Raw genomic sequence first — 144,179 nt, forward strand, 5'->3', positions numbered from 1 at the left:
CAGTATTGTCCTAACGGTTACATTTTAAAATGTACTTTGTAAAAAGACTGGCAATGTAAATTGATATCACCTAGTCCTCACGCCACAAAACATTGCCTTAACGGCTTCATTTACTTTAGACATTCAACAGAGTAATACAGGAACTATGGACCGAAAGTATCCTCATAAACTACTTATCCCAAGATTCCATCAATTTTTTGAAGTTCACGTTACGTAGACACCGACATACGTCATTACAACGCACAGCCGGGGACGTGGTCAGGCTCCTCGTTCACCCAGCGCAGCTTTTTAGACAAGTGGATACATACCAGGCTCTGACACTCTACTGTGCAAAAGCCCGGAGACGCAGAATCAAATAGGCATAACAGCGGGGCAGGACCCTTGATGTAGAAGGTAGATGGCAGAATCGATCATGGAATCACTACTACTTCTATGCTAAGCTACAATGACTCCATATCCAAAATCACGAGTGGTTTCTTTCCCCTGCTCCCACCCCCCACCTTTTTTTCCCTTCCCCTACGTTGGACCGGTTTTTCAGAGTTTGACTACAGGGCTACCCCCTGCAGCACTGCAATCTCTTGTTATGATTGAATTCCTCCAAAACGGGGTAAGGGGCTGATTATCACCCAAACAAAGAAGTAACATTCACATGTGATGCAGTATGGGTGTAGTGAGTGGTATGGATGGTTGTGTGTATGGTGCTAAGACACCGTATGAGTATCCACTACTTACGTGGGATTAGTGGCAGTATGCGAGTAACATCGCCACTTTATATAATAAATGTTTTACTCAAGAAAACGTCATGAGTCATGGTTACATATTCAATAGGTATGGAAAATGGCAGCTCCCACACACCCCTCCTGAATGGAAAGTATGGGTGTTCAGAGCATGTCACGGATGGGCAATTTGAATGTAAATATCGATTTCCTCTAATGTTTTTCTTACAGATGGAGTAAAACACTTATTCAACAGGAGAAAAGATAAGGTATCTGTTCCCTGTATTTTCGCATAGGAGCAGCTATTTGCCCCTTGCAAACATAATTGTAGGATGATTCCTGTTAAATTGCAACCAGGGATGACAATACTTTTTGCCCTGAAGAAAGACCAGGACCCATTTGGTCCACTATTTTTGTGCACTGAAACATGTTGGCACTAGGGTCAAAGGACCATTACCCCCTAACGACTCACATTTACTTTTTTAATTTTAAAATCCCCTGCAGTTCCACTAATAAAGGGATACCTGGATCTGCAGGAGGAGTTTTAATCTTTAAACCCCTTGGCCATATTCTTTCAAGCGCTCCATGAAATACGGTCAAGCCCACCCTGACCTTTAGGAGTCAGGGTGAACCCGATGATGAAGCATGACACTACTAGAGTGTGTGAAGGTTACACAACAAAAAGGATTTGCTTCCTTCCCTACGACTAAGTGGTTGGTACATGGCAGGCTTCTTCTTTCTTCTTTTTTCCCACCCATTTTGGTTAATTTATGTGGGGTTCTTACAGTTACACTGAGTTTATTTTGGGAGGACGTATCCCCACCAGGAACCCCTCTCCCCCTTCTGGCTCTGGAGAAGCTTCTTATCTTTGGAGCTATAGCTTATAAACCTCATAAATATGTCCCTAGGTTTAGATATGATCACAAATATATGATATTGGGGCTTAGTGCCATTATTTTTTTTTTGCAGAGTTTTAATATAGCGCAAACATGACCTGAATCCAATCAGGTATCAGAGCGCATTAGATAGCACCAGTTACGTTACATGAGGACACACATTCATTCTTTGCTAGGCACGGGGAGATTAAGTGATTTGCCCAGAATCACAGGATGTTCAGCGTCATTACCGAGACTCGAACCCAGTTCCCCAGGTCCGAGGTCGAGCACCCTAGCCATTAGGCCAACTCCTCTCCCCATTATAAGATGATTTTAGGACTCAGAGCTCTCTGGGCATAACAGGATCTTAATGTTTTTAATGCAGTTTGCCTCATATATGAATAACTCAGAGTACACTGTCAGAATTGTTAATTTGTATCACATATGTGTCCTTTCAGTCACAACCCTATTTTTCCTACCAGTAGGCCTTGGTTGCAGGGTCCTTAAACCCAGTACTAGGAGTAAGAGTTGCTACATACATTCTTACCTTTGGAGATTGCTTCTAATTAGGGCAATGACTCACATTTTGGAGGTTTTTTCCTTAATGGGAGAAGGACCATCGCATTCCAAGGTATTCCTAATAAACCAGAAGGTTATAGTGTTGTTGGTGCGTATTGGTGAATCCTCCTGAGTGTGAGGATGAGTAAAGTAATTAGCTAGCGCTGCCCCCCATATTGGGCAGGGCGTCTCCAAATCGCACTCCGTTAGATTTTCAATAATATTCAACTCTTGTAAGTTTTTCAAAAATGTATTTCTTTTTCTTTTTACTTTTTAAATTCATTATGCCATATCACTTCCTTCGGTAATATCCATATATTTTTTCACACATTATTGTTTTATTCTGCCCAATGCATTTCGGCTTTGCCCTTCATCAGAGGTCTTTTATCGGAAAACATAGAGTTAACATTCACCATAGTACTATTAGTATTAAAATAAACAGTTGTATAGTGTAGTCACACCTTTTCTACAATCACAATAAATGTCACACTTTGATCAAAAGTAAAAAAATCATATTAGGACAAGGTCAGTACCATGCTTTCAGATCATGCGGTCACGTGATGCTGAAAATGGGAGTTTGGATAAAGCTCATGCTGAATTGAAGGGGATGGTAGGGACTTGTGGAAAAAAATAGTGCACCATGCATGCGTGTTCAAGTGCTTGTATATCACTGGTGAATCGTTTAAGTATCACAACCAGTGAAACTGTGAAACAAAGAACCGATAAATATGGCATTGGTGAAGCCAGATGAAAAGTGACTAACTGGGGTTAAAAATGTTTCCCCTTGACGTTAAATAATATCATTTGAAAACATAAATAACCACAGGCAGTTCCACTAAGAGGTAATTTTATTTTTTATTTTTCTTCACTTTCTTATTTTTGCATTCTACCTTTCACCCGGACCACTGCACCCATAGGGTGATCATTCTCAATCAATCAATCAATCATTCACAGGCTTATAAGGCATGACTTCTCGACTGTAAGGGTCTCAAGAGCTCATTCCCTGCATACAATTATAACCCACACCATAATAAAACAATCTATAGTGTGAGTAGGAACCCTGTGATGAGGCATTTCACCCAAGGGTTTGGTGAGGGTTTTCGGCCCTAAAATAACTATACTTTTTATGAGACAGTTCTTTCCTAAGACCATGAGTACTTTTTGTGCATGTTTTAATTGTTTTTAAGGAATTGGGGGCTCATTAGGATGACGTAATGATCGCCACTGCCGGGCCGGCAGTGGCGATCGTTACGCCATCCTATTGTGAAATACCCTCGCCATATTATGATGGCAGTGGGTTTTGCGGCGGACTCAAAGTCCATCCGCTGCTTTTCCGCTGGTCTGCAATCGTTACGATTGCCGGTCGGGCTAAGCTGGGCCAGTACTATGGCAGGGGTGCCTAGCAGGCACCGCCAGACATATTAGAATGTGGGTGGTTGAAGGCCTTTCTGCCATGGAAAGGATGGCGGGGATTGGCTTTGGGGGCCCATTGCGGGCCCTTGGGGGGTTGGGAGAGTGGGGGGTGCACTTGGGGGGTACCCATGGTCCCCCCTGCAGTTCCCTGCACCAAGTGGCAGGCACCGCGTGGTGCCTGCCACGTGGTGCAGGGAAAGGCTCTGCATGCTCTTGTACCATTGCGGATGGTGCTGCAGCCAGCAGCACCAGCCGCAATGGAAAAAGGCCAGGATGCGCCTGTCGGTATGGCGGGCGCATCCTAATTGAGCCGGTGGGACCGTCGCACGTCTGGCAGTCGGTCCCATCACCGTTTTGATGGCGGGCAGACTGATGTCCGCCCGCCATCATAATGAGCCCCTTACTACTCATAAGTCTGTAATACTTCCTGGGCCTCCTTTTGTGTCTTGAATAAAAATAGTAGAACATTTGTTACTTTCAATTGAATTTTTGTCAATTTTTTACTTCAAAATGTAAGCCAGTGTGCATTCAAGAACACATTTTGCAAAATGCCCTCTGAATCCCGATGTTGTAGTTAGCCTCAAATTCATTGTTGTACAACCTGTCACTATTCCTAATCTCACTATCTTGGGCACATTAAAAACATTTGAATACTTCCTTTAAACATATGTAGATTATAGATTGATGCAAACTTCCCCAATCATTAGAAAATAGCTCATCACTGTTTGGTTAGGGTCGATATTGTTGATAGTGTCACTGATGACAGTTGTGGTCAATTTCTCTTAGCAACGTCGATATAGCAAGTGTGAAGACAGAAACAGACTTAATGTAAGTTTTACTTGCGAGATATGCTCAAGTCGAGAAGCAAGCCGGTAAGAATGAAACATGGATAAAACGTTTTTTAAAAAAAAAGAACTATCATCTCAATTCCACATCACATGAATACCATAGTGAAATTCTCGAATTGGATCAAAACAATTCCGTTTCTATAGGTAATTTTGGGATGCTGGCATTCTGCAGAATTCCAAGTAACTTTAATTCCGAATTTTACAGTTCATTACTGATCTGAGACTACGCCAGCCTTTAGCTTGGTAAATACCCAACGGAAATAGGGAATTAAGAGTAATTCCTGCAAAATCCTGAAATTGATGTTCAGGTCAGAATCAGTAAGTACACAACTTATGGACATGACAGGACTCCATGAAACTTAAGAATATGTTGATAAATGGAAACTTAACGTGCTTAATACATAACAGAAATAACTAAAATGTGTCAAAAACAAATAAATAAGCTATTTACAATGCAGATGTATGTGCCATGCTACAAAATGAAAAGAATTGCTATATTATCTCTCTCTATGCTGGAAGGATTAGTTGTATTTGTAGGTGTTTAAAAAGCGTAAACAGAATATGAAAATAAAAAATGCAGAACAACAACAGAAGCTTCTTTTATTCTTAAGTTATATATAGCGTTCATGACACATCCAGATGGCTAGTGAATGTAATGCTAAATAGTTCATTTAATTTTTTTAAATTTGGGATTTTGGGTCTCACCAACATACAAGCTGTATAAATTGTAATGAAGGAAATTATATAGCATTGCAGTCACAAAATTAACTGGAGGTTTTTAATACACTACGCAATAACGTTATAATTGTAATGCTATCTAGCAACTGGAATACATTAGTGACTCTGCCTGAAATTCAGGAATATTAAAAGTACAGTGAGTTATGTAAAATTACATGCAGTAGTGCAGCAATGAAAACCTTAAAGAAATCTTTTTAGCGTAATGATGCTGTCATTTTGGAGAAATTCTTCTATAATAAACTTAAAAGTAATAGATCTTTGCAAGTAGAACTTACACATTTTAAAATAATAATCCATTGCTGTTTCTGAAGCTAACACACATATGGAGGGAAAGAACTATGACAAACCCCTTCAGTCTTCACACTGTCAACAAGATTCAACTAAAACTTCATCAAGTACCACCGTTTTGAAAAGTCAATGGGGCCTATTGAAAAGCTGCATTTAGTAGTATGTTTAAAAATTCTACAATAGTACTACTAACATACGGGAAAATGCTATTCACATACTTATATGCCGAGGTTCATGCCTCTGCCTCTCTCATCTTTAATGCTCGAAGATTTCCTCCATGACTGCCAAGATCTACACACACACATAAGTATATTTTTTTGTAGTAAATGTGTGAGGGACAGAGGGGAGTTGCTGAAAACTGGTAGGAGTAAGGAGGGGTTTAAGGAGGACTAGAGAGGGATTTAGGGACATGCACTCATCCACAAAAGAGGAAGCCCCGTCATAGTCTCAAATTGCCTTTGTACAGTTTTCTACTTTAAACTTCAATGGGGCCTAGTCACAAGCTTTATTTAGCAGTAAGTTTTGTGGTTCTAAAACAGTACTACTAGGGTACTACTAAATGCTATTCACATACCTTCTACAGAGTTTCACATCTCCACCTCTCTTATCTTTAATGCTCAAAGATTTCCTTCCTGGTGGTGAAGATTTACACACACACACATATATTTATATGCTTTAGTAGTAAATGTGGGAGGGACAGAGGGAAGTGGCTTGAAAATGGGGGAGTACTTACTACTACCAAGGAGATATTTTGGGAGGTGTGTGGATGAGTTAAAGAAGGGTTAGGGAGGGGTTTAGGGTGGGGCATGTACTCATCTACAAATGACTAAGGCCCTGATTAGGATAGTGGATGGTCAGACACCCACCCACAATCACCGCAGTCAGGAGACCGGTTGACAAGCAGGCCGTGGTCCGACCGCCCAACTACTATGCGACCTCCCAGCTGGCAGTTGCAAAGTTCTCCTTTGCAGGGCAATTTGTGCTACTGCCCGGAAAAAGGACTGCAGCGCAAACCGGCATGTAAAGGAGTACTTTCTGCACACATATGCACCGTGTGCCATGCACCATTTGGTGCATGGCACATGGTGCATGGAGGTGTATTGGGGCACTACATGTGCCCCCTGGGCCACCCCATGACAGACATGGGCCCTGTTTGGGATCCCCACAAACCATTTCAGACAACCTTTTTTTTTTAATAAACCTAATGGCATGTCAGTGTGAGACTAATGAATATTGGTATCGGTGTCATGCTGAACTCAATTGCATGTTGAGAAACCTTCGGAGCACCCACTTGGTTCCTGATGTTGAGATGTGCTGAATATGCATGGGATGACCCGCTAGAATTCTTGCAGGAGGCAAATTGAAATATAAAAGACATTCATCTGAAGACGTCAGGAGTACTGTGCTCACTGGACCCTTCAAATGTTTGTAGATATTTTAATCACAGATTTTAAGCAATGATGGCTTTCATCTTGAACGAAACAAAACCTCCTCTTGGTGAAGTGATTGATTTATTTTGGTGTAAAGAGTACCAAGCTAGAGGTGCTTCCCATATTTACATGCTGTTGTGGGTAAAATATGCCCCAAAGTTTGGAACAGACGGTGTTGATTCTGTTTTGTCTTTTATTGAGCAGTATGTAACTTGCTCCTTCCCAAAGGAGAGTAGTCACAACATATTAAGAGAACAAGTTCTACAATTCCAAAATCATAGATGCAGAAAATATTTTCAGTGAGAATACAGAGCAAAATGGAAATGTCATACATGATGTTGTTTCGTATTTTCATGACATGTCATCTCTCAAGGAAGAGTCAACAGCTTTTTGTCTGCAGTTAGAAATACACTTACAAGGAAAGCACTAAAAAAATACATGCAATCTAAGGAGAACAGAGGCCTTCAAGTACATTCTTTACTACAACCCTGTGATTCTGAAGATGCGGAATGCAAACATGGATGTGCAGTTTGTTGCAGGCATCTCAATTGCTGTTGCTCAGTATGTGTCATGACCCCCTCGTAGCACAGTATGAATGTGGGTAGGAATGGTGTTTATGAACTGCTGGGTCCAAAATGCACTAGTGCTACAGCCGTATCTTATCCGGGGAAGTGGCACTGCCTATATATACCCATCCCTGGAGAGATCTGGCGCTTGTCAATTTGTATTTCGAGCAATTGATCCTTGGCTCTGCAAAGGAGTATTCCAGTGCTCTCTGCTCTCATTGAGGAATCGACGAGAAAAGGCTGCGGTGCTTTGCCCTGCTCAGACCTAGGCATAGCCATTACTGCTGAGAAGAGCCCTGCCTGCCATTCACAGAAGAGCACATGCCAATATCCTTAATTCACCATGGAGCAGCATTCAGCTGGTTCCTGAGCACGCTCACCAAGAGACAAGGAGGCCGCAACACTCTTGCAGTAAGCCGTATCCTTTTCCCTCAAGGCTTTTCTGCATGATATGCTCTGGGGAGCGGAGCATCTCCAAATTTCCCTATTCTTGCAAAATTACTCATTTTGATGGACGTAGGCCTCCTGTGCATGCCTGTTCAATATAGCCTTGTTTTCTGCAGGGTGTGCAGGACTGCCTACGTGCTCTATGCTTATCGCTTAGTTGCATTTTTAGTTATGACCTTGCATTCTGTCCAGCTCATTCAGTGTGAGAGGTATTACGCTTAGCAGGAGCTCATCCTACACTGACAATTGGCCTTGAGGATTGTATCTGCCACACCCTCCTCTACGAGCAGCATGTGAGACATATCACACTGTGCATTCTAGAATTTTAGGAGAAATAACTCTCAGTTCAGCTAGCACCCACTCTCAAGGAGAGAGTGTATTAAATTCAACCTCATAGACACTTTTGGTTAATTATAGGGATAACCTGGCTGACGCTGCATGACCCCACAGTAGGATGGGCCAGTCGATCGGTAACGTTGGATTCGTTTTATTGCATAGAGCATTGTACGAATGACCAAGCCATGCCGTGGGATCCATTGGAAACCCAAGCTCAGCTCTTAGCCGTAGCATGTGAAGACCATGTACTGGGATTTGTGACCACAGTACCTCCAGAGAATCATCTATATAGTTCTGTATTCGATAAAAATGAAGCGAGCCATCTCCTTCCCCATAGGGAGTATGATTGCTGGATCGATCTGGTTCCAGGGGCGACAATACCTTGTAGTCGGATTTACGCTCTGCCCGAAACTGAAACCCAATATCTAACGGAATATTTGGATGAGAATCTGGCGGATGGGTTTATAAGTCCCTCATCGCCCCCCTACTTCATCTCCTTTCTTCTTCATCCCCCCAAAAAAGGTGATTTAAGGACTTGTATTGACTACAGAGCCATCAAAAGAGTCACCATAAAGTACCGGTACGCCTTGCCCCTTAGTCCCATATTTATGGACCAGCTGAAAGAGTCAACCATCATTACAAAGTAAGACCTCTGTGGCGCCTATCATCTTGTGAGGATGAATTAGGTTGATGAATGGAAGACAACTTTCCGGATGAAGTTTCTGCTCTTTGAGTACAAGGTGATGCCCTTTGGCCTGGGCAATGCTCCTGCAGCCTTCCAGTTCTTCATTGACGAGGTGTTAAGGGGCCTCCTGGATGTGATGTGTATGGTCTATATCGACGATATCCTCATCTACTCCTCCAATGTCACAGAGCATGTCACACATGTGAAGAAGGCCCTGGACAGGTTGCAATAGAACTCATTGTATGCCAAACTGGAGAAGTGCTTGTTTTACGCCTCAGAGGTCGAGTTCCTGGGATATGTCATCAGCGCCAAAGGCATGCAAATGGATACGAGAAAAGTGGACGCTATTACCCAGTGGAGGACTCCGATGAGCCTAAAGGCCTTGCAGAGTTTTATCAGCTTCAACAATTTTTACAGGAGGTTCATCTAGGATTATACAGCCTCTTACCTGTTTGTTAAATAAAAGGGCAGCCTTCGTGTGAACAGAACAAGCTGATACCACTTTCCAAAGGTTGAAGTCCAGATTCACTCAGGTGCCCTTATTACGGCATCCTAATGCTCAACTACCTTTCGTATTGGAAACGCATGCATCATACCACGCTTTGGGAGGGATTCTCTCACAAAGACATCCAGAGACTGCACAGCTGCATCCTGTAACCTTTTATTCAAAGAAACTCACCCCATACGGACTAAATTACATCATTTCCGACAAAGAGCCCTTAGCCATAAAAAGAGCATGTAAGGAGTGGAGACGCCACTTAATGGGGGCGAAACACACTGTTGAAATCTATACAGACCATTAGAATTTGTTATTCTTGAAGACAGCCCGTGTTCTCACACCCCAAACTCTTCTTTGCAGACTAAGACTTCATCATTAAATACAAACCAGGGACTCAACATGGCAAGGCGGACGCCTTATCCAGAACTGAATACAACCCGAGGGGAGAGGAACAGCCAGCAGTAAAACCTCCTCACATGCTGCACAGCACCTCTTCCCGGACAAAGAGATTTCCTTGATCACGGAGGAAGATTTCCTGGAAGACCTCAAAATAAAGCTGTCCAAAGTGGACAATCAGGCTGGGTGGAAGAAGATCCCAGTAACAGAAGCGAGAAGGTAGACCTGCTGTACCGTCTTCACACCTTGTACATACCTGAAGCAGAATTACAGGAATAAGTCATCCAATGGGCTCAAGACTCCTCCTTGGGAGGACATATGGGGGTTTAAAAGACCATTGCTCTCATTGAAAGGCATTACTGGCAGCCTGGATTGAATAGGTCCGTCTAGCAATAAATCAAGCAATGTGCAATCTGCGCTCAAGGCAAGGCCAGCCACAATAAACCTGTGGTCCTTTTGTGTCCTATCCCTATTCCACCAACTCCATTGAACACGGTTTCTATGGATTTCATCATAGAGATGCCACCCAATAATGGACACTCAGTAATTCTTGTGCTCATGGATCACCTGACCAAGATGGAATACTTTGTACCTTGGAGGACAATACCACTATTCTCCATGTTGGCTGGCATATTCCTGCAACATGTGGTAAGGGCACATAGCATATCAACTGTCCTCATAACAGATAGAGGAATCCAGATCACGTCCCGCTTTTGGCAGGAACTCTGTAAAACCATGACGGGTAGACTGAATCAAACACTAGAACAATACGTGAGGTTTTTCTCAGTGCTACACAACACAGAATGGAGCACTTTGCTATGGACTGCCGAAGTCGTCTACAACAACGGAAAACACACCACGTTGGGGTGTTCTCTGTTTTATTGTTTGTACAGATATAATCCCAACATGGTTCCTTTTGACTGGCCGGTAACAACAAAACACACTTCCATCCCAGCCCACCATGCACATCTCCATGCAGTACTCATAGAAGGTAGGGATCAAATTCTCAAGGCCCAAGTAGCCAGCAAAAGGTTTGCTGATAGAAAAAGATTCCAAGAGCCCTTATATCAGGTGGGAGATAAGGTATGTCTGGCCACAAAGAATCTGCATCTGAAAGGAACCAACAGGTTGAAACCTAAATATGTAGGACCCTATTCCATCATTAAGATCATCAAAACCATAGCCATGAAATTGAAATTGCCAGCATCATGGCAAATCTACCCTGTTTTTCATGTTTCCCTTCTATGCCCTTGCCCACCACATACGCGACTGCCTATCAGTCCTGTACCAGTTGATGTGGATTGGAAGCGGAATATGAAGTGAGGAACATACTGGATTCCTAGAGGATGAGGGGGATGGTTTACTACCTCATAGATTGGAAAGGCTTCAGTCCCGAAGAGCGTAACTGGGAGCCTGTACACAACCTACATTGCCCCACCTCTTTTGACATTTTCATACCCTGCACCCTTCAAAACCTGACTGTCCGCCGGGTCGGCGGACGTTGGAGAGGGGTACTCTCATGACCCCCCATAACGCAGTATGAATGTGGGTAGGAATGGTATTTATTAACTGCTGGGTCCAGAATGCAACGGTGCTACAGCAGTATCTTATCCGGGGAAGTGGGACTGCCTATATAAGCCCATCCCCCGGAGTGATCCGACGCTTGTTAATTTGTATTTCGAGCCAGTGGTCCGTGGCTCTGCAAAGGAGTATTCCAGTGCTTTCTGCTGTTATCAAGGAATCGCCAAGGAGAGGCCATGGTGCCTTGCCCTGCTCAGACCTAGGAGTAGCATCTACCGCTAAGAAGAGCCCCGCCCACCATTCATAGAAGAGTACACGCCGATATCCCAAATTCACCACATATTGGCATTCAGCCGTTCTGGTGCACACTCACCAAGAGACAAGGAGACCGCGATGCTCTCGTAGTAAGCCTTATCCTTTTCCCTCAAGACTTTTCTTGACTATACGCTCCGGGGAGCGGAGCGTCTCCAAAATTACCAGTTCTTGCAAAATTAGTCATTTTGATGGACGTAGGCTTTCCATGCATGACTGTTCAATAGAGCCTTGTTTTCTGCAGGGTGTGCAGGACTGCCTAGGTGCTCTATGCATATTGCTTGGTTGCGTGAGGAGATTTCTTCTAGCACTGTCTGCATTTCTAGTTATGACATTGTATTATGTCCAGCTCATTCAGTATGACAGGTATCACGCTTAGCAGGAGCTCATCATACACTGACACTTATCATCAAGGATTGCATCTCCCACACCCTCCTCTACTAGCAGCGTGTGAGACATATACCACACAGCATGCTAGTATTTTAGGGCAGATAACTGTCAGTTCAGCTAACCCCCACTCTCACGGAGAGATTGGTTCTGTACACTCTATTCATTTAGAATATTTTCCTTGAATTATCCTCCCATTGGTGCCAGCCTGGTTCTACCCAGCTATACACTGCCTTCATCAGCTCACAGTTGCCTGTTCGAGACCCTGACTATGAGACTAGCATGTGAGTTGATTGATTACCGTGGAGAAGACTTTTGACCACCTATTTGGCACATATAGTTTTTTGTGAGTGGTCGAATGGTGATAATTCTTGTCCTTTCTCTCACATACAGGGTGTCACCATCCTCTGCTGGGAATTTCGTTGGAAGAGGTCAGTTCCTCATTAGACGACGAGTGAGGAGGCCTACCGTTATTAGACTGCTACCTTTTGTTTCTTTATCTTTTTTCCCCATTCCCTTGCGTACTACTGTACAAGGGAGGTTGTTCAGGCTCCCTGCGGAGTATTGCAAAGGGAAACTGGGAAATGTGCATCACCCCTGCTATATCTGTTTCAGAAGGTTTATGCTGGTAACCATTCCTATTCTGACAGTATGTTACATCTTATATAACAAAGTCAGTGAAAACTGAGATGAAAGAAATGTGGGAGGAGATTTGGCAGAAAAGAGTCATACGAAGAAATTGTAAAGTTTTAGGGGCATATTATCAAGGGGCCGCGATAAACTTATCGGCGCTTTTGCGTCCGTTTTCGGGTGAAAAGCGGCGATAATTTTATCGAATTATCATCAAGGACACGCTATTGTGTGATTCCTTGACTTAGCGCCCGTTTTTCACACGCCTATTCTTGCATCGATAATGAGATGCAAAGGAGGCGTGGCTGTGAAAACAACATGGGATATTATCGCGAAGGCAGGTTTGTGATATTATCAACTAGGGGTAGCGATATTTGAAATCGCGGTAGGTATGCCTTACCGCAGGAATTTAACGTGTGTTAAATTCCTGAATAATGCATACCTAACCTGGGGGTGAATTGTGTGGCTAAGACCACACTCCCTGTCATCAAGGATATCGCCGTTTTCCATGGAACATCGCTGGAAAACCAGCGATGTTCCAGGGAAAACACCGCTATTGCTGGAATAATTATCGCCATTGCGCTATGCGTTGTTGATACAGCGCTAGCATGGTGATAATTTCTAGCGATAGCCGGCGATAAAAATCCCCACGCTAAGAGCGGCCAGCGTTAATTATCACTGCCACTTGATAATATAACCCTTAGTTTGAAAATGCTTTCTTACAGAGAGATAGACTTCTATAAATATGTAGACCAGTTAAGCTCAGCTAGATTGTTTTCTATATCTAGAGAAGTTTTATGGGTGATTTTATGGCTTGCTAATAATCGTAAAAGAGTACTGAAGTTTTTTTTTCTAAAATTCAATATCTCGCAGAATGTGAGCCACACAGTACAGATATTCTGAAGAGTAACATGTTGGGTACCTACTATCCAAGAGGAAGTTCACATCTGGAAAGGAGGTGTCTTTATGAAAGACTTCAACATTATACTTTCAGACGTAATGCCAGTAAAAATATATATATGAAGGTAAATTTGTTTTGGCTGGATATGAAGGATGTTTGGTGAGACAAAACAAAGGAAGTGAAATCAACCATCGAAAGCTAAGTTGCCAAACTTCCGACAAAAGATAGTTTTTCTATTTAGCCTTGTTACAGTTGTTTAAGTTGAACGTGAGCTACTTGGACAATTTGACTGGTATGAAGACTCTTTCAATGCTGTGAAAGACAGCTTTGAGTGCTCTGTGTTTACACTGTATCTTCAAATGTTAAGATATGAGATTGAACACGAAGAAGCAATTGCTGCTGACATAGCAAGAGAGAGTTCTTAAAGCAGCACCTGGAAGTCAAGATCCGCTTGGACTGCCAATCATTGAAAAGTGAAGCTGCAATAGCTATGAATCAGGTGGAGAATGCAATGCAGCAAGTAAGACAGGAAACTGTTGATCTAGAACTACTAATACGGCAATTGAATGCAGATCAGAAAGAAATTTGTGAAGAGGTGAAAGGTAATATAGAACATGGATTTCTCCATGAGAATATAAAATGTGCATCTTCTACATATAAACCAGTTCTATTGTACATAAGTGGTCAAGCTGGAACTGGAAAAACCTTCTTGATTAAAAGACTGACAAGCTGCCTGCAGAAGAAAACAGATTCCAATGTGTTGTGTGTAGTCACTGCACTGACAGGGTTAGCTGCTCATAATGTTAAAGGAGTTATCCTTCATCGCTTATTAATGCTGTCTGTTGAACATGAAAACAAATTACGATGCAACTAATTATCTGGTGAGGCTTGGCATGAAGTGGCAAGAGTATTAAAGAAATTAAAGCTACTAATTATTGATGATGTCAGAATGGTGTCTAACCTAATGCTAGATTTTATACATTTAAGAATGCAGCAAATATTAAAAACTGACTATGAAGTACTTTTTGGGAGGAAAACACTTAATAGTCCTTGGAGACCTGCTACAACTAACTCCTGTAAAGAACAACCTTTATTCAAGAACCTCCTATATAACGAAACAAAGAATTGAATTGGAAATGTAAACATTTTGTAAAACTTTCAATAGAAAGAGTTAATCCAAAATATGCATCAAGCATCAGATATGCATTATGCAGATATACTAAAGGATATAAGAGTGGGAGTCCTCACAAAAGAGGGAAAGACAGTATTACAAACCCACCTCATCAAACATGTGTTTCCAAGTAATATTTCAGCTGCTGAAGTAATCTACAATTTTGTTAAGGAAGAAAAGTCTTTTGTTTGTTTGATGCCAATTCTTGAGCTATGTAGTAAATTCAATGAACAATTATTGCAACTGGAAAAACAAGAGATTGTCGAAATTAGAGCAAATGATAAAATGGAACATCAAGGAGTTACAGTGCTTCTAACAAAAATTCTGCAATCAAATTTGGATAGTTCAGAAAAGTCTGTGTCGAAAACTGCAGAATTAGAAAAATTGTTACGTATCTGAAAGAATTGGCGTATAATCCTACGTCGTAATTTAAATGTTGAAGAAGGGCCAGTAAATAGTGCAATGCGTAAAGTTATGAAATGTGTTAATTATCCAATCAGAAATTATGTGGAATACTTAGCCATAACATTTATTGATATTGCAGAAGTTGAGCAGCTTGGTAGATGTGTTGTACGTTTCTTACTTGTGAAAGACTTGTGTGTCTGGCTAAAGCAGTTCCCAGTGTCTTTAGCGTATGAAGTAAATATTCATAAATTGCAAGATTTAAGTGTGAATACAGGTCTTGATAATATTGGTAGTAGTGTATTAAAAAAAGGAATGCCATATGTTGCTTTGTCACGCATTAAAAAGTTGTCTGGCTTATTTCTGATTGATTTTGATGAGAAGAAAGTAAGTGCTAATGTGAGCTGTGAACTCAATATGCACCTCATTTAGGACAGTAGCCTGTGGTTAAAAAAGCAATACTGTGTCCAAAGTGAAAAATATCTAAACACCCTATCAGAGTTTAACAGAATGATGAATAAAAAGAAAATCAGGACGGAGGAAAGAAAAGAAAACTAGAGCACAATGAGGAAATACAAGGCTATCACTTTGATAATAAATCTGTAGTGAGCTGTTATGCAAATGTACTGTTAAATGGACTATATCATCAGCCTTGTTTTAAAAAATTATATTAAAGAAACGGTAGATAAAAGAATGTCTTCACAACTGTGTAGTTTACTTGAAGATTTAAAAAATGATAAAAGTAGTATACATTCTGCAACTGGAAAAAGAAAACTCACCAAGGAATGTACAGAGAGTTCTCTCAAAATCTTCAGCAGAATGCTCATGAATTTCTAATGTTAATGCTGGGACTATTAGGTATAGAAGATGTGAATATCAATGAATTATTTGGTTTACATTATAAATGGACCCATAAGCATGAAGATTGTGAATTTACTTCTACCACTGAAATAAATTAAAAATGATTCCTGTACTTGACATTACCAGATTGTGAAGTTGTGCCATTTGAAGATTTAACTACAAACGTCCATCAAGATATGACCTGTCCAAACTGCAGATCAGAAATTAGGGCAACATTGTTTCTACAGAGGTATTGAAAATATATCATAGTCATGATACAACAGTGCAGAGTGGATGGTACTAAATTAGGAACTGAAATTATGAACTTTAAAGCTGCACAGATTTCTATCTCCAAAAGAACTTTCACAACTATAGCAATTATATTTCATGAAGGAGTTCATATAACTTCTGGACTCTTCACAATATATTTAAGATGTCAAACAGGATGAGCAGAGTACAATGACATACAAGGGACACTCAAGTCAAGACTGCCCAAAAAGTTACCAAACTCATATTGGCTAATTCTACAACCAAAGTTCTAAGGAGAATCTAGGATAAGAAAATGTATTGCATTGACATATATATGGATTATGTATTTCTGACACATTATTCGGCCTATTGGGGGTCTTGTCTACAGCAAGCTGTTAGAAATGAAGCACTCTTTAACTGCGAGAAAGCCAATTATAAATATTTGAGGACTACATTTTGTTACTACAGATAAATAGTATATGGAGGTACTATAATACCAGTAGAATTAAGTTGCAAGTGAACCCTCTCTTCACTACTAAAAAAGAATCCCCCTTTTGTTTCTGCTACAGTAAGTTCTACGTAGTACTATGAGTTATGTTTTTCAGACATGGGCTAAGAACATTTTAGAAATCATTTGGCCTAACAGGGATGAAATTTACAAAAGGATATGCAAAATAAAGACTACTTTATAATTGTTGGACATTTTGTACCTGATATAGGAATATCAGAAACAGTTTTACCATAAAGTTGCTTTCATTAAGGTAATAACCTATTAGCAATATGACATAGTTGTAACGATCTACTGTACATATTTGTTTTATAAACCATTGATTGGTTTTCCCACTGTTTCATGATGAGTCTCCGTACAAAGCACTGTTGAAAGTGAACAAGTATGTAAGCTGAAAACAGGAAAACATTTGTCTATGTTGAATTGAAGTTTTAATTACAAATGTGTGTATGTAGTTTGGTTGCTTAATGCTTGAAATGAAATTCTAATACATTTTTGTCTGTTTCAAATTTTTTTTAACAGTGGTTGGAGGTCGAGATAAATTGTGTGTGTCAAATTAGTAATCTAGTGATGGATTCATTAAGTTACTATACATGCACTCATCCCATCTCTCAGGCACAACAGTTGTACGTGTCCAATCCTCCAACTACTACCTAAGAAGCAGCATCCAATCACTGAGGTACTACATTTGAATTTATCTAATCAGACGGTACCCATGCCCTATGCAAACACCCAGACACTATGTATGCAGTCGTCCATTCAATGAGGTACTATCCATGCACTCACCCACTCACCCATCTACTACTCATTGACTCATTCAATCATTCAAGGCAGTAATCATGCACTCATCCAATCACCTAGGCACTATCCATACCCTTACCCAATCACAAAGAGGTAATCCATGCATTCACCCAATCACCCAGGCACTATCCGTGCACCCACCCAATCACCAAGCCACTACCCTTGCACTCATCCAATGACCTAGAATATACCTTTGCTCTAATCCAATCACCCAGGCACTACTCTTTCACTCATCCAGTCACCTATGCACTACTCATTTGAAATGCCATCATGATGTAATGAATGATGTCACTGACCATGTCATGAGTAATGTAAAATGTGAAGTCATAAGCAGTGCATTGTGGGGGGCAAGTTATAGTTCGCTCAGCTAACTATAACTGATGAATTTCTCTGGTTTTGTACAAGTGAAATATCACCCTAACTATAACGTCCCTGTAATCTTTGTTTTTATCAGTGAATATATATTTTTATATATATTTTTATATATATATATATATATATATATATATATATATATATATATATATATATATATATATATATATATATATATATTCACTGAAAAAAACATAGGTGTCAGGTACATTATAGTTAGAAATTAGCATTTAAAAAACCTTAGAAATTCACTGAAAAAACTATAGGTTTTAGGGAAGGTTATAGTTAGTTGGACATTTCACTCATATAAAACCACAAAAAATTCCCCTGTTATAGTTAGTTCAGCTAACTATAACTTGCACCCCCGCAATGCACTGCTGATGACATCACATATTACATCACTCATGACATGGTCAGTGACATCACTGATGACATCACTGACGACATCTCAAATGACATCACTGATGACATCATCCATGTGATAATTTGATGCATCTTCTTACACCCAAATATAACCTTTGATACATCCACTCTAAATTACAGACTGACATTCTCAAAACCATAGACACTCCAACAGCAATAACTACATACACAGTCACTGATTCTTAGTTTTACACACACATCCACTCACTCACCTGTACAGTCCCTCATACGTATGGTCACTCAGTACAGGACTATCATATGTAAAAAATTTAGAATGGGGTATTCAAAAATTAGGAAGAAGTGGCGCTCTGCTGATAAACGTAGGTGCAGTGAGCTTCAATATCTGTATGGTGCAAAGCAGGGAGGGGAGACCCCTGAAACCCCTCGAATTGTATAGGACAAATAAAATTTGACCTAAAACCAAGCAAAAGAACAATCCTGTGCACACATAAAATTAATTAAATCAAAATTGACATGAGTAAATACAACTTAACAAAAGAAACATCCATATATAAATTAGTAATTCTGTTTAATATGCATATCCAGCCGACACGTGTTTCATCGTGGGACGTGTAAACCACGACTCTTCAGGGCTGAAGCTAATGCCAAAATGACAGTAGATACCCTCCACCGGTGATAATTCCAACCCGGTAGGGAACGCAAAATGTGAGCGATGGGTCAGTAGATCTTTGCTAGAAAATGTCTATGCAAACAAGTGTAAGTAGAAAAAAGTGTCAAAGCATCCTGGCGGCATCCATTCCGTAAGCTTCACTCGCATACGGAATGGATGCCGCCAGGATGCTTTGACACTTTTTTCTACTTACACTTGTTTGCATAGACATTTTCTAGCAAAGACGTTGCCTGACACATACGAGCTGGAATTACTATTTAAGGATACTTTGTCTGTACAACTGATTTTTACGTGACTGGCGGCAGGAAGTCATCTAAGATCCTTGTTTTTGCTGAATTTAGGAGAGACTATACTTATTTGCTCAGATCTACTGACCCATCGCTCACATTTTGCGTTCCCTACCGGGTTGGAATTATCACCGGTGGAGGGTATCTACTGTCATTTTGGCATTAGCTTCAGCCCTGAAGAGTCGTGGTTTACACGTCCCACGATGAAACACGTGTCGGATGGATATGCATATTAAACAGAATTACTAATTTATATATGGATGTTTCTTTTGTTAAGTTGTATTTACTCATGTCAATTTTGATTTAATTAATTGTATGTGTGCACAGGATTGTTCTTTTGCCAGGACTATCATATGCACTGATACACCTATATAGAAACTCACACACTGCCACTTATCCATATAGGTACTCACACACCTAGTCAATCATACAAATAATTAATCACACTGCCATTTACTCACCTATACACTTATACACACACCAGCTCACATACTCATACAAATACTAGCACATACTTACACTCTTATAAAATCACTGATACAAGCACAGACTCATCCAAAACAGCCAGTCTCGCAATCACACACTCTCACTTATAAACATTTATATACTCCAACACACATATATACTGCCTTTCACATATGTAGATACCGACAATTATACAACTGAGATATACAATTACTCACTAACAATCTCATACACACACTCACCCACCCATACAGTCCATCACAGATGCACTCTTGAAACCATGCACCCAGTGAATCACCCACTCACACAGCTATGTACAGAGTCACACACACCCCACCCACACAAACACTCAGGCACCCATACAGATACTCAGACAACCATATAGACACTCATGTAGCAATTTGCAAACCCATGCAGCTGCTTACACACCAACAGACAGACAGATACAGACATTCACACAGTTTACTCACTAACCCATGCATTCAGTAAGATATGTTTAATCACTCACTTATAGAGTCAGTCACGCACCTACTAAATCATCCATTCAGAGACGTATACACCCACTAATTCTTCAATACGCCTTTCCCTATATATATTAAACATATTTAAACTTCATTTGAATTTCAAAGGTTTTTTAAATGCTAATTTCTAACTATAATGTGTGTAAAACCTATGTTTTTTTCAGTAAATTTCAAAGATTTTTTAAATGAAAATATGTAAAGTCAATTCTATAATTTTTTAATTTTGTCTCTCTCTACACATATATATATTTTTAAAAAGTTGTAAATAATTTTTATTCTTTTTTTTATTTAAATGATATAGACGTCATGCACCCTTCGTGCACCCTACACGATCGCTACGCGTAATCTGGTAGCCATTTTAAAAAATCACGCGGGGTCGCAATTTCGATGTAATTTCTAAAGAATAAAATATTTTACAAATATCATATAAATAATAGTTTTCCTTTAAGTGTTTCTCGAAATGTAATTATAAAGGTATTTTTAAACTACTATTTTCAATATGATATTGACGAAAGGAAAGTTAGGGAATGTACGGTGTAGGCGCTTAGTTTGCACAACCTCTCCCCGCACGTATTTCCGGTGTCACGCTGTAATCACGCCAAAATCGCCACCAAAGTCACAACTTCAGCGTATTTTAAAAGTTGAAAAAATTACTATAGAAAGTTTGAATATAATAATAGAATGAACAGTTTTCGTAATAAACTTATTAAAAGTTTATAGAAATGTCTATTTTACTGTATAATGATATATATCTGTTTCGCGGGTTCGCGATGTGTGCATGACGATTGCGTGCACCCTGCACGAGGTCCTATTAGCAAAAGAAAAAAGTAATCTGATTGGTTGAAATCACTTTTATTATAGAAAAGGGAGGGTCTATCATTCAGATATTTCCCTTTCTTTTTGATGTTAGCAGAGAGAAGACCTGTTTGTTCCTTCTCTTCAAAAATTCATCTTTTTTTGTGTGTAAATTTATTTTAAAATTACAATGGCTTCCAGCTTAGCTGATGTGGATCCTGTTGCTGTGGAAGAAGAAGAGAGGATAGGACAGTTGAAGAGACAAAGGAGAGAGAGCATTATTTGGGCCTTTTTTACGGTGCCAGAAGGGGAGAAGAGAGTAAATGCAATCAAGGTTACTCGCAATATATGTAAGAGAGTACTCTCAAGAGGATCGGACAAGAAATACTCATGTGGGATGAGCTCAATGAAAAAGCATATGGAGACTATCCACCCTGTCCACCTTGCGAGAGAAGAGATGAGGAGACAATTAAAGTTGTATGCTCTTCAAGACCCCAACGGTCCATCTACCTCTGCAGGAACTCCATCAATACCAAGGACACATATTATGCCTGAGTTTCTAAATGCTTCCATCAGTCGCGTTAAGTGCGCCACTGAACTTTGCTTTGAGGATTTCAGCTGCCCTTAAAGCACATTAATGTAAAAAAAAATATGATAATGAGCTTTTGATTTTGTCCAGCAATTGATTTCCTGTTCTACCTTTTTTGTTGTTCTTTTTTAAAATAAAAAACACACAAAAAAAGTAAAAAACGTTTAAAAAATACAAAAAAAATGTATGTGATTGGAGGAATGCAAGTGTAGTGCATGGTTGTTTTAGGAATGTTTGAGAAGTGGCAACGTGATTAAATGAGTTTATAGAAAATAGCAGGATAATTATAGGAGTGCATGAGTACTGTGTAAGTGATTAGATGAGTGCAAGTGTAGTGCACACATTATTGTGGTTGTGGATAGTTACTGTCTGAGTTATTGCATGAGTACAGGGCTGCTAACTGGATGATTACAGTATTGAAATGAAAGTAATGGTGAATTTATAAGTGCTTGCATATTTGCACACTGATTAGTTAAGTACATGGTGCATGATGCGTGATTAGACGAGTGCTTGGAAGTGATAGGAGGATTGCAGGTGTGCATAAGTACTAGGTGAGTAATTTGAGGTGTAAATCAGTAGTGTATAGGTGTTTAGACTTCTGCATGAGTATTGTATGGAATATTGTTTCAGTGCATGATTTAGTGCCTGGGTCATTGTATGAGTACATGGGTAGTGGCTGGATTATTAGAGTACTGCAAAGAGAATGCATGGTGAATTTATAAAGATTTGTGTATTGACAGAGGGCCCGATTCACAGAACTAACTTAAGACAAAATCCTAAACTTACTACCATTTTGGTATTCACAGAAGTCACTTACTCATTTTGGTATTCACAGAAGGCACTGACTCATTTCGGTATTCACAGAAGTTAGGAGTCCTAACTTTAGGACTCCTAAATGCCTTCTGTGAATACCAAAAGTCTTAAAAATAGGATTTTTCTCAGTTTAGTAGTAGTAAAGTTAGGACTCCTAACTTTAAGACTCCTAAATGCCTTCTGTTTCACAGAAGGCATTTAGGAGTCCTAAAGTTAGGAGTCCTAACTTTACTACTACTAAACTGAGAGAAATCCTAATGTTAAGACTTTCGGTATTCACAGAAGGCATTTAGGAGTCCTAAAGTTAGGACTCCTAACTTCTGCGAATACCGAAATGAGTAAGTGCCTTCTGTGAATACCAAAATGGCAGTAAGTTTAGGATTTCGTCTTAAGTTAGTTCTGTGAATCGGGCCCAGAGTGATTGGAAAACTACATGGTGGTAGATAGGTGATTAGAGAAGTGTACGGGAAGTTACGGTGTGATTGGTACTACCTGAATAAATGAAGGTGTGAATGAGTAGTGTGTACATAGTTACAGGACTGCATGTCTAGTATATGGTACTGGCTGGATGAGTGGAGGTGTGTACAGAGAGTGATAGTGTGATTGGGGCACTGCAGGACATGGTTCTGTCAGGACCATTGCAGGACTGGAGAGAGAGTGACAGTGTGATTGGGTCACTGCGTGGCTACTACCTGTTTTTTTGAAGGTGTGAATCAGCAGTCTGCATGGGGTAAGGGGACTACATATATTTTGGACATTTGACTGTTGCGCTGCGCGTCTTAATGCCTGAGGCATTCTACAGGTATATGGACAGTGACTGGATAGTGAGAGTGCTGGTAGTTGACAGGAGGGTGAGGTTATAAGTGCTTATGTGTCTGCACAGTGATTAGATAAGGTCATTGTTCTGTCAGGATGATAGAAGGAGTGGACAGAGAGTGACGTGTGATTGGGGCACTGCATGGCTACTACCTGGATTTTTGAAAGTGTGATTCAGTAGTCTTTATGAGGTTAGGGGACTACATATATTTAGTACATTTGACTGTAGCGCTGCGCGTCTTAATGCCTGAGGAATTCTACAGGTGTATAGACAGTGACTGGATAGTCAGAGTGCTGGTAGTTGACAGGAGGGTGAGTTTATAAGTCCTTGTGTTTTGCCACAGAGAGTAGATAAGGACATGGTTCTGTCAGGATGATAGGAGGAGTGGACAGAGAGTGACACTGTGATTGCTGATCTGCATGGCTACTTCCTGGATTTTTACAGGAGTCTATTAGTAGTGTGCACGGTGTTAGGGGACTGCATATATTTTGTACATTTGACTACAGCACTGCGTGTCATAATGCCTGAGGCATTGTACAGGTGTATGTACAGTGACTGAATAGTGAGAGTGCTGGTAGTTGACAGGAGGGTGAGTTTTTAAGTGCTTGTGTTTCGGCACAGAGAGTAGATACGGAAACGGTTCTGTCAGGATGATTGTAGGTCTGGACAGAGAGTGAAAGCATGATTGGGGCACTGCATGGCTTCTACCTGGATTTTTGAAGGTGTGAATCAGTAGTCTGCATGGGCATAGGGGACTACATATATTTTGCACATTTTACTGTAGCGCTGCGCGTCTTAATGTCTGAGGCATTGTACAAGTGCATGGACAGTGAGTGGATAGTGAGAGTGCTGGTAGTTGACAGGAGAGTGAGGTTATAAGTGCTTGTGTTTCTGCACAGTGATTAGATAAGGTCATTGTTCTGTCAGGATGATAGGAGGAGGGGACAGAGAGTGACACTGTGATTGCTGATCTGCATGGCTACTACCGGGATGTTTCTAGGTGTGAATCAGTAGTCTGCATGGGGATTGGGAACTGCATATATTTTGTACATTTGACTGCAGCCCTGCATGTCTTAATGTCTAAGGCATTGTACAAGTGAATGGACAGTGAGTGGATAGTGAGATGGCTGGTAGTTGACAGGAGAGTGATGGTATAAGTGCTTGTGTTTCTGCACAGTGATTAGATAAGGACATGATTCCGTCAGGACGATTGTAGGACTGGACAGAGAGTGACAGTGTGATTGGGGCACGGCATGGCTGCTACCTGGATTCTTGAAGGAGTGAATCAGTAGTCTGCATGGGGTTAGGGGATTACATATATTTTGGACATTTGACTGTAGCACTGCGCGTCTTAATGCCTGAGGCATTCTACAGGTGTATGGACAGTGACTGGATAGTGAGAGTGCTGGTAGTTAGCAGGAGGGTGAGTTTATAAGTGCTTATGTGTCTGCACAGTGATTAGATAAGGTCATTGGTTTGTCAGGATGATAGACGGAGTGGACAGAGAGTGACAATGTGATTGCTGATCTGCATGGCTACTACCAGGATGTTTCTAGGTGTGAATCAGTAGTCTGTATGGGGTTAGGGGACTGCATATATTTTGTACATTTGACTGCAGCACTGCAAGTCTTAATGCCTGAGGCATTGTACAGGTGTATAAACAGTGACTGGATAGTGAGAGTGCTGGTAGTTGACAGGGTGAGTTTTTAAGTGCTTGTGTTTCGGCACAGAGAGTAGGCACGGACACGGTTCTGTCAAGATGATTGTAGGTCTGGACAGAGAGTGAAAGCATGATTGGGGCACTGCATGGCTTCTACCTGGATTTTTGAAGGTGTGAATCAGTAGTCTGCATGGGCATAGGGGACATATATTTTGTACATTTGACTGTAGCGCTCCGCGTCTTAATGCCTGAGGCATTCTACAGGTGTATGGACAGTGACTGGATAATGAGAGTGTTGGTAATTGACAGGAGGGTGAGGTTATACGTGCTTGTGTTTCTGCAGAGTGATTACTTAAGGTCATTGTTCTATCAGGATGATAGGAGGACTGGACAGAGAGTGACACTGTGATTGCTGATCTACATGGCTACTACCTGGATGTTTCTAGGTGTGAATCAGTAGTCTGCATGGGGTTAGGGGACTGCATACATTTTGCACATTTGACTGCAGCACTGCATGTCTTAATGTCTGAGGCATTGTACAAGTGCATGGACAGTGAGTGGATAGTGAGAGTGTTAGTAGTTGACAGGAGAGTGAGTTTATAAGTGCATTTTGACACAGAGAGTAGATACGGACATGGTTCTGTCAGGACAATTGCAGGACTGGACAGAGAGTGACACTGTGATTGCTGATCTACATGGCTTCGACCTGGATTTTTCTAGGTGAGAATCAGTAGTCTGCATGGGGTTAGGGTGACTACATATATTTTGTACTTTTGACTGTAGCGCTGCATGTCCTAATGCCTGAGGCATTGTACAGGTGTATGGACAGTGACTGGATAGTGAGAGTGCTGGCAGTTGACAGGAGGGTGAGGTTATAAGTGATTGTGTTTCTGCACAGAGATTAGATAAGGTCATTGTTCTGTCAGGACGATTACAGGACTGGACAGAGTGACAGTGTTATTTGGGAACTGCATGGCTACTACCTGGATTTTTGAAAGTGTGAATCAGTAGTGTGCATGAGGTTAGGGGACTGTAAATATTTTGTACATTTGACTGTAGCGCAGCGCGTCTTAATGCCTGAGGCATTCTACAGGTGTATGGACAGTGACTGGAAAGTGAGAGTGGTGATAGTTGACAGGAGGGTGAGATTATAAGTGCTTGTGTTTCTGCACAGTGATTACATAAGGTCATTGTTCTGTCAGGACGATTGCAGGACTGGACAGAGAGTGACAGTGTGATTGGGGCACTGCATGGCTACTACCAGGATTTTTGAAAGAGTGAATCAGTAGTCTGCATGGAGTTAGGGGACTACATATATTTTGTACATTTGACTGTAGCGCTGCGTGTCTTAATGCGTGAGGCATTGTACAGGTGTATGGACACTGACTGGATAGTGAGAGTGCTTGTAGTTGACAGGAGGGTGAGTTTATAAGTGCTTGTGTTTTGGCACAGAGAGTAGATACGGACATGGTTCTGTCAGGATGATAGGAGGAGTGGACAGAGAGTGACACTGTGTTTGCTGATCTGAATGGCTTCTACCTGGATGTTTCTAGGTGTGAATCAGTTGTCTGCATGGGGTTAGGGGACTACATATATTTTGTACATTTGACTGTGGCGCTGCGTAGGCCTGGGCTAAAATTTCATTCCGTTCGCGGAAATTGCGATAATTTGTCATTTTCGCGTTCCGCGGAAAGCGCGAAAATGTCAAAATTTCCGCTTTCCGCAGCTTGGCGATTATTTGTTTCCTGCTCGCGCTGTAAAATAATACATTCTCGCGCGCGCGCGATCGCCTTACCTGAATCCCTGCGTTCGCCGACAAGTTTTCTTGATCCGGTCACGTTCTCCATGAGATGTTGTATTGTTTTTAGCTATTTGCGCTGTCTCACGACAGTTCGCGCCCACAGTGACGTCATGCGTCGCGCGATCACGTCTTTCTTCTCGCGATCATGCCACGCAAGACAACTGAAAACAAGATGGCCGCGCCCGCGAGCAACCACATGGGTAAGTTGGCGAGCCGCAACCATGCAGAAAATCTCGCGAACATGCGGGAAAAAAACTTCCGCATCTTCCCGATATTTCTGCGTGTTTGCGATAATTTTTAACATTTTCGCGATAATTTGCGAAAGTGGATTTTGCAAATTCCACCGACCCCGCCGCTGCATGTCTTAATGCCTGAGGCATTGTACAGGTGTATGGACACTGACTGTATAGTGAGAGTGCTGGTAGTTGACAGCAGTGTGAGTATATAAGTGCTTGTGTTTCTGCAGAGTGATTAGATACGATCATTGTTCTGTCTGGATGAGAAGAGGAGTGGACAGAGAGTAACACTGTGATTCCTGATCTGCATGGCTACTACCTGGATTTTTGCAGTAGTGAATCCGTAGTCTGCATGGGGTTAGGGGACGGTATATATTGTGTACATTTGACTGTAACACTGTGTGTCTTGAAGCCTAACTTCAATATTGGGCAATATAGAAACATTCAATCACTACTTATATAATTACAAAATCACATATTCACTACCTTTGCAATCCTCTAATCTGTCTGTCACCTCTCAATAATGTAGTAATTATACATACAACTATATGTCAGGTTCATAGCAGGAGTGGACAGAGTGTGACAGTGTGATTGGGGCACTGCATGAGTACTATCTGGATTATTGCAGGAGTGAATCAGTAGGCTGCAGGGGGTTATAGGACTGTTTAGATATTTGCATATTTACCTACATACTAACTACGAAATTAGACATTATAGAACCACATAAAACACTTCTCATGCACTTATAAAATCACATATTCACTACCTTTGCATTCCAGTAGTCTATCAGGTACCTCTAATTAATTCAGTAAATATAGATACAACTATATATATACAATCTAAACAAATACATGACTCATGACATACTATCTACTTAAAGAGACAATTACTACATACCATAAAGTGTAAAATGTAGTGGTTTTCTTTTGAACTACATATTGCCAATTAAATCTAGGAATATGCAACATCATCAAACTGAACCTCTCAACAGACTTAATTAAGAAGAGTAATCAACAACACCTTTTTATGAGGATTTCTAAAACCACACAAACTGTACAAACTAATAACAGAATTGTAATCATTAACACCTTATATGATCATCTTGCGAACAGCACAGTTGTACCTCATTTTACCAAACTATCTGTAATAATACCATTTTATTGAACTATAGCTTTTTACTGAGAAGAAATATGCATGCCTATTAAACTGCACCTTATATGTACATTTTTGAAAATACACATTCTTCGTGCATATTTAACCAATTAATAATAAATAAGAAGCATCATCCAACTATACCTTTCAAGACACTTAATAATACATATATTAGTGTAGATACTATTTTTTAAACTACGTTTAAATACAATAGAAATTATCCCAATATATATCTGTACATTTAATAAATTAATTTAACCAGCAGAGTGTCATAAAAATGTCAAATCTATATTACATAAATCTCTTAAAAATATAACTCACCCTTTCAATAAATCTGTTGAATGAAAAATCTCACACACTCAGTCAGGATTTTCTTTTAGTCACAGAGGATGTAGATGAGCACACTCTCCAATGTAAAACCAGTAATGGCAAACTTTCCCTCTAATTTTCAATACATATACACATAACCCACAAATGACATTGCTTCCCAGTTTTCTTCAAATTGAAAAACGAATTTCCATTGGTCATACAGAATAATACTTTGCAACTGACATGTTCACCCCTTGTCCTTAATGTCAGTTTCCATAACAACAGGTCAAGCAACATTCAATTTAGCTGCCAGGTCACAAGTTCACCACACAATTTTGCAAATGACAACAGCAGGTGTGGTTGGCTTTGCAAAGCATGCCCTTATCCTTTCTGCTGTACCTTTCAAACATTTCTTAATATCCAATAAGAAACATGCTTTCTAAACAAAGTAAAATGCACCCTTTATTTTAATGTAGAGTGTTCTTAAACAGCTAATCAAATCTATACTTTCATAAAAACAGCATGTTGTCCACCATTTTAGATACATTTCATTCTACCATCTGCCTACCTCAGCTACAGACATCTTCTGATTACCTAGAGAGATCCCTTCAAGATGCTTTCTGTGTGGATTATTGGACACAGCTATGTTTTCTGGTGCAAAGGGTATGCTGAAAGCAGTGGTATTCACAAAGACCTAGCTTTGCAAAATGTAGACATTAAATGGATTGGACAGAGAGTATTAAAGTGGCACCAATTGATGCCATTGGTAAAATCCTTTTTGCATCTCTAACCCCCTGACCTCATGATTGTGCACTGTGGTGGCAATCACCTAGGCACATTGACATGGGTAGGTCTGGAAATGCTAATGAAGGACACCTTTGCAGAATTGATGTTGCTTTTCCCTCAAACTGCCTTTGTCTACTCTAACATATATCAAAAACAGAATGGAAGTGGTCCAATCAATGTTGTCCACGGATTGAGAAAGCTAGAAAAAATGTCAATAAAGCTGTTTCTGCTCATCTCAGAGACCATAGTATGGGGTCCATTTACAACAAAAAATGAGTTTTGATATTGATGGTATCTACAAGAGAGATGGTGTACAGTTCACAGATAAGGGAAACAGAGTCCTTCTCAACAACTTAAGACTGCATCGGCACTTACATGAAGGTACAGAAATCTCCCAATAAAACAAGGGCTCTTTTTAGAGCCACCCAAGATGATAACATATAATATAGTTTTTTAATGAAAAGTGTATTAGGAGTCACGCACCTAGCGCCATTAGGAGTCGCGCACCCCTCACGTTCACACCGGGTGGCCGCGCTGGGAGTTGCAAAGCCCTTGTATTCACACAGGGGGCCACACTGGGAGTCACACACCCCTTACATTCACACAAAGGGGCTGCGCTGGGAGTTGCGCACCTCTCGCATTCACACCAGGAGCCGTGCTGAGCGCCGTGCTGGGGACGCGACTCCAAATTTGTTTATTTAAAAAATTCAGCTCCTACCACTAATTTTTATTTGCCCCAGGGACCCCATACCCCGGGGTCTAGTCACTTTGTTGGGGTCCATGGGGGAAGCCCCAATGCCCCAACGGTCATGTCGTCTCCCCACGTCCTGCGAGAGCCAGCATTGCTTTTCCACATGGGGAGCTGCTGACATGCAGCTCCCCGTGTAGAAAAGCAATTCTGTTTTGGATTTTAGGTTTCCCTGCTCTCTATTCTAAAATACAAACCGGAGTTTGCTACTATAGGACAGGAGACGTATTCCCTCCCTACCATAGCAAACAGCAGTGTCCTGGGGGTGGGCATCCCGGGACACTGCAGGAGCCGGTCCTGGGGGGTGGCAGTCCCCAGGGCCATCACAGGCTCCAGTTTGAGCCAACACACACAGGTATACATATATTTTTTTTAAAGCTGCGGAGGTGGCGGTCCCCGGGGCCGTAGGGGGGCTGTGTGCCCCCTGCACATATTTATGCAAAGCCCCGGGGACCTAACCCACCCGGGGGCTTCAATTAAATGAAGCGCAGGAGGCCGCGCTTTGTTTTTTTTTATCTTCTCGGCCAAATTCGCGCACCCAGCACAAATTTGGGCGATTTTTATTTTAATAAATGCTTTTTTGGGCCCTGGGGGTCCTTGTGGGACCCCCTGAGCAACCCTAGGGGGTCAGGGTGTTTCTACCCTGCCCCCCATTTCTTGTTTTGCGCATTTGTTTTAGTGTTTTTAGTGTTTTCTTGTGCCTCGGTTCTACCAAGGCACAAGATGGCTGCCAACACTTCCTAGTTTGAAGTGTTGACAGCCAATTAGAAAGCAGCTCGTGGTCGGCAGGGTCGGGGGATTGACCGCGGCCATAGATATCTAAACTTTTATTTTTTTATTTTCTCAGCAACTAATGAATGGATTTACACCATTTAAGAAAAAGAGTGCTTTCTGAACCAAGCACTACCTTTTTGCCAAATTTGGTGTAATTCCGTTCAGCAGTTCAAGCTGGAGCCGTGTCTAAAGTTTCCTATGGGAAATTCATTTTTTGACCTCTTTTTCTTGAATTTCTCAGGAACTACTGAACGGATTTACACCATTTAACAAAAAGAGTTCTTTCTGAACCAAGGGCTACCTTTTTGCCAAATTTGGTGTAATTCCGTTCAGCAGTTTGGGCTGTAGCCGTGTCTAAAGTTTCCTATAGGCGAAAACACGTTTTGGGACCCCCCTTTTTTCTCAGCCCCCGCTTGGCGACTCACCCTGAAACTTTCAAGATAGAAGCTGACCATAACGGGCCAAAAGTTTTGAAAATTTCGCGAAGATTCGTCAACTGGTGCCATTTCTTGGGAAAACAAAAAACGAGTTTCCTATGGAAACTAGGTCCTAACTATAACTACCCACTGGCGACCGCCAGTAGGTTATATATATATATTTATATATGAAAGCCAAAATCCTGGAACAATCCATAATAAGATCCAACAAGCAGGTACGGACCACGATGTGGAGAGTAATTCCTTTTATTTCAGCAGATTAAAGTGCAAAGTGCATAAAAGTCTCACGCAAGTGCTCAGCCTGACGCGTTTCGACTGCCCACGGCAGTCTTGATCACATTTATATATATCCATTATAAGTACACTTCTTTTCTGAAATGATCATCCGGCACTCCAGGGTAAATTTTGACACTCAGTCTATTTTATTTTAAGACGTAATTTAGCATCTACGCGTTTCAGCAGACTCACGCTGCCTTGTTCACAATGCCTGAGCGCCAATTTTTTGTCAATAAAATAGACAAGTGGCGAACAACATTGACAAGGGACGAAACACATTACATCCAAAGCTCTACTGCTTGCAATTTGGCAGCCATTTTTTAACATGTACGTTTTTTACCATTGAACATGTTTTGCTCTTCTTCTATTGCTTTTTTGAAAACCTTATTCACAGAATTCAAATAAAATAACAATGTGCATCTATAAAATTTTAGAGCGATCAAACAATGTAGATTTTTATAGTTTGCAGAAATTCAGTTCCTTTCATTTTTTTCCCTTATTAATCAATTATGATCGATCGCATTCCAAATCTAATCGAGTGCACATCATTTAAAATACAAGAGCAAGCATTTTCATTGAAGCTCAGTTTCAACATTTCACTTCTGGCAAGTGCCTTCTCACATTGGGTGCAAAACTTGGCAATTTAAAGTGCTAGTGCAAATGTGCAAATTAAGCATTCCTCTACTTTGTAGTTATAGCAACAGTTTAGGACTTTCCAAACAATTCAAAAAAGTGCAAATGCCTGATAAATATAGCATATCATGGTCTTCTATTTATAAAAGAACCCAATTATTTATGCACTTAATAAAAAAAGGGGGAACCTAAAAATTATAAAAACTATATTCTTGGCGATTAACATCATCACACAATCTTGAATTTAAAGTGCAAGTTCTTTTGTAAACTAGGCAATCCTGTAATATATATGCCTCTATCCTCCTTCAACCTTACATAGTACACGTGCATATTCGCCAATATTTTAACCCAAATAATAAAATATATCTTTACCAGTAGAGCAATTCATTGTTTTGTATATTCCTCCATAAGTATAAACATTCACCACAACTAAAAAAAAGCAAGAATTAAAACATAAAATTAATGGTCTTACATATGTGCAGATTCTCATTTTACACTTCTCTACATATATTTAAAAAAAGGCAAGTATAAAGATCCTCATCTATGTTGAATCCCTGTGGTTCCGTGCAACTCCAACTCTAATATAAAATATGTTTCTAATTTTCTCAATTCTTTTTCCCTGTCCCCCCCTCTCTTTTTCCTGGGGACTTCAGCTATACAGGTATACTGCAGGCTCACAGGGTTCCTCTGATGATGGGTCTCAAAATGTCTTGCTATTGGATAGGTTCTGTCTTGATTCACAATTGCTCTCCAATGCTGTAGAATTCGTTTATATACAGGTAAGGTTGTACTTCCTATATATATTTTAGGACAGGAGCACTGTAATAAATAAACAGAAAAACTGGATCTATAGGTCAAAAAACTTCTGATAGTGACGGTTTTATTAAAAAAAAATCTGAAGTTAGTGCAATTCATGCCATGCTGTCACGCTTTGCATTTTGAGCATTTCTTAAAACCTGGTTTCTGCTGTAACCAAGTGGGGGCACCTCCCTTTCTTTCTTGATATTCGCTCCTGACAATCATATCTTTCAAAGATTTTGATCTTTTATATGTGATGTCTGGATGTCTTTTCACTCTAGAGCCCAACACAGGATCATTCCTTATCAGATGCCAGTGTTTATTCAAAATAGTCCTGATTTCTTTATGTTGACGTTAAATGTTGTTATAAATCTAGAGTTATCTTGATTTTTCTTCTCTTCTGTAAGTTTTTCCCTTTGTTTAGTTCTAGACGGCTCAAACAGAATTTTTTCTCTTTCTAGATTTTTCGCCTTCGTTGATGCCCCCTTTATAACATCAGGGGAATATCCTCTCTGAAGGAATCTATGTGTCATATATTTCTCTATTGTATCATATTCCTCCTGGTTGCTACATGCTCTCCTTGCTCTATAGAATTCCCCAAAGGGGATACTCCGGATTAATGTGGCAGGATGAGCACTTTTCTCATAGAGGACTGTATTCCCAGCAGTAGCTTTGTGGAACACTGTCATTTCAAATTTCCCTCCTACTGGTTTTACCCGAATATCCAGAAGTAGTCCTACTATAGTGGCCTACAAATTCTAGATTCAGGGAATTCTGGTTAAGGTCCTTGATGAACAGTTCTATATCTGTCTCCGTGCCCTGCCACAGCACGAAGACGTCATCAATAAACCGGACCCACAATAACATATGTTCAGACCAGTGTTCCAGGGGACTGCCTCTGAGCACCCGTTCCTCCCACCAGCTAAGATTTAAATTAGCATAACTGGGGGCGAAACAGGTGCCAATCGCAGTCCCCTGTTCCTGTTGGAAAAGATCATCACCAAAGCGAAAAATATTTTTTCTTAGGCACCATTCCATTAGTTCTAAAATCAGTTGCTCTATGACCATCCACATGTCTTACACTTGTGTATAAGGTCGACATATCAAGTGTTCACAGTAACATAGTGTTCACATCCCATTGTATATCAAAAATATATTTTAGAAAGTCTGTGGAGTTCTTAATATATGAGGATAAAGATCTTACAATCGGATTTAAAAAGTAGTCAATGTACCGTGAAGCGTTTTCAAATAAACTCCCACAAGATGAAATAATCGGTCTCCCTGGTGGACTGGTGAGACTCTTATGCGCTTTTGGGAGCATGTAGAATACTGGAATTGTTGGTTTTTCCATTTTGATGAATTTAAACTCATCCCAGCTCAGTAAGCCTTCCTCCTTCCAAACATCTAACCTCGTAAAAAATTGTTCTTTTACTCTGTCGTATTCCTTCATACTGATCCGGCTGTTGCAATTACGATTGTTTAATTGGCTGAGAGCTTCCTTCTTATATAGTTCCCTGCCCCACAGCACAATATTTCCTCCCTTATCTGAGGGTTTGATGAGTGCTGCATCCTCTTTTTGGAGTTTATTCACCAGCTTGTGGAAAAGCGCTTTACTTGGACACATTTTCTTTTTCTTTTGATTTACTATAAAATATAATTGTTTTAGATCCTTGGTTATGTTCTCTCCAAAGATATCCAGATTGTCCCTTATAGATTGGGGTCAAAATTTAGATGTTGGTCGGAATGGGGTGTCATCCCCTCTTTCCATCCTTGTAATCATTGATATTTATTGTTCCTCACTCCCAGATAAGCTGTCATTATTCAACAATTAAATTAAATCTGTCAAGGCAGGTGCATCATTTACATTCAAAAAAGTTTGATCATTTGAGGACTCTGGTGCTTGTTCCTGTAATAGTCGGTTAACAACATATTGATTTATATGCATTTTAGACAATTTTACTTTACGAGTGAAGCGGTATAAGTCCATTCTGTTATTAGGATAATTGTATTCATTATCGTCACAGAAAGACAATCCCAATTTCAAAACCGATTCTTCATCTTCTGTTAACTACACTGTACTCAAATTAATGATCGTGGTATTAACCACTACTTCTTTGTTTGTTTCTTCGTGTTGGAGCACAATTATCTTTTTGTTTGCCAGTCTTGTGCTCCTCCTGTATCCCTCGCCTCCTCTTCTTTGTTTCCTCTTCATTGACTATTTCCTCTCCCATGTCCTCTTCCCATGCGATGGTCTGTTTTTTGTTCCAAGAGCATAAAACGGAACTACTCAGTTACAGCCAATCTTACATCACTGGTCCCTCTCCTGCCTTGCTCCTCCTGTTCTTGTTCGGAGCCAGTATCAGAACTGGCTTTGCTCTGTAAGGCAGCTTGTTGGTCCATCTGGCCGCTATGAATCTTCTGTCGCCTTTCCAGATCAAATTTTCTGGCAAACGTATAGATCGGTCCTGATTCATAATCTATACGATCTCTTAAAAATGCTATAGCCTTTCTGTCTTTGATGCGCTTTTCATATTTCTCCAGCCTATTTTTTAATTCACCTTTAAATTTGCTCACTTTGGCTTTATCATCATTTTTTTCCAAGATATTATTTAATTCTTTTATTTTTGCAACCACCTCCAGTCGTTCCTTTTCTGCGTACTTGAGTAGAATGTGAATCGTATGGGTGGAACTGGCTATATATATGCACTGAAAAAAACACAGGTTTCAGGGACATTATACTTAGTTTAACATTTCACTCGTACAAAACCAGAGAAATTCATCCGTTATAGTTAGTTTAGCTATCTATAACTCGCTCACCCGCAATGCACTGCTGATGATATTACATCACTCATGACATGGTCAGTGACATCACTGATGACATCTCAAAATGCATTACTGAATACATCATCCAGTGACTGAGTGTTTCTAAAAAGTTATATATATATATGACAAGGTGTATTAAATAATGAGTGGGTGTATGTGTGTCTGAATGGATGATTTAGTAGGTGCGTGACTGACTGTTTAAGTGAGTGTTTTAACTTGTCTTTCTGAATGCATGGGTTAGTGACTAAACAGTGTGAATGTGTGTATCAGTCTGTTGGTTGGTATGTAAGCAGCTGCACAGGTTGTTGTGTAGCTACATGATTGGTTGTCTGAGTATCTGTATGGGTGCCTGAGTGTCTGTGTGGGGGAGTGTGACTCTGTGCATAGATGTGTGAGTGTATGATTAACTGGGTCTTTGGGTTCAAGAGTGCGTCTGTGAAGGGCTGTATGTGTGGGTGAGTGTGCGTATGGCTGTGTTGGTAAGTGAATGGATATCTCAGTGGTATATGTGTGGGAAAATACATATGTGAAAGGCAGTGTATGTGAGTGTTGGAGTTTAGAAATGACTATACCTGAGAGTGAGTGATTGTGAGAGTGACTATGGAAAAGTGTGTGCTTGTATCAGTGATTGTTTAAGAGAATAAGTATGTCTTGGTATCTTTATTAATAAGTGTGGTGGTGTGTGTATAACTGTATAGATGAGTACATGGGAGTGTCATTGATTCTTTGCATGATTAACTAGGTGTGTGAGCAACTCTACAGATGAGTGGCGGTGTGTGAGTGTATGTATAGGTGTATGAGTGCAGATGATAGTGCTCTGTTGATGAGTGACTGCATATATGAGTGACTATATGGGTGAATGAGTGGATATGTGTCTAGACCTAGGAATCAGTGAGTGGGTATATAGTATCTGGTATTGGTGTGTTTATGGTTTCAAAAATGGTAGTCTGTATTTTAGAGTGGGTGTTTCAAGCGTTATATTAGGGTATGATGAGGTGCATCAGATTATCATGTGGATGTTGTCATGAGTGATGTCACGAGTGGTGTTATTTAAGATGTCATCAGTGATGTCACCAGTGATGTCACTGACCATGTCATGAGTGATGTAATATGTGACATCATCAGCAGTGCATTACGGGGGCACTAGTTATAGTTAGATCAACTAACTATAATGGCCAAATTTCTCTGGTTTTGTACGAGTAAATGTCCAAATAACTATAACGTCCCTGAAACCTGTGTTTTTTCAGTGAATTTCTAAGGTTTTTTAAATGCTAATTTCTAACTATAACGTCCCTAAAACCTATGTTTTTTTCAGTCAATTTCAAAGGTTTTTTAAATGCTAATTTCTAATTATAATGTCCCTGAAACCTATGCACAGGTAATGTATGGGTAATTGAAGGGTGCATGGGTAATGCTTGACTGAATACATTACTTTATGGGTAATGCCTGATGATTGCATGAGTGCATCAGTATTACCTGGGTGATTGTAAGAGTGCAAGGATAGTGCATGGTAATTTTATAAGTGCTTGGGTATTGGTGGAGTGATTGGATAAGTGCATAGGTACTGGCTGGGTGATTGGAGGAGTGCATGGGTGACTGGAGCAATGCATGAGTAGTGCCTGGGTTGTTGCATGAGTGAATGAGTAGTGTCTGGGTGATTGCAGGAGTGCATCAGTAGTGCCTGGGTGATTTTGTATGTGGATAGGTATTGTTTGGATGATTTTGTATGTGCATAGGTTTTGCCTGAGTGATTGCATGAGTTTATAGGTAATGCCTGGATGATTGCATGAGTGCAAGGGCAGTGCCTGGATGATTGTAAGAGTGCAAGGGTAGTGCGTGGTAATTTTGTAAGTGCTTGGCTATTGGTGGAGTAATTGGATAAGTACATAGGTACTGGCTGGGTGATTGGAGGAGTGCATGGGTAGTGCACAGGTGATTGGAGCAGTGCATGGTAGTGTCTGGTTGATTGCAGGAGTGCATCAGTAGTGCCTGGGTGATTTTGTATGTGGATAGGTATTGTTTGGATGATTTTGTATGTGCATAGGTTTTGCCTGAGTGATTGCATGAGTTTATAGGTAATGCCTGGATGATTGCATGAGTGCAAGGGTAGTTCTGGATGATTGTAAGAGTGCAAGTGTAGTGCGTGGTAATTTTGTAAGTGCTTGGGTATTGGTGGAGTAATTGGATAAGTACATAGGTACTGGCTGGGTGATTGGAGGAGTGCATGGGTAGTGCACAGGTGATTGGAGCAGTGCATGGGTAGTGTCTGGTTGATTGCAGGAGTGCATCAATAGTGCCTGGGTGATTTTGTATGTGGATAGGTATTGTTTGGATGATTTTGTATGTGCATAGGTTTTGCCTGAGTGATTGCATGAGTTTATAGGTAATGCCTGGATGATTGCATGAGTGCAAGGGTAGTTCTGGATGATTGTAAGAGTGCAAGTGTAGTGCGTGGTAATTTTGTAAGTGCTTGGGTATTGGTGGATTAATTGGATAAGTACATAGGTACTGGCTGGGTGATTGGAGGAGTGCATGGGTAGTGCACATGTGATTGGAGCAGTGCATGGGTAGTGCATGGGTTATTGCATGAGTGGATGAGTAGTGCCTGGGTGATTGCAGGAGTGCATAGGAAGTGTCTGGATGATTTTATAAGTGCATGGGTACTTCATGGGTGATTGCAGGACTACTTAGGTAGTGCCTGAATGAATAAAGGAGTAAAAAGGTAGTGCCTGAGTGATTTCTTAACAGCATGACTACTGGCTGAGTGATTACATAAGTCCAAGGGTAGTACCTCTGTGATTGAAATAGTACAAATGTAGTGGCTGGGTGATTATATAAGTGCATGAGTAGTGGCTACATGATTGAATGAGTGCATGGGTAATACTGTGGTGATTGTATGAGTGTATAGGTATTGCATGGGTGATTGCTTGAATGTAGGGCTAATGCCTGAGTGATTACAACAGTGCATATGTAGTGTCTGGATCATTAGAAGAGTGCATGGGTAGTACTTGGCTGTTTTTATAACTGCATAAGTGTTGTTCCTAGGAAAATATATAGCAGCAGACTTTTACATCACTGAAATACAAGTCTCTCCATATTATTTGAAGCATGCATACATATTTCTCTACCTTTTCAAATCATCATAGCAAAAAGAAATATGTATACAATATTTCTGGAATATAGTGAAACCCAGAAACTGAGACATTTAATAGAACTGCTTGAGTGATTGCATAACTCCATGGGTAGAGCTTGGGTGATTATATGAGTGTAAGGGTAGTCACTACGTAATTGGAGGAGAATATGAAAAGTGACTGACTAATTGCATGAGTGCAGATATAGACGTTGAGAGCACGGATAAGTGTATAAATAAAGGCATAGATGAGTCATTATGTTTCGCGTATGTGAATAGATGAGTGCAACAGTAGAGCCTGCATGATTCTATGACTGCAAGAGTAGTGGGTGGGTTATTACATGAGTGCATTGATTCCCACTGCAAGATTACATGACTGCAGAGGTAGTACATAACTAGTGCCTGGGTGATTACATGACTACAGGGGTAATATCTGGAGGATGACTGGAATACATAGGAAATGAGTGGGCGATTTTAAAAGTTCACGAGAACTACCTGGGTGATTACAGAAGTACTAAGATACTGCCTGAGTGATTACAGGAGTGCAAAGGTAGTAACTGGGTGATTTCAAAACTGCAAGAGTACTGGTTGAGTGATTACATAAGTATAAGAGTATTTATTTATTTTAAAGGTTTTATATAGCGCTGGCTAGACCCAGGGGTATCAGAGCGCTTTACAGGAGTGTGTGGAGGTACAGTAATTGACACATTTGGTCAAAAACATTACAATAAGAACCAATATAAGGAAAGTAGATAAATACTAAAGCTATTTACAAAAGTCAAATAATAAGCTCACGTGGGTAGAGAGTAATTAGGCTAGGGTGGGTGTGTGGAGGAGGTGAACAGGAGAAGATAAAGGAGGGGGATAAGGAGGGTGGGAGTTAGGGGAGTGGGGGAATGGGAGATCAGTGGGAGGCCGTTTGGGAGACTAGGTGTCATAATTAAAGGTAGAGGTAGGGAGGGGGGGTTAGGGGGAGGAGAGGAGTAGCGTTACGGAGGGGAGTTAGGAAGGAGAATGGGGCAGAGAATTGGAGGTTAAAAGGGGGAGCCTGATGGGGCGCAGAGTGGGAGACGGTGTCAGAGGTAGGTATAATTGACTCCAATATTTGTTAAGGAGGTACAATGTAAGGTCTCTTATGAAGATGATGTAGGGAGGGTTACAGCGTAGGTCTTTTAGCAGGGAGTTTTAGATGAAAGGAGCATTTCCAGAGAAGGAGCGAGCTTGTGTGCATTTCTTTTTTAACAGAGGGGGGATAAGAATGAGGGCGTTGGTGCTCCTTGTTGGTCGAGCGCAGCCCACTTTGTTGAGTTTGTCTGCAAGGTAACTTGGGGAGTTTTGGTGAAGGACTTTGTGCGTGATACATGCAATCTTATAGGTGGATCTGCCTTCGATGGGAAGCCATTTGAGGGTTATAAGTGCGGGGGAGATGTGGTTGAAACATTTGTAGTCAGAGATAAGTCTAGCAGCTGGGTTGAGCACAGATTTGAGTGGTGCAAGATGGACTTTGGGTGTTCCAGCGAGGATAGCATTACCATAGTCTATTCTCGACAGGACCAGTGATTGGACAACAGTTTTGAAGTCATCAGCTGGGATGAAGGGTTTAATTTTCTTGAGATGACAGAGAGTGAAGAGTGCTCCTTTGGCTGTGGTTTTTATGTGGGAGGTGGGGGCAAGGCCATTGTCAATGGTGATGCTTAGAGATTTAACTGAATTGGAAGTCGTGAGAAAGCAGTTGAGAGGGTTGTCAGATATCCTGTCTTGTATGGGGAGTGCGTAATTTTTAGGGGAGAAGAGAATGATTTCGTTTTTTTAGGGTTGAGTTTGAGATGATTGTGGTGGAACCATGATTGGATCTTGGTCAGGTTGTCGTTGAGGTGTAGGACATCAGAGTGGGATTTGATCTTATAGTAGAGTTGAGAGTCGTCGGCATAGAGGTGGTAATTGATTCCTGCTTGTGTGAGAATGAGGGTAAGGGGTTCCATGAAGAGGTTGAATAGAGCATGGGAGAGAATGGATCCCTGGGGGTCAACGAGGGAGATTGGAGTGAAGTTGGAAAGGCAGTTCTCGATTTTGATTTGTTGGGTTCTGTGTTGGAGAAAGGAGATGAACCAGTTGAGTACATGGCCATTGAGGCCAAAGCGGACTTTAAGAGTGTGAAGTAGGGCAGTGTGGTTAACTGTATCAAAAGCAGCAGAAAGGTCAAGGAGAATGAGTAGGCAAGACTCGCCATTGTCAAGTGAGTGATGAATGTCGTCCACTATATTGAGCATGGCAGATTCTGTGCTGCATCCTTTTCTGAAGCCGGATTGCAGTGAGTTAAAGAGGTCGAAAGTGTTGATGTGATTATCCAGTTGGAGCAGGGCGTATTTTTCAAGGGCGTTGGAGAGAAGAGGGAGGTTAGAGATAGGTCGGAGGTTATTTGGGTCATTGGGATCTGCGTTGGGATTTTTGGGGATGGGTGTGATTTGACCCAGTTGGAGGGAGGCAGGAACACACCCTGTGGTCACGGATGAGTTTATAATGGTGGTCCAGAGTTTAAGGTCTTGGACAAGGTTAGAAGACATAGGGTGTGAGAGGATGGTTTAGGCTTGGAGATGATGTTATAGACTTTGTGTTCCGTGACAGGGTGAATATTATGCCAGGAGGCATTGTTTTTTGTTGCTGGGGAGAAAAGGGTAGGATTTAGGTGGGAAGGAAACGGATGAGTGACGGGAATGGACCTGGAGAGGATTTGATGGGGATGATGATTCAGGAGAAATGTCATATGAAAGTAGTGGGTTGGGAGAGAGGGGATTTAAGAGAAAGGATTGATCTATTTTAGTGATTTTATCAGAGAAGAAATTGTCAATTTCTTCACATTTCTCGTTTGTGGCCATCAGCTTTTGGGGGGCAGAGGATGTTTGTTTTTTGACGATGCTGAATAGTTCTTTAGGTCTATTTTTGGCCGTATCTAGCTGTGTGCGGAAGAAGGAGGACTTTTCATTGAGGATGTGTTTTTTGTAGTTGGACCTAGCAGATCGGAGGAGGGCTAGATGTGAGGGGGACGGGTGTTGCTTTCAGGTTCTTTCGGACTGTCTAAGAAAGCGTCTTTTGTTGTTGAGATCAGAGTTGAACCAGGATTTGGAAGGTATGTTTCTTTGGACTTTTAGTTTGGGAGGGGCCACTTGGTGTAGGACCTCGGTAACTGCTTTATCATAATGTTTGGTGAGGGCATTCACGTTTAGGGAGAGGGCTAGCAGGAATTGTTCTTTGAGTTTCGTTTCTAGTTTGCCGATAGGGAAAGGATGAAGGTTTCTGGTCAATTTCTTGTGTTTGATGCTTTTGGCGTGGAGGGGGCCATAGTGGTGATCGTGAAGAGGATGAGGTGATGGTCGGACCTGTCAATGGGGATGATGTTGGAAAGGGATGCCAAATCATTATTGGTGATGATGGCATCAAGAGTAGCCCCTTTGGTGTGAGTTGGAGAGTGGCAGATTAATTTAAGGTCACTAATCTCATGAAGATTCATGACGAGATTAACAGCAGGGTCTTTGATATCATTCCAGTGGAGGTTGAAGTCTCCAAGGAAGACATTTTAGAGTTGGAAAGTGAGGATTGGGTGAGGAGGTTAGAAAGTTCCTCTGCGAAGGGAAGGGATTCACCAGGAGGATGGTAGATATTATGTAGGCGAATAGGTGGGGCGCCCTGAATTTTAAGTTCTGCTCCGAGGTATTCAAAGGTGGCAGGGTCAGAGTTCTTGACAAGCGAGATTTTAAGTTTTTTTTTAAAGAATATATCTAAACCACCTCCAATTCTATCTGGTCTATCTTTTCTGAGCATGGACTAACCGGGGGGAGAGTAGGTCAAGGATAGATGTAGAGTGGACCTTGAGCCTAGTTTCCATTAGGAAGGCAATGTCAATGTCTTTGCTGAGTATGGTTTCAGCTATTTCAGTCACATGCTGGACAACTGAGCGGTAATTGACCAGCATGGATGGGAGGGGTTTCAGGTTGTTTATGAGGGGAGGGCCTGTTTGGATAGCAGTACGTTGTGTTGGGGGTCTAGAGGGTACGGGGAGGAAGGGATTCTGCATATCCCCAAGATCACGGCAATGTTAGATTGGGGGGTGGGAGGGTCAGTTGGATATTTAGGGAGGTAGGAGTTACAAAGGTCGAGGAGGTCTGAAGGGGAGAGATGGCTTGAGGCATGTGGGGTCAGTGAGAACAGTTGCAGCGAGGGAAGGTTCTCCACTGTTGGAGGTGTTTTGTGTGTCAGAACTTGAGGAGATCGCGCGGATTAGGAGGATTTCATAGGAGAGGAAGTTAAAAATCTTTTCTGAGTTTAATAGAGTTCAGACGACATGGAAAGATCTTTCCCGAGCTGGGAGAGTTCAGATGACTAGGTAAGAAGATAGCTTTCGATGTTAGATAGGGTCTGTGTTAGATTAGGATCTGAGTTTTCCGGGGAGAACGGTCTGTGGAGTTTGTGGGTTGGGAGGTCGGGGGTGGTCGAGAGGCGTTCTCAGGTTGTTGGACAAAGGGAGGTCAGAAAGAGAGTGCATAGAATCATAATTGGTGTTCTGAGGTTGTAAGGGGTCTTGAGGGGAGAGAGGGGAAATAACATCCTGGCTAATAATATCCTTGCTAGGGGAGAAGGCAGTTTGGAGAAGGTGAAATTGGTACAGGCAGTTAAATAACAGGAAAATTGGGAGGAGGGTGCTGGAAGGTGGAAGTGAGGGAGGGGGTGTGCCTAGTGGTGGGTGGGGAGGAGTCATTAGAGAAAGAAAGGGTTTGGGAGACTGGGCATGCTGTTGAGGTGTCTGGATGAGGTAGGGTTGTTAGCGAGGGGGGAAATTGGAGGTTTGGGTTAGAGAGTCATCACACGCAGTAGGGGTTGGGGACAAGGAAGGGGAGGATGAAGGGGCGTCAATCTGTTAGGAGGTTGAGGTTTTAGGAGGTGGGATGGATAGAAGGTAGGATATGGTGCTGAAATGTTGTTCAAAGATGGTGAGGTGGTTTTCTGAAGCTTGGATTAGGATGTTACCGGATTTGAAAATGGGGATGTCTATTTCACTGAGGAAAGCAGGGGAAGGGTAGGTGGCAAATTTAAAACCATACAGGATTTTACAAGATTTAGTGATGGGGAGGTGGTGGCGAAAAATGCTTTTCCATTTGGAGGGACATATGGTGTAAAAAATCTTGTTGGTTTTTATTATAGAGGAGAGGCTAAGGTAGTTATCAACAAATAGGGTTTCATGGTGACCAATAAGTAGTTTGTGTTTGAAGTTTTTCTTAGCATTTTTGGAGAGATTAGGTGGGTAGAGGATAGACCAAGAGTTCATGCCATGTCTAGTGATGGGTGAGTCCTGTGGATTGATTCTGTAGTCTGTTATAATGAGGGTGTGTGTGAGGGGAGGCATGGTAGTTGGATTAAGCAGGCTAGGGGAGGGGGAAAGAGGATGGGGGAAGACTTGATGTGGGGCGTAGATAGGTGTAGGGGTCGGAATAGGGGCCGGGTGAAAGTAAGTGAAATGAGTAAGAACCAGAAGGGGGGAGGGCCGTGTTAGGGGAAGGAGTAGGAGGATAGTGTTGGAAGGAGAAGATGCAGTAAGTCGGAGTCAGATGTCAGGTGGGCTAATCAGTCAATACACATATTGAAAAACCTGGACAAGTGTAGCAACAGGTCGGAATAAGGGTACAAGTGTAGGAACAGGCAGGAATAGGGGAAGGAAGAGGTAACAGAGCAATGGGAGGGGAAATGTATAATCAAAGAGGGACAGATAGAGCCATTGAGGATTTAGTGAAAAACTAAAGGAGATAGTGGCAACAAATAGTGAGCAATATGTATAGCATGTAGTAACTTAAAATCATAGTCAATAGAAGTAAACCACAATGAGAAGCAATAAAAAAGAGCACATAGGGTTCAAACCATCATTAAGGAAGTCAGTAGTTCCACTATGGAAGTATAGTTAGGCAGTAGTCAAAATTAAATGACAGTATAGATTGCAAAATTAATAGCATAGGCTAGTAGTCTTGGTAGTAAGGGAGTATCAACGTTCCAATTCGCCCAAAAAGTCAGGATGATTGGTGGAAGAGGATTGTGGGACTAAACGCTGCCAGCAGGTTAGGTTAAATAGTGAGAGGCAAGGATCAAGGCCTGGGAGCTGGGGAGGGCATGCGATGCCAGTGAGAGGAGGCTTATAGAATGTTTGGTGGAAGACCATCTGCTAATTTGTGGGGTGAGATCGTGCCGGTTATCGTAACCTTGAGGGATTGAGTCACAGGGACAGATACTGGTACTACAGCCCGTGGATGAAGACAGTAAGTGTATCATCACCTGAGCGAGAAGAGGTTGTGGAGTGATTTTAACCCAGTCAAAAGGAGTTGTGGGGAGGCGTCGCGGTTCAGAGGCCACTCTGGGAGAGGATAAGGGAAGTGGCAGTGTTTAGCACTAATACAGGGAGCCATGGATAGTGGAACAATCTAATGGCCGTCTCATGAAGCCATCAGAGTCGGTGGAATCAGCTCTGCAGCAAAGGGCGAGTGTGGGAACCAGCATCACACCAAAGAGGCCTGAATCCTCTCGGTAGGTGCAGAAGATATTGGCGAGGTGGGGGCAGGGAGTAGGGACACCAGCGGGCGCAGCGATGTCCCTGAGTCCGGAAGCACACACACATGACAAGACTGGGGGCCCAGAGCCACGCCAACCCAGTGGGGCCTAGGGTCTGGACTGATGCCTGGATGCTCGGTCTCACAGTAGGGGCCAGAAATCTGCCATCCTGGGTGAACCTGGAAGGGGGCGCCTCATCAGGGGAATCAAGGACAGGCACGTCGCACGCAATCTTGTAGAGCGACGTTGGGACACTGATGCAATACTTTATCCCTCCATCACCATCTTGAGTCCCCTCACCGTCTAGGGGGAACAGATCCCGCCACAAAATGGCCGCACTGCAGTCCAGGCAATCTCTCGGAACCGGGCCACACAGGATCGGAAGAACCAGTGGGAGATCAGGAGGCCGCAGGGGGGCCCAACCGGTGAACATCAGAGGCAGCGGGAGGTCCGGGGGAGGGGGCTTTGGCTGTGCACCCGGCGACAGGAGCTGAGGAGGCAACCGAGGTGGAAAATCAGGAGGCCGCAGGGAGGCCTGGCCGAAGAACAACAGGGGCAACGAGTGGTCCGGGGAAGGTGGCGTCAGCTGCGCACCCAGCGACAGCAGCAGAGGGGGCAACCAATGGAGAGGAGGCAACCAAAGGAGCGGAGCGGCGGATCCCAATGGGGGCTGAAGCAGCCGGCAAACCTCACCCGAGTTGGTGCACTGGGGGGAGCAGCCCAACGGTCATCCTGGCGGGCAGAGGATGACAAGACAGCCGCGGCTCGTAGTGAGGACGAGGAGGGAGACTGCAGCCCTGACACATAGGGGCCAGGCCAGAAGTCACTGCGGGCCCTGCCAGCAAATGTCCACTTCAAGTCCGGGGGGACAGGGCCCGGGGGTCCTGAGGGCCCAATTCTGTGTGGAAGCAGAAGGGGGAGCACTCCAAGATGCTCCAGCCCAGTGTGCTCTGCTCTGGAGGGCCTGGATACCAGAAGGAAGCTAGCAGCAGTCCCTGGACCGGCGAGAAACGTCCCCGGTCTGAAAGGCCGAAGCAGTATCACGTCCCTGTTCAGAGGGCCAGAGCCAGGAGGAGGGGACTGGTCCTGCATGGAAGCAACAAGGAAAACCATGGAAGTTAGGAGGTCGCCCCAAAACCAGCTTGGCCAGAGTCAGGAGGGACCGGTCCAGGAGGGGAGCAGCGAGGCAACCTCTATAGTCAGGAGTTCACTCTAAGACAGGCTCAGCACTGGTGAGGAGGTGCCAGGACAGGGAGGGAGTGTCAGAGTCGAATAGGTCGTCCCACGTCCAGCCGGCAGGAGCAGTACCACATCCCCGTTCCACTGGCCCAACCAAGGATGTCCTGACACTGCAGGCCGACGAAGCAGAAGATCTCGGCAGTCTGGAGCTCCCCCTAGTCTGGGCCGGTGGCACGGCAGCAAGTGAATATCGACGAGGAGGATGAGGAGAGGGATCCTTGGAGATCGTCACTGAAGGTAAGGATCTTTTCGAAAATGAGACCGTTGATATACCGATGTTAGGTAAGATGGTAGGCGTCGTATAGAGATCGGATGGGCAGGTAAACAGGGGTAAAGTTACCGTTTCGGTAAACCCCAACCCGGGAGCTCCTAGGAAGAGCTCTACTCAGCGGCCATCTTTCTTCATTCTGAAGAAATATTAGTGCCTGTCACAAGAGTAGTGCCTGCATGATTGAAAGAGTGGAAAGATAGTGGCTGACTGATAGAAGTACTGTATATCTAATGCATTCATGATTGCATGAGTACAGGGGTAACGTCTTGGTGATTAAAGTAGTACATAGCTGACACCTGGGTGATTGCATGACATATTGCTACAAGCACACATACATATGAATCTACCTTTTCAAATAATCATCATACCTAAAAATATTATGTATACTATATTTCTGGAATATTGTGAAACCTAGAAACTGAGACATCTAAAAGATCTGCCTGAGTGATTGCATAACTCCATGGGTAGTGCTTGGGTGATTGTATGACTGCAAGGGTAGTCACTTGGTAATTGCAGAATACGATGAATAGTGACTGGCTAATTACATAAGTGCACGCATAGAATTTGAGTGAATGGATAAGTGTATAAATACCACCTGAAGACATAGATGAGTCATGGAGCACTGCCTAAGTGAAAAGATGATTGCAACAGTAGGACCTGGGTAATTTTATGACTGCAAAGGTAGTGTATGGGTTATTACATGACTGCATAGGTACAGCCTGTATGACTACCTGGCTGTACATGTAGTAAATAACTAGTGCCTGGGTGATTGCATGACTGCAGGGGTAATATCTGGGAGACTAATGGAATACATAAAAAGTGAGTGAGTGATTTTATAAGTCCATGAATACTGCCTGGGTGATTACAGAAGTACTAAGGTACTGCCTAAGTGATTACATGATTGCAAAGATAGTGCCTGGGTGATTTTATAAGTACATGAGTACTAGCTGAGTGATTACATAAGTACAAGAGTAGTGGCTGTGTGATTGAAAGAGTGGAAAGATAATGGCTGGCTGATTGAAGCACTATATGTAATGCATTCATGATTGCATGAGTACAGGGGTAACATTTGGGAAATTGAAGGAGTACATAGGTAACACCTGAGTGATTGCATTATTACAGGGGTAATATCTGGAGATTTACATGACTACATCGGAAGTGACTGGGTGATTTTATTAGTGCATGAATACTTCTTGGCTGATTACAGGACATATTAACCCTTACCAACTGACTTCTAAAAGTGCCCAAACTGGTTCTGGAATTTGCCACACTTCTGTCATAGGGCTATACGTGGGCTACATCTGGACGATATTTGTGCTAAATTTGGGCTCCTTTTTCACTGGTGGCCATCTTGGGAGACTTCAATTCAATTCAATAAACATTTTTTGATCTGATTTAGAAACATAGGTCATAAAAGTATACATGAAAACAGTAAATCCTCTTTCTCAATACAATGCAATGAGACTTACTTAAAACCAGTATGTAAAAATAGGTGTTACAAAGCCCAGCTCAGAGCAACTTCAGGTTAACTGAATAGTAAAGTTCAATGTTTTGAAAGATCAATCTCAAGTACTTTGTGCAAAATACGCAATACGGGGTCCAAGCAAGATGCAACACTCCAATACCTGACCAGGCTGCACTATATAAAACTGCAAAAAAGCACACTGTCATTGGGCTATATGTGGACTACATCTGGGTGATATTTGTGCTATATTTGGGCTCTTTTTTATCCGGGGGCCATCTCGGGAGACTTATTTGTTATGAAGTTTCCTAATTTCCTCATTTACTACAGTCTTGTCAGTAGTAAATTCTTTCAGTCTTTTACTTTGAATCCATCAAGAAGACATTCGGATGTGTCACACATTTGCCATAAATTCAGAATGTTAGCACTCTAGTTGCTCACTAGATCACTGTAGAAAAGCTACTGCTCACCAGGGACTTAACTGGAAGTCTGCTGCTGGTATTGAAAGTGCATGCTTCAGTCTGCATGTCAGAATTGCTTAATTAAATAGAAGAGGATTTGAGAAGTCACTCAAAATGGGCCCTAATTTTTCTTTCTGCAGCACTATTCATAATTTCTATGGCAAAATGAACCCCCTCATGTTGTTCCTTTTTAAATTAAATGTTTTAAGTGTTATCAGTTTATTCAAATCAAGATGGCTTCAGGTGTGCCATACTTTTATCATAAGTAAGACTGTTAGCTCTCTAGTTGTTCTTTAGAACACTCTGGGAAACTGCAGTAGAACACAAAGGAATCAACTGACAGTCTCTGCCCTTGTTGGATGTACATGTTTTACTGAGAATGTCAGACTTCATTCTCACATGACTGAGAAAGATATTGTGAATTTAAAGAAAATACAATCTCATTTTAGCTTCAGGAGCACCTTCCAAACCTCTATTGAACAAGCACGAGAAAATAGTTTTCTCTCAAACATGATTCATGATATCCGAGCAGAAGGTTTTTCACAGGGTAAAATTACCTTAGAACACAACACAATTCCTAAAATTAGTATGGTACCATCAACAAATGAATTCTAATGTAACTAAACTCTTTTATCACCCTTTATAGTTCTCCTTTTGGTGACCCTCAAAACCTTCTATTCACTACAATGCATTTTACTGGGGTGCTATCATGTATATTGGTCAGAAGATGGCTGCCAGCAATTCCAGGATGAAGTGCTGACAGCCAATCAGATCTCACAATGAGATGTGTGGTTAGGCTCCGCCCAGATATCGATATTTTTTATTTTGGAATTTCTTAGAAACTACTGAACAGATTTAGCCCATTAAAAAGAAGCACGCTTTCTAGACCAAGACCTACCTTTTTCCCAAATTTGGTGTAATTCGGTTCAGCAGTTCGGGCTGTAACCTGTTTCAAAATTCCTACGGAAATTAACATGGGTAAAACAAGCTTTGGACCCCCTTGTTTCTCAGCCCCTGCTTTATGAATCACCCTAAAACTTTCAACACAGAAGCTGATCGGTCCACCCCATTAGTTTTGAACATTTTGTGAAGATTCGACTATCAGCGCCAAAGTTATTGACAAAAGAAAAAGCGCTTTTTGAATAGAAATCAGGTCCCAACTATAACTACCTACTGGCAACCGCCAGTAAGTAATAAAAATAATATATATATATATATATATATATATATTACCTACTGGCGGTCGCCAGTAGGTAGTTATAGTTAGGACCACGTTTCCATAGGAAATCCGCAACATTCTATTTTGAATAACTTTGGCGCCGGTCGACGAATCCTCGCGAATTTTTCAAAATAGGTGGGGCGCTACGCTCCGCTCCTACCCTGAAAGTCTCGGGGGGATTCGTCAAGCGGGGGCTGAGATAAAAGGGGGGTCCCAAAACGCGTTTTTCCCATGCATTTTTTTATAGGACGTTTAGACAGGGCTACAGCCCGAACGGCTGAACAGAATTTAATGAAATTTGGCAGAGAGGTAGTCCCCAGGTCAAGGAAGTGCCTTTTGTAGGTTTGGTGTAAATCTGTTCAGTAGATTCTGAGAAAATAGCCTTTAAATCAATATATATATCTGTGGCAGCTTACGGTGCGCTTCCCGTGCGCTTACCGTAAGCTTACCGTACGCGTACGGTGGCGTGCGCGAGCGCGATTCTGATTGGCTCTTAGTTCTTAGTAAACATTCGAATCGGTCGAAACCAGGAAGCGGCGGCCGCCATTTTCTCTCTCGCTTCCTGAGTAGGGCAGCAAAAACCAACCCCAAAAATGTGTAAAGAGGCAGTTTAATGAGATCCTAACCACCCAGCATTGATACAGGGGTCCCCAAACCATCCCCAAGCCCGAAAATTATTATTTATTTTTTTTCGGAAAATCGCCGATTACGCTTACCGTACGCGCACGGTAAAAAATAGTAAAAAAAAAATAATTATCCACATTCTCCCCACCCCGTGTGCAAATGGTGCCCGAAGGTAGGTAGGAAGTTAACAAAGAATACATTTCACAAAGATGCGCAAAATATGTCCCCCATGTGCGCACGGTGCGCGAAGCGCATCGTGCGTACATGGCCCGTCCCGCTTAACGTGGGCACGCGGTGCGCGCAGTGCACCGCGTGACCACTGTGCGTGCACGGCACTAACTGCGTAAAGTGCGCCACGAATGGCGTAAAGTAACTTAGCATTTAAAAAACCTTGCAAATTCACTGAAAAAACCATAGGTTTCACACATGTTATAGTTAGCTGGACATTTTACTGATAAAAACCAATGAAATTCCCCCGTTATAGTTACTGCAGGCAACTATAACTCACGCGACCGCAATCTTCTGCTGATGACATATGTGTCTTTATGAAAAAAAAATATTTGTAATATATGTAAAGCTAAAATTTAATGGAAGAAGACATGGGCAAATAAGTGTCTAAATACAGTATTAGCATCAGCAGAGGATTGCGGTCGCGTGAGTTATAGTTGCCTGCAGTAACTATAACGGGGGAATTTCATTGGTTTTTTATCAGTAAAATGTCCAGCTAACTATAACATGTGTGAAACCTATGGTTTTTTCAGTGAATATATATATATATATATATATATATATCCTGTTCGTATGCACCTGCTTTGCGCACCCTCAAACGGGTGCCTTTCTCGCGGAGGTGCAACCACAAATTCAATTGTGTCTTAAATATATGATTGAATGAGGATCATGAGCAATGATAGTGTGTTTCCCACCATAGGCGAGAGAACTTGCTAAAGCCGATAGACGGCCAAAGAATGCAGCTTCTCAACATCGGGAGGGCAGTGTTTTTGATTAATGAGAGTAACAATTGTTAATATTTTACATATATTTAAAACAGAAAATGCCTTCATTATGAATTGAATTGTATGCATTTTTTAGCATTCAAACATGGCTTGTCGTTTTGAAGGAAGGAATGTCTGTCTTTGATTACAAGTGCCCCGGAAAGCATGTGATCTGTTTTGAATTTTGTATAAAAAATGTCGTAACTTTAGAGTGCTTGTGAAACATATGATGGAGGCGCTTGCCGAAACGCATCATGTTTTGCTAATGGTAAAAACAAATGTAATGAAAAACCCCTGCGAGTGCCTATTTTTCCAAGGATTATAGGAGAATGAGCAATAATATATATATATATATATATATATATATATAGATATATGTGTGTGTAAATATGTATTCACTGAAAAAACTATAGTTTTCAGGGACATTATAGTTAGAAATTACCATTTAAAAAACCTTTGAAATTCACTGAAAAAAACATAGGATTCAGGCATGTTATTATTAGAAATTAGCATTTAAAAAACCCTTTAAAACTCACTGAAAAAAACATAGGTTTCATTGACGTTATAGTTTGTTGGACATTTCACTCATACAAAACCAGAGAAATTCCGCCGTTATAGTTAGTTCAGCTAACTATAACTCACGCCCCAGTAATGCACTGCTGATGACGTCACATATTACATCATTCATGACATGGTCAGTGATATCACTGATGACAACCCAAATGACACCCCAAATGACATCACTGATTAGCAACCGTGTTCCCTTCTATTTTCTTTCCAGGTACACCATTAACAAGAATGACTACAGGTTCAGTATCCTCTCTTTCTACACCAACAGTTTCAACATTTTTCTTAAAATCTAAAGGTAAATACACAACTCTTCCTTTTAAACCGCTTTGTAGATCTGTTGGAGGCAGCTTACCTGTTTTAGGCTCCATACGAATTATAGCCTGAAAAGGGTTCACTGATTGTATAAGGATAGCCTCATATGTATTTAAATCTTTAAGTTCTGGAGGTATAGGTACTAATTCTAAGTCATTATGGACAGCTCTAGCTGGCATTTTGTTTTCTTCTAATTGATTATATCAATATTTACAAATGCATTGTACAGTACCTAACTGTAAACGACCTTCAACAAACATATAAGCAGCAAATTCTGTTCATTTATAATTGTTTTCCTCTTCACTTTTTAAAAACACATCTCCATTCCTAGTTTGAATTTTATAATGAGTACGTCGGCAACAAATACAAACATAGTTGGGATTTTCACCAGAAACTACTTTAAACTTTGTTATTTCTTTTTCAAACTTGACATGTAGTATCGTCCACCTCTTGTTCAACACCTATACTTATCAAAGTCTTCACTCCTCTTGAGCGGCAAAGAAACATAACTCTATATCATCACATACTTTTTTTACATCCAAAACTGAACCATGCAAAAGAGCTGTTTTAATTTCATTTAGACATAATGCAGGACTTTTCACGTAGTATAATCTTCTAACTAACTTCTGTATTCCTGAATGATGTACTGCTAACATTCTCAAATGATGAAAACGACTTTGACACACTTTCCTAGAATGACAAGCCAGAGAATGACCTTGTAACCCTGTATTTTTTCTCACTTTGCAAGGATCCAGTCCTTGTAATATCTTAATATTCTGTTTCACAGTTTTTCTTCCATATTCATTTAAGAAATTTAGTAAAATATCAATAGATTGTTGACGTATACTACAAATACCACCACAATCCCATGTAAACACTGGAGCCTGGGTACGTCTCCCTTGAACTTCCTCAGCTATTAATTCTTCAACATTTCTAGGAACTAGCTTTTCTTTCTGAATTGGACATCCATCTCGCACCTCATAAGAACGACCACAGGTATCAACTGCATGCACTAAACTATTAAAAAAAGTTCCATACTAGAACTATGCTTCCATTCCCCGGAAAATATTTTACAAAAATGTGTTCTATTTGCAATTCTTTTTCTCTTACATTTGTCCTTCAAACGCTCCATCATTGTATTTAAAGTCTTCAATCTTTTTAAAATTAAGATAAACGATCTTCTTTTTAATTCAAAAGCTTTTTCAATAACACTTAGAATCTCCTTTTTTTGTCTGTAAAATGCTGATCTCCTATTATTTATTTTTTATTTTACATTTTTTTAGTAAATTCCGGAGTACTCTACTCTTATATATTCGTTTTTGAATTTCTGAAAATTGTTTGTTACATATTCAAACATAATTCATTTTCCGATAATTCAATTCTCCACTTTTTTTAACATTTTTATTTTGCTTTTGTTTCACTGTTCCTGTTCTGTCTGTCTCTTTTATATTTTTAATATTAATAACAGTTTTTGCAAGTTTTTAAAAAAAAAACTTTACTTTTCTTACCAGAACACGTTTTCTTTGAACATCTATGTTGTTCTGGATCTAATATCTCTTTTCCTTTTTTTGAAATAAACCTCCTTTCTTTTTTTTCTTTTTCTTTGCTGTTTTCTAGTCATTGTATCTTTTTCCTAATAATGATGCAAAATATCTGTCAAAATATAAAAGTTTTGAAAACACGTTAATATAATTAAAATAATTATATATATATTCAAATGTATAATTATAAAATTATTCACATATATAATTATAAAAATACATACAAAGAAAGTACATCAATGATTTCCGCAATGGAAGAGTACTACCTGCATAATTCTGGTACTCTATGAGTAGTGTGAAAGATACTAGATCACAGCATTAGTAGCACACATCTGATTGTGTAACAACATGATTAAAAACTGTAACATTCCATACTTTGTAGCTGGGTAGAGGTCTGCATATATACTGCACAGAATATTGTAACTATACTAGTGTTAGTAGCTACGCCATTTTATAAGTACATTACTATTAACTAAAATGATTACAGTGCTGCAAACAGAGTTCATATTGAATTTATAAGTGCTTATTGATGTAGAGATAGAATAAGTAGATACTGCTCAATGGATGATTGAACAAAGTGCATGGCACTGACAGTACGATTGCTAAACTGCATATCGTGCAAAGGGAGAGCTGCGACCTGGCTAGAACAGGAACAGCTACGGTCCCCTTGCAAACGGATAGCTGAGACCGGTGATGTTGAAAGAGAGAGCATGAAGGCGATATTTTGCAACAACAAGTGCAGTATATTTCCAGTGTTAGCTTGCACAGGTACTTTTACGCACCAAATGGCTCACAGACGAACAGCCGTGAGCCGAAAGATGGTTTGTAGAGGGAGAGCTGCGTCGTACAGGTAGAGCTGCGGGCCGGCTCCGAAGAACTGGCTCATAGAGCTTTAGCACCGACCCGTCCGCTCGCAGAAGGACAATGGTCTGTACAGACCAGCTAGCACAGGAACAGCTGCAAGCTGTCTACTATAGGGAAAAGTGCTATCCATCGGCTTCCAAAGGGATAGGTGTGGGACAGTGATGTGGAGAGAGTGAGCGTAAAGTGGTTATCTAGTAGAGAGACAAATGCGCTATATTTCCAGTTTTGCTTTCCAGAGGTACCACTGCGGATAATCTGGCAGAGAAAGAGTTGAGAGCCCACCAGTGGTACCCAGAGAGAGAGCTACAAGCCAGCAGGCTGGCTCCTTGAGGAACATGTGCAAGTTGACTAGCTGGCTTGTACAGAGAGAGCTACAACCCGGATCACAGAGGAACAGTTGCAGTCCAGCGGGTTGGCTCGTACAGGAAAAACTGCGAGCCAACTCGCGGGCTCGTACAGAGAGCTGTGGGCCGGTTTACAGATGAACAGTTGCGGGCTGGTGGGCTGGCTCGTAGGGGAAAACCTGAGAGCCATCTGCCTGGCTCGTAGAAGGAGACCTGCCGGCCTACTCGCACACAAACAGTTGCGGTCTGACTACTATAAGTAAAGCTGCGGGCCGTCGGCTTCCAAAGGCATAGGTGCGGGACAGTGATGTGGGGAGAGGGAGCATGAAGGGGGTATCTCGCAGAGAGAGCTGCGGTACATTTCCAGTATTAGCTTGCAGATATACAACTGCGGGCCCGACGGCTCGCATGGCAAGAGCAGAGAGACGACTGTTCATTCGCAGAGGGAGAGCTGCGGACCGGCAGGTTCGCTCGTAGAGGAAGAACTCCGAGCTGATTGGCTGGCTCCTCCAGGGAGAGTTCCGACCCGTCAGCTCGAAAAGGGTGAGCTGTGGGCCCACTAGTATAATGAGAGGTGATGCTCATCCACTTCTAAAGGAATAGCTGCTGTACGGTGATGTGGGGAGAGTGAACATGAAGTGGGTATGTTGAAAAGAGAGAGCTGCAGTATATTTCTAGTGTTCGCTTGCAGAGATACAACAGCGACCTGGCTCGCAGATGAACAGCTACTAGCCGACCTGAAGTTTGAAGAGGGAGACTGCGAGACGGCGGGCTGGCTCATAGAGCAAGACCTGTGAGACAACTGACTGGCTCGTAGACAAACAGCTGCTGTCCGTCGCCTCAAACAGAGAGAGCTGCGGAACACCTGCGAGCCGACTACTAAAGGGAAAGGTGCGGGATGTCGGATTGCAAAGGCATACGGGGCATATTATCAAGAACGGCGTTAAAATTATTGCTAAAGCGGCGATAATGGGCTTGATAATATGCCCTTGTGAATTCCAATAGAAGCCCATGATCTGGTGTGATATTACTTGATCGTACAGGAAGACCTGCGAGCCGACTGGCTGGCTCGTAGACAGACGGCTGCGGGCCGCCTCACACAGGAACAGCTGGGGGCTGACTAGTATAGGGAGAGGTGCGGGTCGTTCACTTGTAAAGGGATAGGTGCGGGACGGTGATATGGGGAGAGGGAACGTGAAGTAGCTATCTCATAGAGAGAGAGCTGCGGTATATTTCCAGTGTTCGCTTGCAGAGGTACAACTGCGGGCCCGAGGACTCACAGAGGGACAGCTTATTCCAAAAACCATGTAATCTTTTAAACATATGTCTTGTCCCTTTTGTACCATTCAAACTCATTACGACCTTTTCTGTACACTACAGATCACACCAACACCCCAATAAAAGTATAAGTGCTATTTTTATAATATATAAAGCTCTAAGACTTAATTTTTATAAACACTACTGTTGAGTGCACAAAATGGAGAATGTGAGATGAGAAGAGTAAACGGAGGTGTAATTCCTAAACTTTTATTGTACCATTCCTTTAATATACATATATTCAGGGCTTTAAATGGGATAAAAAAAATGACGATTGTCTGAAAGCGGTAGCAGTATTCACCACCGGTAGGACCCGGCCCACTTAAAGACCTGCGTATGTTCAGCACAGAGACAAAACCTAACAATTTCCATCACTTATAATAACAGTTACTTTCCTACTGTGAACAAATCTTACAGAAAATTTACTAAAACATTTTGTTTTCTTTTTTATCTCTCACACATTGATAAAATATCTCTTGTAAAGAAACACCCCTCTCCACCTTTATTTCGTAGCAGTATCTAGTCACTAACTACTAACACGGTGCAGTATACCCAATTGTAAAGCACAAACACTATTTAGATTATATCTTAAAGCATCATCAAATGATTCTAATCATGCATATATAGAGAAAGCAACATGTACGTTTACTTTGTCCATTTACTCTCCATGTAATCTGTGCAAATTTTCAACCGGTTCGCAGTATAACACCTGTCTTCACTTATGTACAAATGTACCTCACAGTGTAAAATATAACATCACAACCTATACATATCTAATATTTCCAACATAACACAGTGCAGTTTTATACCAATAAAACTGATTGCACCATTCTCTATATAGTACAAACCCTACCAATATAGCAATAAACTTAGAAGTCCTATTTTTATAATACAAAGAACTGTATTAGATTATTTTTATAAACAGTGCCGCTGGGTGCACAAAATGGTGGTGAGAGCTAGACAGAGTAAATAAAGGTGTAATTCCCAAACTTTTTATGTATCGTCCCTTTACTATACCTAAATTAACAGCTTTAACAATAGATTATATATTCGGCAACTGTCTCAAACGGATGACGGAGCTCAGTACCGACAAGACCTGGACCAATTAAAGGACTACGTATATTCAGCAGACAAACACACCCTGACAATTACCTTCACTAATAATCACATTTACTTTAGCATTGTCAACAAAATCATGCAGAAAATATACATGAAACATTTTCATTTATTTTTTATCTCTCACATATTTATAAAAAATGTCTTCTGAAGAAATGCTCCTCAACAAATTGCATTCCATAACAACACCAAAATCCAAAGCCTCCCAGTAACACACCAGTCTTAACTGATATTGAAATCTACCTCTTTATGTAAAAAATGAGACCACAAATTGTCAACATAACATTTCTGCTTTTTGTTCCATCTCTGTTAAGTTTATAACATATACATTTTCTACTATAACTCCTTCCCCACTATTTCCAGACTAAGAATAATTTGGAAATGTGTGACATTCTGTTTATCTCATCGCAATACATATACAAATCCAAATAAACGCTACATATAATTTTAAAAACCATACAGTCTTTTACAGAAGATAAGTCAAATTTTTTATCTGAAAAACTCCTATACATATATAAAGTAATTCTTTAACAATTAGTCACACTTTATACATCGTTTAGAACCAATGTGAAAAACCACACTTCACTAACACTGTTTCTTAGAAATAAAAAATACTTTCAAAGTTAAAAATAACGCCTCAAATATTAACCACTACTACACAATACATAACACACCTTCTTAATTTCTAAATTACGTTCGTAGTTGGTATGCAGATTCCAAATGTCACAAACGTATGCAATTCTTTCTTTGTCACACAGTACATATAATGCACCACTCTCGTCAAGAATTGAACCACTAATCACACAATTTCCCTGTTGCTCCACACATAAATACATGTAAAGAACAAATCAGAATAGTTCCTTGATTTTTTCAAATTGCAAAACTTCTCTCTATTGGTTATTATTGAACTTCCCATATAATATTTTTTTTTTTTTATCTAAAGACACATACAGGTGAGAAGTTCAACATATTCTATCCACACTTTCTAGAACATTCTATGGCAGGTGCAGGATAAAAGTTCATCATTTTATTAAACATAATGATATTTTTTGCAACAGTTTCTCGAACATTTAACAGCACATGCAGGTTAAAAGTTCATCATTGCTAACAGTGCTTTCCATATACAAGTAGCAGGTGTGGTTGAATTAAGCAAATGTTATCCTATCATATGAACTCCACGTTCAAACTGCTTTTTACTAACCAATGACAAAGATGCTTTTCCACAAACTAATCTGCACCCTACTTTTTAGAAAACAATGCTTTTCATCTTCCAATCCGTTATCGTTTTGAATGAGAAAAAAAGTAGTTCCCCATCTTTAAACATATCTCTTATTCTACAAACGGACTGCATGAGCTACATACATCTATCCATACTTCCCAGCCATACCTTCAACATGCTAGAGTGGATCGTAGGACAGAGCTATGTTTTCTGGTGCAAGAGGTATGCAGAACAGAGATGTATTAGACCCAGGTTTAAAAAATGTGGACATTACATGGTTTGGACAAAGAGGATTGAAGTGGCACCAATTGTTGCCTTTAGTTCAAACCTGTTTGCATCTCCAACACCCTGACTTATGATTGTGCACTGTGGTGGAAACGACCTAGGCTCATTGACTGGTGTAGGTTTGGAAATGCTAATGAAGGACAGCTTTTGACAATTGATGTTGCTTTTGCCTCAAACTGTCTTTGTATATTCCAATATATGCCAAAGACAGAAGTGGAAATGGTCAAACCAATTTTGTCCTCAGATTGAAAAATCTAGGAAGAATGTCAACAAAGCTGTGTCTGCATACCTCAGAGACCATAGAATGGGGTCGATCTACAAAAACAACATAAGTTTTGATATGGCTGCTATCTACAGATGTGATGGAGTACACTTCACAGATCAGGGAAATCGAGTTTTTCTGAATAACCTCAAGCTGTGCATCCACAATTATATGTAGCTCCAACTAATAAACACAAGGGCTCTTTTTAGAGCCGCCTTATATTCCCAATATCGGTTCACAGAGTTACAGCTGCGATTCTGCTCACACAGGGAGAGCTACGGGCGTCAGCTCGCAAACGCACACCAATGAGCTGGCTCGCAGAGGGAAAGCTCGGGTCTAACTCGCAAAGGGACACCAACGAGCCAACGGCCCTGCTAGCAGAGACACACCTATCACCTAACGGACTGGCTCACACATGTACAGCTAGGGACACGATGGCTCGCAGATGCAGACCTGAGAGCCGACGGACTGGTACTGTTTTATGCTTTAGGATAGTACAGTGGTGTTTGTGTACTGTAAAGTGTTGTGCTGCGGTTACTGTTTTAGGATTTAGAGTAGTGCAGTGTGTTTGTGTAGTGTTTGTAGGTTCGTGCTGGGAATAGTGTTTTAGGATTTAGGGTAGCGCAGTGGTGTTTGTGTAGTGTAGGGGGTCATGTTGGAGTAGTGATTTAGGGTTTAGGGTAGTACAGTGATGTTTACATACTGTAGGGGGTCGTGGTGGGGGTAGTGTTTTAGGGTTTAAGGTAGTGCAGTGGTGTTTTTGTAGTGTAGGTGTCCTGCTGGGGTAGAGTTTTAGAGTTTACGATAATGCAATAGTGTTTGGGTAGTGTAGAGGGTCATACTGGGAGTAGTGTTTTAGGGTTTATGGCAATGCAGTGGTGTTTGTGTAGTGTAGGGGGTCATGCTGAGAGTAGTGTTTTAGGATTTAGGGTAGCACTGTGGTGTTTGTGCAGTGTAAGACGTCATGCATGGGGTACTGTTTTAGGATTTAGAGTAGTGCAGTGGTCTTTGTGTAGTGTTTGGGGGTTCGTGCTGGTGGTAGCGTTTTAGGGTTTAAGGTAGTGCAGTGGTGTTTGGGTAGTGTAAGAATCTTGCTGGAGGTAGTGTTTTAGAGTTTACGACAATGCAGTGGTGTTTGGGAAGTGTAAGGGGTTATGCTGGGAGTAGTGTTTTGGAGTTTAGGGTAGTGCAGAGGTGTTTATCTAGTGTAGGGGGTCGTCCTCGGAGAAGTCTTTTAGTGTTTACGGTACTGCAGTGGTGTTTGTGTAGTGTAGGGGGTCGTGCTGGGGGTAGTCTTTTAGGGTTTAGGGTAGATCAGTGGTGTTTGGGTAGTGTAGGGGGTCATGCTGGGAGTAGGGTTTCAGGGTTTAGGGTAGTGCAGTGGTGTTTGTGTAGTGTACGGGGTCGTGCTGAGGATAGTGTTTTAAGGTTTAGGGTAGTGCAGTGGTGTTTCGGTACTGTACGGGTCATGCTGGGGATAGTGTTTTAGAGTTTAAGATACTGCAGTGGTGTTCGCATAGTGTAGGGGGTCCTGCTAGGGGTTGTGTTTTAGGGTTGACGACAATGCAGTGGTGTTTAGGTAGTGTAGGAGATCGTGCTGGGGTAGTGTTTTAGAGTTTGCGACACTGCAGTGGTATTTGGGTAGTGTAGGAGATCGTGCTGGGGTAGTGTTTTAGAGTTTACGACAGTGCAGTGGTCTTTGGGTAGTGTAGAGGATCATACCAACAGACTAACTCACAGAGCTCCCAGCCGACGCACAGGCTTCTAAAGGCATTGCCACGACCTTGTGATATGAGGAAAGGCAGCGTGAAAGGCATATCTCACACAGACACAGATGCCAGTGTTGACTCGAAGAGGTAGAACTACGAACCCGATGGCTTCTACATGGAGAGATGCGAGCTGACGGAGTAAATCACAAAATGGCGTCCAACACTTCCTGGTTTCAACCGTTCACAGCCAATGAGCCGCAAGCTCGTGCTCGTAACCCCTCAGCCAATCAGATGTCAGAATTCTCAAATATCGATATCGTAAAATTTGATATTTCTCAAAAACTACTGAACGGATTTACACCATTTAAACAAAAGCGTGCTTTCTGGACCAACAGCTTTCTCCCTGCCAAATTTGGCGTAATTCTGTTCAGCAGTTTCACCTGTAGTATTCTGTAAATTTTCGTATGGAATTTGCATGGAGAAAACACGTTTTGGGACCACTTTGTTCTCGGCCCCTCCTACACCATTCACCCCCAAATTTTCAATATAGGAGCTAATCAAAAAAAGAGAAACGTTTTGGATAATTTCATAAAGATTTGTCAAATGACGCAAAGTTATAAGCACATAGAGGGCTCCAGGAGGGGGCCCCGCAACCCCCCTCCCAACATGAGTAAAGCCCTGGGGCTACACAGACCCCAGAGGGCCCCCTCAAACCCTGCGAGTCCCTGCTATTCATTTTTGAGAAATGCCCCCGGAACCTAGCCAAACCAAGGGCCTCAATAAAATAAAACGCGGGAACCCACGACCCCAGCGTGAATTGCGCCGATTTTCTTTTTTTTTTTTAAATCATTTTTTGGGCCCTGGTGGTCCTTCTGTGACCCCCTGAGCAGGCCTAGGGGTTCAGGGTATTTCTACCCTGCCCCCTTCTCTTTTTGCATACCTTTGTCTTCCCGTTTTTGGGTAACTCACTTCTACCGAGCCACAAGATGGCTGCCAACACTTTGGATTGGACTACTATCAGCCAATCACAGTGAAGCTCGCGCACGTGACTCTGCCCAGATATCAAAACTTTTATTTTTTTAATTTCTCAGCAACTACTGTACGGATTTACACCATTTAAAAAAAAAGGTCGTTTTCTGATCCAAGCACTACCTTCTGCCAAATTTGGGGTAATTCCGTTCAGTAGTTTTGGCTGTAGCCTTGCACAAATTTTCTTATGGGAAATGATTTTTTGACTCTTATGTTTTGAATTTCTCAAAAACGACTGAACAGATTTACACAATTTAAACAAATGGTCGCTTTCTGAACCAAGCTCTACCTTTCTGTCAAATTTGGGGTAATTCCGTTCAGCAGTTCGGGCTGTAGCTCGTCGCAAAATTTCCCATGGAAATTAACATGGGGAAAAAGAGTTTTGGGACTCCCCTTTTTTCTCAGCTCCTGCTTGATGAATCACCCCCAAACTTTCAGGATAGGAGCTGACCTGGATAGACTTTATATTGGGAGAATTTCAGAAAGATTTGTCAAACGACACCAAAGTTATTAGCAAATCAAAAAATGCTTTTCCTATGGAAACTAGGTTCTAACTATAACTAGCTACTGGCGACCACCAGTCGGTAATATGTGTGTGTGTATGTATATATATATATATATATATATATATCGCATTCTCCGCAGGCTTTTCAGCTCCCTCTCGCCACACATAGACACGGACCACAAAGTGAGTGCTATTTTAAATATTTATTTCTGATGTCGAGATATATATGCTGATATATATATGTGAGCGAATCTATGAGTGGATGCATGGGTGTCTGAGTGGATGAGTGTCTGATTTGGTCTGTGAGTGGATGTGAGAGTGTCTGAGTGATTTCATAAATTCCTCCATGTGTGTGTCTCAGTCTGTGAGTGAGTGTGTGAGTGTGTGAGTCTGTGCGTGAGTCTTAGAGTGGGTCTGTAAGTGGGTGTGCTAATCTCTGAGTGGGTTTGTGAGTCAGCGTCTGAATCTCTGATTAGGTCTGTGAGTGGATGTGAGTGACTATGAGTGAGTGTTTAAGTAGGTGAATGAGTGTCTGGGTGTATGTGTCTGAGTGGGTCTGTGAATGGGTGAATGAGTGTCTGAATAGGTCTGTCAGTGGGTGTGAGAGTGTCTGAGTGGCTCTGTTATTGAGTGCATGAATGCCTGAGAGGGTTTGTGAGTGGGTGTGAGTGTCTGAGTGCATCTGTGAGTAGGTGCATGAGTGTCTGAGTGAGTTTATGAGTACCTGTGAGAGTGTCTCAGTAGGTCTGTGAGTGGGTGTATAAGTGGGTCTGTGAGTGGGTGTGCGAGTGTATGAGTGGGTCTGTGAGTGGGTGTATCAGTGTCTGAGTGGGACTGTCAGTGGGTGTGTGAGTGCCTGAGTATGTGAGTGGGTGCCTAAGTATCTGTGTGGGTGTGCCAGTTGTTATATCAGTGACTGGGCCACAATGCAACTGCACCTGCCCCTTATCCAAAAAGAGTTCACAGTTTTGCACAAAATATATACCCAAGTGGAATACTTTCTACTGGTTAATTACTAAGTGCTACCTCCTTGGATAAATATCCAGTGTGTATTCTACATTGCAGCTATGTAATGGAACACAAGGAATTGTCACCAGTGACCTTGTATGCGTTTTGGCAAAGTGATTATTTTTCATGCGTCTTTATCAGGGCCACTGGAACTATGCGGCTGGGAAGGGCCAAATTCTGTGCAGGGTTGAGTAATTTATGCAACAAAAAAAAAATATGCAGCATAATGTAGTGCATTTTGTTATGGTATTACTTCATTATTTTACCATTTTCAAACTTTATAACATTGATAACATTATCTGGGCATTGGTTTCACCTCCTTAGTACAAGTTTAAAACTCAAATACTGCAATAAGCAACACAAATTTAACTAATCAGTCTTTGCAAACATTATGCAAATCTATAATCATGCTGAAATTGCCACTGCTGCACAATCACATAATTCCAGTGGCCATGGTCTTTATCCATTATTCAATGGGGAAAGGGGGCCACAATGCCTCCATCCCTGGGCCAATTCTGTGCCTGGGAACCCACTCACCCAGGGCCCGGCCAAAATTGAATAGGGGAATAGGGCCAAGCAGACCCCCTCCCCGGGCCGATTTCGGCCCCAGGGACCCTATCACCTAGGGACTGTCCTTCAAATGCTTGATACCATGAAGCCCACAAAGGGCATCCAGTCACCATTTTGGGGTCCAAGGGAGGAGTCTGAATGCTCATGTGGTCCATGTGGGAACCAGCATTGCTTTTAAACACCGAGAGCTGCTAAACATTCAAACTCGCATTTACGTGAGACCTATAGCATTGCAAACAGGCGTGCGGGTGGACGGGTGGAGAAGGCACGGATAACGGGAGTGTGGGGGAGGGGGAAAATAGTGCTCTAAATAACAGTATCGTACGTACAGTGTCACACTCAAAATAAAGGGGCCAATAGCCATGGGAGGGCACAAATCACGACATGGCCATAATAAGGCTTGACTAACAAGCCTCAAAATCAATCAGAAGGCAGCATTTATGAAGGACAAAGACAGAAGCCAATGAAAAATATGGAAGGAGAGAGAGGGCAGCTTGTCTCCCCATACTCTACTGCTGCTTGCCTCGCAGAGCAAGCGGCGCGTGTGTGCTGCCGCTAAAGCTCGACCTAAAAATGAGGCCTGCACTGGTCCATGCAAAGTTTCTCGTCACGGTGAAATGTATTTAATCACAAGCTGGCAATAGAATCATCTGTATCCTTCAAGATTGGAGTTTTCTTAAATAGTTCCAGACCGTAAACAATAAAGTCATTTTAATATACAGTTGAATTCAAATTCATTTCCATGTGCCTGCTTTGAACAGATCAAATTCCACAAATGTTAGTTTTGCAGTGTAAAACAATTACAGGCTTAAAGATATGTAGGGGCAAATTTACAAGCCCCTTGCGTGACTTTTGCGCTGCAGTTGCGTCACTTTTTTGACACAACAGCGGCGCAAGCAATGCAGCCTATTTACAACGTGACGCATCCAGGGAGATGCATCACGTTGTAAAGCCCTGCGTCACATTATAGCTGCATCAGGTATAATGTATGCAGGGTGGGCGTTCCCACGCAGGAAGGCCTCGTTAAAGTGACTCAGTTAAATCTACTAGATTTCACTGCGCCACTTTTAGGACACCACTGCATCAAAACCTTACGCCTGCTTCAAGCAGGCGTAAGTAGTGACACAGTGTAGTGGGAATAGGCCTCAACACGCATTGCTGGAGTTGCGTGCTTGCGACACGACTCCAGGAAATGCGTGACTTTTCCGCCAACAGATGCGTCAGAATTTTTTGACGCATCTGTCAATCCTTGTGCCATAGTACGCCGTATTATAAATACGGCGCATCTATGGTGGTGCAAGGGTTTCTAAGGGTGGCGCAGGGAAAGTGACGCATCTGTACAGATGCGCCACTTTCTTGTAAATCTGCCCCGTAGTCTTTTGATTGAAAGTAGTGGCCAGGCACTTTGGGGCATATTATCAAGGGCCATATCTCCGCTTTTTTGGCCTTAAAAGCCAAAAAAGCGGAGATAATATTATCGCCCTATTAACAAGGTGGCGCTAACATGTATTTGCACATATTAGCAGTCGTTTTCCCCATGCCTCGCCTTGCATTGCTAATGAGATGCAAAGTAGGCGTTTCTTTACAAAACAACATGAAAAAGGATCGCTAACTGTACTTCGCGGTATTAACAAACCGGCCTAGGACACCCATAGCGATATTAAAAGCCGCGCTAACCACGGTTATCGCCGGAAGCTAATGTCTGCTAAATTTATGACTTAGCTATATGTATAAAGGGAGGTGGATCGTCAGGCTAAGTCCATCATGGCCTATCAACAAGGGATTCCCTATTGCTGCAGTGTTATCGCTGGATTTCCAATGATATACCCACATTTCGCCGCTATCACTGGATTAATTATCGCCTCGCAGATTAGCGTTATTAACGACGCGCTAACCGGGCGATAACATCCAGCGATAGCCAGAGATAAATGTTGATAATATGCCCCTTTGTATTTTAACTTAAATGACTCTATTATCTTTGCTGTAATGTGTTTCCCTATGCTTAGTGTCCCTTGAAAATTAAATCAAACAGAAATCGAATTGCTGAATGACACAACACATTTGAGCTCTTGAAATACACATCCTCAGCCTAATCTGATTTCATGAAAGACGACTTTCACATAGTTGTTTGGATGAACAGTTCCCAAACTTTTATTTTGGCATTTATTGCAGCATACTTTTCTTTCTTAATTCCTTTGCATGCTTTGATCCACGCTCTTGATTTGGAACATAAGATTGTGCTGTGCGTTTGCCAGCAGACACTGAGATACGTTCATGAGCAGTTGGCCGCACCGGATGCCTCTGACATTCTTTTCAACCCACTGCTTCTTTTAATATAACACGCACAGTTGCAAAAAGAGAACTGTGAATGCCCTCTGCGTTTGGCACCATCAGCAGACTTGATACTGTGCCACGGGGATCTGCTCTTGCATGGACAGCTGCCCAAAGTCATTTTATTTGTGCATATATTTATGATAATTACTCTTAAACTGTAATGAGTATGTCATTTAATAAGCTATTTTGGATAACAGTTTAATCAATCCATTTCACAATTAAGATTGACATTCACCTGTCATATTATACATATGGGTAATGTTCAGTTACTTATAAAGATTTTCTTTCCTTTATGGTGTAATAATATTCAAATGATCGAAACACGATACAAAATCATGAGTATTTTTTTAAAATAAAGAAGCATTACGTATTATGCAAATTATATAGCATAAAAGAAAATACATTCGTGCCAGAATTCCACAAAGGAAAGAGCATGCAAATATATGTATCAGGCAACTGATACTTGGAAGGGATAATCCACAGATCAGTTATGGGGATTTTAGGACAGGATTAGAGGAAAGCATCTGAAGAAAACAGAACATGGTTATTTCAGTTTCCCAGATTGATCGGACAGGGGCAAAAGTTCTAGTTTTGTGGATTCGAGCTGGTCTAAAAATAGATAATTACAGAGAATTTAGTGATATGTATACTATGAACAGTAATAACTACAAAAATGTCTTTTTTGTTTCTGTGTAAGCTACTGGGAGCTGATTAACCTTTCAACAAACCCATTGATTTGTGGGTGGTAAGGAGTGGAGAACTTGTAGGTTACCAAACACCCATTACACATGGCCTTTATGTACCCACATGGAGATGGTACCCTGGTCAGATACCACCTCCTTGGGGAAGTCCTCACAGTCAAAGATCCCCATCAGTACCCTTCCACTGGGCACAGTCATTAGAGGAACAAACTTTTGGTACCTGGTGGCATGGTCCATCAAGGCCATGATGAACCTGCTGCCCATGGCTGTCTTGGGGTCTGGCAGCCCAATGATGTTGATACACATCCTATCAAAAGAGGTTCCGATTGCAGGAAAAGGTTGCATGGGGGCCTCACACTTCCTCTGTGTCTTGCCACTGGCCTGGCTGGTAGAGCAGGACCTGTGGAACCCATCTGAGGCCTTCCTCATTTGGTGCCAGTAAACGTAGGTGACAAGCCTGCCAAATGTCTCGTCCTGCCCCAAACAACTGGCCAGTGGTATACTATGAGCCAGCCCCATTAGGAAGGCATTATAGCACTGAGGGACCACCAACACACGGGTTGCACCACGCTCAGAAGCCTTAGGCTTATCATGCAGGTGTCAATTCTCCCAGCAGATCAGTGGTTTACCAGAGGCATGACCAGCTGTCTGGGCCTCAGCGTACTGCTGTAGACCAACAAGAGTATGGCAAATCATCTGCACCTTACAGAACCCCCTACTTGCTGACAGTTGGTCAGCTCTGGCAGGTTCCCTAGTTTGGCCACATTCTGCCCTGTAGGTTCTGGGGTGTCCCTCTCATTGTCAGCCTCCTTCCTAACTGTGGGAGTTTCCATGAATCATGTGGTCAGGCACACAGGAAATCCTAACATCTCTAACTGGGACTGGGCTCCACCTCCTTCCAGGCGGTATTCTGCAGGTTATTGCCATACAGATAATCCACAGACATGGATGGACTCATAGCTGCTCTCAAGGAACTGGGGACCCCCACATTCAAAGGGAACCAGATACACTAGATAGTGACTCTCATGGTCATCCGCTGCAACAACATGGTGGATTACATTAGGGACTACCTGCTCTGAAGTCACCAGATGACATCTGACAGTTGTCATGCTGTCTCCAGTCTCTCTCAGAGCCTCTACCCTCTGCCTATTGATGGTTATCTACTCCCTGTACTTAATAGTATTAGTAGGAGCGTGAGTTCTCTGCACCATCTCTCTGTCACCCACGGACAATAGGATAAACTCTAATCTGTACACCACACTTTCTGGGAAAATCTATTCCCTAATCACTACACTAGCCAACCCCAGTGAATGCCCACCAGTGGGGGACAGTGCCCACTTGGCATCCCCTTTCAAGTGTCCTTTCTGTTTGCAATCACAGCACTTAGGGTGTGCCTTCTCTGAAGACTTAATATAAGGGAACCATCTCTTCTTCTTTTCAATCAGGGAATGGGAGGCCTGACCCAAGGAACTAGTTTGGGGCCCTTTAGAAACCTCTTGCTCTTATATATATATATTCCCCTGGGTGTTCTGATGCTGACCCTGCCCACTCTTGTGGTGATCCGTCCAAGATCCCTGCTTATGGACCCTGGTGCTGACCAAGTGGTCTCCCTCCTTAGCAAACTCTCTGGGGTCAGTAAGCTTACTATCAATCTATTATTGGCACAGATCTACAAAACAAAGACTGAACATGTGCTCCTTTGCAGTCAAATTGTACAGCCCATAATAATATTTTACTTCACTGCCATTCATCCAGTGCTCAATTTGTACAACATTAAGTGCTAGGACCTGCTTGAAAAGATGCTGCAGCCTGCACCACCTATTCCCTACCAGTGCTGCCAATGGCAGTACCAACATAACACTAGCGCCAGGACACCTATTTGGTAATCGCGCACTTTATAAATCTCTATAACATAACATATAACATAACATAACACCCAACCATCGCATTCCTAAAAGTGTGACAATTCAGGCTATTTCATGCTACGCAAAGCTCTAATAATGCATGAGAGGCTGGTAGTATTCCTTTTTATTTATAATGACTTGATAAACAAGGTTGTTGTGCTCATCTCAAAATTAAAACGTCAGTGCCACCATGTGGGGGACTTTCACTAGAGCAGGTGCTGACAATTAAGTGCCGGTGCCAAGCACTGGAAACTACCAGCACAAATGAAGCACTTCTTTCACTCATCCAACCACTGCCTTGCAAAAAGAATCAAAACAAACCACCCAAGTATGTTGACCTGTTTCTGGCTGTTCCTGGACTGTTGCCTATACTTTTCTAGGGTCAAACCATATTTCCTGGTAAGGCCCTCTTTCATGGGATTGGCTACCTTACCCCTGTCCTACTTCCTCCTTCTCAGTAGGGTGTTCCTCCCTTTGCTAGGTATATGCCTCAACAGACTAGCCCCCCAATCTCCCTCAGGGATCTTGTGCATGTGTAAAGCTATCTCAGAAGCCTCAAACCACCTATCAACATTGTCACCACAACAAAGTCAGGCACCAGACCTTTAGGAATGTAGGCCCTCTTGTCTCCAGGCCACTGAAGAAAATCTGCCTGCCTGGCCTTAAGGCTCCTCGCATGAGCCAAATGCTCCAAAGCAATTCTCTCCTCCATGGCCAGTTTCCTCTGCTTCACCTCCATGGCAAACGTCTTTTGCTCAATTCTGAGCTTAGCCATTTCCAGTTTTTTTACCCCCATCGCCACCTTCCTCTCTGCCAGCTCTTCTGGGAATAGGCTGTGGATGACACACGGCTCCCTGCACGTGAAGAGTTCTCAAATGCTGGGAGGATATTAACCCTCCTTTCTCCACAAGTCACAGTCCAATACCCTCCTGTGGGTCTTCCACTGACCCTTCCTCATCCACCTCATCTTCCTGGTCATCTGCTGCTGGGGGAATTGATAAGCCTCTTCCTATGCCTTTAAATCTTTCTGGAGCGCTGTCTTCTTGGTGCTCATCTTAGCAGGCAACCACCTTTCCTGACAAAACTCCTTTAGCTGGGCCGAGGTTTAGTTCTCCAGATTGGCCAGCTGCCAAATCCCATTTTTGCAGATGATATCACAGACAGTCAGGCAGAGTAAGAATGAATTTGGAGATCCGGTTCCTACGGGGAACATGGCGGTCGCTAGTTAGAACGCCGCTGACTTGATCTCTCTCTCGGCAGATGAGTGAATAAAATATGGCTTTTGGATGTAACCTTACTGGCATTTGAAGCTGACAACTTCGGGGGTAACACGGGAGGATTTTTGTACCATCTATTCGTCAGTATTTGTTTCTTTTTTCAAAATCGCGGTGGCAGCAGCGGGACCGCCGCGGGGCAGGAACTGGGCGAGGCAGCACTACGGATCGCAAGAGGCCGGCTCGCAGCGGCAAGAGTCGGCTCCCAGGGGGAAAGGTGTTCGCTGTTAGCTCCAGCCATCCTTAATCGTGAGATCAAAGAGAGCAGCAGTGGCAGAGAAGATTTTGATTGCGTAAAGCCCCCTTCAATGACCCCGGTAAGGAGGAGGAAAAAGGGGGAACGGGATTTGACAATTAACGAGGGGGAGTCCGATTATAGCGAAGATCAGCAACTTTGTAAGGGTAAGGCTCCAGAGGAGTTGTATAAAAATAGCAAGCTAAACAGCAACCTAAATAGATATACTCTTAGAAGTAGAGGCCTCTGGGAAGATCAATCCCCCTCTGAAGCTCTGTCCGAGGTGACTACCTTGTTAACATTGCAGCCTCAAGATTATAACACCTTGCCCCCCGCCACAAAAGTAAAAGGTGCCAGTAGATGAGTTCTCACAAATGGAGGACAAAAGGTCACCAGAAGTAAATTGACTAAATCAGCCAAACCGGCCAGTACTCGAATAACACCTTCATTGCACACTTACTTTAAAGTACAAGCGTAGACTCAAACCTCCACCTCCACCTCCATCGCTTCAGCGGCAGAAAACAGTACTAGCCTCACCTCTAAGACTCCAGATAATCAGAGCAGCATAATAAATACAAGTTCAATGGAGGCGAGAGACAACAACACAATCTTGCTGGAAAATAGGTTCACTTCATTGGTAATGATAGAGGATGATTGTACACATGTGTTAGAAAACCACAGTCTCAGTCCTGAGGCCTCATTGAGCCAACCACCCAGACAGGGAGAGGGACAGAGGGAACAAGATATAGGGTACAGCTTGAGGGAACAGCCCTCTACAGAGACCCTGCTGTCCACTCTAATTACTGAAATGAGAGAGAAATTTGCTGTATCGTAAAGCAACCAGCAACAGATCCAAGGGGTCTGTGAAAAATTGGAAGTTAAAATTAATGACATCATGGAAAGAGTGGGAGTAGTGGAAGCGGTGGTGGAAGGCCTCTCAAAACAAGTTGATAAAAATTCATCGGAGGTCACGAGGTTAAAGCAGAGGGATAGAGAACTGACAGATAAACTTGGAAGCTTAGAGAACAGCGCAAGAAGAAACAATATTAGGATCCTAAATGTCGCAGAAGACCTTGGGGCCGATTACGATCCTGGAAAAACCCGGTACAAACCGTGGGTCGGAGCTTTTTCTCCGTCCGACTCGTACCGGGTTGTAAAACTTTACAAACATGCAATTACGATTCGTTCGGAAACACCATTCCCGTACGAATCGGAAAAAATCCCAACCGACAGAAAAATACATACAAATGTGATCCGTGACATCCGGACGGAGTTAGGCATGTTTTTACGTACCAGCAATTACGATTCGCACCGACTGCAGTCCGGATGGGAAAATTTTTACGGCACCTAAAAAGTGCTGGAAAACCTAAGTACGCAGCGATGCGAGCTGATTAGGTGGCCCGGTACGTGCCGTACCCCCCCCGCCCCCCGTATGTACGGAGCGTACCCCCGTACCCCCCAGCCCCCCGTGTGTACGGAGCGTACCCCCACCCCCGTATGTACGGTGCGGACCCCCAGCGCTCACGCTGGGGGTCCGCACCGTACATACGGGGGTGGGGGTATGCTCCGTACATACGGGGGGCTGGGGGGTACGGGGGTACGCTCGAACATACAGGGGGCTGGGGGGTACGCTCCGTACATATGGGGGTGGGGGTACGCTCCGTACTTCCGTGGGGCTGGGGGTACGGGGGTACGCTCCGTACATACGGGGGGCTGGGGGTACGGCGCGCCCATCCGCGGGGGGGGCTGGGGGTACGGCGCGAACATACGGGGGCAGGGGGGGTACGGCGCGTACCAGGCACTTGTTTGGACATCTCCATGGTTGCTATGGGAGTTCGCTCCGGACGGTCTTTTTTCCATACAGTTGTACAATCGGACGGATGGGACGGATCGTAATTGCGCATTGGGACTTCAGTTTTCCCATTTGTACGTAAAAATGTCCGGGGACGTGTCGGAGACTTTTCCCGACCCGAGGACGTGTGGGGGAATTTTCCCAATGCGATTTGTAAGGACTTTTTCCCATACGAATCGTAATTGGCAGTTTGTACGGCGCTTTTACCATTTGTATGGAAAAAAGTCCAGATTCAATTCGGTTGGGGAAATTTTTTCCAGGATCCTAATCAGCACCCTTGATGGGGGAGATATAGGATCCTTCGTCATCGACCTTCTCAGTGAACTCCATCCAGTAATAGAGAAACAATCTCTGGAAAATGATATACAGAGAACTCATCGAGATCCCTTCACTAAAAGAACTGGCAAGAAAAATCCGAGAAGAATTCTGGTAAACTTTAAAACATACCTGATCAAAGAGAAGATTCTTGCCGGAGGTCTCAAAATAGGAGTATACAAAAAAGGGAACTGGTCTTTTCGTTTCAGGTCGGACGTCTCGCTTACTACACAGGACAGGCAGTGGGAACTCGGAAAACATATTCAAGAATTGAGAAGCCTGGGTGCCACTGCAAAACTCCAATTCCCTGCCTCCCTGAAAGGTGATGTGGAGTAATAAAATGTATAACTTTAGAGATCCCATCAAAGTCAGCTCTCTGATCGATCAGATCAAAAGTACATCCAAATGAAAAATATTTTTTTCTTTTTAAGTCTGCCCAGATAGGGAGGGTAAACACCCAAAATATCGATTCCAAAATATCGACTGCCCAGAATATCGAAGTTAAAATATAGAGTGGACAGAATATCGACTCTACAAAATATAGATAGGTCAGAATATCGAAATTGGGGTACAAAATATCGATTACCAAAATATAGACCTTAAAAATATAGATTACCAAACTATAGACCTTAAAAATATCGAATACCAGAATATCGAATTTTAAAATATAGATTACCATAATATCGAATTTTTTTTGGTGTTATGTATGGTAGTATATGTGTTAAAATGATGTATTAATGTTGTAATGTATGTTTAATTTATTTAAACAAAAGAATGTTATGTAATTTAATTATTTCGTAATTTAAATCCGTAGCGGGTTGTGGGTTTATAGGGGAATAGGGTGGGAAGCAATTTAATTATGGTTAATTAAATGTTAATTATATTTATATGTTTTGATAATTAATTAATTGATAATTAATTATTAAGTGGTAATTTATTTTTATTAATTGGTAATTTATTTTTATTAATTGATTAATTGATAATTATGTTAATTGTATTTGTTATTAATAGGAGCGGGTTGTGGGTTTGTAGGGGAATTGGGTGGGAAGTAAATTAATTGTAATAAAGTAAATAATTAATTTTTTATTTATGTGTATTGATAATTCATTGATAATTAATTAATAATTGGTAATAAATTTGTATTAATGGGTAAATAATTTGTATGAATTGCTAAATAATTTTTATTATTTGCAAAAATATTTTTATTAATTGATTAATTGATAATAATGTAAATTGTATTTTTTATTATTGGGAGTGGGTTGTGGGTTTGTAGGGGAATTGGGTGGGAAGTAAATTAATTGTAATAAAGTAAATATTAATTTTTTTATTTATGTGTATTGATAATTGATAATTAATTTGTAATTGGTAATTAATTATTATTAATTGGTATTACATTTGTATCAATTAATAATTAATATTTTTAAATGGTAATTAATTGTTATTAATTGGTAAATATTTTTAATTAACTTTTTATCAGTATTGATAATTAATGTCATCTTATATTTAATTTAAATCATTACTTTCCCTACTTTTGCACTCTCTGGAGTGGGAATAGTAATTTTTACCTCTACGCTATCCAACGCTTTCCCTACTGTTGCAGTGTTTGGAGTTGGAATGGTAATTTTCACCCCTACGCTATCCAACGTTTTCCCTACTGTTGCACTCACTGGAGTGGGAATAGTAATTTTTACCTCTACGCTATCCAACACTTTCCCTACTGTTGCACTCTCTGGAGTGGGAATAGTAATTTTTACCCCTACGCTATCCAACGTTTTCCCTACTGTTGCACTCACTGGAGTGGGAATAGTAATTTTTACCCCTACGCTATCCAACGCTTTCCCTACTGTTGCACTCTCTGGAGTGGGAATAGTAATTTTTACCCCTACGCTATCCAACGTTTTCCCTACTGTTGCACTCACTGGAGTGGGAATAGTAATTTTTACCTCTACGCTATCCAACACTTTCCCTACTGTTGCACTCTCTGGAGTGGGAATAGTAATTTTTACCCCTACGCTATCCAACGTTTTCCCTACTGTAGCACTCACTGGAGTGGGAATAGTAATTTTTACCCCTACGCTATCCAACGCTTTCCCTACTGTTGCCCTCACTGGAGTGGGAATAGTAATTTTTACGCTCTCAGTATCCAACAAAATCTCGACTTTTTTAAATTACTTATATTATGTTTACATTTTAAGCTATTTTATATTATATTATGTATGTTTTATTTAATTGTTTTTAATATTGAATTAATTTTATATTATTTTTAATCCATTTAAAAAATTCGATATTTTGGCTAACTATATTTTGACAGTCTATATTTTGGAATCAATATTTTAGTACTTACCTGTTTGTAGATAGGGAGTCGACATTCTGTCCCTCGATATTTTAGTGTCGATTTTTTGTATAGTCGATATTTTGTCCCTCGATATTTAGTCACTGAACCAATAGGGAGAGAGTCCGAAGTGGAGGTACTCCAGCATACCTCTCGAGGGAGGGTTCCCCGGGGATGGGAAGGGAGGGTGGGGTTAAAAGCAAAAACAAAATACAAAAAACAGAGGGTTTTTTTTTGGCACAGGGTGGGGGAGCATTTGGGAAAAAAGAAAAAAAAAATCCTCATTTACGAATAATACCTTTCAATCGAGTGTAATTTCAACCTTTTTTCTTCTGGGGGAGTTACAAGAAACATACTTATACAACTTATTTTCCTATGACGGATCTGGGTAGACCTAAGAGCCCAAAAAACATGAAAATGTTATCCTGGAATGTTAATGGACTTAGGGTTCCTTCTAGAAGAATGAAGATTCTAGAATATTTGCGGCTCTTGGAATATGATGTTTTGCTTATTCAAGAGTCACACCTATGTAAAGAAGAATGGGTAGGGATACTTAAAAAACAAAAATGGATAGAGCATTGCATTTATACTACCCAGACATGCCCAACAAAAAGGGTTACTATTATCTTTAAAAAAACAACGCAAGCAATATTAGGAAACGTTACTGTGGATCCACTTGGTAGGTGGGCAATCGCTAGGGCAAAAAATAATAGTTCTTGGTTAACCTTTGTGGGCTTTTACGGCCCTAATATGGATGACCCAGCATCTTTACAAGCTTTGTTCCTCCACTTAATTGTCGTTAAAGACCCTATTATAATGGGGGGCATTTCAATTTAGTTTTAGACCCTAGGCATGATTCAACATCCAAGAGAGCAGCAGGAGCTACACAAAGTACAAGAAAGGTCCTGAAACAACTGATGTCAGATATAGGACTCCTTGACATATGGGGAGTGAAGAGACGCAATTCTGGGACATCAGGGGGGAACTTTACCTTTCATAATAAAAAATGCGGACATCGATTTAGGATCGATTTTTTCTTAGTAGATCTTTCCACTATTAAGAACACAGCTAAACTTAGTCACGTCCCAGAACAACTGTCCGATCATTCAGCCGCTCTCTTGGAAATCACTCTACCAAGGAGTCCCCCTCCATGCCTATGGACACTAAATCGCTCAATTCTTTTAGAGCCATCAGCTATTGATAGGTTGAAAAAATAAACTAATGAATTTTTCCTATTTAATACTAACTCTGCATCCCCGCGCATAGTTTGTGACACATATAATGCTTTTTTGAGAGGCACATTAACTTCACTCTCAATACCCCAGAATAGGAAAGTGAAGGAGGAAATTAGAACCTTTGAAGCGACAATACATTTAAACCAGATGGCGTTAGAACATGCTCCGAATGATTTAAACAACACACAAAAACTAACTATGGCAAAAAATAAATTAGTGGACTATCTAGAAGCAATAACCAAAGGGAAGTGGCAAGCGAGCATGTTGTCTCATCATGAATACAGGGAGGGGTGTGGCAAATTCCTGCCATGGAAAGCCAAGGCGGACAATAACAGGAATATGATAAAAGATCTTAAATGAACGACCTCTGAAAAAATCATCACAGAGAATGCTAAGATTGAGGAGGCCTTTGCCCAATTCTTCCAAGATCTTTACTCTGAGGATTTAGAATTGAGTGAAGAACTTGTAGAAAACTTCTTCTCAGATCTGGAACTTCCCACACTTTTGGACTCTGATAAAGATAAGCTGAGTAACACTATTACTTTGGAAGAAATCCTCCATACTATTACGACATTAAAGAAAGGAAAAGCCGCGGGCCCTGACGCCACTCCAAATGAAATATATAATATCTTAAAAGAAGTATTAGCTCCAATCTTGCTCCAATTGTTTGATTCTATTTTTACATCTGCTCAAGACCTCCCTTCTTCCTGGAATGATGCCACTATAACTATCATCTTGAAACCAAACAAAAACCCGCGAGTATGCGAATCAAACAGGCTATCCCCCTTCTGAACAGTGACCATAAAATATATGCTCAGATTTTAACTAAACGCTTAGACGGGGTAGCAAGGTCAATACTACATCTTGATCAGAAGAGATTTATGAAGGGGAGGCAACTTCATGGACTAACTCATGGCTTAATTGGAGCAATTGACTTGGCTGAGGAATATGAGATCCCGCTAGCGGTTATGACCTTTGACGCTGCAAAAGCTTTTGATAGGGTCAGCTGGCCCTTCCTACATAAAGCGATTCAGCTTTTTAACTTAGAAGAAACTTTTATAGCAGCGGTGAGGGCCCTAAATAAAAATCCATCTGTCAGGGTCGTGGTTAATGGAAATCTAACAAAACAAAGAAAAATCTGCAGGGGAACTAGGCAGGGCTGCCCTCTCTCAACCTTTCTTTTTAACATGTACATCGAACCTCTAGCATGCAAACTAAGAGCTTGTCAGGGTATTTTCTTTTTTAGCTGTAATGGCTGGGAAAAGAAAATAGGCCTGTACGCTGATGACCTTATGACTTTGATGGGGAATCTAGAGCATTCACTCCCGGAGATTTGGGAGCAGTTGAAGAATTTTGGGAGAGCATCTTGATATTCAATTAATCAGTAAAAAACTGAATTAATGACATGGAATACCCCCTATAAGAGCGACTTTATAAAACATGAAATAAGATACCTTGCGGTCCAAATAGTCGAAAATATACAAACGATAGCACAGGTGAATTCTGATAAAACAATAGCGAGAGTGAAATCACAACTACAAGCATGGGAGACTCTTCCACTTTCTGTCCTGGGCAGGTCAAACCTTTTTAAAATTTCAATTTTACCTAAGTTTACATTTTTATTCAACACTATTCCATTAGAATTTTCAAAGATCTGGTTTAGGCAAGTACAGGGGCTCTTTTCCTCTTTCATTTGGGGAAGGAAAAACCTAAGAATATCTTAGAAGAACCTTAGGAGAAAGAAAGTTCATAGCGGTATAGCCACCCTGGACCTCTACATATACTATTTTGCCTTTCACCTAAAGAATTCACGTCAACTATTAAAAGAAAGCTCGGCCTTTTCTCTACTCTTTAAGGCTCTAGGCATGAGCTTTACGAATCAAGAAGATTTTTTTCTTTTGAAATTCGGCCCCTCTAAATTTTTAAAGAAGGTTAGGCTGAAAGTCCTCCTAGCCGCGGCTAAACTATGATCTCAGGTGAGGTCAATGCTGCATATCCCGTACAATAACAAAAAAGCTCCCATTTGGGATTCCCAGGCACCACAGCATGCTTAGTGGATGCACTTGCAGTCCCCCTTTGAATATCTGGGATATTGAAGTGGGGACAACTAATTGTGGACAATGAGTTGATCTCATGGCAGTGCCTCTCTGCAGTTTCAGAGAAGTTATTATCAAAGTTTAAATACTATCAGATTTCGAGTTGGATAAAATGGATAGGGAAGGAGATAGAAGGGAATCGGGATCTGGTGAAAGGGTTTTGCACAAGGTCCACAGTGCGAAAAGAAGTAGCAGAGTGGTATTGGCTGATAATCCAGACCGGGGAAGACACACAGAACCCATTTACAGAGATCTGGAAGAAGGACCTGCCAAGAGAAGACCTCGAAACCTTAGGGCAAGTATCTATGTCTTTTTTGTGGTCATATGTGAAAGCTGCGCCTTTAAAGAGAAACCACATTTTTTACTGTCCATAAAGCATACTGAACGCCATGGAAACTGTCGGAGATGGGTAATGGAGCCACAAAGAAGTGCCCGAAATGTGATGAGAACAATGTGAATGAGGTCCATACGTTTTGGCAGTGTCCTTCAATCCAGTCCTTTTGGCAAAATGTAGGTAAGATCATTTCTGCTATTGTAGGTCAAGAAATTGGGTTGACCGGACCTTCAGTTATTTTTGGTGTGATTCCAGGTGGGATGGATTATCGAAATTTTTTCCAAACCCAGAAGGCTCTCTTTTTTGTTCTGATCCTTTTGGCACAAAGGGAGTTGTGTGTTAAATGGATCCTCCCTTCTCCCCCAACTGAATTTGAATGGATCAGTTCAATACAGAGAATTTCACTACTTGATTGTGTAAATAAACAGGTTAAGAAAACAAAATGTTGTGATTTTGGGACACTTGGTTTGAAACCTATGTCTCCAGTTTCCCTCACTGAATACAGCTTTCACAAACTTGTATTGTTTTCTCTTTTCGGGTGTTTTTTTCTATTTACATTTTTTGTACTTGCCATTCTTTTCTTCTTACATGTGTGGGGTTTATTCTCTCTTTTATTTAAGCAAGAAATAAAGTTGAGTGCTAAATGGTCCAATGATTACCAACTTGCTGTACAGGCTGTGAGGGGGAGGCCCAGTTTATCTCAATGTAATTGCCTGTAGAATAATTGATGCCATGTTCAATCCAGGAGGCTTATTCTTATGATTGATCCCAAGGTAACAACTTACCCACTCTCCTGGGTGGAGTGACCGGGTCCTTTTTTCGCCTCTTACTGGTTCGACTAGGCCCTATCTTCTTGAAATCAGAGCACTATTTGTGGAATGAGGACTTAAAAAAAAGTATGAATTTGGAAAAAGCAAAAAGGCCAATCAGGGAGAATTTACTCAAATTGGTCAGGTGGTGTACACCAAATTACTACATGGCGCTGCACAAACACAAGTCCTATCCCACTACTGCCACTAATGTTAAAAATTTGGTTTTTGGTTGACTGGGGTGTAAGGCCTGGTCAAGAAGCAACCACAATGCTAGTCAGGGGAAGGCAGCGGCAATCCCCAAACTAACCACGACAGTCAAGTGCTAAATGGGGTACTTGGTGCCACATTTGGGGGTCTGGAGCCCCAGGACACAAGAAGCATATGACCCAGTTTGTAATAATGGGTACCCAGTAAATTCAGCTTGCCCTGAAATCCTCGAACCCCGATGCTCACAGGAGAGATACGTGTTACTAGACATACTAACAGAATTGTGACTATTTGGTCTATCGGCCAATAAGTCCCCTGGCCTATGGGTGGTGAATTATGAACTTGAAAAAATGACAATCACCACATCACACAGTTGGATCTGCCTCCAGGGAACCAAAGCATTAGTTGACCTACCTGCAATTCAGGAGGATCCAGTAAACAGTTGCTATATTTATGTTCTTGTAATTCTGGTCAGTAGTCATGTTTGAAAAATCGGGGAGGAAATCAGTGAAATATTGTCCTGTTTCTTCCTAGGCATGGGAGCCAGAAACACTTGTAAAGTCTGGACGTCTGGAAGGTGCATACCTCTGAGACTGTATACCACAGCAGTCACATTATACCGAAAATATTGCCGTTGTGGGACTTCTTCTTTGCCACATTCTGTACTGGAAAGTTGATAGCCAGGAACTCCACTGAGATGATGTGCCGGCATGGTCTGCCAGGGCAAACCTGTGTTTATATTCCCAATTCAAATTGAGCTGCTCACAACAAACTCTATGAAAATAGAAATAAAGGTCCTTAATGTGTTATTTCAGTCCATACTTAAGATATTGGCTAACACACAGGGCCATTTACTCTTGAACTTCTTGTCAAGGAAGGTGTGATCTAAGTGGTGTAACCCTTGAAGGAGGTGATTTGTCTTCCTGCACCGATGAGCTCAATATTGTTGCTAAACCAGAATGAAGGCCTGGACCAGGGTGGCTAAGTAGCCAACCCCCCTCACAAAAGTCATCTAGGGAAGGGCATGCATTTTAGTTGGATGCTATCAAATGAAAGTGATCTTATTAATAGATCTGAGGGTTCCACGGAGAGTGTCTATTGTGAACCCATTTAATTTGGTGATCTGAAGAAGAGTTCAGGAGGTTTTTTTGAAATTCACCTAGAGTAATATGCTTTGAAAGAAGCTGATTTTGAAGTCACTGTGCTAAACAATTTTTAAAGCACACAGGGACATCAAGAGGATGTCATCTAGGATATTGTTTCCTCTGTTTTAGTCCTACTGCATGTATGCATGTGAACCACTAGGATATGTTACTCCTCTAATTTGGAGCTCATCACCATTTAACTGATTTTGTAGGTAATAAGAATTGGTTTGGTTTGTTTTAGTTATGTGTACAAAGCTTCCTGATTCAACAACATAGCAAAAAAGGTGTTGGTGCATATGCTCCAATAATCCTGGGTTGTAGTACCTGAGCCATCATTGCATAGCCCTCTGAGCAGATAATCTTACAGGGGCTTATGACTTGCTTGTTTTCAATGATTATGGGTGAAGTGCTAAACTGTCTATGATGACGTGAAAATAAAATCTGTGGTCCTTTACAGAACTTCGCTAAAATAAAAAGCTATCTTTGTGAGTTATCCTCACTGATTACTGGGTCCACCAACATGTAAAACAGATTATGTGCTATATTTGTTCTGGTGTACACATGAGCAATGGGTTGCTCAGTTTGTGATGGATTACATATCAAAGAGTTCTGGTGCCTGGCATAGAGTTATGTTCCTGGATCCTATGGACCCCATCAAACCCCAAATTTGGCGGTAACACATGCAAACAGGGGCCAGGAATCAGACCTTAAGATTCTCAGTGCTGTAATACTGCTTCTTGTCTCCAGAAGTTTGCATATGGTTTTAAGCCATTTCTTGCATGGGCCTATATAGGCCGCGCAAACAAACAAGACATGGGGTAGGGTTTCTATTGCATTGATGTAGGTTGGCACATCCCACCCATCCCTGAGGTCCATTTATTTGTATAGGATTTTATGGCAATGATCTTACCCTAAACTGGACGTAAATCTTCCAATTATGTGGGTGCAGTTAAAGTATCCCAATATGCTTCCAGGGAACAGCATGATTTAAATTCAAGAAACCTTACCATCAGAGTTGTACTTTCCACTGCTCGTAGTAGTTCACCAAATGCGGTCCATAGCCACCTTTAAAAAAAAATCTGCAGAGGGTATATGAGTACCTGATGGGTTGGCCCATACTTCCCGCATTCCTATGGCAGTCAGTGTATTTTTGACATATTTGAGCCAAATGATTTTGTGAAAATGGTCAGCTTCTTGACATAATTTAGGGCTGAGGCATAGCGGGCCAGCTCTGGAGTAGACCACAACCTGCACCAATATAATAATGGGCGGACCCTAACTTTATTAGCTATCTCTTTCTCCCTAAATCCAATATCAAGGTTTTAAAGATGTACTAGGCTAAGGGCATGTCACATTTCTCAAGAATGTATTCTCCAAGCTAGTAAGGGTAGATGTGTTGGACAAGCCCCATAATTCAGAGCCATAGAGAACTGAGCCCTGAGCTTTGGCATCATAGATCTGTCCGACTGGTTTGGAATAGGACATGCTATGCTCTTTGGTTAATGTACCAACATTTTGATGGTGTTTACGGGCCATTGGGATTCCATAGCACATTCGAGGCCAGTGCTAACCCAAATAGCTGAAGACCTTGGTTTTCTGAAGTGTCTTGTCCCCTGGCATTAACCTGCCCTTTAAATATTTGTGCTGGTTAAACAACATGTACTTGGTCTTTTCAGTGTTTATCACGAGACCACAAACTCTTCAAAATTCCTGAAAGCTGTGGACCGCATGTTACAGACCACTTGGAGTTTTTTAAATTAATAAAGTGTCGAACATCAGTATGGGAATTTTCATACCAGCCGGTGACGGCTCATCGGTAGGGCAAGAGGAAAGAAAAAGGACAGCACTATTGAAAAACAGGGACAATAACATGGGTGCCAGGACGCACCCATGACGGACCCCAGTGTCAATGGTGATAAGTTCGGTGAGACCGCCCTGGACACCCCAGCGAACCTGAGAAAAGTTGTCTTCATGCAGTCCGATTATCAAAAATTGAAGATCAAGAGGCATGCCCAGGTCGCGTAGTACAAGCCAAAGCTTCTTGCGGGAGACTTCCGATATAACACCAAAATTTACTTTATCTAAAATCAATCCTCTGGCATTATGCCATCACCTCGTACTGCAACTTAGTGTATTTCTTGCCATTTCATCCTATCAAGTCCTTCATCAATTCAGACACATTTCAAATTCCACACATACAGTTGTTTAGGAGATTCATCTTTCCACTGTTAATAGTACATAATAAGAAATAATGTTACAGTGTGTTTATCAATCTACGTTCCTCAATCCACAAAGATTTCTATCTTCTGTTTGGTGTTCTAATTCATCTTACTTCAGACTGTTTATTTTGTGCACCTCCCACTTCTCACTTTTTCATTGATGTGCACCGAGGTGTCAATGCACCAAAATTACAGGAGCAAAAGTAAATACTCTCGACTTCTAACCTATAATGGCATCACATGAAATCGAATCCCACAACCGTTAAATTTGATGTTTATGTAAACAACCTTTCTTGAAATATGGATTGATATCAGGCACAATTCCTGAGCTTCAGAAATAGACAAAGGTACAGTAGCTGTTCTGCGTTGCGTGTCAAGGAGAGGACAGAAATACTCAATATGTACAAAGATGAGGAGAATTTCTGATCTCTCCTTGTGCTGACGCACTTCAGGCAGTCTAGCACCAATGCAGGCACCCTGGCACCATGGTGCAAGGGTACCTGCATTGCAAGACGAATAGGTTTTGTTCGGGAAGGGTCACCTTTCTGCACAAAAAAAATCTGGAGGTATTTTCCTCTTTTTATGTGTCCTGCAGATTGCAGCACACATAGAAAGAGGAAATAACAAGGAGAACATTTTTTCTCTCCTTGTTACGCCATCCTCTGAGAGGTGTAGAGATTTCACGCAATCCCAGGTTTACCAACCTCTGTAAATGTGGGATTATGTGAAATCTATGCGTACGGCCATGTTCCACACATGGGAAGCCTCACTGAATTAAATGTTAGGCAATGTAGCCCAAGTCGCTGCCTGTGGTACATTTTATTTTACAAACCACGCAAGGGGGTGCAAATCGCCCCTTGCATGGCTTTGTAAATATCTACTAGCAATTTGTGTCATGAATGAACCACAGAAGTGGTGCAGCCATGACTCAAAATATGGGGCAGATTTACAAGCCCCTTGCGCCTCATTTACGCCGCTGTTGCGTCACTTTTGTGACACAGTGGTGCCGCAAATCCTGCGCCATGGTGCGGGTACTTACAACGTGACGCATCTGGGAGATGCGTCACGCTGTAAAGCCCTGCACCAGAGTAGGTGTTCCAGCGCAGGGGGGGGCGTTCCATCTCAGGAATGCCTCCTAAAAGCGGCTGAGTGAAATCTACAAGATTTCACTCAGTCACTTTTAGGCCCATGCTGCGTCAAAACCCTGCGCCTGCCCGAAGCAGGCGTAAGGATTGATGCAGCATTCGCAAGATAGGGCCCCCCAGAGCATTGCTGGAGCTGTGTCGCGCTTGCGACGCAACTCCAGCAATGCACCACTTTTACGGCACAGATGCGTCACGCATCTGTGCTGTTTTTGCCCCATGGTGCGCCGCATTGTAAATGCGGCACATCCATGGTGGCGGAGCTGTGGCGCACAATAACTGGCGCATCCCTGCTGATATGCAGGGATGCGCCAGTTATTGTAAATATGCCCCTATATATGGCCCATTGTTTTCAATGGCCAGGGCAGAAAGCTTCCCACGTGGGTTGCATGTAGCCTTATTGGAGTGAAGCTCGTTGCCCCTAACTACCCCACAATTGTGCCTCCAGGTATAGCTTCTGTGCTGGCTTTTCAAGGGGAACGAGGAGCCTCAACGTATTTGCCTTTTAATTCTTTACCGGGTCAAATATCATATTTGCTCATATATGTTTTGCCTTCTCTTTCACACGTACTATAATATGTATTGTCATGTATTGGAGAAAAGCAAACCTCTGCAGAGTTTATAATATTTAGATTTTAACGTTAGGACCTTATTTTATACATTGCACAGCAAATTGGATAATTAATAATGAAAAATGATTTGTGGAAATTAAAGTATTTATGTTTTTTGCTACCCCTGCAGGTACAACATATAAAATATGACGATTGATTGGGGAGTATCGAACAAAACAGTATACCCATCATTTACATCTGAAATCACGTTCGTATTGTTTACATGGCTTTGTAACATAGAATGTTTTATATTGTTCCTTCTAGATCAAAATGTATAGCCCTGGCAAGAGCACATCAAGCAAATGCAAGGTGGTGAATACAACCACCATGTTTTCATAAATATATGCAGATAGATTTGTTTCCATTTCCAGTAGTGGAGAAACAATCCTGAAGTTTCCTGCCACCTGATTAAAATGTGAAACTAGAAAAGCAGTATGCCACGGCATCATCTGCATATAAATAGAAATGTAACTCATGATCTGTAATGGTCTGACCTCGAGGAAGCACACATTACACCAGGAGAGCAGAGAATAATAAGCTTGAGACAGATCCCGGTGGAACCCCTGCAAAGACATTGGAGAGGGGTGAGAAAGCCATTGAGTAGAATAGAAATTATTTTATGTAGGTTCATCTGTCTAACACGAAATACATTCTCAAAGTGTATAGGATGTGCAAAGGTTACAAGATGTTTGGAACTTTAAAAGCCAAATCTTGTGGTTTATCAAACTTTGACAAATGCCCACTGAACTAGAAAAAGGAATGCAATTTGAATCGCTGTTTAAAAGCGGAATGTCTCCCACTGAAACTGACTCCAATGACCAAAAGTCAATGAAGAAAATTCAGGGCAAAAATGAGCGTGAAGGTGTTATATATTCTCCGTGAGACAAAATACCCTTTGAAAAGTCTCCTTAATCAGAAGGTATTGTGCAACTTAAAACATAGGGGCTTAGTTAGGAGGTGCCTGCGCCACCCGAGCGTCACTTTTTCGGATGCTGAGTGGCGTAAACCACAGAACCATATCTATGAGGCCACGCAAAGCCACTTACATATGGAGTAAGACAAAGCAGTGCAAGTCGCAGCGGTGTCTTATTCTGATTGAGAGAGGCGTTCTGTGGGCATTGCGGTCGGTGTTCCCACACAATGCACATGGATTTTGACACTTCCCAAGATTTACAGTAACTTGTAAATGGGAGGAAGCACTAAATCCTTACACCTCATCAGAGCAGGGGTAACGAGGATTTTTTTTTCTCCTTGGTTCTTCATCATTCTGTAGCACGCATTGAAAGAAGAAAATGCCTCTTGAGTTTGTTTTTGTGCAGGAAGGTGTCGCTGACTGCACAAAAACAATGCTGCATGCAACGCAGACACCCTTGTACCAAGGGTAGGCAGGCCATTCTGTGCCAGTGCAGGGGGAAGGGACAGAAATGCACCATATTTCACAAATGTGGTTCATTCCTGCTCTTCCACATTAGCAGAGGGCAGCACAGCCAGAAGAATTGCAGCGCTGCCCTATGCCAATTCCTTGTAAATGAGGCCCATAGATTTTAAAGTGCCCTAATTGAATACATCACAAGGCTCAGAACTGCGGGAAACTGCTTGTTACTTAAGTGACACTTCATCGGGAAGTGAAAATAGGATCTATCAACACATGGGCCCTTGAACATGCTCAGCATCAGTAATACACTTAGAGGAAGTAAGAAAACTTCAACATCCGCCAAAGATATAATTGCCCAACGTGCTCTAAGATGTGTTCACCTTAAACACTGACCCCAGAATATAAATGGGGCAAAATATCGAGGAAAAAACATAAAAAATGGATGTCTAAATAAATTTAATTGAATCCCGCTTTCCTGATGCCCTTGCCTACTTGAGGGCAGAGGTGTAGCCACCCGCCCTGAGTTTTACAGGCACCTGTCAATAGTTAGAGTTAACAAATATATATCAATTAAGCTCATTGAACTATTGTTTTCTCATTCAAAGATAGCCTTTACCCACACTGTACCAACCACATCCCACCCGATTTTTTTACTCTCAGACTGTTTAGAACACTCCATGGGGAATATGGACAAAACACATGAATAAAAGACATGACCCTACTGCTTTCACTATTCAGTACAGTTCTGTACTTGTTAGGTCTTCATGAAGATTTCAGAAAAGGATACTGTTGGACAGGCCACCTAAAGGGCTTGCTCCCTCCCCGCATGACAGGGCCCGAGCCCCGGCTCTCCAGGTGTTACCCACAGAAGCAACCCGCACCCCGTCTCATACGGGACTCCTGCCCCCGGACATTTCGGTATCATGGGGCCGAACCACTACCGGCTCCCTCGCCTGGCCCGGCCGCCATCTTGGACACTGCACCACGAGGCCGCGTGGCCTCAGCTCAACCCTAACCCTGGGCCCGGCCAGGCCCCGACATCCCAGCACCACCATCCACCCAGGAGGTGAACGGACCACTTGGCAGGTCAATGGGAGAAAGAAGTGTCGATGGCTCTCCCCCGCCAGGTGCCGATCGCCCCCCAGCTCCCCCGGGCGGTGGCTCCACCCCCCTGCTGGGTGTCTGGACTCCCTCATCCCGGACCTCGCGACTTCCAAGTGCGAGGGTCCGGACATCAAAGGGCGCCAGACCTATAACTGGGGCAGCTCCAGAGCAGGAAGGCAGTTGTATCCTGGAGTCAAGAGACACCGTGAAGAACTCATCCTTGACGGACTACTGGCGCTGCCGTAGCCCTGCCTTGCGAACTATCGTCCTGCCTGCTGGCGCTGCCGCAGCCCTCTGCATCCTTCATCCTCGTCGGGACCTGCTGGCGCTGCCGCGGACCGTTGTAACTACCACCTTCACCGGGACCTGCTGGCGCTGCCGCGGACCATTGTAACTTCCACCGTCACCGGGACCTGCTGGCGCTGCCGCGGACCGTTGTAACTACCACCTTCACCGGGACCTGCTGGCGCCGCCGCGGCCCGTCCATCTAGAACGCCGAGCTCGAGGATTGTGAGCTATCCATCATATCATCGCATCTACCAGATTGGTAACAAGACTGTCCCGCTACCCCCTTTCCCAACCACGAGACTAGAATCGAGGGGACCCCTGAGTCCTGACCTCCTTGTACCATTCTATCGTACCTAAAGAGTGCTTATAAGGAACGTTAAACCTTATCTTCGTGTGGTGTACATCTGTGGGGGGGAAGTTACTCGTCTGTACGATCGCTGGAGACGGCTCTCCCCGGAGACCTCTCCCCTTGTCCTCGGCCGACCCTCCCGGTCCGTCTAACATTGGTGGCCAGCGGCGCGATCCGAATCAACGCGTAATCGTACAGAGAGTAGCTCACCCCACGACGAAACCACAATGACAACCAAAGAGAGCGGATCCACCGAGAAATTCCAGATGGAGAAATTGGAAGAGTACAGCCATCGTGAGTTGAAACAATTCTGCATTGAACTAGGCATTGCTACCACCGATCTGAGTACCAAAGACGATTTTAAGCACGCCATTGAGTCGTGGGCAGAAACCGGGGCCGCCAGACCCCTGGACCTAAACACTGCAGCATCAGAGAGGAACACCACGGCTCCCGAGGAGCGAAGAACGGGTCTCTCGCAGGAAGAGATCCAAGAGAGAGAAAAAAACAGACTACATGAGTTAGAAATGGCACGGCTCAAAATGGACGGTGAGCTAAAATTAGCCGAACAAAAACTGAACCTAGAACATCTGCGGCTCCGAGAAGAACGGGAAGAAAAACAGAGGCAGAGAGAGCTCAAAGAAAAGAGATTAGTGTACGAACACGAGCGCAAACTGGCAGAAATAGACCTACGGAAGCAGAACAAAGAACTGGGGGTGCCCGAGCAACCGCGCACCCCAGGAGCGACAGAAAAGAAAGTACACATCCCCAAGGATGTCGTTCGAGAGTATGTCCGAGACGACGACATACAACAGTGGTTCAAGGCCTACGAGATCGCCATGACCTCCCACCGGATCGATCGAAGTGACTGGGGAGCCGGTCTATGGGGGAGGTTCGTCAATGAAGGCCGCGATGCCCTGTTACAGCTTCCAGACCATCTGATGACATCCTACGACCACATGAAGGCTGCCCTCCTCACCCGATATGGGCTCACACCCGAAATGTACCGCCAGAGGTTCCGAGACTGCACCTGGATCCCGGGTACAACTTGGGTGGAATATGTAAACTATTTCAGCCGAGCCTTCGAGGGGTGGATCAAGGGAAGCCACGTAACGACCTACGAGCAACTTTTTAATCTCATGGTGTGGGAGCACCTCTCTAACAACTGCTTCGTCGAGCTCCGGCAGCACCTCCTCGACAGTAAATTGACTGACCCACGGCAGCTCGCCGCCGAAGCTGACCGGTGGGAAAGCACCCGAGTAGGCCGGAGGGGGCCGCACGAACAGAACCGGAACAACCAAGGTCAGCACCATCCCCGAGGAGGAGGAGGAGGCCAGGGACGAGGAAGAGACACCGTCCCGGCCGCCCCCGCTGCCAGCACCATGCCCCCGGCCAGCCGGGGCAACCCCCCGATGCGCCCGGGGTTCCGAGCCAATATCACGTGTCACCGATGCCAGCGAGTCGGCCACTACGCCAATGACCCGAACTGTCCACAGAACCAAACTCCGAGGCCCCGCCAGGTAGCTGCCGCCGCCCTGGGGGGAGAACAAATCTCCGAAGAACAGGAAGAATGCGAACAAGAGCAACAAGAGTGGGAACCGGCCGCCATGGTCCTAGCGTGCCTAGGGGGAAGAGACATGGTCCCGCGGGCTCCCCTACCCGCCAACACCAGAAAATATAGTCAGTGGGTGAACATTAATGGACGCAGGGCCGAAGCACTACGTGACACGGGGGCCAGTGTGACGGCCGTCCGCTGTCACCTGGTGACCCCAGAACAGATCCTGCCGAACATTCTCTGCCCCGTCCGTTCAGCCGACAATTCGGAGAGTCTATGTCGGATGGCCTGCGTCCCCTTCGAATGGGGAGGAGTCTCCGGCATGTTGAAGGTGACGGTCCGAGATGATGCCCCCGTGGACTGTCTCCTGGGGAATGATCTTGAGAGTTCCCCGTGGGCCGCCGTAGAAAGAAGAGAGCACCTGGGGATGTTGGGCCTCCCGGACTGGGCGTGCGTAACCACCCGGTCCATGGCCGCCCGTGCCATCCCCCGACGCGAAGAACCAGAATGGCCAGCACCTCCTCCCCCGATCGCTCCAGTAGAGGACACCGACCATACCGACCCCCCAGAGCAAACCTCCGACGGGCTCGCTCAGCCCCAGGACCTTCCCGACCTGGCTCAGTGGCGTCAAGGAGGGGGGCCCTCCCAGGAACAGTTCCGTCAAGAGCAGAAGACCTGTCCCTCCCTCGAGGGACTCCGCCAGCAAGCCCTCACCCAGAGCGCAGGGGACACCACCGGAGCCCATTGGATCTATTGGGACAACGACCTGTTGTACAGTGAACAGAGAATCGCGGAGTTAGGGGCCAGTCGAGTGCTGGTGATGCCCCTCCTTTTTAGAGACTTCTGTTAAATTTGGCCCACGATGTCCCTCTGGCTGGACACCTGGGCCAGGACAAAACCTACAGTCGCCTGGTGACCCACTTTTTCTGGCTAAAGATGAGAAACGACGTCCTCAACCACTGCCGGTCCTGCCCCACGTGCCAGGCCAGCGGGAAGAGCGGCCGCAAACTTAAAGCACCTCTGCAACCCTTCCCAGTTGTCACCACCCTGTTCGAGAGGGTGGGAATAGACATTGTGGGGCCCCTGGACCCCCGTACAGCACAAGGACATCGGTTCATCCTGGTACTGGTGGACCACGCCACCCGCTACCCCGAGGCTGTTCCCCTGCGAACTGTAACAGCCCCGGTGGTCGGCCGGGCCTTAATGGGGATCTTCTCCCAGGTGGGCTTCCCCCGAGAAGTCATCAGCGACAGAGGCACAAACTTTATTTCAAAATATATGAAGTCCCTCTGGCAACAGTGCGGGGTCACCTACCGATTCACGACCCCCTATCACCCTCAAGGAAACGGGCTAGTCGAGCGGTTCAACCGCACACTCAAGGGAATGATTGGGGGGTTGGAAGAGCCCCTCCGTCGCCAGTGGGATGTACTACTTCCGTGCCTCCTCGTCGCATATCGAGAAGTCCCCCAGAAGTCCCTCGGCTTCAGCCCTTTCGAACTCTTGTACGGGCACCCGGTGCGAGGGCCCCTCAGCCTAGTCAAAGAAGGTTGGGAGATGGCCCCTCTAAAGACCCCTCCAGACGTCTTCAAGTACCTCCTGACCCTACGCAGTCAAACCAGGCGATTCAGAGAAATGGCGAAAGCGAACCTCGAGGCCAGTCAGGAGGACATGAAAAGATGGTACGATCAAAATGCCTCCTCCATCGAATTCGAACCTGGCCAACAAGTGTGGGTGATGTCCCCCACCGAACCATGTGCCTTGCACGACAAGTGGACGGGGCCCTTCAAAGTGGTCGAGCGCAAGAGCCCCGTCACCTATCTCATCGATATGGAATCTCCACGGAACCCCCTCCGGGTCCTCCACGCCAACAGACTCAAACCCCACTTTGTGCGCTCGGAGCTCAGCTTCCTGATGGCTACAGACAGCGGAGCGGAAGAAGACTCCGAGCCTCTCCCTGATCTCCTAAAGACTCGTGAGAAAGATGGTTCCGTGGACGGGGTCCGACTCTCAGATGCCCTCACCCCGGAACAGCGCCAAGGCTGCCGGGACCTCCTGCTGCAGTTTGCGACCCTGTTTTCCCTCACCCCAGGGGTCACCCCCTGGTGCTTGCACGACGTGGACACTGGGGACAGTCCCCCTATCAGACATCAGGCATACCGCGTACCAGATCGGGTACGGGCCTGCATCCAAGAGGAGGTGTCAAAGATGCTCACGCTCGGGGTCATCGAGCCCTCGGACAGCCCCTGGGCCAGCCCGGTCGTGCTGGTCCCCAAAGCTGCTGCCCCCGGCACCACTCCTGAGCTCCGATTCTGCGTCGACTATCGGGGCTTGAATGCTGTCACCAGAACCGACGCTCATCCCATCCCCCGAGCGGATGAGCTGATCGACCGCATGGGGGCGGCCCGCTACCTCAGCATCTTCGACCTGACAGCGGGCTACTGGCAGATCGGCCTCACACCCCGGGCTCAAGAGCGATCCGCCTTTTCCACCCCCGATGGCCACTACCACTTCAAAGTCATGCCATTCGGCATGAAGAATGCCCCAGCTACTTTTCAGCGACTGGTGAACCAGGTCTTGGCGGGACTCGAGGAGTTCAGCGCCGCCTACCTGGACGATATCGCTGTGTACAGCCGCCACTGGTCCGACCACCTCCACCACCTCCGAGAGGTCCTGCAGGCCCTCCAACGGGCCGGCCTCACAATCAAGGCCAGCAAGTGCCAAATTGGTCAGGGGCCCGTGACTTATCTCGGACACCAGGTGGGAAGCGGTCTGGTGGCCCCTCTACAACTCAAGATCGCTGCCATCCAGTCCTGGCAGCCTCCAGTCACGCAGACCGAGGTCCGAGCCTTCTTGGGGCTCACCGGCTACTACCGGCGGTTCGTGAGGTACTATGGCAGCATTGTGGGGCCCCTCACGGAACTCACATCCAAAAACCACCCGAAGAAGGTCAACTGGACCCCAGACTGTCAAGCGGCCTTCGAGAAGCTGAAGGCCGCCATGTGCACTGCTCCTGTGCTCCAGGCCCCCGACTACAGTCGGGAATTCATCGTACAAACAGATGCCTCCGACCATGGCATCGGGGCGGTCCTCTCCCAGTTGAACTCCGAGGGACTTGACCAACCCGTGGCCTTCATCAGCAGACGCCTCCTGGCCCGAGAACAGCGCTGGAGCACCATCGAGAGGGAGGCCTTCGCAGTGGTGTGGGCCCTCAAAAAGCTCCGGCCCTATCTCTTCGGTACCCACTTCAGGGTGCAAACAGATCATCGGCCCCTGCAGTGGCTAATGCAGATGCGGGGGGAAAACCCCAAACTATTGCGTTGGTCCATCTCCCTGCAGGGGATGGACTTCACTGTGGAACATCGACCTGGCCAAGACCACGCCAACGCGGATGGCCTGTCACGCTTTTTCCGCCTTGACGAGGAGAGTCCCCAAGAGGATGGGTGACTCTCCCCGCCTTCAGCTGGGGGGGACGCATGTTGGACAGGCCACCTAAAGGGCTTGCTCCCTGCCCGCATGACAGGGCCCGAGCCCCGGCTCTCCAGGTGTTACCCACAGAAGCAACCCGCACCCCGTCTCATACGGGACTCCTGTCCCCGGACATCTCGGTATCATGGGGCCGAACCACTACCGGCTCCCTCGCCCGGCCCGGCCCGGCCGCCATCTTGGACACTGCACCACGAGGCCGCGTGGCCTCAGCTCAACCCTAACCCTGGGCCCGGCCAGGCCCCGACATCCCGGCACCACCATCCACCCAGGAGGTGAACGGACCACTTGGCAGGTCAATGGGAGAAAGAAGTGTCGATGGCTCTCCCCCGCCAGGTGCCGATCGCCCCCCAGCTCCCCCGGGCGCTGGCTCCACCCCCCTGCTGGGTGTCTGGACTCCCTCATCCCGGACCTCGCGACTTCCAAGTGCGAGGGTCCGGACATCTAAGGGCGCCAGACCTATAACTGGGGCAGCTCCAGAGCAGGAAGGCAGTTGTATCCTGGAGTCGAGAGACACCGTGAAGAACTCATCCTTGACGGACTACTGGCGCTGCCGTAGCCCTGCCTTGCGAACTATCGTCCTGCCTGCTGGCGCTGCCGCAGCCCTCTGCATCCTTCATCCTCGTCGGGACCTGCTGGCGCTGCCGCGGACCGTTGTAACTACCACCTTCACCGGGACCTGCTGGCGCTGCGGCGGACCATTGTAACTTCCACCGTCACCGGGACCTGCTGGCGCTGCCGCGGACCGTTGTAACTACCACCTTCACCGGGACCTGCTGGCGCCGCCGCGGCCCGTCCATCTAGAACGCCGAGCTCGAGGATTGTGAGCTATCCATCATATCATCGCATCTACCAGATTGGTAACAAGACTGTCCCGCTACCCCCTTTCCCAACCACGAGACTAGAATCGAGGGGACCCCTGAGTCCTGACCTCCTTGTACCATTCTATCGTACCTAAAGACTGCTTATAAAGAACGTTAAACCTTATCTTCGTGTGGTGTACATCTGTGGGGGGGAAGTTACTCGTCTGTACGATCGCTGGAGACGGCTCTCCCCGGAGACCTCTCCCCTTGTCCTCGGCCGACCCTCCCGGTCCGTCTAACAGATACCATACCAGTTGTGGGCACAATATTTATCCTCAAACGCTTTTCTCTAGACTGACAAGATTGGTTTCAGATTTTGGTAGAACTTAGTAGTACTGATATAATTAAAGGAGGAGACTGAAATCTGAACTTATTTTCCTTCCTAGAACAACTCCAGCAGACCAGTCTCTGGTCCTCACGTAGACAGAGACATGCTAACTGACCTCATGATGAACTTTATACTACATAATTTGTGGAAATATTTACACACACTCGTTTGCATCATTTGTGTATGGAACCTGCACCTGCATAGACTAATTTATGACTTCAACCGACACTCTAATTGTAATTCTGACTTGTGATATTTTGAAACATAGGGCGTCATTATGATGTCAGTGGGACCGCCAGTGATAGGTCATCGGTGGCGATCCCACTGACATCTCTGCCATCAGTGCGAGTTAGGAGGGGGGAAAGACTGATTCCTCCAAGAGACTCAAGGAGTCGGTCAGCACGGCGGTCGGATTCATAATCCCTGCAATGCGACAGTGCCTGAGCAGGTACTGCAATAGGGATTAGGATATCCCTTTCTGACTGCCTGTTGATGACGGTCGCACCACCATCAACAGGCAGCCGCAAAGAGACTTTGGGGGCCCTAGCAGGGCCCCCGTACCCTGTGGGCTTCCACTATGGGGCCAGTGGGGGACATGTGGTGCCCCCCAAACATTCTTTCATCTTGTGCCAAGCACCAGATGGTGCCCAGCACATGGTGCACAGATGTTTGCAAACATGCCCTTTTCTATTGTCACTTGGGCTACAACCCATTTCAAGCCGCAACACCATCTGCAATAGAAAAGTGCAAGTTTATGACCGCCTACAGTGTGGTTGCATAGTAATATGTTGGGTGGAACTACCTACTACTAGTCGGGCAGCTACCATCCCATAACAATGGCGGTTGGATGCTTGTCCGACTGCCATCGGAATAAGGCCCGTAGTATCTTTGATCACTATTCAATTTGTCTTCAGCATGATTTAGAGACTGAATCCCACCACAGGGTGATGACGGATGAAAACATCAAACTACAGATTGCCAGCAGAAAAAGATTGCTACATTTGCACATAGACAGATTCATAAATTATAATGAAGGCTTTGTGACTTTTATCCAACTGCTATGGGCAGAGAACAAAGTATGTGTAATGGCGTACATGAAAAAAAATACTGCAATCTACCAGAAAACTGTATGAGAAAAACAAACAACGATATTTAAAAAAAAGTTTATTGTTTCTTTTTTGCAGATTTAAGAAAGTACATGTATGGATGTACATCCTATGTAAAACGGACCTCTGAACATTTATAAACTATGTTTTCTTATTATAACACTATCCATGTCCTCCTTCATCAAGAAGGTAGCTAGCTTTAGTGTCATCAATATATTCCTTCTAAATGATATGTTTCAACTACGAGTTTAATACAACTAACAAAAACAACCCAGTCTGTAATTTACGCTGCAAACAATGATATTTTTACAATTATCAGACAATAGTTTTTCAGAATGCACAGTCCAGGTGTTGACAATGCTGAACATCAAACAACAAAAAACACAAGGGTTAGACAATGGAGTTCTTTTCAGAAGCACAGTGAGTGTTAAAGTAATTCAAATCAGTATAAGTGTCCCTAACAAGAAACACTGGTATAATGTCTACCCATCGAGCAGCAATATGTCGCTTATGATGTCTACAACACTCTTCCTTATGCAGAATGGAGCCCTCTGCCACCACACACCTTTTAACCATCTTTTTCTATTTCCAGTGCAGAGGGCCAGCAAAGGGCAATCGGGGAGAGTCATTGCATTGCTATGGCCTTCCTAGCTATCATTAAGACAGTGCCCATACAGCCCTTACAGGGTTACATACATTTTTGTACGGCAGTCCTCCCTGGAGTTCTTTCCAAGTCAGTCATCATTGTCTCTCAGAAAAAAAGCAATATTTTTGTAATGCCACACCAGATGGTGCAAAATCAGCATCCAACAGAATTCATCTTGGGCAACTCCTGTCAGTCGTTCCTGGTAATAAATCTAACCTGTAAGGTGTTGAATAGGTTGCATTAAGGCACTTTAATTGCATAAATTGGAATCCTCTCATCAAGCCCTTAGGGTCGGCAGAGGGCCTATTGCACGTAAGTGATTTATTAAGCCAAGATATAGGTTTCTGTCCCATAATGAATATAAAAAGGACCTGACACACATCGTGTGAATAAAAAAATTAAACATTGGAAAGTAATATTAAAGACAGTGCACTGCACAATAACACATTTGTATTTGTATTTATGAAATTGCTACTCGAAGAGTGTCCCGGGGCGAGCCTGGAGGAAGGAAAAGCAGAAGAGGACAGCTAGATGAAAATAAATATCTTGAGTCTTTTCCTAAAAAGCTTGGAATCCTGAATGCTGCAGAGATTCAGGGGGAGAAGGTTCCAGGCCGAAGATGCCCTGAAAGTAAATGAGCTCCCTCCCATTCTCTTGAGGCGAAATCTCGGGACATAGGCGAGATGCTGCGTCACAGAGCGCAGCTGCCTGGTAGGAACAAAAAACATGAAAGGCTTTCTCAAGTAAGTAGTGCTGTGTCCCTAGAGAGCTGAATGTGCCAGAACCAATGATTTAAACTTGATCCTTTCCGGTATCGGCAGCCAGTGGTCCTTAACAGGACATTAAGAAGAGTTCTGGCCACGGCATTCTGAACCACCTGTAGTTTGTTCAGAGGGTAGCTAGGCAAACCTACATATAAGGCATTGGCGTAATCTAGACAGAAGGATACCAGCGCACAGATCACAGTTTCCCTAGCTGACCTGGAAAGAAACAGGAGACATTTTGTTAAGGATTTCAACATGCCAAAGCATTGACCAGTGAGCTTTGTGATCTGAGCAGAGAAGTTCAACTTTTCGTCAGATACCCAGGTTTTTCATGGGAAAGCCTTCCAAAGTCGGCAAAGGCAAATCATCTTGTCAGAACAATTTCTGAAACTCAGAAGGAAAGTTCCCAAAAAGGAGGCTTTCAGTTTTTTCATCGTTACATTTCATCTGAGAAGTGAATAGCCATCGAAAGACCGCTGACAAACATGATTTAGCAAGTGTGGTATCAGAATCAATTTTTTTTTCATTTTAAAGAGGAGGCGGGTATCATCAGCATAAGCGATGATCTTAGCACTAAGCTCCTCTGCCAGCTGTATCAGGGGAGTGACATATATGTTAAAGAGAGGAGGGCTCAAAGTGGACCTCTGTGGCACTCTAGGGGTCATCAGCTAACCATGATCTTTTGTATTAAATGACCTGGGCAAATACAAACTCAACTCCATTTTTATGTTTCAAGCTGAATGTGAAACCAACAATACAAACATAGTTAGAAAGCAGGTAGGGTACTGGTGGTATAGTCACATCAAAAAGAAGAAACGTCTTCCATCCTAGCCATAGGTAACAAATTAGATACAACTTAACACACCCAGTCGATATAAGTAAGTAAGGGTCTCGTTACCATGCCAGTTGGACTGGCTTCCATAGTCCTTTCGGAGGCGGTCTCACCGCCGCTGTCTCGTCAGAAGCGATTGGTCTGACCACGGGATTACGATGCAAGCAGCCTGCATCCATTGTCCCTTACAGTCTGTTCTAGAGGGTTCTCTCCTCATTTGCTATTTTAACCGGTTGATGTACCGGATGCACAACGGACGGGTGAAGCGGGCACGCCAAAGGCAACCTATTTGAGACCAGTGCCAGCCATGCTGCCTGTGAGGTACCCCACCAACAGCTTTGAATAAATATACTAAGAGGGAGTTGTGGGCACTACCGCGTGCGCAATGTGTTCATTTGGGAACTCTTTATGCTGCAAGCTAAGGGGACAGGCTTCTCTTCATCGAATTGCAGTTTTTCTGTTTCATTGTTGGAACAGGCCTCATCCTCATTTAAGAATCTCTTTGAACCTTTAATTTCTGATGACTGTTTGGGATTCTTTTCAGTTTCAAAATAAAAATCATTTAGGGCTTATCTGTTAAATTACAGCTCCCTACCTAGGCATGCATTGGACATTTTAAACCTTTTAGCTGATAATAACTGGAATGATTTGTTACTTACAGAAACATGGCTCAAAGACAATTCAGCGGAGGATATCACACTAGCCAACCCACAGGAAAATTCCATCAAACACTTTGAACGCAATAATAAAATTGGTGGTGGGATTGCAATTATGCATTGCTTGTCATCTCTGTGCTCTGCCTCTAAGCTTATCAACAATGACAATACGGAGGGACTTGTGCTCACCATTACACTTTCTGCAACATTTTCTGTCTCCGGTGTGCTTATCTACTCTCCTCTGCAGAATCAGCTATGTCACTACAACCTCTTTCTGATATGTTAGGACAACTTTAGTCAATCCATGTTCATTTTATGGCGCTAGGAGATTTTAATCTCCTTGTAGATGATGTCAACATCAAATTGAACAACAATTTCTTAGTACTTTGGAAGGTTTTAATTTGGAACAACTTTTTAAAATACCCACTCACATAGCCGGTAATACGGTTGACCTTATTTTGTCCAGTCCTCTTCTGGTCAAAATACCTTCTGTCATTAATCTTAAATGGTCTGATCATGTTTTAATTCCTTTCAAGATTTTAATTCCCACCTCGTGTGTCCTACCCTGCATGAGACAAACGTTGTCCAAACCCGCTCTCAAAGTTAATGACTTGCGTTTGGCTGATGCCTTACAATCCATCACTCTTGATCAGATTGGAGTATTCAAGAACAATGCTACTTTTTCATTGATTGGGTTGAGAAGGACGTTGACACTATTGCACCTAACAAAGTGTACTCCAAAAAGGTGACTAAAACCTTCAGCCCCCTGGTTCCTTGATGCTTTAAAACTTCATAAATCTAGCTGTAAGAAGCCTGAGAGGTGCTGGAGAACTAGTTATGATGTAGAAGTCAAAGAATATTATTCGGATGCTCTCAACAAATATCATAAAGCAATATGCATGGCTCGTAAAACTTATATTGCTCTGTCAATCTTTGAGGCAGATAACTCTATCAAAGAATTGTTTAAGGTGCCTTGCTTTCTCCACGGGTGATTGCACATATGCTCAGACCATGAATGGAACTTTCTGGAAGACCTTTCAGATTTTTTTCATAATAAAAGTCAGGCTATTTCTGATCTTTTCCCTCAGCCTTCCACAGCCTCTTCATGCTTTCTTTCTCTTCTTTCTGCCCCAAACCTGTCTTGTTTCTCACCATCTCTCTTGAAGCATCAGCCAACAAACTTGTAATTTGTAAATTAGGATCTCCACGTTTCCCTTACCCTCTGACTATTCTTAAAATGGTAGTATCAGTGGTTAATATCTTGGTGAACAGTGTGCTCAATGAATCTCTTGATCAGGCAAGTCCCCCCTCTGGATGGAAGCAGGCTCCTTTATTTTCGCCACTAAAGAAGCCTATTGCTGACCCTAAGATTTTGAGCAACTCCAGGCCCATTTCACTTCTGACCACTATGGCAAAGCTGATGGAAACAAAATGCTAACAGACAGCTTACTCTTTTGGAGAAAAATCATCTGCTACATAACTCGCAATCTTTATGGGTATCGCACTAAGACCGTTCTTCTTGAGGTCTCTGATCATAGCAAAAAACAATCTTTACCAACATTATTCAGTTTTGTTAATGCTTTTGGATCTTACTGCGATGTTTAGAGACTGGAAGGCATGGGCATTACCTTGCAGTGTCAAGGTTTGAATCCTTTATCAACAATCACACACAGGCTGTCTTTCTCCCTCCCTTTATGTTCACAGCAAAGCCTTTGGATTGCAGTGTTCCACAGGGTTCAGCCCTACCCCTTTTAATGTATATATGTCATCACTGGCCAATATTGTCGAGTCTTTTGAAGTTAGATCAGTTTTGTATGCAGATGATGCTTAGCTGCTGTTGGCCTTTCTTGAAAATGTTCCTTCATCATTGAGGTCTTTTAAATCTCATCTTAGATTTGTCTTGGAATGGATGAATAAAAGAAATTTGAAGTTCAACTCAAAAAAGTATGAGATTCTTTTCTTTGTTGTTACTAAATGTATACCTGACACGAACCTCTGGTGGCCATTAGAGATTGGAACCCCCAACCCCTGTCCTTCCCCTGTGATAAGGAATATGAGGCTTAAGTTAGATGCTTAGATCACTTTTGAATCTCAGATAAAAACACTGTCCAGTTCCTGGTTTTTCATCCTGAGATCCTTGAGAAATATGATGCATTTTGTTCCCATGGACCAGCAAAACATTATTCTACACGTCCTAATCGCTTCTAAACTGCACTATGCCAATAGTCTGTATCTCGGTTTTCATTCTTTTCTCATTCAGGTTCATTATATCATTCAAAATGCTGTTGCCCGTTTGATTCTTAAAATCCCTTCCTGCAGCTCAATCTCAAATCACTTGCATCGGTTTCATTGGGTCCTGAGCAAGAGAAGGATCCAGTTTAAGGCCCTTTCTTTTGCTTCAAGATTTTTAACTCAAGGGGAACTTTCTATATTAGGTACCAGTTCATGCTGTCCCTCCCAGGTGTGTTCTTTACATTCTTACAACCTTAAGTTGTTTCAGACCCTTCTCATTGTCAAATTTAGAAGAGGGGGCTGCTCCTTTGCCTACCTGACACCCAGATTGTGGAATTCCTTACCTCTGATCTTGAGAAGCTCTCCATCTTTAATGGTTTTCAGGAAATAGCTTAAACTGCTTCTTTTTATCTCTACAAAAACCTTTTCTTCTCACAAGCATCAGGGCACCTTTTGAGGTAGCTGTACGCTTAACAAATGTAATGTACTGTAATGTATCCTGTATTCTGAACGACCACTAAAAGACCGCAGACTTTGACAACCTTACTCCGACTGCTGAGATGGAGTTCGGATAAAAACAGCATCAATAGGGCAGTACTGGGATCTTCAATCGCTGTCCGGATTACGATGAGGCTTTCCGATGACCCAACCATGGGAAACTAAGGATTTGGGGTGCATGCTCACACCAATCTGCTTTTCTCCAGCAGTCTCTGCCATTAATTATTTCCTCCAGGTCCCACCTACACCTGGAAGCTAAACCCTGATGACTACAATGCTGTGGGCACAGTCCTTCTGCAGTATGTATCTCAATTGGCTGGACTCTGCGAATTCCTCCACTCCTACAATGTGATACATGGATTTCAAGGCATATCTCCACATATGTTATGAATGTGTGTACAATTCACATGTTTTCCAGTGAATTTTGTTCACATTTACAGCAACATATTTGGGGATATATGCTCTGCCGTAGCTTGACCGCCATGGTAGCAGCAGTCGCTTCATAATACGAGGCTGGTGGTCAGATGGTCAGTCGGACCCACATCATAATGAGTCCATAAATCATTAAAATCTTTTTTACTGTATATAATGCACTCCAAGAAGTTACGGTCAGCTTGGAAAAAACATTTTTATCTCAGATAAAATTACCCAAGCCGATATCATCACAGAGTGAGTCCCAAGAAGGTAGTGTCGCAGAAGAGAAAATTAATACAGCAATTGATAATGCAAGTAATAATAAAGAACCTGATGAAATTGGTTTCCCCCCAGAATAGAACATAATATTAAGGATAATGTCTCTGGTGTTTTCTGTGATATGTTGAGACAGGCAGAGCAAGACGGAGGACTAAAATCAAAATGTAACAGGGTTATTATTACATTCATTCCAAAGCTTGGTAAATACTGTTTAGAATGTGCCAGTTATAGGTCAAAATCCTTACATAATACAGGTATTACTGACCAACAGACGTATGGCTCTATTCCTTTTTTTGTGGGTGATATCCAAATTGCCAGATTACAAATGCATTATAGCCTATTGCATTCGTGTTAGGTAATGGGATATCCATCATGTTTTTACAGATTATCTAATCGGCCAACCTCTAACTAAGGCCCTAAACCTGCAAATTCCAACCCTCATACAGTCTAACCAGGTGGGTGTGTACCAGGCCGATTATCATGAGAAAAGAGGAGATGTCGTGGATCTGTTGTGGCAAACTAAAAAAGCCTTATCTTTAGATGCTGAGAAGACCTTCGACCATGTGGAGTTTGGTTACTTGTTTAGAACATTAGCAAGGAAAAACAAGGGATTCAATTTCTGAAGCAAAATAAAGTTGCTAAAGTGCACCCTCGGATTATATCTCATTCACCGGGAATTTTTCTACACTATTTTAAATTAAACACAGGAACAGCCAGGGAAGCCAACTATTACCTGATCTTTCCATACCAGCAATGTATCCTCTTGCAAACAACATCTACCGAAATAACTCAGTCTAAGGAATGCCACTTACAGAGGAGATGGTGATAACACTATTCTTATATATTGAAGAGGTTTGTTTCAGGCTGTCGGAACCTGCAGCCTCAATATCATGCAACAGGTCAATAATACATAAATTCTGCACCTTTACAGGCTTTTGCATCAGTTTTACAAATATGTTTATTACTACCTAGTATAAATTGGGCTTCTGGTTGGCATATGAAGCACAGGGTGGATACAGGGACCCACTTGGGCCTGCGGAACCAAAGTACCTTGATCAGGGATGCGTCATCATCGACAAGGATGCGAGGTGCAGGGACAGTGGGACACTGATATACATTCTCCATTTCAAATGTTCTGACCTTAAACCTAGATTTGCAATCAGCAAACACCCACAGCCACATTAGTGTTTTACATGAGCTATCGGTAGAAGTGAGCAAAATGTGTGCAAGGGACATACCTGTCAAATGTGGTTGCTTTATGCACGCCAATGTCGAACCCCAGCTGTTATGCTAACATGGTAGAATAAAAAAATTTATGGTATATTTAATGCGTCCTCAGATAATAAAATGCAAACTGTCTTGCAGTTCATAAGATCCAAATGCATAATATTAAGAGGTGAAACATGGCGATATTGTGTTTCACACAATGTTAGTACTCTTCACGCAGCCACCTGGTAAAGAGCATGGCAAACACAAGATGAGCTGAATTCTGCTAAACAGAGTGGGATAAAGCTTGTGCGTGGAGGCTCGTCACAGTTGAATTTGATTGGCAGTTGTGAAACATCCCTAAAACATAAGAAGCAGTGTTTTGGGCAAGGTAGGAGTGGTTGCTAAAACAGTGATGGCCAAAAAACCCACCTTCTCTACATTGTCCTGTCCCTCTCTGTCTACTCAGGCTGTGGTGGGGTCAAACCACTATTCCCTAGTTAGGTTCAATCTTCTCTCTCACACAACAAAAACGTGTTAAACGTTGGCAGTTCTAAACATTCAAGTTTCAGTATAAACAGCATTACAAGTGCACTACTGCGTAGGCTAATGGCAACATTCTATTGATAGTTGGCCTTTCGTTTAAACAGCATATTTATCTAGAACGGCAGAGGGCTCAGGTTCTTATGTCGTTCATACAACACCACACTAGACAACTGATATGCCATTCATTGGTGATGTTAAATTGGTGATACAAATATTACAAATAATGTTTCTAGCAAGGATTTTGATAAATGCTTCACAAACTTGATAGTACATGACCAAAGCGCATGGTGTACCCCAGGCCATCTGGAGGCATTATATAGCAGGAACTACATCAGGAGTCACCGCATTGCAGGTAAGTTATACTGAGATAATGGGGCTTTACATATTTTTCAGAGACTTTATTGTTTTTATTAGGAACTTTTTAAACACACCCAATGGCTAGGCCCTGTGCCCAGATCACTGTTGGTATCCAGCTTCTGCTAGTAGCAGCCTTCAGCCATGTGGGTTTAGATATCAGGCCAGGTCCCCTGCCACATCCTGCTCCCAAACCACCATAGGCTGTCAACCCTGCTGCACAAGTCCTTCATGTGAGTGTGTGGGCATTGGTCATATGACCTATGCTTCAACAACAAGGTGATGGATCGAATGCTTGAATTATTCTCAGCCACTGACAATTGCTCTACTCTAGGCCACTTCCCAATCCGTAATTTTTCACCTAGCATGTCACTTCAGTTTGGACTCAGCCATATGCAAATCAGTCTTGACCCTGATCCTCATGGGAACAGTCCTGCCTGTACTACCAAACAAGATTTTCCCTACACCTGCTTCAGTCAGGCCCTACCCATAACCCAATCTGTCTCTATAACTTTGTTGATTGTGTTTACTAATTTTTGATAGGTTCAATGATCTGCAGCAACCATTATAAATGCATGCATCCAATAGCAATGTTTCTAGGGCTAATTGATACTGTCACATTGAATAAGGGTTTGCGATTGTTAAAATGTCTCTATGTTTGAATTACGCATATTATGTATGTGATACAAAGCATAGTCAGCAGATCTAATCGCATGTGGACGTACATGCAGATTAATCTACAGTACATAAATATTAATTTTAATAAAAAATCTAAATATTTTCACCCAATTAATCATTAAATTAATTTTAAACTTCAAATTACAGATTTAATACAAACACTTAGATACAATAAAATAGATAATGATGAAAAAACATTCCTTTAAGCTCTTGAGGCTCTTAAAGCTCTTTTGGACAATGCCATTAACACAGACTTGCTGCATATACAAACAAAGAGCTAAACACTCATGCACAAAATATTCAACATTTATTACATGAGCTCTGGTGGGTATCAGCGTCAACGTCTGAAAACGAAAGTAGAAAGATTCAACACTGGCTCATCTTCCAGATCCTTCATCTCTGAAGCCATGGGAATGACATGAAAACTGATATTCACAAATGCTTATTTTAAGAAACAGTGGTACATTCTAATTAAACAGAGGACCAATTCTCTACCTCAATTTTGAACTACTTAGGATGTGGACTCAAGAACAGGCACAGATGAAATTGGGGGCACCTGAGATAACCAGTGACTTGACCATCCAAACCCATTTGGCCTTTCAAGACTGGAGTGCAGTTCCAGAATGTAATTTGAGAATTATATTGTATGAAATGTAAGTCCTAAATAAGAAAATGCTATATGAAGTAAACACTAGGGATCTGATTACATGTTCAGTAAGTATCAATTTTACTTGAGATATGTATAATATTGAAAATACATGGATGCAATTAAAGAAGCCATTTTACAAATGAATGGAATCCTGGTTGAAAACATTATAACCAGGCCTGGGAAAATTGTAATTATACCGGAATAACGGAGTAATTTTCGTAATTTTATGTTACTTTTGTGAGACGAAATTACTGATAATTACGTGATTACATCCGCTAAATGCATACAGCACATGAGAGAATGTGAGAGAGACTGCTGACTGATTCTCTTCATGTTCTGTTGCATTCAAAGCTATTTTCTTAACACAAAATGTATTCTTTGGACCATTTTAAACACAAGGATACATTTTTCACTAAGAAAAAATGGGGTCAAACAGTAGCTTACGCTTCAGGTGTATTTCCTCTCCATCTTGCAAAATGTGTTGTAAATTTGCATAAATAAACTACAGGAATTTATTCAAGTTACGCCCACCCTAATTATAGCTGTTCTGTGTAGATTGTCTGAGTCTCGGAAAATACACTTGCCATGATATTCAACTGGTCCATCCGGAGGCATGCCTTAGTTTATTAGAATTTGGGTGGCGAAAGATGTTGACTGTAATCGTTCTAATGGCTGGAATCTAACCGAATCGTCTGTCTCCCCTGGCAGCATACGAACAGGATAGATCATACAGTGTATAATCTAAAAACGTTGCTAACTTCAACAGCAATGTTTTGTCCTTTTCTACTTGCAAAAACAAATATTCCAATGCATTGATATTGGAATGAATCAGAATAACTCGAGAGCATGTGTTGAATGCATTTTGTTCAATTAATAATTTATCACGAGCAATATTGTGCATGGATTTGGGAAGTCTCTCCAAATGAAGGGAAGCTCTTTAATGCATCGTGTGCAAGCATCAGTGCAAAGTTCACATTCTAATGAGTAAGCTAGACTGGAAGATGTATGTTTAAAGACGATGCTGCTTAAAATAAAGATGATCGATTAAGAGGTTTTTTTTAATCATTGGGCCATATGACATTTTTCTGTGCTGTTAGTTCAGACAGAATTGTATCAATATTCATAGATATTCGCTAGTGAATCTGAAGCAGTCTTTTCGAACATGGACAAGAATTCATATGTGGCCGGTGTTTTGAAAACAGGACATACTAAAACGGAGTACTGGCTAATTAAGTGGAGATTGTTTTTTCTTGTTCCTGAATAACATTTTCAGTCTCTTATAACAGTATTACGCACCACATTTGTATGTAATAAATCCTATATAGTATGAGTGGAGGATTGGATGCTGAGCCGTGATGCGAAGTGAATTTATTTGTTGGTCATCCCCATTAGGGTACAATAGTTGTATATCTAACCGCAATTCCGGTTGCAAATCATTGATTAGTTATTGACTCCTAACTGGAGGTGGGAAATGATTAGCAAAGGATAACAAGTTTCTTTTGGGCCTTTTCTTCTTTGTGAATGTTGTAAAAAGTTTCAGGGAGAGTAGGCAGTGGTCGAATGGACCAGTGCTAACAGTCAGTGAATTGTTTTTTAAATACAACGTTTTTACGTGCAGTCCTATTTTCTTTCAGAAAAACGGACTTCATTTAAGAAAAACCTTTTTTTTATTTTAAATGTAAAGCCAATCATAGATATGTTCGTTTGATGTCCGTTGCTGGCCACCATCCCTGCAACTGTGGTTAATCGCAGGAGGTCACAAATTGCAACCTGCCTGTTGAATAATAAACAGACAGGTCAATGTAATTTGATATTTTGTGAACCAATATACGTAGACACAGGTCAGTTGTAAAAATAAGACTGCATGGGGCATATTATCAAGGACTGGCATTAACTAACCCTAACCTAGGTTAGTGCTAGTTTTTCTATCGCCGTCTATCATCTGTTTCTTCGCCCTCTTATAGCTGTATTATCAACACGGCGATAGCTTCCGCGAAAACTGTCGCTAACCGCAAACCGGCAATAGGCAAAATCCAGCGATAAGCTTTAACCGACAATAAAATGCACATTAACCCGCAAGTGTGGACTTAGAAAAAATAGCCTATCACTCCACCTGCCATAGAAAAGATTTACAAAAAAAGTTAAATGCAGATTTGAGCACCCAGGGCCAAGTGCAGCACACATCAACAACCCCCCTCAAGCCCCCCCAACATCCAGGATTACCAGGATGAGAGCCGGGATGCCCCGCTGGACTTGCACCTGAGACGTCTGCGCAGTACCCGCTGTCTTCTTCGTTGCTGCCTCGGTGGTGGTCCTGGGGTGGTGGCATTGGCAGTGGTTGTTGTTGCCTTCGTGGAACCCTAATCTGTATGATCACTACCTCCATGGCGTCTGCGGCTCTCCTGATGGAGCACTGGCCTAGTCTCCTTATGTAGCTCCCTTCATCACCTGTTTAAGTCATCTAGCGTTAAATTCCTGGTGCTAACGGAGCTTAGCGTGACTTTTCGCGGGTCTGGGTCATCATTGATAATAGAGTGATGTTGTGTTAGCGACTTTTTTCACGAAGTTTTGGTAAGGAACGCCTACTTTGTATGTCATTAGCGATATATATCGCTGGCATGCAGGGCGATAAAAAAGTCCGTCTGCTATCGCTGAAAAGCTGTCGCTAACACCTGTTAGCGACAGCTTGTTAATAGTGCGATAAAAACCAATGCGTTAGCGACACGAAAGTGCCGCTAACGCAGCAATAACTCACTTGATAATATGCCTCTATAAATTTGATGTGCAATTTACTAACACTTTCTTGAATTTTTGCGCATCAGGCCCTAAGGCCCTTTGTTATCAACAGTTTTTCATTGGGAAATAGGATAGGTTCAACCCTTTGATGCATCAGGCCCTAAATAACACTTGAAAAAGCTGATTAAGTTAAAAAAAGTATACAAACTAAAGCAGTACATACTCCAGACATGATCTCATACTAGTGCTCGATTAAAATTGTCTGTTAAGATGATGAGAAGTGTGCAGCACTTACAGATACAGTTACAAGGAAGGTCGTTTTTTAAAATGGATTTTGACAAGTATTACAGAGAACAGTTTTGAAAGAGTTTGTTTACAGCTTTTTTAAGTACCATTATGCTGCCCACTGTTGAATGCTTTCCTTTTTTAAATGTTTGATTGAAATAATTCACCCATCGTCTCATTATTACTATGTGGAAGTTGGTTATATCCCTCAGTAAATTTATGAATCATATTAAATGTATAGACCAGTGACAGACCAGTCTCAAATTAGCATAGTTCTCAGGTTTAGCCAATAAAATCCTACAGGTTTAATAAATAGTTTTGTTTACTTTACGGAATACTGTGGCGCTTATTTACAAGCCCCTTTCGCCACTTTTACATAATTTTTAACATGGGAAAAGTGACGTACGGGTGGCGCAAGGGGCTTGTAAATCTGCCCCTGTATTTCTGATTCCATGTATTAAAAATACAATTCCTTGCATGTACAGAAATGTGTGGTATTATACCACTATAACACATTCACAACAACACAACAATATATTACCACTGCAGCGAAGTTATCACAATGCGTATGTTACCACAATGAAGGAAGTTGAAAAGTAGTAAGTAACACATTTGAATTACAATGCGTTTAAAGGCATAACTGTTGTAATTGTTGAGGCATTCTAAGGCTTTTTTAATGTTCATGAATGGTTACAGACTGCTGAAGTAGAAAATTCCCATGGTGCATTTGCATTTGGGTGCCTCAGAAATGCCCACCGGCGCAGGCTGACTGAGTGGACGCCACAGGGGGTGGGGGGCGGTATATCAACCAAATTTTATCTGAAGCTCCACTACTTTTACTGTGTCAGTTCTTTTACCTGTTCTTTTTTAAGTGCTTTCACTGTAATGATTTTAATTAATTATACAGTTAATAAATACATTCAAATTCAACAGAATGGTTATTGTATATGGGCGTGAGGTTTGCTAGGGTTCAAGAAACGGTGGCTAAGGGTGGTAAGGAGTTTTAAGGACTATGGGATGGGTAATATATAGGGGCTGTAAGGATATTTTAGGTTTCAGCATGGGTGGCACACAGAGGTAGTGAAGAGTTTTAAGTGCTCAGGGATGAGTTGTAGATATGGGTAGTAAGCTTTGTTGGGCTCAGGAATGAGTAGTTCATAGGATAGCAAGGAGTTTGTAAGGCTCAAGGAGAGGTGTTTCATAGGGGTGGTAAAACGTTTTAGGGTGAAGATGAATCGTGTATATGTGTAGTAATGGGGTTTGTGGGATGAGGAGTGCTAAGGGGTAATAACTGTTGTTGTTGTTTAAGTATAGGCAGGTATTAAGGATATTTTAGGATTTGGGGATGTATAGTGTTGAGGAGTAGTATGGAATTTCCATATTTACACGATGCACATGTACAGATGGGTAATACATATACACACATGCATATGCAAACTTACGCACATACACACACACATATAATATGATGATTTGTAATGTAATGCATGGTTGTGGTTTGCACTGTAATAGCAAATCATCTGAATATGGAAGAGTTGGAAGCGCACTCGTTGTTGTCCATGCACAGTAAGTGTATCAGATTGTGTTGGTGTTTGGTGTAGTAATCTATATTCCAAAAATGTCTGTAAATCATATAGTAGAATATGATCATCTTATTATTATTTATGTGTAGTACAAGATGGGTGACATAAATATACATTGAGAAGAATTTCCAAAGGAGTAATACAAAATGTATACCACTGGAATAATGTACACTTGAGCCCTCATCATATTAATTATCTGTTAATTTTCTGAATATTAATTGAGCCTGAATTTTCATCTGGACATTATAATACGAGGTTTCTGCAATTGTTCTATTCAAAGGTTTTGAGTAAGTTGATGTTATGATTGGTCAAGCAAGTTGTACATACACATAACAAATAAACTAAAATGAATGAAATATGTGGGTTTCCTAACAGCAAACATAGAAAACTGTGCACCACAATAATTTGTAAAACCGGAAAAATAGTCACCTGGGGCTAGGACAATCGAATGGGTAGATATGCTTTTCTCTAAGTCATTGAGCTGAATCTGCTATCTTTCATTTAATCAATTTGAAATCACACTCTAGACACAGCAGATAAAAAATAAAGTTCCCATAGTAAACAACAATGCATGCCACAAACATCATGGCAATCTACCTCTCTGTCGCTCTAGCCTCTCTCAATTCCTGAAGCCTCATTTGTATGCAAGCGTACTTGCAGAGAAGCCATTCCTTCAAAAGTGCCAGGTTATTTAAATTTCAAGATATCTTATCAGTGAAGAAAGTGCACAAATTATATGTATTCTAAAGGAAACCTTATGCTATAGCAAACACATACAGACGAAAAAAAGACAAGCACTTCTAACGTCTTATAGAAAAATAAGGAAGAATAATAAAATAATTAAAAGCAGTGTAAAGCACTTCTGTGAAGTACTCAGCATCAAGGGGGCATTACATGGGTAATGCATGGGCGTTCCCATGCAACCGCCTATGCTTTATGATGCAAAACCCCATCTACTAACAATAGTAGACAGGGTTTCCCATCAAAAATTAACACCACTAAAAAGCAGATGTTAAAAAGATAAATGCTATTATTTCTCCTTTATATTCTGACATTGCATGTGTGGTGCACTGTACAGCACACCTACAAAGTAGGAAAAGTTGTCAAAGATGTCTAGGTATAATATTTCCCTTCCAGTACACAACCTATGCTAGACTCCAGCCCATACCCTTGAACTATGGCAGCAAAATTCTGCACAGGCGCTAGGAAGAGGGGAGGAGAGTGCATATCTCTGTAAATTTGTGGCTTTACAGCTTCCTTCCTGTCATGCAACACATCACAGCATTTGTGGCTACTGCGATGCGTTGAGTGACATTTTTATGAATATGGCCCTGTAAATGAAAGGTTCTTCAAAAGTTTAATTGGTTTTAAATGCATTGTTTACAACTATTTATTTAGCGTGCAATATTGTATTTGTTTAATTTTATTTGTAAGGTGTTTATAAAGAGCTTCTATACATCCCCAATGGCATCACGGGTGTAAGTACATAGAAAGATGGACAGATGAAACGATAGCACTTTACAGAAACAGTTGATGTTGAGAAACATCAGATAAGGAAGGACCATACCAATTGTTGTTTTTGGATGTTTCCAATTTTTAATTATTGCCCGAATAGTTACGTCTGCCTCTTTCACACAAATGAGCTGAAACAGTCATATCCTCTATTGATGTTTGCTCTGATGTAAAGTCGAAATACTAACATGAGTATTTTCCTTTGAACTTCATCACACATTACTTTTGGATTGTTCAAGTGATGACGTATTTCCATGCAATTTTGTGAAATTTCTCATATTCAGGATTTAAATGTAGCATCATTCTGACCCAGATTTGCTTCAGAAGATTGCACAGGTGCTTTTGCAATTTCAAGCAAACCAAAGCTTTTTTGTATTAGAAAGTCTCTGTGAGCGTGGCCCCAATTGGCAGTGCATCACAGTGCAGGAAAGCGCATGAACACTTATAGGAATCAAGGCAACCCTGTCTAATAAAGTCACGAAAAATAGCATGACCTAGGTTTGCATGAAATACTGGTGTCAAATAATGAAAGCGGAGGAAAGCAATTGATAAACACTGAGGGGCCTGTTCATGAAATGCAACTCAGGAAGTCACCTTGCTGCGCTGCACTGTGTGCTGCACTGTGTGACAAGGGAAGGGCAGTAATGCACCGTATTCAAGGCAATACTGCACATGATTACCTTTTCCCTTTCCCTGCAGAATATGCAGCATAAATAGAAAAAGGACGTAACGAGGAGAAATACAATTATTTCTCCTCGTTATGCCACTCCTGAAGAAGAGTATCTTTTTGGTTTATTCTGAGTTTTACCAGTTTAGGTAAATCTGGGAATGTGTCAAAAACCATGGGAGTTGAGTGGGAGCACCAATGGAATGTCTCCCTTGTGCAGAGAAAGTTACCATAGCAATTTGCACAGAGATGCTTTACTCCAGATACATGGAGACATGCAGTGCCACACATAGGGGCCTTGCATGGCTTTATAAATCTCACTTGAGGTTTGCATCACTCTTGCACCATGTTACGTGGTGCAAAAGTGATGCAAACTGGCTCATAAATGGGCTCCTGAGTGTGTGATATTCAGTTATTTTCTAAAGCATCCTAGCATTCTGTAGACTCCGTTGATCTAGACTCCCTATTCTCATCTTTACCCTTCAAACTGACACTGTCTGGAAGAGGCTGTGCCCACGAGTGGTTGGTCACATATGCCTTATACCTTAAGCCATTAGTACTTGTGGCAATTCCTAGAATTCCTAACTCCACAAGCCCCAACTCGCATTGCAAAATGTGCACCCTGTGGGAATGGATGAATGGATTTTGCCTTGTCATGTGACCAAATCAAACTTTCACCATCTAGCAATCACAATTCAGGTGGACCATGTAGCCAGTGGGTGTTGTTTTAATGAAGTGAACACTGTTCTTTAGGAATGTCTCAGCTACAAATATTGATGGAGTAGGAGATATAAAATAGGACTTCCCGGTGAAACTGAGACTGAATACTGAGAGGAAAGCTTTTGATAATAACAATTTATGTAAGTAAACCAAACTAAGCAAACCTGGCAAACTGTGTGGCAGACTGTGTGTGAATTTTGATGTGTTTACTGTTGGATATAATGAGCAATTGCACTCAACAGATCTGACTATTTGGCAAAAAAATACCATCACTATTTGGGACACACTTTCAGTAAATCATAAAATTCAGTGGCTAAATCTGCATGGCTTATGCAGATCAGAAGTAATATGTTCTTCCTATGGAACACTAAGGGGCCAATTTAAAACCTGACAGTTGGCCTGTTATTCCCCTTCGGTGATGCAGTAAATCATTTCATTGCCCCGGGGGAGGTATGCCCACCAGGTTTATAAATGACCACCAGCAAAACCGACTATGACCCTCATCAAATATTCTTTTATTCCTCTCTCTCTGTCTGTCATCAGCAACATTGGTATCATCAATCTACCCCCAATTATGCACCACTTGCCCACACTGATATGAAGATCAGGAGACAAAAGGTCTCTCTAACGGTGCAGCAACAGAATATTGAGTAAAACATATTGAATTGCACAAATATCGTTTCAAGAATATCGTGGGTCAGGTATCTTGACAGACAAATTCTGGTGGTCAAGAATATCGATTTTAGGTAAGTAATATCGATTTAAAAAATATCAAAGTGTTTAAAATCATTTGCAAAAATATTGTTGTTAAAAATATCATTTTATTAATGTTATGTATTTTAGTATATATTGTATGTGTGAGATGTTTTTTTTGTATAAGAACTGTATTTTTATCATATGTGTTGAAATTTTAGTAGTTCTTTTATTATATATTATTTGATTTTTGAGTTTTTAGTTTCGTAGCGGGTTGTGGGTTTATACGGGAATAGGGTAGAAAGCAATATAATTCTATAAAATATATAGATTATTATTAGTAGCTATAATTTCTTTTATTTGAAATTTGCGATTTTAGTTTCATAGAGGGTTGTGGGTTTATAGGGGAAAAGGGTGGATAGTAATTTATTTTATATTACATTTATTGAATAATTTTGATTTATTAATATTTGTTTAATTGAGTTGTTATAGTGCTAATTGTGTAAATTACTTAATTATTCATTATTTAATGAGTAGTTGTTAATTGTAATTATTTAATTAGTTATTAATAATGGTAATTGTGTATTAATTTTAGGTGTGTGTTGTGGTGTTTATAGGTGTAAATGGTGGGAAGGGTGGGAAGTTATTTATTTTGTATTGATGAATTATTAATTAGTTGTTAATTAATGTGAATTAACTAATCAGTAATTAATTATGGTAATTGTGTAATTAAGTTTAGGTGTGTTGTGGACATTATAGCGTTAAAGAATGTGCACTCAATGAATGTTTACTATCTTTTTTATTAATAATATTTTTTAAATGTATTATTAATTATGTTAATTATGAAAATACATTTTAATACAAATGTTGAAGTCTTTTTTTATAGGTGTGGTGTTATAGGTTAGGAAATAAAATAAATACATATATGTTTAAATAATTTGTTTATTTGTTAATAGTTTCTCCGATTAAATAAATATTGTTCATAAACGTATTATTAGTGAATTTCATGTAATATTTGTACCTTTTTGTTATATGTAATCAATATTATAATATGTGTTCTTTTTATATGTTTAATATATTTAATCGTGTATTTTTAAAATATTATTTATTTATTTTTAAGATTATTGAATTTGTTTCAATAGTTTAAATGTTATTATTTTTGTTTGTTTGCTATCCAACACTTTCCCTACTGTTTCACTCACTGGAGTGAGAATAGTAATTTTTACCCCTCCGCTATCCAATACTTTCCCTACTGTTGAACTAACTGGAGTGAGAATAGTAATTTTTACCCCTCCGCTATCCAAAAATGTCCCTACTGTTGTACTCACTGGAGTGGGAATAATAATTTTTACCCCTCTGCTATCCAGCACTTTCCCTACAGTTGCACTGACTGGAGTGGGAATAGTCATTTTTCTCCTCTGCCATCCAGCACTTTCCCTACTGTTGCACTTACTGGAGTGGGAATAGTCATTTTTACCCCTTCGCTATTTAACACTTTCCTTACTTTTTATACTCTTTCGAGTGGGTATAGTAATTTTTGCTCCTCCACTAGCCAACACTTTCCCTACTGTTGCACTCACTGGAGTTGGAAAAGTAAATTACATTTTTCCGCTATTCAACATTTACCCTACTTTTGCACTCACTGAAGTGGGAATAGTAAATATTACCCCTTCGTCATCCACACTTTACCTACTGTTGCACTCACTGGGGTTGGAACAGTAAATGTAAATATTTTGCTATCCAACATTATCCCTACTGTTGTATTTATTGTATTGCAAAATGTGCGCTTTATTTCTTTTTAACAGTTTAATGTTTGAATTAATTATAGATTTTTTTTCTAATTTTAAATTATTGATATAGGTATATATTTAATTTTTATATAATTTAAAAGTTAAAAATTAAATAAAGATAATAGTAAATTATTTTAATGTAAAAATATGTATATGTATAAATTATTATGTTTGTGTGTTTATATTTTTTAAATTACGTTTATTTTTTCATTTAGTCAAAATCTATATTAAATTACATTTATTTTGTTAAAAATAATTTAAATATTTTATATATTTAATATATTTTTTTCATTTTTATTTATATTTTATATCAATATTTGTACCTGTTTAAGTATAGGGAGTCTAGATTTGTGCATTCTATATTTGTTTTTCAATAGTTTTTACTTTATATGTTTTTGGTATCGATATTCTATTAGTGAACACTCTCTAACCCATAAGCAATCCACCCTTCCTCTATGTGTTCACACTACAGTCTCAATGACTCTAGCACTTAATAGTACTGTGCTTACCCAACCACGTACCAGTTGCTTAGAACAGCAAGCCCAGTGTTGGCCCCAGGACCAGAAGTGGGCATGCATTCTTAGGCTTATTTGATGAGCAAATACATCAATGCATTCTCTTTCACTGACAACACTTGTGTCTGCCTGATGACTACTAGAATCAGATTAACCTCACAAAGAGAAACGGGGTTGGGAGGTACAGCATACAGGGCCCATACAGTTATGATGAAAGAAAAAGAGTATGCTGTTCCTATGTGGGAAAATGGGGGTGAAAAAAGAGAAGGGTGGGAATACAGGGGGCAGGCAAGTTTGGTATATTTGTTACAGCCAGGTGCTTACAAAGGAAAAGAGTGATTGTAAATGGATAGTTCCAATAAGGGGCAAGGGCCCTCATGCACCCCGAAGGGTGTCATGCTTCATCATAGGGCAGCTCCTCATTGGGCCGAATGCTGCAATGCCAAATGGTTCTTCTCTGTTTGCCTACGTGAAGCTAAAAAAGATTTTGTGGAGGCATATGTGTAGTGAGTAGAAGTGGTAAAATGTGAGTGTGGTTTAAAAATAGCGACATGATTCTCCAAGGGTAGTTTATTCACTGGATTCCTGTGCCATAAGTAAAAACACCGACTGGAAAGTCGTAGACTGGCGAGGGGAAATTATACCCACTTCAGTTCAAAGGAATGTGTAAGGTGAGCAGGGGGGTCAACATGTTTCATGCCCTATAAAGTCCAAGCAGATCGATGCATTTCATCAGGACCTGTGTATCCTCATCTACTCCTAAGGGATGGCATTACTATGTGTTAAAATAAGGTCACGTCCCCTATAGTCTGGAATCGAACTGCAGTCCTATTAGGTGGTGAAAATATGAGGTTAGAATTTCTACCTTCTGGAAAAAGGCACCTAAATAACGGGGTTGATTGGCCCCAACTATGACATGCCATGCCAGGGTGCTCACTAGCGTAGCAAGAACAACAGAGCTCAATTAGTGTGTCTTCTAGCATGGGACCTACCCACGTCTGGCCGTCACAGCTTTAATCGAGCTGGATCACTCAAGAAAATTCCACTACCGGTCTCCTACTTGAAAACAGCAGAAGGAAAATTTCCTTCTTTATGCCAGACATCAGCACCCAAAAGATGTTAGTGGATGGTCTATGCTGATGGAAATTTGGAGGTTGCAGTGACAATATCAGCTAAGCTTGATGTTTTATCACAGAAAATAAAGCATTAGCCTTGAACCTATAACAGATATTTTAATGAATGCATTTTCTTATTCTAGAATGTCTGACTTTACATGAAATTCTTACTTAATATATTAGGTTGAACATTTATTGTACAGCCTGTTTTTTTCTCGTGACTGGCACTTACACTTGTTATTTCTTACCTCTCAAGCCACTTAGTTGTATGTGTTGTCAGACCATATCAGCCTAAAATTATTGATGATAAGTCTATTCTTAATCCTAACACCTGTGTGCTTCTCGAACCAGTCATTATCATTAAAACTACACATGATTCATCAATACAGTCACTGTTCCTATATTGGTTGCAACAGGATGCCTTTCTACATTTTCATCTTCCTCAATTTAGTTTCCACCGCTACCTTTCAAGATTCCCTTCTCAATCTCCTCCATTCTAATCACTTTATACCTACAGCCTTAAACTCCTTTGCCCTCTACTTTGCCAGGGCCACCTGTATTGAAATGTAAGTACTTGCACCTCCCCTCCAATGTGCTTTAATTTCCCCTGATGTGCTTTTCAGAGTTTTAAAACCAACTACTCCTGATTCTGACCTTTCTATCTATACCACAAATAGAGAGTCACAGGATTGTATGAACCCTTCATCACCAACATTCTCCTTCTTCCTTCATACTGGTCATTCATCTCACACATAGATACTCCTGCAATACTGTCACATCAATTCCTGATTCACAGAACTGCAAGCAAAATAAGGAACACAGACCCAGAGCCATCTATACATATATTTAAGGTGACAATAGGTTTCTGATCATTAACAGTGCAGGACTGTGACTACCTTTGTTAAAGGAGGAGAAATATTTATCTCTGTTCCGGGTGCCAGACTAGGGTTCCGAGAGAAGAGTAAATGTTTCTACATATATCAATTATTTCTTTGTAAATTTCTGTTCTGGAATCGTGGCTTGATATTGAACGAGGTGGAAATATTGATTGCTAAAATATTTGTTTTTTTAAAAATGCGGATGTATGTCAGAATAATGTACACAGAAATAATGGCCATCATAAATATTGTTTTCTAAAATGTTATCCTTCTATTTTAGATGCTGAGAAAGTATTTGGCAGACTACACTGGGGCTTTTTCATGGAGACCATTTGGAAGGGGTGGTTGGGCCTTCCTTTATATAAATGGCCTTTGCAGGCTACAGTAAATCCATGTGCAAATAAGAATAAACATTCATTGAGTGTGGATATTTCTAGGTGAATTCAAATGGACTTTATTTGCAGACAGTATTTTTGTTTCCCCAACTGACCCTGTTCTATCTTTAGAGCCCCTAAGAGAATAATTGGACGATGTTTAAAAGGTGTTGAGACAGCATGCTAACATGCAGAAATATGAGCTGCTAGCCGTCAAAATAGCCTCAATTGACTGACTCATTGTCAGTGAAATTTCTCCCCCTCCCTCACAGCTCCACCATTAAGTGAAGCCTGCCCCTGCCCTTGCACTTTTGTGTGCTGGTGTTCGAGGCCCTCCTCCACCCACAGGATCACCTGCGCCTCATTCCTTGTGGTCCAGTGGACCCCTGTTCTCCTCTGCCTTGCTCCACTCTCCTCTCCATTTTTCTTTTAACTCGTTTCTTTCCTTCTCCCTGTGTCTTTTCTGCACTGTTTCTGTCTTTTCTCATTTTCCACTTTTCCTCATTTCCCTTAGCCTCCATGGTGGTCCAGTGGACCTCTGTTCTCCTTTGTCACGCTCCGCTTTCCGCCCCATTTTTCACTCATTTTTCTACCCTTTTTCAGATTATTTCTGTACTGTCTGCTTTCTGTGCTTTTCCTGCTTCCTGCCTTATTTCACTCTTTCTCTCCTTTTTTACCCCACTTTCCTGCCTGTTTTTCCCTGCCGCTGCTGCCCTGTGGCCCCTCCCCCCTTGTGTGACCAATCCTCCTCCCCTCAATGCTCCCGCCTCCCAGCTGTCCAGCCCTCCCCAACCCCTACTTAATGGCGGCCGCTGCAGGGACAGGCGAGCAGGACCACTGACTCATTGTCAGTGAAAATGCTCCTCTCTCTCGCAGCTCCACCATTAAGTGAAGCCTGCCCCTGCACTTGCACTCTCATGTGCTGGTGTTCTAGGCCCTCCTCCACACACAGGATCACCTGTGACACATCCCTGGTGGTCCAGTGGACACCTGTTCTCCTCTGCCTCGCTCCACTCTCCTCTCCGTTTTACTTTTCATTTGTTTCTTTGCTTCTCCCTCTGTCTTTTCTGGTCTGCACTTTTTCTGTCTTTTCTCATTTTCCACTTTTCCCCATTTCCCTTAGACTCCCTGGTGGTCCAGTGGACCTCTGTTCTCCTTTGTCTCGCTCTTCTGTCCCCCTCGTTTTTCACTCGTTATTTTACCCTTTTTCAGATTGTTTTTACACTTTGGTACCGATTCCAATCCTGTAAAACCCAGGTACGAATGGTCGTACGGAGCGTATTCTCCCTACGACTCGTACCCGGGAAATCCACCTTACAAACCAGCAAGTACGATTCGTACAGAAATACCATTTCCGTACGAATCGTACAAAACTACGTACGGCTAAAAAATACCAACAATTCTGATCCGGGACATCGCATACGTGACGTCCGTACGGAGTCAGGCAGCGTTTTACGGACCAGCAAGTACAATTCGTGCCTACGTCACTCCGCACGGCTCATTTTTTACGGCAGCCAAAAACTCCTGGGAAATTGAGTACGACGAGAATAAGGAGCACCGGTACGTGACGGACAGCCATGGACCCCATCCTACGTGTCATCCTGGCCCTCCTAGCCTACGACCTGGTGCACTGAACCCGACGCACACGCCGCAGAAGGTGAGAACAACACGCATGGGTCAAGGGGGGGTGAGGGGCATGAAACATACCCCCTACCCAAATTAAAACATACAATATGGAGGACATACATTACCTCAAGGGTCTGGTCACTTCGGGGGGCGTGTCCACCAATCCCTGCGTACCGCAACAACGGAAGTGGACGTGTAAGCGTACCCGTCACCACTACAATGGTGGTACGGACCGTACCCACGACCAGAGAGCGTGGGTACGGTCCGTACCACGCGTACCCCTGCGTCACCACTAAAATGGTGGTAAGGACCGTACCCACGCTCTGAGGGCGTGTGTATGGTCCGTACCATGCGTACCCCTATGGCACCACTCCAATGGTGGTACGGACTGTACCCACGCCCTCAGAGCGTGGGTACGGTCCATACCACTCTTACCCCTACGTCACCACTCTAATGGTGGTACGGACCGTACCCACGCTCTGAGGGTGTGGGTACGATCCGTACCACCATTGGAGTGGTGACATAGGGGTACGCATGGTACGGACCGTACACACGCCCTCATAGCGTGGGTACGGTCTGTACCACCATTGTAGTGGTGATGTATGGGTATGCGTGGTACGGACCGTACCCACGCTCTGAGGGCGTGGGTATGGTCCATACCACCATTGGAGTGGTGACGTAGGGGTACGCGTGGTACGGACCGTACACACGCCCTCAGAGCGTGGGTACGGTCTGTACCACCATTGTAGTGGTGATGTAGGGGTACATGTGGTACAGACCGTACACATGCCCTCAGAGCGTGGGTACGGTCCGTACCACCATTGTAGTGGTGACGTAGGGGTACGCGTGGTACAGACCGTACCCACGCTCTGAGGGCGTGGGTATGGTCCATACCACCATTGGAGTGGTGCCGTAGGGTTACGCGTGGTACAGACCGTACACACGCCCTCAGAGCGTGGGTACGGTCCGTACCACCATTGTAGTGGTGACGTAGGGATACGCATGGTACGGACCGTACCCACCCTATGAATGCGGGGGTATGGTCCGTATCACCCGTACCCCTATGGCACCAGTACATTTGTGATACAAGGCGTACACACGCCACGAATGTTGGCTTAGGGCCTGGTGCAGCATATAACCAGTAGATTGGGGTGTGTGTATGCCCAGGACTGCACCAAGGGTGCGGGTGGGTGGGTGGATGGCTGCCTATCACTCCCAGCAGTGGACAGAGACATGTGAGGGGTGGGTGCCTATCACTCCCAGCAGTGGACAGAGACATGTGAGGGGTGGGTGCCTATCACTCCCCGCAGTGGACAGAGATATGTGAGGGGTGGGTGCAGAGGAATACCAGCAGTGGATAGAGACATGTGAGGGGTGGGTGCAGAGGAATACCAGCAGTGGACAGAGACATGGGGGTGGGTGCCTATCACTCCATCAGTGGACAGAGACATGGGGGTGGGTGCCTATCATTCCCAGCAGTGGACAGAGACATGTGAGGGGTGGGTGCAGAGGAATACCAGCAGTGGACCGAGACATGGGGTTGGGTGCCTATTACTCCCAGCAGTGGACAGATACATGTGAGGGGTGGGTGCCTATCACTCCCCGCAGTGGACAGAGATATGTGAGGGGTGGGTGCAGAGGAATACCAGCAGTGGATAGAGACATGTGAGGGGTGGGTGCAGAGGAATACCAGCAGTGGACAGAGACATGGGGGTGGGTGCCTATCACTCCCATCAGTGGACAGAGACATGGGGGTGGGTGCCTATCACTCCCAGCAGTGGACAGAGACATGGGGGTGGGTGCCTATCACTCCCAGCAGTGGACAGAGACACCTGAGGCGTGGATGCCTATCACTCCCAGCAGTGGACAGAGACATGGGGGTGGGTGCCTATCACTCCCAGCAGTGGACATAGACATGTGAGGGGTGGGTGCCTATCACTCCCAGCAGTGGACAGATACATGGGGGTGGGTGCCTATCACTCCCAGCAGTGGACAGAGACATGTGAGGGGTGGGTGCCTATCACTCCCAGCAGTGGACAGAGATATGTGAGGGGTGGGTGCAGAGGAATACCAGCAGTGGACAGAGACATGGGGTGGGTGGCTATCACTCCCAGCAGTGGACAGAGACATGTGAGGGGTGGGTGCCTATCACTCTCAGCAGTGGACAGAGACATGTGAGGGGTGGGTGCCTATCACTCCCATCAGTGGACAGAGACATGTGAGGGGTGGGTGCCTATCACTCCCAGCAGTGGACAGAGACATGTGAGGGGTGGGTGCAGAGGAATACCAGCAGTGGACAGAGACATGGGGGTGTGTACATCATTATCAGATGACCACAACTCCATGGGTGTATGTACATGTTAGACCTGGCACCATTGGCGTGGGTCACCCTTCCATTTTTGTCTGTGCCTCAATGTGTTTTTGTGTTGGTGTTAGCTGCTCAGGGCACTGTGCCACTGCCTATCAGTGCCACAGTGCAAGTGCTCCCTATGGTAAAATGTAATATGTGAATTGACTTCCACGTTTGGCATATTTGGTTTACTGTCAGTCCCTAGTAGAGTGCACCAGGGGTGCCAAGGGCTTGTATATCCAAATGCTGCTAGTGGGCTTGCAGCACTGATTGTGCCACCCACCGAAGCAGCGGGGTAAAATGTGTCTAGGATCTGTCACTGCAGAACCTGCGCGCGGTCTGGTACCGTCGCGCTGACTGAGCAAGTGTCCCCACTTGCCAGTCCCTAAACCTTCCCTTAACTACATGTTAGTCACCCCTCTGGTAGGCCCAAGCGCAGGGTGCATTGTAGGCATAAGGTAGGACATGCCCTGATGTGTGTGGCATGTCTTAATAGTGAATTACAGCCATTTTCGTTTTTCACTATTGAAGGCTACCTGCTCTCCATAGGCCAAAATGGGCTGCTGGGATCGCTACACGCTGTGACCCCAGTGGACTCAGAGAGCATGGTAGAAAGTCATGTTTAGTATGCCTGAACTTGGGATAATAAAATACATCTTTTAGGAAAGGTTATTTTAAGATCCTGGGTTTGCAAATGCTACTTTTAGAAAGTTAGCCTTTGCGTGCCTGACCATCTCAGTCCGCCTCTGCTGTGGGTGTGTGTTCTGCCTAGCAACAGTACAGGAGCAGGGCTGGGGGATTCCAGGAGACAGGTTGGCGGCCAGGTGGTGGGTAGAGAGATCGCACCAGGATGGGTGGGAGGAGTCCACCCTGACTCTTGAATAGACCTGTGCTCTGCCACCACAAAGCCAGCTCCGCCCCCTGTGGAGCGGCTGATGTCTCTGCCCTGCTGCTGAAAGGAAAGAGCCGAGTCACCAAAACAAAGTACTCCAGAACTGGACTGAGACAGGCCCAGGCCCCCTGGCGCTAAAGAACAAAAGAATCACTGTATAAAAGTTGGAGCCTGGCTCCTAAGAAATTAGATCCAGATTGAACCACGAAGGAACTCTGCCCGACTAGAAGGACCTGGAAGAAGCTGAAGGAGGAGTAACTTTCCCTGACCTGAGGGATTGGCCTGCAGTAGGTGCCTTGCTGAGGAAGGAGAGGAAAAAGACTGAAAGAGACTTTTGCACTTTGTTCTTCAACTATCTCCAAGGGCTTGAAAGAAGAGCTTGCCCCCTGAACTGAACCCCAGGACCAGTGGGTTCACCGTGTCTCCGCTCGTCTGAGAACTCGAGCCGTGTGCTTTCTCCCGCCAGAGTGCCCTGCGCACCTTGCCACCCCTCCTAGGGCCGTGACACCCAGAAGCCTGGCCGATTCCCCTCGCCGAGAGCCCCGCTCTGCCTGAGTCGCTCTGGACCCATCGAGGCTGGCCGCCCCGCTTCCCTGTCACCTGCCTGCCACTGGAGCGTGCCTGGTGCCCTCTCGCCCTCCCGCCGGATTTCTAATTGGGAAATGAAATCAAGCCTCGGACGGCCGCCCGTACGTCGTAACGTATCCGGCCGCCCCGCTTCACCTCCCAGCCTGAGTCTGACCGTGCTGCCCTCCGCAGTGACCTCCCGCACAGTCCGTGTCGGAGGCCCTGGGCCGCACCTGTCTACCGAGAGCCGCCCGCTGAATTCTTGATCCGGAGACCCGCGAGGTGCAGAACCTGCATCTCCCCCGAAGACTCGTCCAAGCACATCGCACGTTCCCAGGTACAGTGAACTCTCTATCGGACTCGGGGTCCGCAACGTTCCGATTTCCCCGTATCACTGTACCCCGGGTGCACTGCGCATCATCGTGACTGGACCGACCCAACCGAGCCCTGTGAAGCGCTCGTGATCGAATAAGTTACCAAAGACAAGAACAGTGCCTAATTATCATCTTGTGGCTTCCATTTCGCAACCGTTATTGATGGTCTTGTACATGCCTGCGTAACAAAGAATCTTTTATATAAAGCATCCGTATTTTTGATACAACTTACGCCTGGTGTCCGTTTGTGGAGGATCGTTGTGATTTACTGTGTGTTATTATAAATGCTTAACCGACAGCGCCCTGAAGTTTAGCCCTGATTGCTCGCGCCACACTACCTATAGGGTGAGCAGGGGTTGTTCTGAAGGGGTAATTCTCTCGCCCTGAATAGAAGAAGGGACCACTGCTTGTCACAAGTACCTACCTGTGCCAACCAGAGGTTCCCCATTCTAACAGTACACATCCCTAATTTTCGACTATGTTGATAGTGCCATAACAACACATCACTGACAGCAGTGCCCCACTCCCATGAGGATGGATGTCTTTCCCCCACTGCATGACACACCACATGTGGGTGTGAGGACAAATGACACATGCATACCCACCCCTGGCGGATGCAGCACAATACACACACAGAGATCATGCCACAAGACTGTATAGTCATGTCAATGCCTACTAAGCTAAGAGAGCCAAAGGGAACACACACTGTCACGCACATCCCAGGACTGATAGGAATGTACAGGTGCTGGGACAGCCACCAAGATGTTGTCTCTCATGGAAGGAATAGGCTGGAGTTCCCACAGATACAATGCCCACAATTGTGAGTCAGGTGCCCAAATACCCTTCAGAAAAAGTACCATATGTGTGCTAGGCTGGGATTACACACATGTATAGTGCGGAAAAGGGAGAATTTCTCCATGAAGGCATGTCAACATACTCAATACACAAGTACAGTGACTAGCAAGGATGGCACAGACGATGCAGCCAGAGACATTGCTGAGCAGGCATGGCCATAGTTGAAGGGATCCATCACCAACAAAGGGAATGTATACACAGGTTGAGAAAACTCGATTTTCGATCGTGATCGAATCGACCCGCCATTTTGTGCTCTGCCGCCATTTTGTGTTGCCCTCACTCAGGCAGCACGGCGAACAAAGTCTTTTCTGCTTTTCCTGCAGCATCGTGTCAAAATAAGCCTTCTGCCTCTATTTACAAAGCTGGTGTTAGGACTGGCCGAGTACACTAATCCCCGTCTGGTTTTCTTAATCCCTGTCTCAACTATCTGTTGGTTCACACTATTCTCTTCTGACTTTATCTTATCGTCTGGCCTTCGCTGTCCTCTGCTAGTATTCTCTCGTTTCACAACTGTCCTCCAAAACACACAAACGTATCTCGTCACCTGCGAGTCGGTTACCAACCTGTTAATGAATTAGTTTGTGGGGAGGGGTGACAAACACAGTTGGAGGATAGGCGTCTTCAAGTTACTTGATACTTTATTTTCAAACCTTTCCTATTGGTTCTGTTCTGTTTTCTAACCTTTCTTATTGGCTCTTTTTATATGTTTTAGGTGTGTCTTTGGTTAACGTATATTTCACCTATGTACTATATAAGGTTGTGCGCCATAGAGTGAAGTGGCAGTCTCCTGAGAACATACCGTGTGTACTTCTAGGACAACTGTACTAGCTGCAGCTAATAAAATCTGATCTTTTACGCCGACAGAGTGTCCCCGTGTCTCTGTGTAGCTGAGCAGGAGAACCTAGGAGATTAAGGCGTACCCTGCGCCGCCAGACCCAAAAGGTTCTGGTTCTTCAACTGGCGCCCAATGTTGGGCAGCTTCAGAGGTAGTGGTTCTGCCTGAAGGTCGTGAGGAACCCCGCAAGAAAATTCTGGAGGAATCGCGAGCCACGTCAAGTGACCCCTGTATGTCGAAAGTGGTCCGAAGGTCTTTTGCAGCGTGGTTACTCCTTCCTGACGGCTACTGACGACTGCTGCCCTGACTGCCGCCCGGCCTTGGCCCTCTTTCAATGATGTATGGTAAGGCGAGACGATAGACGATAGATGGGGCCTCTGTTGGCATAAGAAGACATCCTTAGTTAAGTATTTGGTGGGTCGCTCCCACAATTTTGTTCCTTTGTTTCTTTGTTCCTCTGTTTCTTTGGTCCTTAGATTCGACTATTGCAATAGCCGAAGCCGAGGGTAAGTGCATTTGTGCTACGTAAACTGAGTTTACCCCCTTGATGTTTGTGAACAGTCCGGTAAAATCACGAGATGACTGGTCTGACTAAGTTTGGAAAGCTTTGTTGCTTTGGTTGTAATAGGGATTCCCGGCTTGAGGACTCTTGTCCGATTCCTTTGGTTGGAACTCCCACTTATGAGCTCTATTCTAAACATGGTGTTGGCCCCATTACCTTTAATAAGGCATGGATCCAATACACGAAGAATTATGGTGTTTTAAAATGGCCAGAAAATGGTAGTTTTGAGCCTGACATACTAGATAATTTGGAAGCAGTTTTATTCAAAAGAAAAGCCCGGCCAGCAATGTTTGACTCTTTCCGCCTTTGGCGTAATGAAGCCAAACAGAGGAAAATTAAGCAAGAAAAACGAGATAAGAAAGCACAGGGTATGACCATTATACAGGCTGCTCAACAATTTAAAGATGATGAAGTCGATAATGCGAAGGAAATTTCAGAGAGACAGCATCGAATGGCGATAGATAAATGCTATCCGATGATGCCAGCTTCCCCCTATGATAAAAGAAAGGATTTAGAGGAGGATTCCTTGATGTCTCACCTATTGAGATTGCCTCCGCCCTATGCACAAGGTGCCAATGCACCCCAGTTGTTACAGCCTGTGAAGCCGCCAGCTGCGCTTCCGCCTGCTCCGGCTCTTCCACATTTGCCCCCTCAAGTATTGCCGCCTCTGCCAGCTTTGCCTTTGACTCCTTTGCCTTCATCTTCTTTGCCTTCCGCTCCTCCGGTAATTACTGATTTCTCTTCTGTTAGTTCGCCTAATACCTTGTCCCCTATTCTTATGTCCAATTCTCCATCTATGCGTAAACAACTCACAGATACGGTCTCTAGTCTTTTATCACCTTTCTTTGAGGTGTTAAATGTGTCTCCGGCATTTTCTCGAAGACAGTCTCGTAGTCAGTTCCCAGCTTCCGAAGAACGAGAAATGTTGGACTCCCTTGCTCGGTATAGTGTACCTGACATTATGCCTACCTTCTCTCAGTGGAATGCGCCTACGCAGAGATATGTTTTCAACGCTATGTGTGATACTCTTATTAAAGGATGGGAGGATTTGGGTTCGGTTCCTCAGGGTCTGTTAGACATTCAGGCTAATTTTGATAAGGGACTCATTGTGGGTTCTAAGGTTGAGGACGCTGTAAAGACACTTGTTTCCTTTAGAACCTTATTTACCTCACAGACTTTTCTAGATTCCGATCCTTCAGTTAGGTTGACACTGAAAAATTATCCAATGAGAGAGGTTCCTCCGGTATGGAGAGAAGAGGTTCCAGCAGCAAGTAACGTTCCACTTATTCCTGCTCACTTCCAGCGAATATGGGTACATGTCCCCTGGAAAAGATCTGAAGTTTTAGCCCTTAAACAGTCTCTACCGGATCCTCGTAAGAACCCTGCAGGTTTATATAAAGAGTTGTCACAAACTGTTGAAGCCTGAATCATGAATTTAGCAGATATTGATATGTTGATGGGGAATGTAGTTCCACAAGCATTATGGGCTAGGATTCGTAAAGAGAATCATGCCCAAGAATTAGGTGGAGACTGGGATGCTATAATTGCAGCAGATAGAAACCAAGTGGGTGGTGTGAAGCCTGATGCTTTGATATCAGAACTCCCTGGTAGGATTATTACATTAATGAAAACGATGATGCCTGCCTTGAGAGTTAACTGGGATAAACTAGCCGCGTGTAAACAAAAGAAAGATGAGAGTGTCTCCGATTTCTTCACTCGTTTCGAGGAGACATTCATTGATCACAGTGGTCAGGACATGACCACGGAGTGTGGACAGCGGTTATTTGTAGATAAGTTCGTATTTAATCTGCTTCCCGAGCTGTCGCATAAGTTGAAAGACTCCGAAAGTTCATGGGCTGTTTCCTCTTCAGCCCAAATATTGGCTACTGCTCAATAATATGAAAATAGAGATAAAGAAGAAAGAGATAAGCAATTGAGACCTCCTGAGGCGGAAGCCGGGAGCGCGAGCTGACGACATTTTAAATATTGATTGAAATTGTTTATTTGATCCTGTGTTTTTTAGCTTTTAAAACTCACTCACCATCTGACTCCGGTTCCCCGCGCAGCCGACTTAACGCTGCGGCGGGAGGTTACCGAGCAATCTTCACCCCCTCACGCCACTTTGGCGAGCACCGAGGCCACGCCCCTTTACCGAAGCCACGCCCCCTTCCAGCGCACACAAATAGACGCTGACTACAAGCGCCTGCCCTGTGCTATTGAGACCTCCTGAGGCGGAAGCCGGGAGCGCGACCTGACAACATTTTAAATATTGATTGAAATTGTTTGTTTGATCCTGTGTTTTTTAGCTTTTAAAACTCACTCACCATCTGACTCCGGTTCCCCGCGCAGCAGACTTAACGCTGCGGCGGGAGGTTACCGAGCAATCTTCACCCCCTCACGCCACTTTGGCGAGCGCCGAGGCCACGCCCCTTTACCGAGGCCACGCCCCCTTCCATCTTTCCACCCCCTATAAATCATGTGTCTTCATCGAACGCGCAGTGGACGAGCGCAGCGGGCGCGACGATTGCGTGCCGAAGGCACGCCTAAGGCAAGCCCATCTGCGCCCGTCCGCGTCCGAACGCGCCCAGGGCCTAGGCCACCTTGCTATCTTGGGCTACTACAATATTCATCGGCCCAATTATATGGTCTTCAAGGCCCCTGGCCTCTTGAAGCCTCTGTGACCAACCACATCATTAACCTGGGACTGACAGCTCCAACCGCCTCTTCCGTTTCTCCTGCCCCGGCTCACCCGTTTCCTCTCCCCCCCATTTCCTGTCCCGACTCTCCTATCGGGCCCAGACATACTCCTCTCTCTATTTGCTACCTTAATACGCGCTCTGCAGTTAAGCATTGCCACGAACTCTCTGTCCTACTTGATTTCCATAAACCTGACCTTTTATTTCTGACGGAGACCTGGTTCCGTGATAGCTCTCTCCCTATCCTATTAGCATCTCTCCCCACTTCCTACTACGCTCTCCGAGCGGACCGGCCACCTGGCAAATCGGGAGGGGGCGTCGCCCTGATTGCTCGGAAGGATCTCCCTTTTCAGCCTCTCATCTTTCCCCGATTGGTACATCTGATTTCCTAGTCGTTCGCTCACTTTCCCTTAACGTACCTCTTACTTGTTTGCTCATGTACCGCCCCCCCACCTTCTCAAACCTTTCTTGCTGGGTTTCAGGAGCTTGTGGCCACCCTAGCAGTTAACAACTCTTCCATCTTGGTAATAGGCGACTTCAACTTTTGGCCCTCCCACCCAGCCGAATGCTCCACCTCCAAAGAATTTTCCGAAACCTTACGCTCCCTTAACTTCATTTCACATGTCCACTCCCCTACGCACACCCAAGGTCACACCCTTGACCAGATCTGGTCTCTGAACTGTCCCATTATGTCCCTATCTATTTCTCCCTGCCACTGGTCTGACCACTCCCTGATTTCCTTTTCCTCTCAACTAGGCCCACTTACCAAGCCCTCGCACCCTAAAAACATCTGGGTACGATCCTGGGGTCGGGCAGATATGGCCACTCTAGCCACCTCTCTCTCTTCCTCCAGCCCAGACCAATCTGGTCTGTCCACCTCAGAACAAGCCAATTCCATTAACACCTGGATACTATCAGCCTGTGACTCCATCGCTCCATTCAGGCGGGTCTCCTCTAGACGGACGAACGACTCCAATTTTTGGTTCAATGATGAACTGAAGGCGCTAAAGCTTTCAGTTCGTCACGCTGAACGTGGCTGGAGACGACAGTACTGTCCCATCCTTAAAGCCCAGTACACCTCCCTCTTGTTGCAATATAAAAAATCTATTCTGTCCACCAAAAAGGACTACTTTTCCTCTAAAATTCTAATCGCTGAGAATAAGCCCAGAGAAATTTTCTCTATTATCAATAAACTCGCTTACTCCGACAGAACCACTCTCAAACCTTCCCCGTCATAATCTCTCTGTGACTCTTTGAACTCTTTTTTCCTGGAAAAAATAGCTATAATCAAAGCCAATATTCCCCCCCCTCCCTCTTTTCTCAACCCGCCCTGTCCCCCCATAGTGGCCTGTTTTGACTCATTACCTCTTCTAACAGAGGAATCCTTTCTCTCCCTCCTCCCTCTGGTTAAATCTGGGTCTCCACTTGACCCGTGCCCTGCCCATATTCTCTGTCACATCTGCATGAACTGCCCGCTACCCCCGCTTACTTTTCTCAACTGCTCCCTATCTCAGGGCGTTGTTACCCCTACTCTCAAAACTGCTATAATTTTCCCCATTCTCAAAAAACCTGGCACGGAACTCTCTGTCCCCGCCAACTATCGCCCCATTTCTCTGCTTCCCTTTCTAGGGAAAGTTTTGGAGTGACATGTCCCCAGAGCACTCACCACCTACGTGGAAGAAAACCGAGTTTTAGCTCCCCGCCAGGCCGGTTTTCGTACAGCCCACTCCACCGAGTCAGTCGTGCTTTCAGTACTTGACAACCTTAGAGAGGGATTGGACACTGACCTCCCCCAGGCCTTGGTCCTACTCGACCTTTCCGCCGCCTTTGACACGGTGGACCATTCCATCTTACTTTCCCGTGTCAGGGCAGCAGGGATCGGTTGCTCGGCCTTGGTCTGGCTTTCCTCCTTCCTAAGTGATCGCACCCAAGTGGTGCGTCTGGGCGATTTCTCGGCCGAACCACTGAAAGTGTTATGTGGGGTCCCTCAAGGCTCCTCCCTTTCCCCATTACTTTTCAATCTGTACATAGCTCCCCTCATCTTTGCTCTTCAGGAAATGGAGGTCTCCGTATATAACTATGCGGACGACCTCCAGCTCATATTCTCTCTATACCAATCCCCTGACTCTAAATCTAACTTCCAATCTACAATGATCTTCAACCGGGACTGGATGAATCACAACCACCTAAAACTAAACCAAGATAAAACAGAGCTGGTTTTGACAGGTGGTTCCTCCAGTCCCTGGTCCCCCCTCTTTTGGCACCCTTCTCTTGGGTCCCCTCCTTCCCCTTCCTTCTCCGTTAAAACCCTCGGCATTAAACTCAATGACCAACTCACTCTGCACTCCCAGGTGAGTTCGGTGGTTTCTTCCTCCTTTCTATCTCTTCGAACTATTCGCAAGGTTTCCCGCTTCTTCTCTTTCACGGCCCTAAAACTTATTGTACTAGCTATGGTCGTCTCTCGGTTGGACTACGCCAATGCCCTCTACCACGGCATGCCCACCTATAACGTACAACGACTACAGCTGGTCCAGAACCAAGCCGCCTGCTTGGTTTATAACCTCACCAAATCCCACCACGTCACTCCCCTCCTAAAATCCTTGCACTGGCTCCCCATTCGTGAACGCTCTCAGTTCAAGGTGGGCTGCCTCGCCTTCCTAGCTCAGCTAGGCTCTGCTCCTGCCTTTATCTCTTCAGAGATCAAACTTTATGCCCCTGCCAGGGAACTACGTTCTTCTTCTCAACACCTGCTGTTAATCCCCCGATTTCGTCGAAAAAAATGGGGAGGCTCAAAATTTTCTACCCTTGCCCCCATCTTCTGAAACTCCCTCCCAGCCCATCTCAGATGTTCCACCCAATACTCCCTCTTTAGAAAGGCTTTGAAAACCTACCTATTTTCTAAAGCCTTTCCCCAATAAGTCAAGTCCCTTCCCTGCTTTCCTTTGCCTCTCACGGACTCAGTATACTGTAGCGCCATGAAACCGCCAGGTGTACGTGCGCTTTAAAAATAATTTAAAACTCAAACTCAAACTCAAGAGAAAAAGACTAAAGAATTAAAAACGAAGGTTCTCTTGCAACAGGCTTATCCACCTCGTTATGCTCAGCCCCAGTTTCAACAGCCTCCGCAGTTTCAGAGGGTGTATCAAAAGCCTGAGCCATATATTCCGCGACTTTTGTTAGGTCCTAATCAATGTGCCTATTGTAGAGAGGAAGGTCATTTCAAGAATAGTTGTCTGGTTTTATTACAGCGAAATGGGACACTATCTGCTCCACGAGGTCGTGCTGGCCTCCAGTCAGCAAACAGAGGTAGAGGTCGAGGTATGTTGACTCAAGAACAGCGTTCCCTTCCTCCTTCTAATTCCGTGAATTACTTTGATCAGCAAAACGCTCGGTCTACACAGTATTACAATGAGGATTACTACATTGAAGACGGGAATGAAAGTCTTCATGCTAACTAGGACAGCCATGGACAAAGTAAGGGAGTTGTGTCGATTCCAGTAGATCAGAATGGACCTTATGTTAATGTCACTACAATGGGTGTTTCAGAGCCATTTCTTTTAGATACTGGTGCGATGAGAAGTTCTATCATTCATTCTAAACTCCCTGGGGCACCTTTGTCTGGCTTTACGAATGTTTCCGTAGGATTTTCTGGCGCCCCTGATCGTAATCCGGTATCTTGCCCTTTGCCTATTACAATTGGTCCTTATGATTTGGAAGCTCCGCTTCTTTTGACGAATGGTTGTGGTGAGAATCTGTTGGGTTTGGACTTATTGAAAAGAATGCATGCTACGATATATTGTTCTCCTTCTGGTGTACATCTTACTTTAGGACAGAAACTGACTTCTCCAATGTATTTGTCCAAAGATCAGTTTTCACCTGAATTGCTTTCCCTTCCGGCAACGCTTTGGGCCATGGGTCCGAACGATGTGGGCTGTCTTGAGATTCCACCTTATGTTGTCACCCTCAAGCCTATTGTTGAATTGCCACGTATACCGCAGTATAGAATTTCCACTGCAGGTGAAAAAGCGCTTTTAGAAATCATTCATGATTTGATTCAGAAGGGTGTGGTTGAAGAAACAAGAGGAAATATATGCAATAGTCCTATTCTTCCTGTTCTTAAACGTACTGATCCTTCTCAGCCTCCTGTATATTGTTGCGTAACTGATCTTCGGGAGGTAAACAAAATTGTTGTACCACAATTTCCTGTTGTCCCAGATATCACTGCTCTGTTGACAATGATACCTTCCACAGCGAATTGGTTTTCTGTTATCGATCTAAAGAACGCCTTCTTTAGTATTCCCATTGCAGAAGAGAGTAGGAATATTTTTGGCTTCTCTCATGGAGGCCGAAGCTTCCGGTTCAAGCGCGCACCTCAGGGCTATTGTGAAAGTCCCTCTATTTACAGCCAAGCTTTAAAATGTCATCTTGATACTTTTCATTTGCCGTCTGGTGCTGCTCTTATTCAGTACATGGACGACTTGTTAATCGCTGCTGATTCAGAAGATATTTGCAAAAATGTGACTGTTGCATTGTTACGCCATTTGTTTAATCTGAATTATAAGGTTTCACCTTCCAAACTACAATATGTTCGTCGAGAGGTTACCTATTTGGGTCATCTCCTATCAAAGGAGGGACGACGATTAACCCCAGAACGAATTCAGGCGATTGCGCAAATGTCTGTGCCATCCACACAAAGGGAGGTATGTGCCTTTCTGGGTATTACTTCTTATTGTAGGCAGTGGATTCCGAACTTATCCTTGTTAGCTAAACCTCTGTTGGCACTCACTTTGAAAGATACACCTCAGCCCCTTCCATGGACTGACGAATGTCAGAAGAGTTTCACTGACTTACTATGTTCTGCTCCTGTATTGGGTACTCCCGATTACAGTAAGCCGTTCACACTCTATGTCCATGAGAGAGAGGGTTGTGCGTTGTCAGTTTTAACGCAGCGTTTTGGAGACAAACAGCGACCATGTGCATATTTTTCAGCTACGTTAGATCCAGTAGCCAAAGCATTGCCTAGTTGTCTTAAAGCGACAGCAGCAGCAGCAATTTATATTCGACAGTCTGCTGGAGTAGTGTTAGATAACACACTCATTGTTATGGTGCCGCATGCAGTGGATACATTACTAAACCGAACGAAAACACAGCATCTTACGAGTGCTCGTCTGTCTGGATATGAGCTGACACTTTTGGCTAGTCATCTGCACATCAAACGATGTAACACTTTAAATTCAGCTAATTTGTTGCCTCTTCCAGGAGATAAAGATGTTCAAAACCAACATGATTGTTTCCTCCGTATTGTGGAAGAGACAAAAGGAAGAATTGACTTGAAAGATACACTGCTAGAAAATCCGGATGGAATTCTATGGGTGGATGGTTCTTGTTTTAAGCTCCCTAATGGAGATACAGTTTCAGCCTATGCTGTTACTACTTTACATACAGTTGTGGAAACAGCACGCATCAGACACAATTCAGCTCAGGCAGCTGAACTGATAGCTTTAACGAGAGCGTGTGTGTTGTCAAAAGGAAAAAGAGTGAACGTGTACACCGATAGCCAATATGCCTTTGGTGTAGCGTTCAATTTTGGGCGTCTTTGGAAAGAAAGGGGATTCCTTACTTCACATGGCACTAAAATACAACATGATCAGTTGGTGACTGATCTTCTTGAGTCACTTTCTTTACCTGCTCAGATAGCAATTGTGAAGTGTAGTGCGCACAAGAAGATTACAGATGATGTTGGTCGAGGAAATGCATTCGCAGATGAAGTAGCTAAAAAGACAGCGAGAGATGCTACAAGTCGAATGTATGTTGCGGGTCCTGCGAATTGGGTTAGAAGACAGGAATGTATGAGGATACAGTAGAAAGTGTAAGGTCGATTCAGGAAGAGGCTACAGAGAAAGAATTGAGCAAGTGGAAAGAAAGTACAGGAATGTTAGATGAGATGGGATGTTGGGTAGAATTATCTGAAGACCAACATTGGCTGTTACCAGATGCCTATGTACTCCCAGTAGTTACTATGGCATATGGTCCAGCCCACTTAAGTGTGAAAGGTATATGCAAGCTTCTGGCTCCAGTGTGGCAAAATGAAGGAATCCCAAAGTGTGCAGACAATGTAGTGAAACATTGTATTGTATGCTTGATGTACAATCCAGGGAAGGGAACTACAACTCCAGCGGGTCACTTTGCTCCTCCGACATATCCATTTGAGGTGTTGCAGATAGATTACATCCATATGTAACGATGCAACAACCTCAAATATGTTCTGGTGGTGGTATGCGCCTTTTCTAGGTAGATGGAAGCATACCCTCTAAAAGACAATACAGCCTTATCCACAGCCAAAGTTCTACTAAAAGAATTTTCCCCCAGGTTTGGTTTGCCGCGCATTGTCTGGAGTGACAATGGGAGCGAATTTGTGGGCCAAGTCATGCAAAAAGTTTGTGCAGGTCTTGGTATCAAGCAAAAGTTCCATGCGGCAAACCATCCACAGTCAGCGGGTTTAGTGGAATGGTACAATGGAACTTTGAAACTTAAACTAGCGAAAGTGCAGGCTAGTACAGGACTTAATTGGCCCGATGCTTTACCATTGGCTCTTCTATCCACCAGAACTGCTGTACACTCTCGTTTGGGACTTAGCCCTTACGAAGTGGTTTTTGGGCGCCCAGCTAATATATGGGGAGTCCCTCGCCTTAAGAAATACTCAGACTTGCCATATCCAATGTTGATTGATTACTTGCATGAACTTACAACTAAATTGCGTGTTCTCCATCAACAGGTTCAGAGTGCTTTGCCGGAGGTTTCCACAGACCCAGGTCATTCCATCCGACCAGGTGACTGGGTCTGTATAAAGAATTTCCAAAGGACGAAGAATTTGGAGCCCCGGTGGAAGGAACCTCGGTTGGTTCTCCTCACCATGAGAACAGCAGTAAAAGTCAAAGGAAAGAAACATTGGATTCACGGCGTGCATTGTAAGAAAGTGCCTTTGCCTCTACCCTTCGATCAATGGATGCGTAAGGGTATTAGTGACTCTGAGAGTGAGAAGGTTCCACGATTTGTACCTTTTAGTGATGCACGCCTGAATGGAACATTGTCTGAGAAAGAGGACGACAACATTCTTCAGGAAGCAATAACACCACATCGTCGCTTGAATACGACAAATCCGCAAACATTGTTCCGAGACCAAACTGCACCTGATAAAGAACACTATAACCTTAAACCTAGACTAAAGAACACTTAAGATTTTTCTCTCTCCTATGTAGTATTCTATCCCGGTTGCAGGGTCACGGTAGGAGTCTTGGTTGTGACCTGACTAGTGGCAATAGGCCTGCAGGACTTGCAGTGTCATAGGACGGCAGATAATCATAATTAAGTGATTGAGGAAGATTGCCGTGAGCATCCATTTAGAAAGATGGAAACTACATTAGGAAAAAGAGAGAGAAAGGATATAATGAAAAATGAATTCTGTAGATTCATGTACAGTCGTTTTAGTATAGCCTTATGTATTATTATACTATTGTGTATCTTTTTGGCGTGTATAAGTTGGATTATTTATGCTCTGCAGCAAAAAGTTGTCTCTCCTTCTACCTTTTCGTCTTCTTCTACTGTTTCTCCACATCTATTTCATACATTCCTCAACATGAACTCATCAGAAGAACCGAATATTACAACAATTCATTTGTCCAGTGATTACATCAACACCAATTAGTGATTAATACAACTAACTGTTGGGTGTGTGGACTTATGCCACATACCACAGAAAAAGGAATGCCATATTTAGTTCTTCCGTTCTCTTATGAGGGTTCTGCTTGGGCTTATTTTGTTATCTTCTCCAATGCCTATCAAAGCAAATTCAGACGATCCGTTAGTTCATATATTGGTGGTCCGGATTTCAGTCATAGTTCATTGATAAAGGGAATGGTAGCTATGGCTAAAATCATGGAAAATAGTAAAATTTCCATTGACGAAAGAAAAGTGTACACTAACTGGAACGTCACCCATTATGTCACTAGCCTTAGTGATAAGGTTAAACAAGGAAAATCTCCACCGATTTGGACTATTCCTCATCAGGGAAATTTCTGTCTGCAAATAAATGGTCAGTTTACTGACAACGTACAAAGAAACAACTGTTCCCACACATTTGTCTACTCCTCTCAGAACTCGCCGCCTCTAGTACCATCTCAAGGCACGTATTTTATCTGCCACGATAGGGCTTACACATGGTTGCCAACTGGTTTTTCTGGTACCTGTTATATAGCTTTCCTTCTTCCCCCTACATACACCGCTTCTGCAAACCATCATCGAAACAGATATGGCAGAGGGATTATTGATTCTAAAGACACAGCAGGACAAGAGGGAGGAGATTTCCTCAAAGGATTTCTTCCTTTTTGGGGTCCAATGGCCAACAGTAGAAATATAAGGCAACTGGTTTGTGTCGTAGAAACCACTATAGACATCACTCTAGGAGCCTTAAGTAATGTCACGGCAGAACTACAGTCTTATGACTTTACAAAACCGAGTTGCCTTAGACTTTGTTCATGCAGACTGTGGTGGAGTGTGCAAATTGATCGGGTCAAGTTGCTGTATTTTCATACCTGATGACACTCCAACAGTATACCAAGCTATCTCTAAGTTACATATAATATCTGAGTCGATTCATCAGGACGAAGGAGATTGGTCACTATTGGAGTGGTTTTGGGGACTACTGTCCAAATGGGGTTGGAAGGTATTGACATAACTTGAAGTAGTTTTGACCATCATTTTCTCTTGTTGCCTTTGTATGCACTGTGGTCCCGCCGTCTGTGACATTTGTGCTACTATGTGCATCCCTAAACCCAAATCACAAAGAACAGAGAATATTAGAATGATGCTACAGCAACAGCTCGATGACCTCATGGCCATCGACATCGACTCAGATTAACATGAGTCTATATATCTTGCCTGAGTTCTGGCAAAAGGAGGGTCTGAGAAAACTCGATTTTCGATCGTGATCGAATCGACCCGCCATTTTGTGCTCCGCCGCGATTTTGTGTTGCCCTCACTCAGGCAGCACGGCGAACAAAGTCTTTTCTGCTTTTCCTGCAGCATCGTGTCAAAATAAGCCTTCTGCCTCTATTTACAAAGCTGGTGTTAGGACTGGCCGAGTACACTAATCCCCGTCTGGTTTTCTTAATCCCTGTCTCAACTATCTGTTGGTTCACACTATTCTCTTCTGACTTTATCTTATCGTCTGGCCTTCGCTGTCCTCTGCTAGTATTCTCTCGTTTCACAACTGTCCTCCAAAACACACAAACGTATCTCGCCACCTGCGAGTCGGTTACCAACCTGTTAATGACTTAGTTCATGGGGAGGGGTGACAAACACAGTTGGAGGAGAGGCTTCTTCGAGTTACTTGATACTTTATTTTCAAACCTTTCCTATTGGTTCTGTTCTGTTTTCTAACCTTTCTTATTGGCTCTTTTTATATGTTTTAGGTGTGTCTTTGGTTAACGTATATTTCACCTATGTACTATATAAGGTTGTGCGCCACGGAGTGAAGTGGCAGTCTCCTGAGAACATACCGTGTGTACTACTAGGACAACTGTACTAGCTGCAGCTAATAAAATCTGATCTTTTACGCCGACAGAGTGTCCCCGTGTCTCTGTGTAGTTGAGCAGGAGAACCTAGGAGATTAAGGCGTACCCTGCGCCGCTAGACCCAAAAGGTTCTGGTTCTTCAAGGTCAGCACAACAATTGTGCAACTCTCTGTAGGGAAGATGTCAGGTGCCACGGATGAAGGAACACTCCTTGGTACAATGTCTCAAAAAATAAATAACACACAGGACCAAAGATCCTTTGCAGAGACCTTGTGATGGCACGCAGATCCCGTGGTCCGCCTCATGACCATCAGACTCGAACCTTTGCCAGAAACATAACACATTACCACAACCCCAACTCCTGGAGTATCAGCACCAACATCAATACCTGAAATGCAATAGTGTTCAAAGTAAAAAGAAAATTCTTTAATCAGCATAAAATTCTTTTTTCAAGAACACTATATACAAAGGCCAATGGTCAGTCCAGAATAGAAGTCCTTGGGGGGGACACATGGGCACGCGTCTCCCCAAGCTTGCCTGCACTGTTGAATCCTCAGGTTCGTCGACTGGGGGGGGGCATCATGTGGGGAAGGACCAGGCACCGCAGGGACAGGAGTTGTAAGGGTAGGTGTGGTGGGTGCAGGGCCGGACGCTTCCACCACAGGGGTGCTGCACACTTCTGCCAGGGCGTCCAGAGTATCCCCTGCACCGGAAGAAACCACAGGCACAAAGGAGGGGGGGTCGGAGGGATAGGGTGCAGCGCTTCTGGGGGAGGGGGTGGACATGGGGGGGAATCAACTCCCCTGCCCGGGGAGTTCCTTGTCCGCTTGTGGGCTGGTGACACAGTGGGGCTGAGGCCCAGCACAGACATGTAGCTCTCCTTGTCTGACTGTGTGGCAGGGGAGCCAAGGGGAGTGCTTTCGGAGGGACTGGGTAGTGAGGCATGCGGATTCAGACTGTGGCTGCGTAAATGTCTGTGTGCCCCAGACCCAGTGGGTGTGCCTTTATCCCCCTGAGTGTGCGTGCCAGGAGGTGTGTGCTTGCCCTTACGTGGTGGTGTGCTGCCTGTGTCTGGTGGGGTGCGTGCTTAGGAATGTCTGGGTATGCATGGGACAGGCATGGGAGTGCGAAGTGTGGATGGGGCTGGGGTAGGGGGGGACGATGCGCTGCAGGAGACTCACTGCTACCGTCAGTGAAGAGTCCATGGACCTCAGCAACATCCGTTGGTCAGACATCGTTGCTGACATGCCTTCCATGAACGACACCATCTGTGTCAGCAGTGTGGTGTGGCCATGGAGGACATTCAGCATCGATGTCTGGCCAACCTGCAACTACCGCTGAATGTCCACAGACTCTGCAGTGAGGGCAGCAGGGGTGACAGGGGCAGGGGGTGTGGTGCCTGGCACGAAGGAGACATGGTGGTGCCCTGCACAGACAGAAGGGACCGGAGCAACTGGGAGGGCAGTGATGGGAATGGAGGAGGCGGGGACAGATGATGTGCTGCTGCCAGGTGTTGTAGCAGCCTCCGCCCCCTCGATGAGTTCAGCCTCAGACCTGCCAGCATCGTAGTTGGTCTCGCCACCAGACAGGTCCTCCGCCTGACTCCCCTCGCCCTCCATGCCACTTGCTCTCACAGACTCGCCAGCACTGGTGGATCCCTCCTCCCGATCCGTGCAGGTGTCTCCCTCGGTTTCCTCCGATGATGCTGTGGGCAAGGTGAAGATACAGAAAATAATCAGTCACCTGTATATATCTGACACATGAGTCAAAACAAAATAGGTCACAGTGCATATCAGGCAATGCATCATGAGTAACATCTATATTACTCCGCACATATGTAAGCCCTGTACTCCCCAGTTGGTTGACCCACCATGCCACTTGGAAACAAGGAAAAATATGACACAACAGCCAAAAACTTGAATTAGAAATATACTGAGAAGCTAGTGTCTGGGAACAGTTGAGCACAGCAATACTATGAAGGCATGCCACCTCTTGTTTACTGTGAAAGAAACAGTATTGGTGCACCCAAGGCTAAATAACAGACCTCAATGCTAAAGGTGTCCCCACACTCAGAGACCTGTAAGTACTTTGGAAACCCAAACGAAAAACATTTTGATCCCTTGGGAATCACACCACTTTATACAATCTACATGTTTAGAATGCGTGAATGTGCCTCTTTGTGAACAGAATACACATGGGCCTGTATAAAAGAAGTCACACAAGGAGGTGCACACAAAACTACATTTACACAGTCATTGTATGAGCTGCCAGCCTTATTCAAAGAAGCCACTGTTAGAAAGAAATGGGGTTTCAGAAAGTACATATACATGGGACCACGGTGGTCTGGATGACTTGACACTCGTAAGTTGGATTCACCAACAACCAAGGACTTACCCAAATGCCACCACACTGTGGGAACATGGATATGTATAATCTGAAAAACAGTCTTATTCAAACTGTGCCTTTCTTTAAAATGTGCCAGCGTGTTCCCTGAAAGTGTAAAGGTGGTTCTTGTGCTCTTCCTTGGGAGACATCTGTCATGCAGGCACATTATTGTCCTTCACAACAAAACATCAAAGTCAAGCATTGAAACCATGAAGACATGTTGACAAGTGTAGTGAGTGCCAAGGTACAAGACTTTTTGACTAACAACTTGAATCATGCCACCTGTCACATGGCCATCCGTACCATGATGACACAGTTGGCAACACATCTGACCCTCTGCCTGTCATGTGGAGTGGCACACATGTCCAAACACAGGACAATGCATAAGCTAATGGGCCTGCAATTGTGTTGGAATAAGGCACACCTGCACTGAGGAGACACCCTCATGGCAAGCCAGAATGTCCACACAGATGTTAGCACACAAAGACAAAACTACGTAGCATCTGGACTACACACTGGTGCCAAAAATGGATGAGCAGGAATCATGTATTTCAACTTTTGACACGTGCTGCAAAGCACAAACATTAAACCCTGCACAACATCACTGGGTCACTGCATGTTGAGTGTCTGTCCAGACAATTATCACACACAGGTCAGACCTGGCAAGGAGACATAAGGTTTGGACATGTAGGCCCCGCCCGCACAAACCCCCCATACCTGAGACAATGTGATTGAGACAGATCAAGAAGTGACACCTCTTAATCAGGGTTTAGAAAAATGTGCATCAAGAATTCCCAAATGTACTCCACATCACCTCGTGAGGCTGCCAACACATATTTGTGACAAACAACCCTCAACAGATAGTTGTGAATAGACACACAGGCACTGCCCAGTGTGAGTATGCACAAGCCAAATGGGGTCACCCTGTCCAGTGAACACATGTAGCACACTTTAGATAAATACAAATGAGGCCAGGGAACAATGCCACAGAGGCCAACCTATGTTGAACACACAGAGAATGGGCAAAGTGTTGGATGACACACAAGATTACGAGGCAAGGGTGTCTCAGGGGACTGTAGTGGGCACACTGCTCCATGGTCCAGGAATGATCCAACTGTAACATGAGCAACCGTCCCAGCACTATGCATATCTCCCACTCATGCACATCATGTCTGAGGCCACAACATCGGTCATGCATGCTGCAAGTCTGTTCATTTGAAACCTCACACTCCTATGTTGAGACTCAGCATCAGTGCCAACAAATATGGACCCCCAAATGACTGAACAGGACAGGGCACAGACAAGGTACCAACACATGTCACAGACCACCCCCACACATGATGCAGAAAGCAATGTGCACTTGGATTAACTGGCAGCCTAGATGACCATGTGCGATAGTGATTACACACAGACCAGGGAACACATGTCAAGGAGGGGAAGGGAGGAAGAACAGCACCGGTTGACTTGGGGGAACAGGATATGCACTGTAGATATAAACCCTGGCAGTGTATCCAGGCGACTGAGCACTTCCAAAAGCTGGTGACACACAACAAACACACATGTACCTACCCCCTCCTTGCTGCTGTCTCTCCTGTAACTGCCTATCCATGTAAGGGAAGACCACCGCCAGGACACGCCTCATCTGGTGGGTCAGGCGTCGGCGCCCGCCATGGGGGCGTGGAGTTGAGTCCCCCAGCTGGACCCGATCTTCCGGGTCCAGCACCGGATGTCCTGCCACCGTTTTCGGACTTGGGCTAGGTGCCGACTGCGACCCTCCACCGATCTCACGGCCCTGACGGCCCGCTTCCAGATCTCCCCCTTCTCGTAGGCAGTTACCTGTGAGGATGACAAAGTGAGACAACATCACTACACCTGCTCCATGTCAGAGAGACACACATTTGAACATCTTTGATATGTTGAACAGGGCATAGGATGCTGCCAAGGAATAGCATGTTTGTCATATGGGCATTGGCCTCTGTGGAAGCCCCAATGCACTACATGGCATTGAAAGTACACAGGTGGCATGAGGGGGGCGACACACTCCATGATCATGGCACACACTGTGCATCACAATCAACACCAGGCTGATGGACAGCACCTCCAAGCAGTTACATGCCCCAGGCCACTGACGCAACCTCAGCAGAGTACACAGACACACACAGGCACAGATCAATCACCTGCCATTGGCAACAGCGGATACGAACCTCACTCTGCACATATGCCACTTGCCTGTGGGGTGTCACAGGTGTGGGGCTAGCTCAGCAAGTCAGACACACAGCACGGCTTACTTCTCGCATCAGATGGGTAGAGCTGTTGCCTCCTCCATGCAGCTGTGGTGCAACACTTCACATAGACACTCACCCACATGACAAGGAACATTCACACACATCAATGTCCAGGGGGCGTACACATCACTTGGACACTCTCACCACAGCTCCACTCAACTCACACACATCTGTGGGTACAGTCACCTGTCACACCGGGGTGACCACTGAATCACCTCAGGAATATAGACAAAAAATGCCACAAAGGATTAGCCAGGCTGAATGTGTCATGCACTATGCAGTGATTGTCACAGTAAGCACAATGCAAGTGAGGAGTGCACACATGAACTACATCATGATCTGCATGGGAGACATAAGCCATTCCCCCCCTGAGACCCACTCTAAACAACATTGCATGTCTGTCGCACCTGGACACAATGCCAGAAGTGACAGTCACAAAAAAGTTGTAGAGTCAAAGGTAGTGGAGTCAGCACTCACCTGCTCCCCTGGTCTCCCATACAGGCTGGTGTACTGTGGGAGGATGACATCCAGCAATGCCTCATTCTCCTCCTGGGTGAATGGCTGGGCCCTCTCCACAGACCTTGACATGGTGCCAGAGGAAGCACAGACAGCAGCAGTGTTGTCAACAGGAAAGTTGTGCAGGCAAGTGCCCTTTCATGGGTTCTGGCTGACTTATATCTGTCTTGCTGAGGGGCATTCATTTGGAGGAGTACATAGAGATTGGTCAGATTCATTTGCATCTTACGTTTACTCCAATCCCTTTCCACATACACCAGTGACAGCATTTGCATTGTTCAAATTTTGAGCATCTTGTCAAGTCAACAACCACTTTGCAACATTGTATTTTGTGGCCAACTGACTTTTCAAGGACACCTGATGGAAAATTTTGAACTGCAAACTCTGTATCCATGACAACCAGCATGCATTTAGTGCCTAATACTTGTCCCTTATGTGTCCCCTATGTAATTTTCAAATCCACACATAGGTACGGTGTGTTTCACACGTACCCCTATGGCACCAGTTGCACAGTGCGTTTGACACGTACATGTAGGCACTGGT

Source organism: Triturus cristatus, chromosome 8, assembly GCF_964204655.1.
Source record: "Triturus cristatus chromosome 8, aTriCri1.1, whole genome shotgun sequence".
NCBI lineage: Eukaryota > Metazoa > Chordata > Amphibia > Caudata > Salamandridae > Triturus > Triturus cristatus.